Source organism: Dama dama, chromosome 8, assembly GCF_033118175.1.
Source record: "Dama dama isolate Ldn47 chromosome 8, ASM3311817v1, whole genome shotgun sequence".
Taxonomy (NCBI): Eukaryota; Metazoa; Chordata; class Mammalia; order Artiodactyla; family Cervidae; genus Dama; species Dama dama.
This window is the reverse complement of record NC_083688.1, coordinates 27,366,904-27,484,326: the sequence shown is the minus strand read 5'-3', so window position 1 is coordinate 27,484,326 and position 117,423 is coordinate 27,366,904. Positions and strand designations below refer to the sequence as shown.

Here is a 117,423-nt window from a genome sequence, read left to right as displayed (position 1 = left end):
TAAATAAGGAGACTGTGTGGGTCAGGGAATGGGGGCTGGGGTCCCCGGGGGCTTGGGGCAACCACGCCAAAGAAGGCAAGGAGGGGAGCCATGTATAAAACCTGGGCCTAGGGCTGAACACCTACCCATGCCCTGGCCCTGCCGTTTGGAAGGGCATGCTGCCTGCCACCCAGCTATTCGAACCACGTCCTGAACTTGAGCCCTCACGAGTCTAGATCTTCAGGTCAGCCTAGACACTCCCACATAGGGGGATGTTCTGAACCTACAGGGAAAAGTCTGAAGTTCGGAATCTCTGTGTCAGCCTAGACCTCTTTGTTTGTTTCCTGCTACCCAGATGTCCAAAGCAGCTCCCGCCAAAAAACCAGCGGCCCTGTTCTGCTCCGCTGCGGCCCCTCCCCCTGGATGTACACTGGATATCAACGACCCCCAGGTTCAGAAAGCAGCCATTCTCATCCAGGCCTCTTACCAGGACCACAGATAAGGGGGAGCTCTGGAGAACCTCTGGAGGAAGGAAGCTGGAGCTGCAGAAGGTTCACAATTGCATTTGAGGGATGGGGGTAGACTGAACACTGTATTTGGGGGGGTGGGGGGAGACTGATGTTGAAGCTGAAACTCCAATACTTTGGCCACCTGATGCAAAAACCTGACTCATTGGAAAAGACCCTGATGCTGGGAAAGATTGAAGGCGGGAGGAGAATGGATGGATGGTTGGTTGGCATCACCGACTCGATGGACACGAATTTGAGTAAGCTCCGGGAATTGGTGATGGACAGGGAAGCCTGGCATGTGCAGTCCACGGGGTCGGAAAGAGTCGGACACGACTGAGCACAGTGTCATGTACCTACAGGGTCACTGGACTTAGAGGAGAGCAGTTTCTGAGGGGTGGAGGGGTGGCTGCCAGAGTAGACAATTTTACTAACAATTCAGGAGCGGCTGCCTTCCCTACCCACCCCCACACGTTTAAGGGTCTAGTGGGCTGAGGTGGGGGAGGGGAGCAGGGGATGCTGTACGGATGGGCAGGGCTGCAGGCGGGCCCGGGCCGTGTCATGAGAGCTTGGGGCCCTGACCTGGACCGTGCTGGTAGGTCCTGGAAGGAGCTGCGCGAGAAGGGGCCGCCGAGAGTGCTGGAGCCGCTGAAGGACGTGGTGCTGCTGATGGAGTGCACCGCGGCGAAACTGACTTGCCGTGTTTCGGCGTTCCCGGACCCATTCATCCGCTGGGGCAAGGACCGCAAGGAACTGCGCAACGGGCCCAAGTATCGTTATGTCTTCAAGGACCCTGACGTAGTGGCACTGGTGGTGCACGATCGCGAGCTGGCAGATCTGAGCCAGTACAGCATCAACGTAAGCAACCCCTTCGGCCAGTGCTCCGACTCGGCGCGCATCCTTGGGGAAAGGTACTACTCGCCCTGGCCGCAGTGTCACCGCGCGGAGCAGCACCAGCTGGCGGGCGCCCACAGCCTGGTCTTGCTGCGCTTACCGCTGGGCCTTTCGGTGTCCGCAGCGGGGTGTGGCCCAGCCCCCGCACAGCCTGATCGGCAGACCAGAGCGCAGCGCTGGCCGCGCGCGTACTCCTTTCCTACCCCCAGAATTCCATCCCATCCAGCCTAAGAAGCCCGCTAAGGGCTTCAGTCACGCGATTTCAGGGCCCCAAGGTCACCGAGAGCCAGAAGCAGAGGCAGGGTTAGAGCCCGGGTCTTCTGGTTCTCAGCCCAGCGCAATTTCCGAGGCACCGCTAGATGTGCGAACATTTCCAGGTTTTCAGCCCTAGAATCTCTACTGATCCTTCTTCATTAACCTCTGCGAAGGGCGGGACTAGTCCCGCTTGACGGTTGAGGAGATGATGACCCAGCGAGGTTAAAGAGCTGCCCAACGTCACACAGCGAGCTTAAATCCATCTAGTATTTAGAGACGGGTATTAGCTGGGGAGGTGATGCCCAGCCTTCCTCATCTCTAGGTCCTTAACTGGGTGGCAGTCCCTCTCCCTTCCTCTAGTTCCAGCGAAGATTCAGAAGGGACAGGATAACACTAAGGCGCGCAAAGGCGCCACGGTAACGCTGATTGCCGAGATCCTGGGTGAGCCTGCGCCCGACGTGGGCTGGGCCAAGAACGGGGAAGACACCGAAGAAGACGACAGGTGAGGGCGGGGACTTGCGCAAGGACAGCACCTGGAGCGGGAGCTCGGGCGGGGCGGGGTCCAGAAACTGGCGGGAGTGGGGCGGGGGCGGGGAACTGGGCGACGAAGAATGGAGCTCAGTACCCCGGCCGCAACCCGCGTAAACTGATCCCAGGCCCTGCCCTCCCCTTCTTCCCACCTAGAGTGTTCTTTGAGATCGACAGTACCTCCACGACGCTGACTATCCGCCAGGCCACGCCGGAGGACAGCGGCAAGTACGAGGTGTACGTGGAGAACAGCCTGGGCATGGACCATCCATCGCTCGCGTGGATGTGGCCTGAAAGGGACCCTCAGACCCGTCGCCCTGGCCGGAGCCCCGGGCGGGTGGGTCAGACAACCCTCCTTCATCTTGCTTAATAAAGCGGCTCTCTTTGACTCTTGGCGTCTATTCTGTTCTTTTGAAACGCCATTTCCCCTGCACTTGCACCCACACTTATTCCAGATCAACACACCAAGGTCACAGAAAGTTGGGATCAGAATGTTTGGAGGGTGCCTAGTCCAGTGGTTCATTTTGCAGACAGTGAATCTGAGATATGACTTTTCTCAGGGTCAAAAAGTTCCCGCACTTGCAAGTCTATCACTCCGTCTTCTCTTCTTTTGCGTAGCTCAAGCCCCACCTTCTCCTGGGGGATTTGCACTCTGGCCCAGTCCATCTCAAGGCTGGCCACACTCCCTCAGGTCTCTAGCCTCGCTCTTCCCTGGGACCTGGCTCTCTGCTTTGGCTGATACCCCTGGGCCCTTTCCCAGACAGCTCAGGTCCTAATCTTAAATTCCAATCTCAGTTTCTCAGGCTCCATTCTTCTAATTTGGATCCGCCCCCCTATATTCCTTGGCCACGCCCCCGTGCTCTCCCATAAATCTCACCTCCTCGCTCCTGGTTAGAAAGCAAGAGGATAGTTAAGAACTACAATTCCCGGCAGACTCTGCGAAGGAGTTCTCGCGAGTTGCGAGAAGACACGTGCGCGGAAGGAGCAAGCAGTAGCGGGCGACAGATCTGGCGAAAGGGGACTAGTGGTAAAGGGAGCCGATGGAGGGGCGCCGAAAGGGGTAGAGGGCGGAGGACGGTAGACCGAGAGCGGCTCGGAGGTCTCGACTGGCTCTCCGCCCTAACGCTCTCGTGTGGGTCCCACAGTCTCTGGCTGCTCGAGGCTAGGATTTATTAGAGTCAGTTGTGCAGTTTAGAGGGTCAACAATCAGTTCTCCGAGTCCAGAGATTCATTACTTGTCGTCAGTGTCGGTGCTCAGGGCTTGGTAGGTTCGGTGTTTGGGACGCTAAAGGAATCTGTCTTTTGACTCAGGGTTCATCACCTAGAGGTTAGTTTTAGGATTCAGGTTCAGCCTATATAGGTTTATTTTAAATTGGATTTGGGATGCATTATATACGCATCAGAGTTAGTTCAGTACTTGGGAGCCATTCTTAGGATTGTAGTTAGGTATTTGGAACTCAGGGTTCTGAGGTTCACTATTCAGGGTTCACTGTTGGGGTACAGGGCTTAAGATCTAGAGTCAGGATGCAACAACTGAGAATTGATGGGTTTGGAGTTTAGGTTTCTTGAGGTTTGAGATCCGAGAAGGGTGTCTCTTGCTGGGTTTCTGAGTTTGCTGAATCTGTGGCCAGAGGGAAGACTGTTAGGGGTCAAATTGTGGGGTGTGAATTTCAGAATTTGAGTGGATTCATTGTGGGGTTTGAAGGCCAGCTGGAGTCTGGGCTGGGATTTGAGTTGTGTGAAATATACGAGGTGTTGTATCCTGGGCAGGTGCATACTGAACTTTGGATTTACATCCTTGGAGAGGGCTAAGTGCTGCTATTTGGGATTTGGGGCCTAGTTGGGGTATGAATCAGGTTCCTGGGTTGGGGTGTGAGATCTGAGCCTGACTTCTCTGTTGGGATTTGAGGTTTAGGTAGCAATCGCCATCATGCTCAAAGCTGTGATCCTGATTGGAGGCCCTCAAAAGGGTGAGGAGCCAGGAGAAAGAGGGGAGGAGGTTGGGCTGAAGTGGTTAACTGGGTGAGCACAGAGAGAGGCAGGAAGCTGAAATGTGCTTCTTTCTCCTCTTCCAGGGACTCGCTTCAGGCCTTTGTCATTTGAGGTGCCCAAACCCCTGTTTCCTGTGGCGGGGGTGCCTATGATCCAGCACCATATTGAGGCTTGTGCCCAGGTAACCCCGTAGGCTCCCCTCTCCCACTTCACTTCCTGCTCATCTCCTTCATGCCATATTTCCCCCTTTTCCAACCATGACCTTCCCACAAGGCATAACTTCAGGGACCACCATTTACAAATGAAAATGTGGATGTTGCCCTCTGGAGTTGTTCTGTATGGCTGCCCTACTGTCTTCTCCTAACCTAGTCTCATCTGGCCTCTTGCTCAGATTCCGCTCCTATTTTTAAAGCATGGAATGTGAGATCAGGCAAAAATCTTGGAGACAATTTAATGCTGTAGCTTGGGGAACCTTAATGATAGCAAAGCGCAGAACTCATACCTTTGCTCACTGAGGAGCTAATTTCTTTATTGCTTTTGGTATTGAAGCAGGCAGGGTTTTATTTGAATCTCGTTTCTACCTGCTGTAAGGACATGAGCAAATTTCCCAGTCTTTCTGAGCCTTAGTTTCCTTATTTGTAAAAATGGAGATGATTAGACCTGCTTTGTGAGGTGGCGAAGCTTGCAATCGTGTTTGTAAAGTGCCTAGTACAGTATAGGTGCTTGATAAATAATATCCTCTTCTCAAGCTCAGATTGACAGATGATAAATACGGGGGCGGGGGGCGGAAATGAATGGGTTATTCTTTAACACAGCTTGGTAGGCAAAATCTTCCCTAGGGTGAGCCCCAATTCAGATGTGAGAGGGCAGGGGATAATAGAATAATAAAAGATGAAAACATCAGGGACTGAGGCTTTTCCAAACTTCCTCATTGTCCAGAGGAGGAAACAGGCCAGAGTGGTAAAGTGAGTGCCCAGGGGCCTCACAGCTGAGAAAGAAACTGTGGTCTCCAGACTTCGCAGCCAGCACCAGGGATTTCTCCCTGTTTTCATTCTTTCCTATCAGATATTTTTTTTCTTCCAAACTTTTCCTTTATCCCCAGGTCCCTGGGATGCAGGAGATTCTGCTCATTGGCTTCTACCAGCCTGATGAGCCCCTTACCCGGTTCCTGGAAGCTGCCCAGCAGGAGTTTAACCTTCCCATCAGGTGTTTGTGCACATGGGTGGTGTGGGGGTTGGGGGGCAGTGCCCTGAACTACTGGTTCTTGGGAGTGGGGTCCATCCACTGGACTTCACCCTCACACACTAGGAGGATTCTTATTGGGGCATCTGTGAATCCCTGAGTTTATTGAGTTTCTCTGTGGGCCGCGGGCAGGTGTACCTCTGGGAGCAGGAGGAGTCACGTACCGAGGCTCCTCGTATCTGTCTCTCCTGATCTCACTGAGCTGGCCCTGGGGTCCCTGGGGACAGGTACCTGCAGGAATTTGCCCCCCTGGGCACAGGGGGTGGTCTCTACCATTTCCGGGACCAGATCCTGGCTGGAAGCCCTGAAGCCTTCTTCGTGCTCAACGCTGATGTCTGCTCCGACTTCCCCTTGAGTGCCATGTTGGATGTCCACAGACACCAGCCACACCCTTTCTTGCTCCTTGGCACCACGGTGAGGGGGCCCCGGGGGACTGGAGGGTGCTGAGGGGGGTTAATCCAGAAATGTTTCTGGAATGCAGGGTGTCGGGGAGGCAGCCCAGGGGTTGGACTGGGAACGGGCATCAGGAGGGAGGTGTGCCAGAAACTGCAGGAGCAGTGGAGGGGGCGGTGGAGATCCCAAGCCCTTTGGCTGCTCAGCCGCAGGGAGCGGGTGAGGGGGTGGCGGCAGCTGTCAGTTCTCGCCCTTGCTGAAGCCCTGTCTGCCGTGGAGGTGTGTGCCAAGTGCTGTAGGAGAGGGAAAGAAAGAGGAAACAGACCCTGCTGCTCTGGAGCTAGCAGGTCACTGTCTCGGTGGGTCTGTCTTTCAGGCTAATAGGACACAGTCCCTCAACTACGGCTGCATTGTAGAGAATCCACAGACGCATGAGGTGAGAGCAGAGGGGGGCTGGCTTGCTCTAGGGATGAGAAGATGGTGATGAGTGAATGAGGCGTGAGATCGGAGATGGGCGTGGGAGGAGGGAGCGGAGGGCCTGTGTGTGTCATCATTCCCCAGCCACTCCACCTCTGGAAATGCTGCACCACTTTGGGGGGGGGGTGCCCACTCTCGTCAAACAGGTGGGGCATGTTCTCGGTTGTTCATCATGTATCCCTTCTAGAGAAATTGGAGAGAGTGAAAGCATCACAGTAGATAAATGCCTGGGGTGCTACTGAGAGCACAAAAAGAGGCCCAACCCAGCCTTACCTGGCTGGGGGACGGGAAGGCTACCTGGAGAAGGTCTGTTTAGATGAAGGAGATGGATGGCATTGCATGTAGAGAGACCGGCATGTGCAAAGGCCCGGAGGCAGGAAACCACATAGTATCTCCAGAATTATGGAAGTCAGAGCATAAGCAGCAAGGCGGAGAGTCTCTGTCCTTGTTTGTGAAGCTCCCTGACTCTGACTTTCATGCACCCCTTTTATTTGTTCCACCCCTTTTTATTTGTGCATTAAAAATACATGTACACACACACGTGTGTGCATAAATTTTATTTTGAAGTCTTGGGCTAGGCACTAGCTAGGTGTAAGAGAAGTAGAGCTGAAGGACAATCCCTGTTTCTAAGCATCTCAGACTAGTGGGAAACCCAGCCATCAGAAATGATACAGTGCTATGTGAGGTGTGGCCAGAGGTCAGGGGTGCCCAGATCTGAGAAGCCAGCTCTGGGGCAGAGTGGACTCACACTGGGTTTTGAAAGCCTAGTTTTTCAGATGAAGAGACGGGAAGGGGCATTCCTGGAGTAGGTATGCAATAGCATGGAGTTATGTCCCAGGAACACTGGGAGGTGGGAAGGAGCAAGGCATGTAGTTCAGACTTCCCTTGAAGGTGAAGGCCAACAGCCGGGGGCAGTCTGCGTTGCAGGAAGACCGCTCTGGCAGCAGGGAGGATCTGGAGCTCAGGGGGTCTTAGAGGTGGTGGCAGTGGCCTCTCCTCCCCTAACCCCAGCCTACTCTGTCCTCAGGTCTTGCACTATGTGGAGAAGCCCAGCACGTTCGTCAGTGACATCATCAACTGCGGCATCTACCTCTTTTCCCCGGAAGCCCTGAAACCCCTCCGAGATGTCTTCCAGCGAAATCAGCAGGATAGGCAACTGTGAGGCAGGCCCCATGACCCTGTGACCCCAAGTGCCCCTGGTAACAGACCCCACTCCCACCCCACCACCTCCCCCCCAGTCTCTGCAGGCTCCACGTCCACCCGCTCACCTTCCTTGTCCTTCTTGTCTCCACTTGTCATCTCCAGCCGAGCCTCCCCATCCCTCCCTTCCTAACCTCATTCTGTCCCTCTTCCTTATCCATCTCAGTTCGTCTTCTGTCACTGCCTGCCCACTCCCCTTCTGGTCCATTTCTCTCAACCCCTGAGTGTCCCAGAGATGCCTTTCTGAACAGACGGCAACACACACTTGGGTGCACACAGGCTTGTGTGTGCACGCACACGCACGTGCGCGTGTACAGCTGTACTCTCAGGCTCAGGCTCCCCCTGGAGCATAGTGCCCCAGAGCCCTGCTCACCATTGGCCACAGCCCAGGGTCGTCCTCCTAGGCTGGGACCTGCTCCTTCCCTGGATCCCTGCCTTCACTCCCTCCTCCCCCGCCCATCTCCCATCTCATGCCTCATTCACGCATCACCATTTTCTCACTCCCACCCATCTCTCTGCTTTTCTCTCCATCTCTCCTGGCCTCTCTGTCTGTTTCTGCTGAGCTGGCATCTCCACCATCTCTCTCTTTCTCTCTCTCTCCGTCTCTCTCTGTGACTGTCTCTGCCCTCACCAGCTGCCTTCCTCTGGGGTGAGTCTGTCTGTGTTTCATTCCATCCAGTGAGAGGGAGGGCGGATGGTGGGGAGAATGGGAAAAGGGAGGAGAACCCAGGTCTGGTCGAAGGGCAGGATGGGCAGCAGGTCTGTGCCTGGGAACACAGCAACTCGGGGGGTGGGGGTGGGGAAAGGGGGGGTGACGTGTGCGAGGGTGATGGGAGAGCTTCCTGAGTTGTAAGCATCCCTCTGGAGCAGATCTGACCAGACCTGGAGAGGTGGTGGGATTCGCTTTGATCCCTGTCCCCAAGTGATTGGCCCCCAGTCGGGCTCAGCTGGGGAACTGATGTCAGTATCCCTCCCTCCGTGCCAGGGAGGACTCTTCAGGCCTATGGCCCGGGGCAGGTACCATCCGCCTGGAGCAGGATGTGTTCTGCGCCCTGGCCGGGCAGGGCCAGATCTACGTGCACCTCACTGACGGGATCTGGAGCCAGATCAAGTCCGCAGGGTATGGGAGTGGCCTCTGATGGGATGATTGGGTTGTTTGAGACTTTGGGGCAGTGGGCACAGGCCCTGCTGGCCACTGAGCCCCCGTTCTACTTTCTGGCCCCTAGCTCAGCCCTCTATGCCTCCCGCCTCTATCTGAGCCAGTACCAGCTCACTCACCCAGAACGCCTGGCCAAGCACACACCAGGGGGTCCACGGATTCGAGGTACCCATCCTGCCCCAATCCCTAATCCTTGTGCCCCAGCCCAGCCCTGCTCCCCTCTGAGCTGTGACTCCTGGTCACAGATCCAGAGGTGAAGTCTCAGCCCCACCCTCCCTGAACCAGGTGTGGTTTAGGGGCATTTGCCCCCAGTCCTTTCTTCTGCTTCTAGGAAATGTTTACATCCACCCGACGGCTAAGGTGGCCCCGTCGGCAGTGGTAAGCAGTGGCCCAGCCCAGAGGAAGGGAGGTGGCCATCAGAATGGGTGGGGTGGTACAGATTCTCCCAAGCTCAGGATGGGGTCTCTCCTTCATGCACGGCTTGTAGGGTGGCCTCAAACAGGTCCCTTCCCCTTTATCTGTTCTGTAAGGGGACTGGATTGGGGGCCCTCCAAGGCCTATGGTTGTGCTGTTCTCCACAGCTGGGCCCCAACGTCTCCATCGGCGAGGGAGTGACCATAGGCGAGGGCGTGCGGCTCCGAGAGAGCATCGTCCTCCACGGAGCCACACTGCAGGTAGGCACCCAGGCCCAGGCTGCCCATATGGCGCCCCCAGAGGCCAAGCGGAGGGGTGTGCCCCATGGGCTCTGCATCTGGCCCCTCACTCCCTTCTTGCTGTTTGTCAGGAGCACACGTGTGTTCTGCACAGCATCGTGGGCTGGGGGAGCACCGTGGGGCGCTGGGCCCGCGTGGAGGGTACCCCCAATGACCCCAACCCCAACGACCCCCGAGCCCACATGGACAGTGAGAGCCTGTTCAAGGACGGGAAGCTGCTGCCCGCCATCACTATCCTAGGTATGCTTTCTTGGCCGCTGGACTGCAAGAAACTTCCACAGGTGATGGCCATGCCCTGTGGGAGCATTTGTGTGCCTGTGTGTATGTGTGTCTGTGTGTCTGTGTGTGTGTATTCCTTGAGCAAACATTTACCCAGTGTCTGCTGTGTGTCAGGTCCTGTGTAAGTCACAGGGGGCACAGATGGGCAGGGAGGGGTCCCCCCCACCCCCAGATGGCAGTGGCCCCCAGCTCATTGCCCCTCGCCTCCCCTCCCCATGGCTTCCCCCTGCTGCCCTGGTCCACACTGCAGGCTGCCGCGTCCGGATCCCTGCCGAGGTGCTCATACTGAACTCGATTGTTCTGCCACACAAGGAGCTGAGCCGCAGCTTCACCAACCAGATCATCCTCTGAGGGGGCCAGCCAGAAGGCCCCCCTGAACTCCAGTCTGCTCCCCTGAGGCTCCTGCCTGCCTGCGTGGCCAGTCTCTGTCCAGGCAGGCTCTTCACAGGCATGCTTGCGGGGAGCAACGTGGGTGGTCGGAGGACTCTGCCCTCCCTCTCCACTCCCTAATAAACCCGGGTGAACCCTGGAGCCTGCATGGACTCCGCTTGTGCCTGGGCTGGGGGTGATGGTGGAAGGGGGGCAGCTGAGTCAGGCCCCCCCACATTAGCATTTAAATTGGAGTCGTTGCTGCGGGCTCATGAATAATGAATCTGGAGCCCTGGTAAATTTCCCCCTCCTACTGCCTCAGCCTCTCTGCCGCTCTGGAGGAAGGCCCTCCAGGCTCCTAGCCCGCTGGTCCTGCTTTCACCCTGATGCTGCCTCCCTGTTCCCCTTCACTGGGCCTGGCTCAGGCTCCGGAGTGTAAGGTTTCCAAGGGGAAGGGGGAGGGATTTCGGTTGGCCGGTGGGGTGCAGGCGGCAGGCATGGGGATTGGGCCTGGGAGCCCAGGGCCCAAGGTTGGATCACCTGGTGTCCAGTCTCTTTGGTTCCTGCGCAGTCCTGGCCCGCTTTCCGCTTTGCCAGCTCCATCTGCTCCCAGCTTGGCTTTTGGCAGGATGGGGGGATTCTCCCCCGCCCGAGGCCACATCTCTTGTCTTCTAGTCCCTGGCAGGCAGGATGAACCTGAGCTGCTTGCTGCCTTCTCTCCAGAAGCACAGTGGGAGCTATTCCATTCTGGGAGGGGAGGAGCCCTGGCCACCTCCTATACCCTGGCTCTGCCCTCTGCGGGCCAGTGGGTGGGTAGGTGGAGGGTCCTCAGTCTTTCTTCCACATTCCTGAAGCCCCAGAGAAACCCAGCTCTCTCTGGTGTTCACCCATGACCCCCGTGTGCCCCTCCTGGTGCCCCCCCCCTTTCCCCAGCTGTGGGTGCAGAGCTTGGTTGCCAGATGAGCTGGTAATGATCGTAATCTGCTAATTGAGAGGAATCTAATTACCCGAAGAGAATGGGGGGGCAGGGCGTGGGTGGGAGGGAGGAGGGGGTCCTGGCAGCCGGCAGGGGTGGCAGGCAGCAGGGTGCCAGGGCCTTTATCAAAGCCCAGGATTTCAGAGCTTTGGAGCTGGGCACTTGGAAAGATGTGCCTTCTCAGGGGCTGGGCTGAGGCTGACCTGGGGATTGGGCTAGGTGTGACCTCCCAGCCCCTGGAGGCCCCTGCAGGCCGAGTCAGAGCACCTGTGAAACTACCCGGGGGTTTCAGCACTCCTGATCTACAATACAGTCTGCCTTGACTCAGCCTCTTGCCTCGTTCCCACTCCTCGTCCCTCCAGTCTCTTGCCTCCAGCCCCGACCTTCTGTCGCCTCTGTGTGGGGTCCGCAGGGGGCTGCAGATGGCTCCTCTAGGCTGGGGTCAGCCCCTGAGGGAAGGGCTGGGAGAGGGGTGGGCCACGGGGCCAGGGGCCCGGTCCCTTCCTCTCCTCCCTCCAGTCCTGACCCTTCTGTTCCGAGTGGTTGGCAGAGGCCATGGCAGCTTCATCATAAATATGATAATTTAATTATTTTCTCAGCAAAACACCGTGAAATCCAATAAGTCTGTGTCAGGCCCTGGCCCCCAGGAACCCCCTCCTGGGCCCAGTGGGGGTGGGGGCAGGGGCAGGGTCAGTGTTAAAAGTGGAGGGGGCTAGTGAAGCTGAGGTCCCTGTGGTGTGCACCCCCGCCCCAGGCAGAGCAGGTCACTGTTGTCTATGTGCTTAGGTGGAGAGGGGGCGTCTAAGGAGAGAAGTTCCATTGCTCTCCACTCTCTTCAAGCATAGTCTGGGAGGGGCCTAGTCCCCCTCCACCCCTAAGGGGACATCCCAGGACCCAGCACGTGGGAGTGTCCGGCCTCCTGAGGGGAGAGCTCTGGGGTCCCCCTTCGCTACCTCCGGGACTTCGTTGGCCCTGTAGGGGTAGGAAGGTGCTGGCCCTGGGGAAAACAGAGGGAACTGGGGTGGGAAGTATGGGATGAGAGGGGAGGGATGCGGGGGAGGGGTTTGCTCCTGCCATTAGCGCTTTTTCAGTTTCCATAAAAAGATTATTCTGTAAAATCAGCGAGGGGGAGCGAGCTGGGGGCCGGGGAGGGGGGGGCGGGTCCCTGGCACCAAGCTGGATGGGGTGACAGAGGAGGAGAGCTGGGGAGGGGGACTGAGGGGCCTGAGCGTGGAGAGAAATTTGGACGGGCTTCAGGAGCCAGGCAGGGGGAAGAGGCCGAGCCAAGAACACAGACTGGGGGGAGGCCGGCCAGGGTGGGGTGTGGCAGGGACCGGGCCTCCTTCCCACCCCGTCCCCATCGCCTCCCCCTGGCACTTAGCAGCCGTGATCGGGGGAGCAGATTGCAGCCCCTCCCCCTCTCCGGGAAGCCGGCACAGCTGGGGCCCCGCCACATCTGCCGCATCAGCACGGAGCACAGCTGGGTGTGCCCAGAGCCGTGCTCCCCAAACACGACGTGGGGGCGGGGGGCCCAGGGAGAGCCCAGACCCCTGAGACAGACACACTGACACCTCTGCCAACAGACACAGACTCCTGGAGGCGAAGCTACACCCACCGCCACACAGGCTCCCTGGTGCGCGGAGACAGGAGCACTCACAAACATGCAATTACTCTGCCCCGCCCGCCGCCCTCGCCCCTTCCGCCGCCTCCTCCCCTTCCTTCCCTCCAGGCTCCCCTCCGCCGCCCGGGCCAGCTCTGAGCCGCCCTCGGCCCTCGTCCGTAGGGAGCGGGGATTTCTCCCTCCCGAGACACCCTTCTGGAAGATTTGCAGAACAGGTGGGCAGCGGGTGGTAAGGGGCATTGGGTCTGAGGCTTGAGCTGGGGGAAGCCACTGCCCCACTCCGCGCCCACGCCTCTACCCACAGAGAGACACCCTCCCCTCTGAAACACTGGTCCTTGCCACCCTGGACGTAAGTGGTGGTCTCCACCCCCCAGTGGGCCCTTGATTGTGGACAGGGTCCCTGTGACACGGTTTCCACTGGCCGCCTCAAGGAGGCGCTGCGTGTCCTGTCTGTCCGAGTTCTAATCCGAGCTCGGAGGCTCCCAGGGCCGGCCCCTGCCACCCGCCTCCCCGGCAGTCTCCAGTAGCCTCCCACTCCCAAGGAATGCCCCTCTCCGCTCAGCTCTGCCACCCCAACGGGAGCAGCGTATGGGGGCTCCCTCAGTGGCGGAAAAGTACCCCGTCCTCAGCAGAGATGAACAGGAGGAGTCCGTCCCCTCCCCACTCCTCAACCAGGCGACGACCACGTGTGGCCTCTGGTTAAATCCTGCCCCCTCGCAGCCCTCGTTTCCCGCACTCATCTCCTTGGCCCCGGGGTCTGGTCCTCAGCCTTCTCCTCCCCGCCTCCCCCCACCCCGCCCCCGCCCCGGCCCCGGCCCCTCGAAGCTTTAATCCCTCCCGCTGCCGTACCGCCTTATCTGCTCCCAGCAGCTTTCACTGCTGCAAAGCCCTCTCCCCCCTCCTTCCCTGGATCTTCTTTCCCCTCCTTCCGCGTCCTCTCTTCTCTCTGACCACCACCACCCCGCACCCCCGGCCTGCCTCTGCCTCTCGGGCCCCTACGATGACTCCTGGCTGCCACCAGATACGAACGCCAGTGCCCTTGGCCCTTTCTCCAGCCTCAGCTCCGAGGTTGCCAGCTGCCTACCCGGCCCCACACTGGCCTCTCCCCACCCCAACCCTCCCCCGACAGACTCCACAGACTTGGTCAGCTTCTAACCAGCCGAGATTTTGCATCTTTCTTCCCTCCCTGCCCTCCCTTCTCTGTCCCCCGCCCCTTGTTCCTCCAGCGGCCCCCTCGATCTCAGACGTGGTCGCCTTCAACCCCCGGTCACCCACTGCCCCCACTGCCTCGGCCTGGGCGGGCCCCCAACCCTGATGCGGGGCTTTCGGTGCCAGCCACAGGAGACGGGTCAAGGCTGGGCTGACCGGCCCTCGGACAGAGCAGGGGGTGCCCAGTGCTGGCGGCCAGTGGGGGCAGGGCCCGGCGGCGGGACGCTAACCCTCTTCAGTTGCCTCAGATCACGTCCGGGCCTCCCCACCCCCTTCGCTGGGACTCTCATTAACCGCTTCTCCTGCCTCGTCCGCGGCATAAATAACCCAGATAAATCAGCCGCCGTCCGCCCCCCGCCCCTCGGCCCCCGCACAGCCCGTTTGTCACCGCTGCTCGCTCACCAGCCAGGACTGGCCCAGTCCCGGCCTCCGCCCCCCGATCCGTGTCCCTTTCCCACCCACGTCTGTCCCACACTGGCCGGTGCCCGGGGTCCCCAGCAGAGCCAGGCCTGGGACAGGTATCAGCTGGGCTGGGCAGGGTGGCAGGGCGGTGTACTCTGGGAGCTGAGGGCAGCTGGGGCCTCCCTCTAGGACTATGCTGCCTAGGAGTTTGGGGGGTCATGTCATTTATGAGTGGGTTCACCCAGGCTGGGCACGTGAGACCCACGAAGAGGGTGGGGGAAAGGGGCCAATGTAGCTTAGCTTGGGGGTCCCAGCTGGGAGAAGAGGCAACCCAAGGCCTGAGGGTGCGGGGCAAGGTAGTTGGGAACCCCCAAACTGGATCCTGAGAGGCCTCCAGGTCTACCTTCTGGAGCACTTTGCCCAAATGAAACCTCCATGCCCCCTACCAGGGGCTCTGAGTCAGAACCCTCCGGCCCTCCCTCACCTATCTGCCCCCCATTCCCCCGCCCTGCCTGGTCAGGCCATACAGATGCGCCACTCTAATCGCTGCCTCCGTCCATCCACCGAGCTCTCTCTGTCGGGAAGCCTACTTCAGCCGGGTGGGGGTGGGTGGAGAACTGGACTGGGGAACAAGTCTGGGCAGTGGGGCCAACGGGAGGGGGGGCAGAGGACGCCTGGCTAAGGCTTCACGTCTTGACCCTGCCCTCCCCCCCTCCCCCCAACTCCTCCCCCCCAACCTGCACCCACATTCCCACCCCCAGAGTCCTGGGCAGCCCCTCCCCCCTTGCTCACACCCGGCCCGGGTCCCAGCTAGCCACACTTGGCCCTGATGCTCACTGCAGGGGCAGCCGGTCCCCTGGGAGTGGGTGGGGGAAGCAGGGGGGAAAAGGAAGGGGGAGCTTGGGCGCAGGGCTGGGGGTGGGGGTGGGGAAGAAGCTGGGCCAGGCCCCAGGGACCAGCTGGGCAATGAGCCGGGGAAGCAGCCGGGAGGCTAAATGAGGGAGATTATCACCCAACTGCAGCCGGGCAGAGAGGGAGGCAGGCAGGGAAGCGGGGAGAGGGAGGGGAGAAGGGACGGGGGCCAGAGGGGAAGGGGGTGTAAAGGGGATGGGGGTGGGGGTGACAGGGGAGGCTGGAGGGATTGGGGGGAAGGCCAAGGGATGAGCTGGAAAGACATGGAGGGGCTCCCACTGAGCACAGCCATATTCCCGGGGTCTGGGAGACTGGATGGTGGGGACTTGGGAACAATTGGAGACAGCTGGCTGTGGGGCAGTGGGAAGAGGGGGGCGCATGCGGCTCACTGCTGCTCCACTTTGCAGTGGCCTGGAACTCCCCTCACCACCCTCCGCCCCCTGACCCCCTTAGCCCCCTACACAGGGTTACCACCCAACTTCACTCCTGCTAGAGGCTGAAGGCTTCCTGACGCACCCTCAGGAGGAAAAGGGTGTGCTTTGGGCTCACGATGGAGGTCAGTTATGTTGGGGGGCACGACCTGTGTTCACAGGACAGTTTAGTAATATGCACGGAGTCCTGGGCAGCAACCAGTGCTGGGGGAGAGCTTGGGGGTTAGTTCCCCATTTTCTTGGCAGAGCCCCAGACTGAAGTAACCTTAAAAAAGCAATTAAATCACCTTTAAAAAAAAAAAAAACAGTAAAGAAAAATCAATACCAGGAGAAAGGGGGAAGAGAGAGGCTGGGGAAGACAAGGAGGTGGGGGAGGAAGGCTGGAAGGGTCTGGTGGTCTACAGGGAGGGGTGAACATGGCAGAGGCTGCCTGGGCGGAGGCAGCGATGGGGGCTCTCGGTGGTCACTTGGCAACTCTTGAGTGCTAACTCAGCAGCTGCTCTCAGTACCAACCCCTGTCCCCTCTGGGACTTGGCCAGACGAAGCCCCTGGCCCCAGGAGTCTGGACTCCTCAGAGTGAAGGAGCTGGCCCAGCCAAGGGGCCCCTGAAGAAGCTACTTTGATGAGAGGCTGGGGCCAACCCCCGCAGGGTGCTACACAGGGCTGGGGTTGGGGGGGCTCTGTGTGTGTGTGTGTGTGTGTGTGTGTGTGTGTGTGTGTGGGCTCCACGCTTGGGTGACCTGCAGTGGACATGGCCTGACCTGGGCTTGCAGCCAAGGGTGTGCAGAGCCGTTCCCTGCCCCCCTGGGGAGCCACTCCTGGGCCCCTTTCTGGGGCAGGGCAGGCCTGCCGCAGGGGAGGGGTGGCCGCTGGGCAGCGGGTGGACCTCAGGCTCTAATCCCCGGCTGCTGCCGTTTCCCTCAGATCGATTCCCTTCTCACTTTTTTTTTTCAGCTGCTGGTTCCGCGGCTCGGATCGATGGAGCCGCCTTCCCCGCCCCTCTGAGCTTCCTCTCCCTGCTGCTCATTAGCGCCCCGATTAATCAGGCCCCCCCTTTCCTCTAGGGGACAAGTGATTCCTCTCCCATGAGGGCTTCACTCTCGCACAGCTCCCCCCTCCAGGGCACAGGCAGCTCACTGTGACCACTCCACCCTGGGGGTACCCTAGCATCATCCCTTCTGGGCCAGCCACCATGGGCCCCATCCTGCCTCTCCTCCGCAAGGTGCAGCCACCCCAGCGCTCCCCTGCCCCTCTGCCTAGCACCCCCTGTGCCTGCTTCTTTAGGATTGCATTCCCTCTGATTCAAACCCAGCACATCTGGGCTCCCTCCAGAACCCCCATTTGGGCTCTTCCTGACCTCCATGCGATACCCTCTCCCCCACATCATACAGCCTCTGCTCCCTGGCCTGGCCACCCAACACATTCCCCCGCCCCCACCACAGGCCTGGCTCTGGCAAGGGATTTGGGAAATATTTGGGGAGGCAAAGTGGCCACAGATGCTTATGCCGGCCAGGGTGCCCTCTATCACAGACACAGGAGAGACTGAGTTTGGGGATGGAGATGAAGTCGGAGAGAGGGCGGCCAAAATTGGAGAGCAGGCAGGGGCATGGTGGATGTTAAGTCCGGAGCAAAGCTCTAAGGGAGTCAAGTATCTGGATGGAGCCATCATTGACCCCTTGTCTGTCTTGCCTGCCGTTCTCTGCCCTCCCCTCCCCTCCCTCATTCAAACAAGTGGCTTTCCCGAGGAGTTCTCTGGAAGGTGCTGTGAGTGGGGTAGCGAGGTCAGGTGGTGGTTGGGTGCTGCTGTTAGGAGTCAGGGAGGCCAGGAGGTGGGGGATGGAGTTGGCTGACCCTTCTTGGGGTGTGGTCCAGAAAAGTGGCAGAATAAGCTAAGGACTCTGGGTGCATACCTCTTCCCTGGTGGCCTGGGAGTGGGGCCAGGTGGGGACCCCACGCGTGATGAGGGTGTAGCAAGAGTTTGGGGGCCTCCCGACGAGGTCCCAGGCAGGGCCCGGAGATCCCTGTCTGGGGCTGGGGGCTGCCCCCCTCCCCTGGCCTGGCTCCTGCCGCCCGTGCCGCCGGTGAAATGCTGTTGACATGTCCTGAATTATTAAGCACGGGGTGGGCTCCGGAGCACATGCTGAGCGGAGCGGCTGGGGCTGCACGGCGTGGCGGAGCAGCGCTCGCTCCCTCGCTCACTCGCTCGCTCGCAGGGACACACGCAGGGGCTGACAGCTGTGCTGGTGCTGATAAGGGAAGCCACAAGGAGACGATCGAGGAGAGAGACAAGCGGCGGCAGAGGCAGAGGCATCATCAGGGCTGCGGAGCTGCTGGGAGTGGGAGTGACTCCCCCACCTCGGCCCCCACCCTGTCCCCATCCTCTTCCCCGTTTGCCCTGAGTTTAGAAGAGCCGCTGCTGCCAGCGCCGCCACTCCGGAGGGCACCTGGGGCTGCTGGCCAGGGAGGGACAGGGGCAGGAAGGCTCCGGCTGGTCCCAGCAGCTGGGGACAGATGCCGATCGAGATTGTGTGCAAAATCAAATTTGCAGAGGAGGATGCGAAACCCAAGGAGAAGGAGGCAGGGGATGAGCAGAGCCTCTTGGGGGCCGCTCAGGGGGCAGCAGCCCCCCGGGACCTGGCCACCTTCGCCAGCACCAGCACTCTGCATGGGCTGGGCCGGGCCTGTGGCCCAGGCCCCCATGGACTGCGGAGAACCCTCTGGGCACTGGCCCTCCTCACCTCTCTGGCTGCCTTCCTGTACCAGGCGGCCGGCCTGGCCCGAGGCTACCTGACCCGGCCTCACCTGGTGGTGATGGACCCTGCTGCCCCAGCCCCAGCGGCCGGCTTCCCCGCCGTCACCCTCTGCAACATCAACCGCTTCCGGCATTCGGCCCTCAGCGACGCCGACATCTTCCACCTGGCCAACCTGACCGGGCTGCCCCCCAAAGACCGGGATGGGCACCGTGCTGCTGGCTTGCGCTACCCAGAGCCCGACATGGTAGACATCCTCAACCGCACCGGCCACCAGCTCGCCGACATGCTCAAGAGCTGCAACTTCAGCGGGCACCACTGCTCTGCCAGCAACTTCTCCGTGGTGAGTCCTGCCAGGCGGCCCGGCCGGCCTGGGGTGGCTGGAGGCTTGTTGTGGGGGTGCGGGTGGCGCACAGGGCATCCTCGACAGGGCTTCCCCTCCTTCCGCTGCCAGAGGCTGGCCTCATGTCACCCCCCAGCCTGGTGTTTCCCTCGGGGCTCCCTGGCGGGGAGCAGTGGACGCTCCTGGGGGCTTACCCAGCCGCTGTTGCTGCTCCTCCGCCGGCTCTCCTGCTGCCGCAGCGCCAGGGTCTGGGGGGCCAGGGGTCCTGGGATGGGCCTGGGGGGGCCCGGAAGCCAGTCAGTTTGCTGGGAAGGGATGCACCAGGCCATGGCCAGACCAACTGACCCCTGCTTTTCTCTTACTCCCCTTCTCTCCTGTGGCCGCTGGATTTTTCTACCCCCCCACCAAACAAGGGCGTTGGGGAGAGCGTATCTGGGGGCTCCAGCAAGGGAGGGACTCAGGGCTGCGTCTGGGGGAGCCGACCCGGCTGGCAGACTGGATAGAGCCGATCTTTGCAGACACTGGATGCCAGTGTCTCTCGCCGTCTCTGTGTCTCTCACACACACCCCCTTTCACGAACTCCCTCACACATCCCTCTTTCATGCTCCCAGCTTCTCTGGCTGCCCAGGCCCTCCCTCTGTTTCCTGGTTCTTGGTGCTCCCTTGCCTGGCTCTGGCTCTTACACTGAGAATCACTCATTCACTCTTACGAGCGTGGCTCACCCTCACTGCTGCCCCCAGCACACACGTGCGTACAACACACACACAAGTGTACACACACGCACACACACACCTACTGCATGGGGACATAGTTCCTGCACACTTTCTCACACACACTCAGCGTCCCTGTCGCCACACTCATGTGCACACCTGCACACCCACGCACGCATCCAGAGAGCTACTCATCCACGTGCCCACAGCCCAGCCGTTACTCAGCTGCCCAAGACAGGGTCACCCCCTGGATACTGACCCATCTTGTGACCCCAGCTACGTCAGCCCCGGCTCCCTGTCTCACGTATGTGTGAATGCACGCGGACACACACACACTCTCACATGGAGGTGTGGGGCCGCCCTCCCATGCACACCTCCCATAATCCAGGTGTGTGAGGTGTGTGTGTGTGGGTGGGTGTGTCTTGTATGCTGTCTGTCTGTTGATGCTCCATTCACCCACAGTCACAGGCTGTGTCTGTTATTGCCAGGGCTTGAGATGCTGTCCCCGGTCCAGTTTACTCCCGGCATTATGTATGTGTGGAGTGTGGGGAGTGTGTTTTCATTCTTGTGACCGTGCCCAGCACATATGCAAATACATGGCATCAACATGGTGCCCGTCCAGCCCAGGCTTTAAAGCCAGCCCCAAATGGGGTGCTCTTCTTTGTCATGACCCGGGGCTCCCCACCCAGGGTCTCCTTCACTCACTGCCTCAGTAGCGCCAGGAAATATGCTCCAGCCATGTTCCTGCCCCCACCAAGCCTGCAGTCTCGGGGTCCTCCTGCGTGGGGTGGGGGCAGTGGGGTGGAAATGGAGGAAGGGATGAGAAGGAGGACTGTGCTGAGAGAGGAATGGGGGCAGGTGGGCACTGGCCTTGTGGTCCAACCACACACCCCTTCTTCCAGGAAAAATCACTGCTCTCAAAGCGATTGTCCCTAAGGAGTGTGTGAATGTGGCCTCTTGGGTCCCGGGGGCTCCTCCTGCGACATCCCCACCCCTCCGGGTTGGTGGGGGGACAGAGCCCAGTGTCAGCAGGTGTTGTTGGGGCAGAAATCAATGGGGGCTTTGTGTCCCTGAGTGGGAGTTTGTGTCCCAGGCCCCATTGCGGGGGTGGAAGGAAAAGGGGAAGAGTGATGAAACCTCAGTGGGGAGGGAGAGATAGGGGTCAAGGAAGCAAGGTGAGGGAGGCCGGAGGTTCCTGCCTGGCCTCCAGGGAAGGGGGACATGCCTGCAGGACGTGGGAACGGGGAGTCCCGGGATCAAAGCTGGTGAGTCCCTTTGAATGTGGGGATGGCCAGGCACGGCTGAGGGTGGATCTCCCATAGGCCCTTTGCGATGGAGAGAAAAGGACTGAAGACTGTGGTTCTCTGCTCTGGCTGCAGCAGGACAGTGAGGGGCGGAGGAGCAGAGCCCTCACGGGGGGAGAGGAATGTCCCTTGGACCCACCTGTCCCCCCACCCAGCCTAGGCCCCGTACCCTTCTCCCAAACCCCAACCCCCATCTGCCAAGTGGAACTCTTCCCTGGATCTGGCATTCTAGGGCTGAGTCCTTATTGGCCGTTTACCACGGTCTGGCATTATGGTTGGGATGGGAGGATCCACGGCAATGGGGAAACTGGGAGTGTGCTGTGTGGGCAAGACTGGAGAAGGGGTATGGAGAGACAAAGACATCAGGCTCTCTGATGGGGACGTGAGGTCACAGTAGACTCTGTGGTGAGAATATGGAGCCCACGATGGGGATTTGGGATCCATGGAGGGGAGACGGGTACAGGGATCAGTGATGGGAACCTCCAGCCCGTGGGTGCTGAGACACAGTGACAGCGATGGATGGGGTATGGGTAAGGGGCTGGTGTGTGTTTTCTGCTGCTTTCCCCGTTTTCTCCTTCCCACTCCCCACTCTGCTGTGACCTTTCCTCCGAATCCAAGTTAATAAATGTCACATTTTCCAGCCTATTTTTACTCTGGGTAATGCACCCTCCCCCAGTCCCCTCAGCTGCAGCTCTTGCTTCTGTTACCACTGCCATCGCTCTTACCCTTGGCTCCCTAATGTCCCCTCACCGACTTCCAGCCAGTCACTCAATCAACACGGAATTCTGAGCACCTACTATGTGCCAGGCTCCCTGCCAGGTGCTGTGGGGGCAAAGAATGGGGGAGCCCCGGTCCCTAGTCCCTGTCCTCAAGCAGCCTCCAGTCTCGTGGTGGGGCGGGGACGGGAAGACTTCAGAGCTTAACCAACCATGCAAGAGTTAACCAGCCATGCAAGCAGTGTCAGGAGGCGCCAGGATTAATTGCCAAACGAGGTACATGGATAGTGAGAGCCAAGGTTCGGAGAGGCACTCTGCTGAAGAGGGCTGGGAAGGCTTAAAAGGGATGAGGCAGGCTGGGCTAGGTCTGGGGAGGAGGGGAGAGGGTTGAGAGAGAGGAGAGGGCTCCTGGGTGGTGGGGGATGCTCCCACCTCTCCACCCATACGCGCCTCCACTTAGCTCACCCCGTCTCTTCTCTTTTCTGCACCCCCCGCCTCACCCAGTCTCATACCAGCCCACTCCCACCACCACCTCCTCCTTCCATCACCACCTATATACTCTCTCTTCCTCCTCGATTCCTACCACCATCGGCTCCCCCACCCCAGTGTGCCAAGCCCCATCCATACTTTCCCTGGCTGCGGCTTGCTCTGAGCCTGCCCACTTACTAGAAGGCAGAAATCACTCTTTCTCCCTAGGCTTCGTTTCTTCAGCTGTAAAATGCAGCTCTAAAACTCAGCATCTCCTCTCATCTGGGGATTGTATGGTGAAGCAATCAAGATTGTGGGTTCTGGAGCCAGGCTGCCTGGATTCGAACCTTGGCTGTGTGGCCTTGGAGAAGTCAGAAAGCTGCTGTGAGCACACACTGCTGTATTCGTTAAAAACAATAGTAGAACCTAAAAAAAAATTGGGTGGTTGTGATAATCAAAAGAGATGGCTGTAAAGGGCTTAGTCCACTGCCTGGCGCGCACACACACACACACACACGCGTAGTGTGCATTCAGAGTGTCAGCTGTTAGAAACGCCACCACCCCAGCTCCTGGCCCTCCTTAACCTGCCTGTTCCCAGCACCACCTGCTGTTTTCCAACCCGTGTGCTGGCATCTTCGCTGCTCTCCACCACCTAGCCTTGCTCCTCTCCTGACCCTCGAGCCCGCACCCCCCCTCTGTCATAGCATCCCCATGCTCCCCACTCCTCCCCAGGATTCAGGCATGTGTGTGCATGCAAAGGAGTGCACACACTCACAATCTATGCTGAACCAGAGAACACTCTGTGATGATGGAAACATTCTGAATCTGTGCTATCCACAGTGGTCATCACTAGCCACACTGGCCAGGGAGCATCTGCGGTGTGATTAGCATGGAGGACCAACATTCCATTCAAACAGCCGAGCGTGGCCAGTGACTGCAGTATCGGACAGTGGGGCTCCAGGTGGTCGTGGGGATGGGGTTCAAGCTGCCAGGTTGGGGGGGGTAGGCTTTCCAACTGGCGTCAAAGGATATGAAGTGGTGGCGGTGGGCTGTGATCAGAAGTCTGGCCGTCTACTAAGGTTCCAGGTTGAGCCAAGGATGGGGCCTGTGCCTGGGGACATTGAGGTGTCTGCTCACCACGTGAGCAGGTACACCTTACTTCCCAGGTGTAGGATGTGACCTTGGTCTTTTCCATTCTGTTGTGTGGGAAACTGAGGCACGGGGAAGGTGGAGAATCTGTGAGGAGGTAGAGGGAGGCCAGCTCATCTCAGTTTGTCCTTTGGGGTCTGGGCAGCCCCCTGGAGGGGCAGGTGACCGGGGACCTGTGTGCGCTTCCCTGTCTCTATCCCCTCTCAGACTTCCCTCCCCCTCCCAACCCTCCTTCCCCACGCGCTGGTGACTGCCGTGACTATTAATCACTCGCCCTGTTCTCTTCCTCTCTACTAATCAGGCACAATTAGACAAGGCCTCTTCCAGCTGGGCAGTCCCCCTCCCTGCCCTCTTCCCTCCTCTCCCAGCCCCACCCCGGCTGCCATCAGGATGGCTCGGAGGCAGAGGGAGCAGCAAGTCGCCCTAGATCACTCTCTGGCTGCCCCAGCCCCTAGTTGGAGGCTCCTCCACCATCTCCTGCCTTCAACCCAAGCTTCCGCCTGAACCCGCCCCTTCCGCGGTGTGGTCAAGCCAGTACCCCCTTCCCTGGTATGGTCAGGCCAGTACTGACCATCTCCACAACCGCTCTTTGATTGTAGCAGGGGCTCCTCCGCAGACATCCCAGCTCCATACCTTTGCCTGAAGGCTGCCCCTGCTCGCCCCCTTGACGCAGGAGGGGAGAGGCTTCCGGCTGAGCTTGGTCCAGGGCACTCATCTACATATGAACTTGCCTCTGACCCTCACTGCCAGTCCAGCCCTCTGTGCCCTCCAGCCCCACCTTCTCCCGAGGCAAGAACCGGGAGAACATTTAACTCAACATCTAGTTCAGGGTTGGTCCTGCCTTTCACCCAGTAGGGAAGGGTGGGGGGGTGAGAAGGGACGGTCACTTACCCTTGAAGGGAGCAGCAGCTTCTCAGCCTCACCTAACTGTTGCCCTCGGGTCAGGATGCCCGGTGTCGGGAAGGGTGGGGGGGGGGTAGGGTTTTCCCATTTGTTCAGAGAAGCCGAGAGTCTTGATTACTTTAATTAAAAATTTCTTGATTAAAAAAATAATTCCAAGGGCTATCTACAACTTGGACTGCAGAACTCAGTGAGCCTGCCCTCCCCACCGCGGGCCCCATCACTGGCTGCTGCTCCTCTGGCCCACCTGAAGGGGGCGCTCTCAGCCTGGGTACCTCCCATCGGCTAGTGGCGTTGCTGCGGGGGATTTGAGTGGCGTGGCCCAGACACCGCGGGCAGGCACTGTTACTGTTACCCAGGGCTGGTCTGCAAGGGCAAAGGGGAGGGCCGTGCCCCACCCGGCCCCACTCAGCAGCCCGGTGGCCTCTTTATTAATCAGGAATCAGCCCCGAGCTGGGCTCATTATCAGCTCAGCTTCTTGTGGCACTGCCGGAAGATGCTGATTAGCATTTGAAGAAATGGCCCCCGCATTCGTGTCTTCCCTCTGTCTCCCCTACCTGTGCTCCTTCCGGGCCCCCCATCCCTGCCCTTACGTTCCCTCTCCTGGCTGGTGGCAGGGCCGACTCCACCGCCAAGCCCAGGCTAGGGGCAGAAGAGATCAGGAATTGGGGCGGGGCGGGGGGGTGGGGTGGGCTGGGAGGCATGAAGACCTCAAGGAGCACTCCGAGTGCAGAGCTTCAGGGCTACTCAGTTTGGGGCCCTTGAGTCAGTGAGTCCCACGGGAGGAGGAGGGGGAGTGAAGGCGGGTGAAGACTCAGGGTGGTCTCGAGAGATGGATAGCCTCCCTGGAGGAGGGGGGTGAGAGGGCAGCTTCAGGCTGAGTTATCAGTGTTTCCTGCCCTTTCAGGCTCTCCCAGTAATGCTACCTCCTTGGAGCAGTGGGCAGAGAGGGTGGGGACAGTCAGAACCGTGGACGGGAAGCAGGAGAGGTTTTTTCTTTTGGGGCGGGGGGAGTGAGGGGGTAAATCCCGCAGGAGGCTTAGGGTCTTGGAGCCATCCCACATGAATGGGGGTGGGAGGACAGAGACCCCCCCAGGGGTGGAGATCAGAGGCTTCAGAGTGCAGTTTTCCAGAAGAGGGAGGGGTGCCTGCAGTTTTTCCCTGGCTCTCAGCCCCCAGGCCGGGGCTGGCAGCACTGAAAATCCAACCCACCCCCCAAATGGTCACTATGCCCTTGGGACACCCATTTTGAGTCAGAGGGGGAACAGTTCCAGAAAGACAGGCAGAGGCTGCAGCCGCCGAGGCAGCAGCGAGAGAGTTCAGAGAGGAGCCACGGGATGATTAAGGGGAAATGGAGGATTGATTTAGGAGGAAAGATTAAAGGAGCTAAATCCGTGGCGCTTGGCTCAGCGGTGACTAAGCGTGGACAGGATAATAGCTTACAAATGTGTGAAAGGTGTAAATACCAAACGGGGGGAGGGGAGGCGGCTCGGCGGCCAGGGGAGCGGGGCTGGGGGGCTGGGGAGGCCCCCGGAAGGGCAGGGGATCCTCAGGCAATGGCCCGGTAGAGGGCTGGCTCCTCTCCAGTGGGAGTGCAGCGCAAGCAAACAGAGGTGTCGGGGAGCCCGGGTTCCCAGCAGGGGTTCCATTTCGGGGGCACAGCTTCGCCGGCCTGTGCTACCTCCACATCCCACTCTCGCCCCGCTGAGGATCTGAGGCCGCAGGTTCAAATCCCATCGGAGTCCCTCCGCTGCCCTGGGCACCCCGCCTTCCCCTCTGCAGCCCTCCGCTGGGGCCCCCGCCCGTCCCCGGCCGAGGAGGGCGGCGGGAGGCGGGGTCTCCCTCCGCGGTGGAAGCCTTTGGCGCGGCTGTGTGCGGAGGTCACTTTGCCGAGGAGCCGGGAGCCAGGGGAATGCAAATGAGGCAAACCCAGGGAGGAGAGCGGAGGAGCCCGGAGGAGACGGGAGGGAGGGCGCCCGGGCTCCGTGATGGATGCCTACCCCGCGGGAGGGACGAGAGAGGCGGCGAGGAGCGCCAGGCGGTGGGTGCGGCCCTCTGGGTGCGCGTGGGCCCGGCCTGGATGCTCCGGTGCACCCGCGGGGTGGGGGCGATGGCACACCCACCGTTTCACCGCCGCTGCCACCTTCTCGTCCCCAGCTCCTAAACGCCCGCCGGGCTACGGGTGCGATTCACTGTGCTAGCAAACTCTAGTAACTACTAACTTTGCATCGAAGGCTGGAACATCAGGGAGGGACTTCGTTACAAATGTAATATATTCCTGCCTGCAAGACGGGGCCTTCCCTGGTAGCTCAGACGCTTAAAAAAAAAAAAAAAAAAAAAAAAAAAAAATCCACCTGCAATGCGGGAGACCTGGGTTCGATCCCTTGGAGAAGTGAACGGCTAGTGCCCCTTAGGAATCCCTTAAGGGGGTGGGGTGAGGGGGGTATGCTCTCTGGGTCTGACTGTTCTGTGATCAGATGCCCTTCCTGGGTGGGTGAGTGCTCTTGCTCTGGGAAGCGTGACTCTCCAACCCAAGTTGAACTCCTGTTCCACAGTCATAGGACTTGGATCCGTCCCCCTATCACAGCCCACGTCCCAGCTACTAACATTTGCTTGTCCCGGGGATTGTTGGTTTTCTGTGCTTTGTTCTCCACTGTTGTACACCTGGCTCCCAGTGTTTGTGCTCAACAAACACTTTTGGAATGAATAAATGCCTCTGGGGCCAAACAGCCAACTCCTCCAGGGCAGAAGCCAGCGATTTTTTTCTCTGAATTATCCCCAACAGCAAGCACAGTCCCAGGCATGCTGTACAGGCTCAAGGACCAGTGTAGGACAAGTAAGCCTGCTGTGAACGCCCGCCACTTCATGAGCTCCGCCTAGTCCTCGGGGCTGTACCAGGGGTGTGTCAGGACACAGTGGCCTTGAGCCCCGAGTCCCATGCCCCTGACTCCGTCCCCTCCTCTGCTCTCTCACGTGACTCTGGCCTGCTCCTTACCCTCTCTGGTCTTCCATTGTCTTGCCTGCAAAAAGGAGATGTTAAGACATCTCCAGTAGAGGGTTTTTGTGAGAATTAAGGTCCCTGGGTTGGGAAGATCTCCTGGAGGAGGGCCTGGCAACCGACTCCAGTATTCTTGCCTGGAGAATCCCATGGACAGAGGAGCCCAGCAGTCCTATAGGCCATCAGTTCAGTTCAGTCGCTCAGTCGTGTCCGACTCTTTGCAACTCCATGGACTGCTATAGTCCATAGGGTCGCACAGAGTCGGACATGACTGAAGTGCCTTAGCATGCATGTACACAAGGAGTTAATTTATATAAAAGGCTTAGGACTGTGCTTGGCACAGAGTAAGCACTGAATAAATGTTAACTGTCGCTATTATTTATGTATTCGATACATTTTCTCTTTTTCATTACACCTCCGACGATGCCTATTATTATTCCCATTTTACAGAAGAAAAATGGAGGGTCAGAGAGGTTAAATGACTGAACCCGAATCTCACAGACAGCGCAGGGCTGCTGGACTGCACCCTCCTCTGGTAGGACAGCCAGATCTCAGAGCCTGGGGGTTTTGCTTTCACAGCATTTCATCCTCGCCCACAACTGCTGAGAGAGCCTTTACTAAGGGGCATTGTGCCCAGTGAGAATGGGCCCTGGAGGGATCCAAGGTCAAATGGCTGCCCCAGTTGGGCTCCCCCACTTTCTTGAGCACTTTGCATGCATCTCTCTGGACTTACCTCTGATCCTCACTGTGAACCTCAGGAGGAGGAATTACCATTACCCCTTTTACAGAAGAGTAATCTGAGGCTCAGAGAGGTTAAATCACCACCCAAAGTTGTTTGTCCAAGGTTGGTGGCAGAGCCAGGATTTGAACCCTATTCTGTTAGACTTTAAAATGTGCACCTATTTTTCCACCTTATGAATCTTAGGTGGATCCTTTCCTAGCACCACATCCGCTGACTGATCTCTGACCTAGTTTGGATCTTATTGATCTCCACAACACCCTTATAACTAATATTGAGGCCTCATGTATGTGATTTTACCTTGCAAATGCCTTTCACCTACTTCATCTCTTTTGAGACTTATAACCAACCTGTGAGATAAGGCAATCAGGAATTCCTATCCCCACTCAACAGATGAAGAAACTGAGGACCAAATAAGTTAGTAAATCACTTTAATAACCAAGTTACACAGCAGTCACTGGTGGAGGGAGGGCTAGGACCAGGGTCTACTGACCTCCAGGGTGGGTAATGAGGGTTAGTGGACAATGCTGGGGCCCAGTGGGGGCTGGGGGCTGCATACTAGTTCTGAATGGGCCCTCTTTTTTCTATATGCCCTTGAGTATGTCCCTTGCCATCTCTAGGCTTTAGATTTGGCCTTTGTACAATGAGGCTTTGGACTGAGTGACCTCCCAGTTCTGACCAGTGCAGATACCCCAGGCATTTTGAGTTGGCACTGTCTTCCCTGGCGAGGACAGAGAAGGCGGAGGCTTTGAACCTGGATGCTTGGGTCACCCCTGAATGAAGCTGGGACTGGAGAGCCATCTGACCTGGGATGCTAGTCACGGTCCACGGCAGATGAAAATATAACCCCTCCACTGGCTACCCAGGGCCCCTGAGCACTGTAGGATTAAGGGGAGTTTGTTCCAGGGGCTGAAGTGAGAGGCATGGGGCTGGACCACATCAGGGGAGGGCTGATGGAATTTGGAGGGATAAAGCTGCCGTGGAAAAGAGGGGTGGGGAGGAGGTGCCAAGGCCTTGGCAGAAGCAGGGTGCCCAGAAGGCACTGGAGATAAAGCCCAGGCCGCAGATTAGTGCTGGGATTAGCCCAGCCTCGGCTGCTCCTGCCTGCTTCTTATCTCCTGGAGGCCCAGAGCCCTCTCCCCTACCGCTCTGAGCCCTGGCCCTGCTAATTGCCTGTTAACCCCGTGGGCTCCAGGACTGCAGGAAGGATGAGGGGGTGGGAAGGGGTAGCGGATACCAGCCAGCCAAGGCAATGGGAGCTGTGGACAGATGGAACTCAAGGGGCTGAGAGAGAAGCCATTGCTCAGAGGAGCACGCTGTGGACAGATCTCTCCCAGTCTCTGGTCATTGGTCACCATCTGGGGCAGACCCGGAGAAGCAGGCAGGGAGAAGGAGGGAGGCGCGCCTGGGCAGGACTCTTGGTCAGGGAGGTGGTTTCAGGCCCAGGGAAAAATCAAGAGGAGGAAGACACTGGATACCTAGTCTAGGGGATAGACAGAAAAGCAAACAGATAGAGATGCAACGGGCAAAAGAACAGAGAGGCTTGGGGATGGGGTGGTGTACCCAGGCCAGTGGGAAAAAGGCCAGGCCAGGGGGATGGACAGGCAGACAGAGGGCATGGAGCAGAGACACAGGCCAGATGAATAATTGATCAAATGCTGAGGACACAGAAAGACCCAAGAGGATGCAGAGAGGCTTGAGAGACAAACTGAGATCAGGGAACAGGGAGGCTGGAGAGGCAGACAGACCCAGGCCAACGCTGAAGGCGAGGAACAGGCAGAGAGCTGTCAGGAAGTAAGCTGGGGGAGGGGTCCAGGGGTCTGCCTGCAGTGTGGACACAGTCCTGTCTAGAAGCTGTCCAGCCCAGGCCCAGAGGGGCTCTGCCCACGTCCAGGAGGGCAGACCTAGGAATGACGGCAGAGAGCAAGGGAGGGCCGAGAAGAGGGAGAACCAGGCGGGAGAAGGAGGTGTTGCTGGGATGGGAACAGGCTGAAGCCTGAGGCTAGTGGTGGCAGATCTGGAAATAGCCCCTCAGTCCATCAGGGCACATCCTGGCCCAGGACATGCCTCTTTCCGTGGCCGGACTCTGAAGCCTCAACTCCTGTGCACACACCCTCCTCTGGGGCCAGTCCTTGGGGAGAGCACAGTGGGCAGCCAGTGGGACCTTGTGGCCAAGCAGCCGTGCCGTCTCCAAGGAAGAGGCTGTGGACTGTGCTGCCACCAGGGTTCTGCCACTTAGGAGCCGGCAGCTCCACCCGCTGCTGCCTGCCTGGCCCAGGGACTGTCTCCAGGGCAACGCTCTGCTCTGCCCAGCAGTGGGGCCTGACCCGGGCGGTGCAGGTGGCCTGGCCCTGCCAGTCTGGCCTGTCCACTCCCTGCAGAGCATTGTCCATCAGACCCAGAGTCCTTCCACCCATCTTCCTTTGTCACCTTCTCTCTGCACAATCTCCTCGAGGGCAGAGGTACCAGGTAGCCACCCCCATCTGAAGCCATTGGAGCCAAAGCCTTCCCAGTTGGCTCTGCCCTGCACAAGGCTAGTCTCAGTATCATGTAGTCTGTGTCTGTGTGTGTGTGGTGGAAGGATCAGGTAGGGAGGCAGCCCTGGCCCCACCCAGGTTCAGATTCAAGAGACACAAGTTCGATCCCTGGGTCAGGAAGATCCCCTGGAGGAGGGCATGGCAACCCACTCCAGTGTTCTTGCCTAAAGGATCCCATGGATAGAGGAGGAGGCTAGCAGGCTACAGTCCATGGGGTTGCAAAGAGTCAGACACAACTGAAGTGACTTAGCAGGCACTGGGGATACCAAGACGGTGAAATGGGGGCTCCCAGCCTCAAGGAGTCCACGGTCCCATGGGAGAGATCATGACAGTGCCCAGGGGTCAGGGTCAGTCACTGCACGCTGGGGGGAACGTGTGAGCAGCTCCCTACCAGGGTCCCCCATGCAGCCTGGTACCTTGTTTAGCTGCCCCCCTGGAGGCCACATTGAAAAATGGCTGCAGCATCAAAAGCTGATTCCAGCATCTGCTTGGCCCAAAATAGGAAGGGGGTGAGTGGTTTGAGAATTGGGGCAAATGCTTACATATTCTACCCCCTCTGCCTTTCCCATACCACTGAGGATCCAGTGATCTTGCCCCCAGCCCTGTTCAAAGCTCTCTTCCCTCTGGGGACATGTGAAAACACAGATCTAGAGTTGGGCTGTCTTGCTGGACTCTGGCCCTTTTGTCTAGGGGCTTTTGACCCATAGTGTGGTCTGCAGACCAGTGGGTTGTTAGAAATGCAGAATCTCAGTCCTGCTCCCTAACTCATGTTTACTGACTCAGAACCTACCTTTTAACAAGACCTCTAGGTGTTCGGTGTGCACATTAGACTTTAAGAAGCACTGATCGTGGAGACCTTGGCAAATCAGCCAACCTTGGGACCTCAGTTTCCTCATCTGTAGGATGTCGGGTGGCTGTGAGATTTGATTGGAATTGGAAAGAGCCTGTGAAGCATTGAGCGCAGTGCCTGGGGCAGAGCGAATGCTCTGGGACTGTCAGCCATGCCCACTCCTGCCCCACTGATGGCCACACTGCAGGGAGCTGGGGCAGGGGTGTGACAGACACGGTCAATGACGATTGGAGCCCAGCAGCTGGCATGGGTGTGAAGGCGGAGGGGAGGGACAGGTGAGGGACTGAACCGAGAGGCCGCAGATATGGAAAAGAGAGTAGGGAAGGTGTAGAGGACTGGAGTGAATGGGAAGGCGGGATGGAAGAAAAGGGGTTGAGTGTTGAGACTCCAGTCTCCTTTTGGCTGGATGGGGCCAGGACAGGGGCTGGGACTTGGGGCAGGGTAGGCTGGGGTTGGGGGAGTTGCCAGCACTGGATGGTGGGAACCCCTGAGTTCTATCTCAGTCAGTTGCACCTCTCCCACTGACTAGTTGTGTGACCTTGGGCAACTCACATCGCCTCTCTGAGCTGCGGCTTCCTCATCTGTAATCATCAGGCTCACTAAACCTACCTGATACCAGGGTGGCCGAGGAGATGCAATGGGGCAGCAGACGTTGCCGTGTTTTGTAAACTGCACAGTGCTTGTTACGTGAGTCCTTTTGTTTTGAGAATCTGAGGCAAGGTGCTTGGGTAATAGAACTGTCTGAGAGGGAAGAATTAGCAGGATCATTATCCTAGTAGAGATGGGAGGGTGAGACAACCCTGCCCCACTATGGGGGCACGCCCGGCCCCCAGTTCCTAGAACTCCTCACTCGCACTGCCCTCCACCCAGCCCTCCCCTTTCCCTGGAGCAAGGCGTTTAGGAATCTTTTCCCTTACACGGCCTCCTCATGCCTCTCCTCCCAGCTTTCACCAGAGTGAAAATGTTCCCGAGGAGAGGGGGGGAGAGAGAGAGAGATTGAGTGCGCTGACCTCCTTACCCCCAGGGAAGGTGCTGCCTGTGATGGGTTTGACCCGGGGGCTAGTCTCTGTGGGGTGAGCCCGGCAGGGGGGAACTTCCATCTGCCTCCCTCCCTCAACCTCCTCCCCACCCCCAGTCGCTTGCAACTAACTCCCAACCGCAGCTCTGTCCCCGCCGGAGCCTCGGCTTCCATCTCCGGGGCGCCGGCGCCATCTGGTGTCCATATGGGAGAACTCTCCGCAGAGGAAACCGGGGATAGGCTTCAGTTCAGCGCGGGTCGTCTTTTCTTAAAGCATCCCTTGTGCCCTGCACTGGGGATGCTCGACTCACTGTCTCTGTGCAGCATGAAGTCGAGTGAGGGATGATGATTGCTACTCAGGGAGACAAACAGATGAGCAAGGTTATCTCAGGTCTTGATGAGTATTTTGAGCAAACCCACAAACACACTGATCAAGGAAGGGTGACACTGTGAACATGGGTGTGACCTATGAGTGTGCATCTGAAGGGACACTTAAGCTCAGGTTTAAAAGATGAGCAGCTGGGCCATGCCAGCTGGGTGGAAGGGAGCATTCCAGGAGAGGGAACTGCATGAACAAAGGCCCTGGGAGAGATGTTGCTCCATAAATTTGAATTTGTCATGAAGATCTGGGGGGTGGAAAAGCAAGAGAGAGGCAAAGGTCACCTCTTGTGGATACTTTCAGGCAAGGAAGGAAGTTGGCTTTATTCTCTGGGGAATGGGAAGCAGTTGTTGGGCTTTAAGATGGTAAGTGACTTGATTGGATCTCCACAATTTAGAATGAGCACTCTGGCTACCGTGTTGTGAATGGCTTGGCAGGAAAAAACTTAAACACGCCGATGCTCAATCATGTCTGACTTGGAAGGGAGAGGCAAAGGCGGATGCAGGGACACTAGTTAGGAGCCTGCTGCCATGGCCAGAGGCAGATGATAATGAAAGTGGGACATGAGACAGAAGGAAACTGGATGGATTCTAAATAGATTTCGGAAGTAGAATTGCCCAAGATGGCTGCTGGATTAGATGCCTGGTCACCCCTGTTCCGTATCTCAGCAACCAACTTACCAGGAGACGGCGATTTCAGGGATTCCAACCCTAGAAACTAGGTTGAGAGCGGGGCACTTTACTCAGAAGAGGAGAAGGAGTCAGGGACAGGATTTGGGAAAACATTAAGAGTTCTGCTACTGATATATGAAGCTGGAAAAGAAAAGTAAAAGTGTTGGTCACTCATTCGTGCAACCCCATGGACTGTAGCCCACCAGGCTCCTCTGTGCATAGGATTTACCAGACAAGAATACTGGAGTGGGTTGCAATTTCCTTCTCCAGGGGATCTTCCTGACCCAGGGCAGATTCTTTACTGGCTGAGCCACCAGGGAAGTCCCATTAAGCTGAAGGTGCCTTTTAATCATTGAAGAGAGGATATCAGTAGAAAAGATGGAACTTGAGGGAGCGGCTGGGCTGTAGGTTGGTTGCTGGGATATAGGATAGGGGTGACCAGGCAGGTCTGGTGGCCCTTACAGACCACCAAAGCTTAAGGGATTGTCTTTCGTCCCACACCCCGCCCCTCCTCTCTCTCACCCCAGGTCTATACTCGCTATGGAAAGTGTTACACCTTCAACGCGGATCCGCAGAGCTCTCTGCCCAGCCGGGCGGGGGGCATGGGCAGCGGCCTGGAAATCATGTTGGACATTCAGCAGGAGGAGTACCTGCCCATCTGGAGAGAGACAAGTACGCAGGCGGGAAAGGGACAGGGACTCCAGCCGGGGTCCTCCGCCTGCAGCGAAGGTTTCCTAAGAACCCCATCTTCATTGTGCAGACGAGACATCATTTGAAGCGGGCATCCGAGTGCAGATCCACAGCCAGGAGGAGCCACCTTACATCCACCAGCTGGGATTCGGCGTGTCCCCAGGCTTCCAGACCTTTGTGTCCTGCCAGGAACAGCGGGTGAGCACGCCCAACTGCGTCCTGGGTTGGCCGTGGAGTGGGGCCTTTGGGCCCGGAGTGGAGGCTCACCGGATCTGCCCTCCAGAAGCTCACATCCCCCCAGCCCTTTCAGAGCCTTTGCTGGGGCTGTGGGTGCTGGGGGCCAGGTGAGACTTCTGTGCGTGACTCCATCGTGCCCTGCCTCTTCAGCTGACTTACCTGCCCCAGCCCTGGGGCAACTGCCGGGCGGAGAGTGGGCTCGGGGAGCCTGAGCTTCAGGGCTACTCAGCCTACAGCGTGTCTGCCTGCCGGCTGCGCTGTGAAAAGGAGGCCGTGCTTCAGCGCTGCCACTGCCGGATGGTGCACATGCCAGGTGGGCACCCCACCCCCACCAGCCCTCCGTGCCACCCTGCCAGGCTCCAGAACCTCTGAGGGCAGAACACTGCTCATGTGCATGGGGGCAGCTGCGTGTGTATGACCACATGTGTGCATGTGTCTACCCACGTGAGGGTACCTGGTATGTGTTTGGGATTTTGTGCATGTTTTCACATACGCATATGTATCTATGCCTGTTACTATGTATTTCTGCATACGTGTACTTGTGTAATCTGTACTTGTGTACTTGGGTTGTGTGCACAAACTTCATCATGTGCATGTAAATGCATGTGCATAGTCGTGTCCATGCAAGCGTGCATGGCTTGCATGCACACATGCACGCACACATCTCCATGCTTCTGTGCACAAACACGTGCACATTCATGCATGCACATATATGTGCAAACACCCACATGTGTGCACATGAACATGTGTGCCCACATTTGGGAATGTGCGGGGTGGAGAGTGGATGGAACCATAGACTCCAGGAATAATCTTCTCTCCTTTCAGGCAATGAGACCATCTGCCCGCCAAATATCTACATCGAGTGTGCCGACCACACACTGGGTCCGTGCTGCCTTCTCGTCCTGCCTCTCCGCCCCACTCCTCTTCATCTCTCTGTCCACCTTTCTCCTCACTGCCTTGGCTCCTCCCCTCCCAGTCTCCTCCTGGGGTTTTTCCTGGGGGCTGAGCCTTATCCCATACCTCCAGGGGTCTGAGGACCTTTGCAGGTGTGGTACTTGGGTAAGTGGAGGCCGCGGGGTGGGAGGTTGCCGAGAACCGGAACTGAGAGTGAGGGGCGGGGCTTCTCATCTTGGTCCAGCATATGAGCTTGCCTCTCCGGGGAAAGGGAAGTGACTTCTCCCTTGGTGTGAGGAAAGGTGCATTGCTGGCTGTCAGTGTGGGTAAGGCAACCCCTTCTGTCCTTAGATCTCACCTGATCCACACTTCATTCATTCATTCATTTATTCATTCTACAGATGTTTACAGCCTGCGCTGGTGCCAGAGGTAAGAATGGGAATGAGAGCCCTGCTCTGGGGTGCTTACTACCCAGCAGGGGTGTGGATGGGCATCACAATGTAGCCTGTTAGTCCTTGGGTAGGGGAACCTCAGCGATTCTGTGGGGCCCCAGCAAAGGCAGGCAGCCCCACCTGGGCAGGCAGGGAGGATTTCCAGAGGAAGTGACATATGAGCTGAGGCTTGAAGGATGTGGAGAAATCACCCCCTCTGGTGAAGAGGGGGACACGTCTAGGTGGTGGGAGCAGCTCTTGCTAAAACTTGTGGCCAGAGAGAGCACAGGTGAGTCTGGGGCCCTGAAAGGTCAGTGTGGCTGGAGGGCAGAGAACAAAGGAGGGCATAGTAAGCGCAGAGGAGGCCCTGGGAAGCCAACAATGGCTTAAGGCCAGGCAAGAATGCCTTCTGCTTTTACAAAGGGGACTCTGATGAGATGTGAGGATGGAAAGGCGAGGAGGAAGAGAGGAGGAAGACTAGACTCAGGGTGATTGATCAGAAGCACACTGAGGAATCCAGATGCTGGCCGCAGGGGCGGGCTTGAGATCCGGGGACAGAGTCACACCTTCTCTGTCCTACAACTTTATCTGTCAAAGGGGTGACTGAAGAGTGTTTCATGAAGAAACAGATATGAATGGGGATAAGGGGACCACAAGGAAGGGTGAGACTCCACAGAACTAGGGCCACCCAGAGAGGCACCTGTGACTGTTCGAGATGGACAGGAGCTGGGAGCTGGGGCCACAAGAGGAGAGATGTAAACTCTACCCCAAACCAGAGGTCAGGGAGTCTGGGTGATGCATTTGGCAGAGATCAGCTTCCTGGGACAGAGCCAGGTGGGGAGAGTGGATCTGAAGGGGTGAACAGGGAAAACCCAGTACACTGAGCACAGGGATCTTGCCCACTGTTCTTCTGTCCGTTCATTCATCTACTCATCCATCCATCCATTCTCCCATAGGCCTATGTAAAAACATGCATTAATTCCATTCATCCCAGCATCCTCTCCAAGCCCCTCGTGTGTCTGTGGCCTCACATGATTGATTAGCTCTGGTAGGTGGGCTGAGCCCTCCCTCTAAGCCACGAGGACCTCTCCACCCCGCAGGGCTGGGCAGCAGAGGGAGAAGGAATGTGCTGGGGGTTCTGCCCCCGCCCACTTTCTTGAATGGTCTGAAACTGGACCAGGAAGCCCGTCTGGTGCCAGAGCTGGTCAGAACCAGCCCTCCGTGTGGGCGTGGCTGCCTTAGGACCACCCCGAGGCTTCCTTCCAACAGCTGGTGGGCCTCTGGGCCGTCCTGCCCTCCCCCACTGCACTCTCTGCCTCTGTGTTGCAGACTCCCTGGGTGGGGGCTCCGGAGGCCCGTGTTTCTGTCCTACTCCCTGCAATCTGACCCGCTACGGGAAAGAGATCTCCATGGTCAGGATCCCCAACAGGGGCTCGGCCCGGTACCTGGCAAGAAAATACAATCGCAACGAGACCTATATACGGTATGTGTGTGTGTGTGTGTAATGGAGACCACCCTCAATAGGTCTAGTATATGATGGAGGCTAGGAATGGACTGCAGCTTTGTTAATAATGAGTGTTCTGCCAGGAATGCCTTTCAGGATCTTGATCTATTTTTTTCTAACTAACCCCTGCCCACCCTCCAAGTCACATCCTTTGTCTTCGCCTCCAGGGAAGCCCTTCTGAGCCCAAATGCCTTTCATCTGAGCTCCCACAGCACGCTGTCCGTATCTCTATCGTTGCATTAACCTGCTGTTTTAGAACCCTCTGTTTGCATGTCTTTCTGCCCCAGCAACCTGGGAACTGTTTGGTGCATGTCCAGTTCTGTGCAGAGGGAGAGGAACTGGATGGGATTGGGGAGGAGCCAGGTGGCCCACAGGTGGCCCCACTGAGCCCTGGATCTGGTATCCTGTAGCCAGTCTACAAATGCTGAGTATCCTCTGAGTGCCAGGCCCAGCGCTGGGCCCTGTGGGGACAGAGATGATTATAACTCATGCCACAGTTTGTGGATAAGGCCTTGTTTGAAAGTGTTTTTAGGCCCCTAGGAGAGACGACTGCGGGTGGGTTAAGGGGAGTGGGGGAGGCATGAGCTGGACCTCTGTGGACCCCTGGTTTGGGTCCATGAGAAGAGGAGGGAGGGGGGAATCCCAGTTAGAGATGTGTGGGATGCTGTGGAGACCAGCCTGGGCGTCAGGAAGGCTGTGTGGTGAGAAGCAGATAAGTGTGCAGTTTGGACAAGAACGTAAGTGCAGCGGATCATGGGCAGTCTTAAAAGTCTGGAAGAGGAATTATGGAGTAGACTGCAGGGTAATGGGGAGCCACTGAAGGTTCTGTGGGGCTTCTCAGGTGGAGCTAGGGGTAAAGAACCTGCTTGCCAATGCAGGAGACACAAGAGACTCAGGTTTGATCCCTGGGTCAGGAAGATCCCCTGGAGGAGGCCACAGCAACCCATTCCAGTATTCTTGCCTGGAGAAACCCTTGGACAGAGGAGCCTGGCAGGCTATAGTCCACAGAGTTGCAAAGAGTCAGAAATGACTGAAGCGAATTAGCATGCACGCACACCCACACACACGAAGGTTCTACAGAGGTACGGGGATGAGGCAAAGTGAATGCTAATTGCTGCTTTAGAGAAGGCCGGAGGGAGGGCAGGCCTGGGAGTTTAGTTTTGTTCTCCCAGGCCTTTTGCTAGCCCCCAGAACACGAAGCTAACAGGAATCTGGGCCTGCTTCTCCTCACAGCCTTTGGGAGCCTGGGGGTGATCACCAGCGTCTCTGTGCAGGGGCCTCAGATCTGGGTCTGCTGGGTCTGGGATGTCCCGCCAGCTGTCTCCTTGAGACGATGGCCCCTCAGGGATACCCTGCTTCCTGTCTCTGCAGAGAGAACTTCCTGGTTCTCGATGTCTTTTTTGAAGCCCTGACCTCTGAGGCCACGGAGCAGCGAGCAGCCTACGGCCTGTCAGCCCTGCTGGGTGAGCCTGGGCTGTGATTGCACGGGGATGGAGCAGCCAGCCTCCTCCCTCTGACCCTGCTCTCGTAATCCCCAGGAGACCTCGGGGGACAGATGGGACTGTTCATCGGGGCCAGCATCCTCACATTGCTGGAGATCCTCGACTACATCTACGAGGCAAGGGACGGGGGCCTGGTGGGTAGGAGGAGGGGCTGGGGGGAAAGCAGAGAGGCCCGGCAGGCTTTCTGGTACACCTGGACTGGCAGGAAGTCAAGCCCAGGGTTCTTTACTAACCCTCCCTCCTCCCTTGACTGGCCAGAAGGTCTGAGCGCAAGGAGGGGCAAAGAGAAGGGGGATGGGGGAGGAGGGCTAGGGTGTCCTGGTGGGGGTTTGCTGCGGCAGTAAGTCCTATGTAGTGGGGCTGGTGAGGCCCGTCCTTCTCCTCTAGCAAGTTTCCTGAGCCCACTGCTGTCCCCCCACCCTGAACCCCAAGGTGTCCTGGGACCGACTGAAGCGGGCGTGGCGTCGTCCCAAGACCCCCCTCCGGACCTCCACCGGGGGCATCTCCACTTTGGGGCTTCAGGAGCTGAAGGAGCAGGTGAGGATGAGTATGCAGCCAGCGCTGTCTCCCAGGACTGAATCCCCCCATAACCTCTGACCTAGCCCTCCAGGGTGAGGTTCCTGAAGCCTCTGCCCCCCACGGACAAGGGAAGTCTGTCTGTGAGAGGCCTGGGGGCTCCACTCCATCTCTCCCTGTCCCCCTCCCTTTTCACCTTGCAGAGTCCCTGCCCAAGCCGGGGCCGGGCTGAAGGCGGGGGTGCCAGCAGCCTGCTCCCCAACCACCACCACCCCCACGGCCCCCCAGGAGGCCTCTTTGAAGACTTCGCTTGCTAGGATGGTGCTGTGTCCAAAAGGACCCAGGAGTCTGGGACTCCTCCTTGGATCCCCCCCTGGACTCCGGCTCCCAGAACAGGAGGCCTGGGGTGGGGGTGGGGGGGCCCAAGGCTGAGGGAGCAAGAGCGGTGCCCACTGGAAGGGTGGGGTCTCTCACTCACCCTGGCGCCAGCTGCTTTGCACAAGGCTTCCTCTTGTGCACACCCTCCACCCCCAGGTTGGTGACCAGGGAGAACTGCAGACCAGGACGTGGGCCCCTGAGGAGGAGAGAAGGGGTGGGGGAGGAAAGAGGGAGGAGGAAAAAGGGGCCCACTCCAGGAGTGGAACTCTCTGTACATTTGTATATATTCAGGGAGGACAGGGTGGGGGTAGGGTACCGATGTAGAAGGCGGGTGGGACAATGGTGATCGGGGTGGGTAGTTTAGGGACAGCCAGGACCCCAGTCCTGCAGTGTCAGCAGGAGAGGGCAGCCCCCAGGACTCAGGACAGCTGGGCTGGTCCTGCTTCCTGCCCTGCTCCAGACCCGGCTCCCCTTTCAGCAGGGGAGTGGGTGATCCAGCCGGCCTGGCCCAGCTCCCAGTTTCTCCTGCCCCAACTCCACTCCCCGAAGCCTGAGCCACAGGGAGCAGCAGCTCTTCCAGACCTTGGCTGAGCTTGGGGGTGGGAAAGGGGGCTTCCTCAGGCCTCTCTGCTTCTGATCTGGTTTTATAAAGTGCTGACAAAATTGGGAATAAAGAGGCATTAAGAATTCTCTGTGTTTATATGTGACTAAGCCGGGAGTTGGGGCGTGGCAGGGCACACACATGACTCGGTCCCTTGGAAGAGGAAATCCAGGCGCCAGCCAGCACCAGGAAGCCTCCATCCTCAGTCCTCCCTGCCCCCACGCCCACCTTTCAAAGACTCAAGACACTAGTCCACACTCAGCCAGTTTATTAAATTCAGGGAGCTTCATCAGGAATGCAGAGGGGAGAAGATGGGAGATGCCCCACCCTCCTCTCTCAGCTACCCTTCTCCAACAACTCATCTGCAGCCCAGGCCCCCTGGGCTGACCCTAGGAGGTGGGGCTGGCGTCAGGCAGACTGCACTGCATAAATATTCGGAGGCCACAGCCTGAATCAGCAGCGTCAAGGGGCCAGGGAGACGGGATTTGGGGCAGAAAAAGGTGGCTCCAAGGGTACCTCTTCCCAGGCTTGCTCTGAGCCGGAGGGTGACCACGCCAGAGAGAGGGGCCCCCGGGGTCTGGGGCTGCGGCCAGCCCTATCCAGCGAGTCTGGCAGGTTGCTCCGGGTGGTTGGGGCACAGGGCGGGGTCAGGTGCTGTTGCCCTGCTCCTGCTCAAAGAGCAGCATGGCCAGCTGCGTGCGGGAGCCGAGGCTCTCGAGCGCGCTCTGGCGGCAGCGGTGGTAGAGGTCCTCGCTGAGCCGTGCACTGCACGTCTGTGCCCGATAGCGCTGCAGCAGCGCCGGCTCCACAGCCCGCAGCACGTGCAGGCTGGAGAAACGCAGGAACAGCTCGTACACATCCAGGCTCTCCATCAGCTCCTCCTCCTGGTCCGAGGACGCTGCCAGCCGTGCTCGGGCCGCCACGTAGTCGGAATTGTAGAAGCAGGCCTCGGTGGCCGCCTGGCGATCAAAACGGCCTGTATCGCGGCCCAGTTCGGGGGGGCCTGGGCCCTGGGGTGGGGCCACGGCAGGGTGGAAGGCCTGGAAGTGCATGGGAAAGAAGGCCTGCCAGCCAGAGATGGCATGCATGCGGCAGCGGTTCAGGAAGTCAGGAGTGAGCACCGTGTCTGGCCCGGCCAGCAGGAACAGCGTGTCCAGTGGGTGCTTCTTGGAGAGGAGATCCATGAGGCGCAGCGGGGAGGGTGCGGCTGTCTGCACGCTGAGCCAGGGCACCCGGGCACCAGGGAAACGCCGCTCCAGTTCTGCCACATGGGCCTTGACGGGGGCAAAGACATCGGCGTGGGCCGCCCGCTGGGCCTGTCGGGGCTCATATAATAGTAGCAGGGTCAGGGCTGCGGCAGCATCACCAGGCTCCAGCGCCGCCGTGGCAAAGGCCTCCAGGAAGGCAGGGGCCAGGTCACGCTCGGCTGCAGCCAGTGGGAGTAACACAGTGAGACGTGAGGCCTCCGTGACATAGGGCACGGGCAAGATCTCCACGCGGCTCAGTGGCCGTAGCAGCTGCACCCGGCGGGTGAGGGGCCGGCGGCCCCCCTGGGGGGTCAGTGCCTCCAGCTGCAAGTCCAGCGTGTACTCCATCCCCCGGGCAGGATCAAAGCGTCGGTAGCCGTTAACCAGTTGCTGTTTCTGGAGCCGCAGGGCCGGGTGGTATCGGCGGTTGAGCTCCTCCAGGGCTGCCCCCAGAACGTCAGCCACATCGGCCCGGTCAGCCCCACGCAGCGGGCAGCGGGGGGAGCCATCCGCGCAGGAGAAAGCATGTTGCTCTGTGAAATAGTCCCAGCGCAGCACCTCAAAGCGGGAGGCAGGGCGAGACGGTGCTGGAATGCCCACTGGCCAGGCGGCTGCCCGCTCCCCATCTGCTGCCAGGCGGCTGGTGTTCTGGATCTCCCACTGGGTTGGAGAAAGAGGCCATGAGCCAGGCGCGGACCACGGGGGCCAGCACGCAGCCGGGAGGCTGGGCAGGAGCACGTGGCACTTAGCACAAGTCCCCAGTCCCTTGCCAACCTCAGCCCACTCAATGCTCCCACCTGTCCTTTCCCCAGATGGGAGGCAGCCCAAGAATTAAATTGGAGAGGCTCCTCAGAAAAGGTAGAAGCAGACAGGGACCAGAAAGCAGAGATGCTCTGATTCTTGTGCTAATTTTTTTATTTTCCTGGGATCTCTGAGACCTCTTAGGAAACCCCACTCTCCCCTCCTCACCCCCTACCCCCTACCCTCCACACCCCCCTACTAACTCCCCACCCGCCAGACTCCCTACCCCTCACCCCCAGCCCAGACCATACCTGTAACTCCTGGATCTCCTGGTATGTGCGTTCCAGTTCAGCTCGAGCAAAAGCCTTGTGCAGCTGGTACACGTGCACAGGGTCACGGACAGGGTGAGCAGTCAGGGCACTACGGAAACGAGGGTCCCCCTCCTGCACGGGCTCCCCAGGGCTCAGCTCCAGGTAGCTATAGTGGACCCCCTGGGGAGAGGAAGGGAAGTGGGAAGTATGAAGGGACAGTGCCCCACCCCCCCAATAGTGTGTGTCTCATCTCTCCATCCTATGACCTGTTGTGGACTTAGGGTCAGAATTCTCTGGGTGTTGGCCTACCTTGACCAGTTGTGAGCTTGTGTGACCTTGAGTAAGCCTCTGCCAGCTCATCTGTGAAACAGGCGTGTGTCCTATCTCAGAGCTGTCCAGGGGCTCAAATAAAATAATAATGGCCAATACCAAACACCTACTATGTGCAAGCCTCCCTTATTTTTTCTAATCCTTATAACAAGCCTGAGAAATAATTATTTCCATTGGTATGGATGAGGACGCTCAGGACATTCAGTAACTTACCCAAGGTCACAGGGATAGAAAATGACAGAACTGCAGAGAAACCCAGGCCTATATCTCCAACCACCCTCTCTGCCTCTCAGGGGGATGCGCACACGCCCAGATGGGAGGCACCAGCGGGGTGGCTTCTCTTCTTACCTCGTGGTCGCCAGTGCAGCCCACCCCGGTGGCATCAAGGATGCAGCGGCCCAGCCACTCATCCGGGCGCGCACTGACGATGTCATTGCGGCAGGCTTCCAGGTGGGGGCGCAGCTGCTGCAGCAGTGTGCGCGACAGCAGCACCCCAAAACCCCCGTGGCAGTAGCGGCCTGGGGCAGGCTCTCCACCGATGAAGTCCTGGGGCCGGCCCAGATAGAGGTGGGCAGCGGCTGCCAGGCTGAGACGGCCGACTAGGCGAGCCAGTCCGTGTGCCTCGGTGTAGGTGGCATCGGGTACTAGGAAGAACCAGTCGAAGTCGTCGCCGTGCTGTTCCAGCAGGTGGCGCAGTGCCAGGTGCAGGTGCCCAATGGGCCGCTCCTCGCCTAGCGTCACCACGGCCATACCTGGTGGTGCCCGGCGGCCCCTCGAGCCTGTCAGGAACACCACACGCTCCAGCCTGTGCCCCAGCGTGCGGTTCACGGCCACGCCCAGCGTAGGCAACGTGGCCTGTGAGGTCAGCACCGCCACGAGCAACTTCTGCCTGATGCCCAGCTCCGTGCTGATGTAGCGAGTCCTGGGGGTGGGGGAAAGATGGCACAAGGTTATCAAAAGCACAAGTAGGCCAGGCAGAGGGTAGCATACGTAGGCTGCAGCAGGTCATGTCCTCGTTGGGCCTGTTTCCTCGTTTATGATAGAATAACTCTGTTCCAGGGGTCATGAGGATTTAAGGGAATTGTTGACCCTACCTACCCAAGTGCTTTTAAAAGGGAGATAGTATTATCCATGCAGATATGAGAGATATATTATGGGTCTGATTCTCCGTTTTGTTATTTAGTAGTTGAGTCTTTGAGCGAGTTATTTAACCCACCTAAACCTTGGGTAGCCTCATCTGTAAAATGGGATGATTGTATCTCTTTAAACACTTAGCCAAATTCTTGGCACACAGATACTCCACACATCATGTACATACTTATTTCTAAATAATATGCCATTATACCACAAATACATCACAGAAACGATGGAAAGGGGTAGATGACACTGAGGCATAGTGAATGTGTTTGGGGGGGCTCAGGGGTTCCAGAAACTTACCTTCCATAATACGGAAGGTAAGCTGAAGAACTGGAATTTGAACTCAGTGTTACTTAGGAGAAATTATTTCAACTCATAGGCAGAGGCATTAATGGGATGGATACATCATCCTTTCCCCACAAACCTCTCTCTTTCCCAGGTGCCCACCCAGGAACAGAAGATACAGGCAAATCCTTGTTGTTGTTTAGTCAGTAAGTCACATCTGACACTTTATGACCCCCTGTAACCCCCCAGGCTCTTCTGTCCATGGGATTTCCCAGGCAAGAATACTGGAGTGGGTTGCCATTGCCTTCTCTAGGGGATCTTCCTGACCCAGGGATCAAATCCAGGTCTCCTGCATTGGCAGGCAAATTCTCTTACTGATGAGCTACCAGGGAAGCCCCCATAGGTAAATCCTAGTTCTCTCTTTTCTCTTTCCCTCTCTCAATGCACCCACTTTATATACTAGTCATTTCTCTAAACCTAACACCCAGTCAGTGAGCTCTGAAGACCTTTGAGGGTCCAGGGGGGGTCAAGCAGGTTTAGGTCAGAGGCGAGTGAGTTCTGCCCAGGTCTGGATGGGGCCTCCAAACCTTCCCAGGGAGCAGGGCCATCGGAAATGATCGGTGCCCAAAGACTTCCTGGCTTATTAGACCCTTCCTTCCGGGGCCTGACCCAGCCCCAGGCGGCCTCCGCTGCGCACCCATCCCAGCCGGTTCCCAGGGGGTGGGGCTGGCGGGTCCAATCCCTACCTGACGGCCTTTTTGGCGGCCTGACCAGGCTGTGCAGGGTGGTAGGGCAAGACACGCGGCTCCCAGTTCTCCCCGGCGCCTGCACCGGCCCCGGGCCTCTCGCGCTCCGCTCCGGGCTGCACCGAGTTGGGCCGGCGCGCCGCATTGGTGTTGCCGCGCGGAGGCAGCTCAGAATCTCCGGGCTGGGGCGGCCCTGGGCCGCAAGGCTCCTCCACCCAGGTGACGCTGAGTAGGCTCAGAGTGAAGCCCAGAGAGATACCCACGGCCACGGGCCCCGCGGGCCTCAGCACCGACAACAGCAGCGATGCCCGCATGGCGCCCGGACCGCGGGCCCCCAGCCCTGGAGCAGCCCCAGAGCAGCAAAAGGAGGCTTCGAGGGGGCGGGACCGGGGAGGGGGCGGATCCGGAGGTCCTGAGCCAAGCGGGCGGGTCCCCTCCCTCCCCGCCGAGCAAGGCCAGCCGCCGGAGCGGAATCCCCTGCGCCGCGTTCCTGTGCCCCTCCAGCTGCCGCTCGGTACCGCGTAGGGTCCCGGCGCTGGGCGCGGGAGCCTCCGCCGAGGCCGCCGCTGTCCGACGTGTCACTGGAAGGGCCCCGCCCCCGGGGTGGGGTCTCGGGCTCCAGCTACCGGAGAGGGAGGAGATGGGGGAGGTTAAAGGGGAAGGACCCCCGGAAGTGCCCCCTCCTCAGTGCGGGAGAGGCAGACGTCGGGGGCGGAGTCCCCTACCTCCCCCCCGGCGTGGTTGGTGCGTCCCATGTGACGTCAGAAGCAGCCCGCCCCTGCCTGGATGGTGCGCCCTGAGTGACGTAAGGAGCAGAGGCCGGAGCTGTCCATCAGCACCAAAGGCCGCGGGCGGGCTCAGGGCATGGGGCCGCGGCTCTGGGGCAGCCCGAGCCCCTGTTCCTGCTTCTTTCCCTTCCCCAGGCCCAACCTAAGTCCCCGGACGTCGCGGGACTGGAGTGCCAGCCGGTGTTGGAGGCGGAGCGGCGTCGCCGCCGCGCAGGGACCGGTCCCTCTGGCCCAGCAGCCCCTTTCCCCTCACCGCGGACTTTTACCGGACCCCAGTCAGCTGGAGGCTCTGGCGCCTGGCGACCGCGGCCCCTCCGGTCCCTGCACAGCCTCTTTCGCTCAGAAGCTCAGGTCGCCTCCAGCCCAGGTAGATCTTGGATAATCCCAGATTTAGCCGCCCACAGACCAGTGTCCTGGCTGCCTTCTCACCGGCAGCACACTGCCCTCATCTCCCCCCAACTCAGTCCCCCTTTTAACTTCTTCATCCCAGCTCCCTCTAGCCAGGCACTCTTTCCCTCTTTTGTCTTTTGTCCCTTACTTCAGGGATGCTTCCAGAGCTGTGTAATGTGGGCACCACTCCTTTGTCCACTGTATCTTTGCCTAGTTCTCCACTCCCATCTCACCCTCATCCTGGTGGAGACCCAGGACTCCTCCTTGACCCCCAACTTCCTCTCTGTCAGGCTGACGTGGGAGGGTGACTCCCTTCTGTTCCCAGCACTATGCCGGGCACTGTGGCAACACTTCGGTTCCAGCTACTGCCCCCGGAGCCAGATGATGCCTTCTGGGGAGCACCCTGTGAACAGCCCCTGGAGCGCAGGTACGAGGCACTGCCGGCCCTCGTTTGCATCATGTGCTGTCTATTTGGAGTCGTCTACTGCTTCTTCGGTAAGACCCCATCTCATTCCTCACTTGCCCCGCCCCCCCCGCCCCCGATGGTTCCCCAAATTATTTTTCTGAGGCAACTCAAACCTTCTTTGGAACTTTACCATGAACTATCTTTCTTTTCTCTTTTTTCATCCTGTACATGTTTGTAGATAATTTAGACTCCAAATCCTAGAGAACACAGATTTTGAATTAGGCATGCTTGGATTTGAATGTGGTTCTGCACTTTACTAATTACGATGCCTTGGGCACATTAACCTTTCTAAGCCTCAGTTTTCTCATCTGAACAGTGGAAACAATGATATTTGTCTCACATGAGGTTGTTGTGAAAATTAATAAGCACTCAATAAATAATAGTTATTGTGGTGAAGATGTGTTTGGGTCACTATGCTAGGGAGGCACCGAAAACATTTAGAAGGGTGAGTTAACATGGTCCCTTACCACAGGGTATAATGTCTAATGAGGGAGAGACTTCTGGCACATTCATACCTACAATACATATTAGAGGGAGCTAAATGGTGATCACATACATGGGGATATGTGTAAAAGGAAAGCTCCAGTAATCAGTGCTACTGTGAATGGTTGTCCAGGACACAAGGGAGTTCGGTTGGATAGGCAAGTGGGGGCTGAAATCCAGACCATGCTCTACTTGCCAAACTCTAGAGCTTGGTGCAAGGCTGCTTTGCCTAGAGGAAGGCACAACTTTTTCTAATTTGCACCAAAGTGCCAGATGGTCTAGTGGAGTAGGTGCCCAGTGACTCTACAGCAAGAAGTACAGAACTTCAGATAGGGAAGTGAGGTTTATTGAGCATCCAGGGAAAGCCAGAGCAGAGCATTATAGGTGGCTGGATGAAGTGCAAAGGAAGCTTCGAGGTCTGAGTTCCAGGTTGGGCAGAAATAGGGCAGGACTTACGTTCTGCAGACTTTACACCTCCCCCTAGAATGGCTGGGTAGTAGGCAGGCATGGAAGCCAGATGGTCCCTCTCCTTCCACCTCCAAACTCTGGGCTGAACAATTGCAGAGTGGGCAGGAGGAAGAGCCCTTCTATAGGTTCAGGACACATTCCGGGTCTCCAAGGAGTCTGTGTCACCTCACCCCCTCCACTATTTATACCAATCCCTCCACAGTTGCTCAATGCAGCCTGCCAATCCCTCTCCTGGTCTTCCCTGCCCTGTGGCTCTTGGAGGTGCCCACTCTTAGGCTCTTGGACCCTTTGAGCCATTGTGCCTGCCCTACTCCTTTTCCTGATCCTAGAACCTCCAGGACTCCAGGGCTTCCTCTCATTCCTAGCACTGATTCTCCTTTTTATAACCTTTCTCTTTGGCTCTCCCTGACCATTTGACCCCCATCTCTGACTTCCATCTTCTCAGCTTTTCAGGGTCCCTCACACTTCCAGGTACCCTTACTGGGCCTAATGGCTCTTTAACATACATTTTTCTGAAACTCCACACCACTATTTGCTCTATAATCCTCTTTAACTCCCTATGGCTCCTTGTGAGCCCTATTGACGCCCCCCACCAAGCTATCTCATTACCTTCCATCCATCTGACTCTCTATTACTCCTAACACAGGGGAATCCCTACGACCCCATTGTCTGTTTGCCCCCACTATGATCTCAATGATTACATTTTTCTGGCTCCAATATTATTACCCTCTCTCAAAAACCCTTTAATACGCTCAATGATACCACATCTGTCAATTCCCTTGACCTGAAAAGACTTCATCTTTCTGAACCTGTGTGACCTTGTCTCTCATGTTCTTTCTGACTTCCAAATACCTCATCTCTCTGAATAATCCCACCCTAAGGACTCCAGGGATTTTGTTGGTCATCTATCTGTGACCCCAGTGACCTCTCTCCCTGACCTCTATGATCCCAAAGACCCCAGTGACCCTGTAACTGATACAATGATCTATCTCTATCTCAAAAACCCAACATTCCTTTTAATGACTGTCTGTTTCCCACAGACTCCCAATGACCTACCTCTCTGACCTTCTTTGACCCCAGTGGTCCCTTCACTGTTGCCCTCAGGACCCCAGGGACCCCCAATTCTCTGAGCTTAGTGTCCTGCCTCTGGTTCCCCTGTGATTCCTTGTTCTCAACCCCTCTGACCTCCTACCTCCAGCCCTGTGACCTTGTTTTGGCCTCTCACTAGCCCCTGTTTCCCTCCAGGTTACCGTTGCTTCAAGGCAGTACTCTTTCTCACCGGGTTGCTGTTTGGCTCGGTGGTCATCTTCCTGCTGTGCTACCGAGAGCGGGTGCTGGAGACGCAGCTGAGTGCCGGGGCAAGCGCAGGCATCGCGCTGGGCATCGGGCTGCTCTGCGGGCTGGTGGCCATGCTGGTGCGCAGCGTGGGCCTCTTCCTGGTGGGCCTGCTGCTTGGCCTTCTGCTTGCCGCTGCTGCCCTGCTGGGCTCCGCGCCCTACTACCAGCCGGGCTCTGTCTGGGGCCCCCTGGGGCTGCTGCTGGGGGGCGGCCTGCTCTGCGCCCTGCTCACTCTGCGCTGGCCCCGCCCGCTTACCACCCTGGCCACAGCGGTGACCGGTGCCGCACTCATCGCCACAGCTGCTGACTACTTTGCCGAGCTGCTGCTGTTGGCGCGCTATGCGGTGGAGCGTCTGCGGGCTGCCCCCGTACCCCCGCTCTGCTGGCGGAGCTGGGCCTTGCTGGCACTGTGGCCCCTGCTCAGCCTCATGGGCATTCTGGTGCAGTGGCGGGTGACGGCCGAGCGGGATTCCCACACGGAAGGTGAGAGGGTACAGGCCAGGGTGGGCATGACAGAGATGGGTGGTTGGGTGGGGGATCTAAGCTGTTGTGGATGGGGAACGGAGCTGTAGGCACCAGCAGCAGAAGGCCTCAGTTGAGTTACAGAGAGCAGACTGGCTCAGGGTCTGGGAGAGCAGGACCTCAGTGCCACCGTCCATGCCACAACAACAGATGGAACAGCGGCTCTGTGCCAAGCCCCTTCCAGACATCTGGGGATGCAACAGAGACAAAAACGGAAAATGCCCCCGTCCTTCCAGGGTTACATTGAGGGTGAGGGAGACAGACAACAGACAGGCAGACTAATGAGATAATTCCCATTGTGTGGACTGATATGAAAGAGGTGTGCAGGGTAAATGTGACATATGGACAGGGTGGCCAAGGAGGGGTGTCACATGGAAGAGGTGACATTTAAGCAGAGACCTGAAGGATAAGGGACCAGGCATGCAAAGACCTAGAGAAGAGGGAAGAGCAAGGGCGAGGACCTGAGAGGGAATGAGCTTGGCCTGGTGAGGAGGTGGGGCGGGAGTTAGGGGATGAGGGGGGCAACTATGTGGCCACAGTGGGCCATGATGAGGACTCCGCATTTTATTAGAGGGCTGGTGCGATGCCATTGGAAGTTTAGCAGGAAGGATATAAACTAATTATTTTCTGGCTGCTGAGTGCAGAAAGCATCAGGGAAGGCAGGTGTAGAAAGGAAGCCAGTGGGGAGGCAGCTTAGTTGTCCAGTTTAGAGATGATGATGGCCAATCTAGGTGAGTCACCTATGGCTCCAGACAAGGAGAGAGGTAGGGTAGCAGCCTGGAAGAGGTACCTAGAGCCTAGGAATCTCCCCTAAAGGCCTTTGGAAGAAAAGACCTGTGGGAGGCCCTATCTGGCAAGTGGGAGACCAGGAGAGTAAAGCAGGAGCGGTTTCAGACCAGGGGAATCTGGGGGCCTGGAGTCCCCAGGTAGGAAGGGGTGGGGACACTTGGGCGAGATGAGGTACATGGGCCTCTGAGAGCCTGCTCTTCCCCACCCTTCGCAGTGGTCATCAGCCGGCAGCGCCGACGTGTGCAGCTGATGCGGATTCGGCAGCAAGAAGAACGCAAGGAGAAGCGGCGCAAAAAGAGACCCTCAAGGGCTCTCCCCAGAGGCTCTCGGGCTCCTCCGAGGCCTGGGCCCCCTGACCCTGCTTATCGGCGTAGGCCAGTGCCCATCAAGCGCTTCAATGGAGATATCCTCTCCCCGGTGAGCACCCCGAGCCCTTCCCTCCAGCCCGAGTGGGGAGAAGCGGGTGTTGGACTCTGTCCAAGCAGGACTGGGCCTTCCCCAGGGCTGGTCACCGCCTAGAAGGCCTAGGGCTTGCCCACCACTTAGGGGCCTGATGGGTGGGGGAGAGGTGTCCTGAGTGTGGATTTTAATGAGGCATGGTACAGGGGAGGGTCTCAGGGCCGTGGACTCGGGGTGGTGAGGTCCCAGGCTGGCAGAGGACCGGGATGGGTCCCAGGCTTGTGATGGCGCGGGCTGAGGCCGTCTGCCTGGGTAGCTTTCAGGGCAGGGGTCTGCAGTGGCACTCTCACACCTGTTTCTCCTCTCCCACAGAGTTACATCCAGAGCTTCCGGGATCGGCAGACCGGGAGCTCTCTGAGCTCCTTCATGGCCTCGCCCACAGATGCGGACTATGAGTACGGGTCCCGGGGCCCGCTGACGGCCTGCTCTGGGCCTCCCGTGCGGGTATAGCAGTCCAGCTGCTCCTGCCCGCCTACACTCATCGGTCACCAGCTCTGCCGATTCGGGGAGGCCTGCTGGGCCAAGGCTCAGCCACCTGGCCTTGTGCCCTTTGGCCGTTCCTTTCCCCACCTTGGAGAGGGATGGCTTGGCCACCAGATGGGAGGACCTGGCTCAGGCTTGGCCTGGCCCGAGGGGAGAGCCCCCTCCCAAGCTCCCCGGGAGCTCCTGAGGGACGCGAGTGTGAGCCCCGCTGGGCTGTGCTCAGGGTTGTGTGTGTCGCCTGTGTGTGCGCGTGTGGAGGGGTGGGCTTGGAGGGGACCCTGGGACCCTTGCCTTAGATTTCTGATTGGTAGGGCTTCTCCAAGGGTGGCCCCACCTCCTCGCCCACTGCTGGGGTCCCATGGGCCACTCTCCTGCATGTCTAAGTGGAGGAAGTCTGCCTTCCTCCCCCATCACCTCCACCTCTCAGCCAGACTCATCTAAGCTTCTTGTCCTTGTCCATGGGGCAGACTGCAGTGGTCCTCACTCTGGTCTCCTGTCCTCTGCAAGTCACCAGCCTGAGGGGAGTGGCAGGGGATGGGGTGGGGGGTGCTGCTCGGGGCTGGGTCTGGGAAGGAGGCTTGGAGGAGGGGGCTTAAGTGCGCGGTGCATGTCCGGTGTCTGTCATGCCACCCTGGACACCTCATGCTTCTGTCTCCTCCCACCCCACCCTGTTTTACATCTTTTATAAATGTGCCAAACTGTGCGGCTTCTGCCAGGAGTGGTGGTCTTTGGTGGCTGGCACTTCTAGGGGCCAAGATGGAAGCACTGCAGGCTTTGGTCCCCTGTGTCACTCACTCTGCGGGGGCTCCAGGCGAGTTCTGTCCTCCCATGTCACAAAGAGCCAGGAAAGGAGCTGTACCTTTTTTATTGTCTCCCAAAACCTCGGGTCCCCTCCCTCCCTCCTCCCAGGGTAAGGGCATGTGCCCTCCAGGCTATCTGAGGGCACCTGCCTGGCCTGGTTCTGGCCTCCTAGCTACCTGCAGAGGAATGACTGTGAGTGGGGCTGGGGAGACAGTGGGTACCACATTCCTGTCCCCTGGCAAAGCCTCGGTACCCACACAGGAAGAACTGGGCCCTCACCCTCTGACCCACCCCTTCTAGGCCTGTCAGGGCTGAAGCAGGAGAGTGCGGGTGGTCAGTCAGAGGTGGGACAAGGCAGGCATCTGAAGGGAACGCAGGAATTCAGGTGGAGAGTGGGGCATCTCCTATGTGGAAGAGGAAAGAGATGGACTAGCTCAGAAGCCCTCTGCCCAGGCCAAGGTGGGGCTCGCTGAGATGGGTAGAGAGCAGAAGAGGATGAGGGACAGGTTGGGGGCACAGACCCGGGGCCAGCAGGTTGGAGGGAGAGGAACTTGGGTACAAATGGGAGTGTTTGGGAGAGATGAGTGTGGTCCAGAGGTGGGAGGAAGGGAGGAGAAGCTCAGACAGGAAGGGATGTAGCAAGGTGGGAATAGCCTCCCTGAACCAAGTGGTTCCTGTTGACACCCTAGAGCTTCCTCTTCTCAGCCTTGACTGTGTGATCTCCTGCCTCCCCACTCCCCACCTCCAACACATCTCAGAACCAGCTGGCCATCCCAAGTCCTGGAAAACCTGCAGGAGGTGTGTGTCTCAGCCCACCAGCTCCTAGGAGCCCCCTGGCCAGCCGGCTCACCTCATTGACCTGTGCCCAGTCAGCTTTACTCACCCTCTACCAGTAGCCGTGTGTAGGCGCTGTCTTGGCCGGCCTGGCAGCAGTAGGTGCCCTGATCCTCAGGTCGAACGTCATGGATGACCAGGCTGTGGGTGGGGCCGTGGCTGCGCAGCTGATACTTGTCCCCTGGGCACAGCTCGGCCCCTTCCCGCAACCAGCACACCTGACCCCCCGGCCGGGACACTGTCACCTCCAGCACCGCCCGGCGACCGACCAGAACCGTCTTCTCACGAGGGGGCCGGCGGTGCATCTGCAGAGGCAGTGCTGGGGGTGGAGAACGAGGGCTTATTAAGTTAATAGGGACACGCAGGACCCCAGGAGAGACGCATCTTCCCTCCCGCTCTGGCCTCCATTCCTGATCTTAGATCTCTATGCCACCAGCCCATTTCTCTCTACCCTCAACGCAAAGTCTCCTCTTCACCAGGAAACGCACTGCCCTCTGTGACCCGCCCCCAGAGAGTCTCTCGAGGAAGGGGTGGGGAGGCAGGTTTCCTCGGACCAATCGCCAGCCTGCCAGTTCCGGGGGAAACCGTGTTCACTCCTGGTCGTCCTTGCCCCAGTTCTTACCCTCCACCTCCAGTTGAGCCACGGACTGGGCGGGTCCCGCCTGGAAGCGGACCTCACCAGCGTCCTCTGCGCGCAGTTCGCTCAGCACCAGAATGTGTTTTTTCCCTGGGGGTATAGGAGGCGCTAGCGAGGCCGGAGCGGCCTCTGGGGAGGGTGGGGGCATGAAGGTGGGGCCAGAGTAGGTCCCGGAGAGGAACGGGGATGCCGAGGGGGAAAAGGGGGCGGTCCAGGACCCAGGACTCCTGAGCTGGAGGTCAGGGAGAGGCGGAGAGACAGCTTCTGGGGCCGCGGGGCGGGACTCATCTGAGCTGGAGGTGGACCTTAGGGCGGGGTCTGTCTGAGCCGGGGGGTGGGGCAGCAAGGGGGCCAGAGTGGGTAGAGTCGGCAGACCTTCCTGTCGGATGCGGACGCGGCCTCCGGGTCTCAGCAGGCGGCCTCCGAGCTCCCAGCTCCCAGCTGTCTCGACCTCCGACACGGTGCACTCGAACGTGGCTCCGTCGCCTTCACGGGCGCTCACGGACCGCAGCTCAGAGAGGACAGACACCTTGCGCTCTGGGGCGGAGCCAGAGGGCGTGAGGAGGGCGGGGCGGAGGGGGCGGTACCAGGCCACGCCCCCTCCTTAGACGCCGCGTCGCAAGTCCCCGGGGCAAGTCCGGTCCGCAGCCCCGGCACCCACAGTAGCTCCCGGCCCGGGCAGCACCTGGTACCCACCGCGCACCACTAAGTGAACGGGCCCAGCTCGGGCCATCCCCACCACGCAGCTGTAGGTCCCTGCATCCAAGGGGCTGCAGCGCCGCAGCTGGAGAAGGCGGCGCGTGCCGAGGGCCTGGAGCCTGAGCCGAGCGCTGGGGGTGAGCGGCTGCCCATCCTAGGGGCGGGGGTTGCAAAGGGTCGCGGTGAAAACTCGGCCGGGCATAAGCGGCCCCGGTCCTGGTAGGCGGCGGCGCCCTCTGTTGATACCAAACACTTTCGAGGCACGCTTATGCTACGGGGTAGGGGCCTCCCGTGCCTTCTGGGCCCCGCCAGGAGTCTCACTGGGACGGTGTCACCCTTTGGGGACATTTGGTCTGAGAAGGGGCGCCACGACGCGGGAAGCTGAGAGTCATGTACCAATCATGTCAGCCATGTGTGTGGATTCTGGAATCAGGGAACCTGGATTCAAATGTGAACTCTGTCTGCCTGGGGCAATACTTCACTCCACTGAACATCAGTCTCCTTAGAGATAACAAGGAGATAATAAGACCTGCCTCATAGGGCTGCTATAAGGTTAGAGGCTTAAAAGTAAAGTAAACCTTAGCACATGCCAGGCACATGGCTTACTGAGTAGTAGTTCTTTCTGTTGGGGCATTGTTACTGCTCTCATGATGCTGAGGTGGGCTGGACTGGGGCTGGGCTCTGACCTTCTCCCAGGTGACATCAGCCAAGGCCTGGGAAAGTGCGCACTCGAACGTAGCTGTGTCGCCCTCGGTCACTTCAAGGTCCTGGAGCCCCCGCACAATGGTCACTGGGGCCTCTGGGAGTGGGAGAAGGAGGACGCACTTGGACACAAGGGTCACTGATGGGCACATTTAGACAAGGTCACTTGTCTAGATCAACAGAGGCCACTGGTGAGTGGGGGGCATGCTGGGACAAGGGGTCCAAAGGGGATGCTGGTCAGTGGGGGACACAGTGAGATCAGAGGGGTCAACAGGGCAGGAATGGCCAGCCGGAGATGGGTCACCCTCCAGCCAGGGGTGGTCAGTGGGGGACATGGTGGGGCCAGAGGGGCATGGGAGAGACTGGAGCAGAGATGCCACCGGAGTCACCCATAGGCAGGCATAGTCACACTGGCTGGAATGGACAGGAGACCCTGGCCAGTGAGGGACACCAGGGGTTCAGAGGAGCAATGGGGGGACCCCAGAGTAGATGTGGTCAGTGGGGAACACGCCAGGGCTGTAAGCAAGAGAAGGGGTCACTGAAGCAGAGTTGTCCATGGAGTCACTCTTTGGCACTGCTGAGGCTTAGTGATTAGAGGACCACACTCAGGCAGGCAGGCAGAGCTGCAGCAGGCAGTGGTGGCTAGTGGGCCCACACAGGCAGGGCAGTCACCAGGGCCACACGTGGCGAGTCAGGGCGTCACACTCTGGGAGGGTTAGTGGGGGCCACACGGGTAGTGGGGTCAGCAGAATCACACTGGAGCAGTCAGCAGGCAGGCAGCAGTCCTAGAGGCCACACCTCTCACGGTGAGTCTGGCTGCGCAGCGCAGCGCATCCGCAGTGAAGGAGATGCAGCCCGAGTCAGCCAGGCCCAGGCCGCTGAGGACCAGGTGGTGAGCGTGGCCTTCGGCCTGAATTTGGCACTTGGGCCCCGGCTGCAGCCGGACTCCACCCCGGGCCCATTCCCCAGTCACCCCCTCCTGGGACAGCTCCAGCTGGAAGGTAGCACTGCCCCCCTCGATGATGGTCACATCCTCCAGAGGTCGAAGCACCCTTAGCTGCTTTGCTAGTGGGGGGAGATGGGGAAAGGGGAAAATGAGGCCTCCACATCTGGGCAGGGCTTTTGGGAGCCCCACACACCCCTTGGCTCTGTCTGCTTCTAACCCCTAATCTAGTAAGGCCCTAAGAACAAAGTTCAGAACCAGGGAGCAGGAAGAAGGGAGTGAAACCAGCCAGATGTGGGTGGAGAGAGGGGCTTACTGGGGTTAGGAGAGGGGACACATGAAAGGGGTGATGTGTGGTTGGGGGGGGGTGAGGAGTTGGGGTGAGGGGTACTGTGACACTGGAAGGAGCCCAGAATTTAAAGTCAGACACATCAGGACTAGACCCCAACTCTGCCACGCAGTTTGCTATGTAACCTTTGGCATACTGCTTGAACTCCCTGGGCCTCAGTTTCCCCAACTGTACTATAGCCATTAGACATGTTAATAGCCATGAGACATGGGTTTGTTGCGATTGAATGAATGAAATAAATCAGAAAAGAATACACAACACCACCAACAACCATTTACCAAGTTCTGTGTGGGTATTTCTCATATTATCCCGATTAAGCTTCTCCAAGACCCTTTTTTTAAAGAAAACTTGGCTCAGAGAGGTTAAGTAATTTGCCTGAGGTCATACAGTTGATAGAGGGCTCCATCTTGGGGGTGGGGGGGTGCTACTGCCAACCACCCCTGCTTCTCAGATGGGCTTGTATATCCTGGGGCAGGTGACTGAAGGATAAATATGGCAAGTCTTTCTGGAGTATAATATTTATGTTTATAGCAAAGCCAACTTGGACATATGAAATGGAAACCAAAATCCACAGGGACTTCTATGGTAAATAGAAAACAGTAGAAAAAGAAAAGTTTTGTTTTGGGCAGGCTGCTTTGGGTCACGCTCCTGGGGGTCAGCCAGGGCTGACCTGCCTTGCTGGCGAGGGGCACTTTGGTGTGTGTCGGGGGTGGTCTGAGGGGCCCTGGGCCAGCCAGGAGAGGCTGCCCCGTGGGGAAAGGGAGGCGTTAGGAGAAGACAGGGCACTCACGCCTCACGCTGAGCCGGGCCAGGGTGCGGTCATGGTGGCTCTCGCAGCCGTAGGTGCCCTGGTCGGCCAGCACGACGCCGTGGATGAAGAGGCGGTAGACGTGGCCGTCCTGGGCTGTGGACAGGCGGGAGTCAGGGGGCAGGGGCGCCCCACCTCGCACCCAGCGCACGGCCCCTGCTGCCCCCACGCGGCCGGTCTCCACTTCGAGGCACACGTCCTGGCCTTCCTCCGCCCGCACGTCCTGCAGCCGCCGCAGGAACAGCAGCTCCGTTTCTGGGCAGGAAGAGAGAGTGGACCATGGAGCCTGGTGGGCCGAACCCTGGCTCCCTCTTCTCAGGGACTGGTCTCCTGCCAGGGCTGGGGCTGGGAGAACAGGTTCGGGAACAGAACTTGTTTCGTCTCCACCAGGACCGAACCTCGAACGTGCAGCCGGGCACTCGTGGACGTGCCCCCGGCCCGGGCAGTCACAGTCCCCGTGTCCTCGAGCCGGCAGCTTCGCACTGTCAGCGTGCGGCTTGACCCATTCTGGGTCATTTCTAGCTGGGGCCCTGGCGTGACAACGACCCCATTGCGCAGCCAAGTGATGTCGGCGTCTGGTGGGGAGACTTCACACCGGAATGTGGCGTCATCCCCCTCGTGGACTGTGAGTGGCGTCAGCTCTGAGACCAGCTTCACCAGTGGGGGTTCTGGGTGGGGGGGACAGGATCAGACAGTGAGGTGGGCTGGGTCTTTCTACTGCCCTCCTCCTCAGCCCCTCCTCATCCCCAGTAACAGGCCCTCATCCCCCAGTTATTAAACAAAATCTTCCCGAGGACCAGCTGTGTGTCAGTCATGAGCTGTTTTAAAGGACAAGATGTCAACTCCCTGCCTGCCACTCCTCACCACCTCGTCTTCATGCTGGCCAGGTACCCACCTCTCTGACTCCCTAATAGTAACAGACTGTTTAGGACGAACCCTGCTGATCTTATGTAACTGTCACAATAGCCCTATAGGACAAACGCTATCCTCCCCCTCGGGACCCGGGGCTCAGACAGTTTAAGTAACTTGCCAGTGTGTTAGACAACTACTGGGAAGGAGATTCGAGATCGGAACCTGGGGGGTTGACTCCAGAGCCCTCTGTCCCTGCTCTTTGAGGATGCCTGGAAAGGGGAGCCCTGAGCCCTCATCCACGGGATAGCTGTGCATGCACTGGTGGGCAGCGAGGTGGGTGGGGGTGAATGGTGGGCATGAGGCCCTTGGTGGGAGGCCGGGGCCCCAGGGGCGTGAGGGGGGCACTGTTACCTTCCACGCTGACGAGGAAGATGCGGCTGTCCTGGGGCGTGTCGCACAGGTACTCCCCAGCGTCCCTGCTCCGTGCCCCCCGCACCCGCAGCACCTGCCTCGCCCCGTCCTGCTCCAGCTGCACCCGCCCCTGGCTGGCCAGGCGCTCCCCGTCCTTGTACCAGCGCACAGGGCCCCCCGGCCCGGAGAGGCGCACGGCCAGCTCTAGATCCCCGCCTGGGGTGCTGCGAACCCTCGTCTGGGCTGCCTCGGGGGCCACCACCCGCATGGGGGGCTCTGTAGGGTCAGGGCCGGGGGTCATTGGGAGGGAATGGCTCAAGGGCTGGGGAGGAGGGTGGTGGGAGGCCAGATGGGGAGAGGGACTGAGAGCCGTGGGGCAGGGGCGGGGGCTGGGTGCACTAGAGAGGGGGAAGACTCGAGGGTTTAGGGGCGAGACTCTCAGGTTTCCTGCCCGGGGCTATACTCACCAGCCACTTGGACGGTGAAGCTGAGGCTGGGGGCCCCGGGCACTGCCCCACACTGGCAGGTGTAGAGGCCTGCGTGGACCGGGTCTGCAGCCTGGATGCAGAGGACGCGGCGGGGTCCTTCGGCTCGGAGCTCCAGGCCCTCGCCTGCCTGCACTGGCTTCCCGTTATGGCTCCAGAAGACCTGGGCACCAGCTCTGGACAGTTCACAGCTCAGCACCACCGGCTCCCCGGGGGCCACACAGAGTGGGCCAGGGGCTGCCTCTGGGGCAAGGAACTGGACAGGGGGCTCTGGACAGAGAGCGGGTGTGTCAGCTCAGTGATGCCCCCCGCCCCCGCCTCCCAGACCCGGGCTGGCCAGGAGCACCCACCAGCCAGGCTGACGTTGAAGGTGACAGCTTCATCGCGAGTCTCACACACATACTCCCCAGCGTCCTCCGACTGGGCATGAGGCAAGGTCAGGGTGCGGGTGGGCCCCTCGGCCCCCAGCTGCAGGGCATCCGATGCTTCCACCTCCAGCCCATCCTTGTACCAGCGCACTTGGGACCCAGCTGGGGCCACCTCGCAGTGCAGCTCCACGCGCCCTGGAGCCCTGAACTGCAGGTCCAGGGAGCGGGCTGCTGGGTGCACAATCCTCTCTGGAGGGGCTGGTGGGTGAACAGAGAGAGAGGCAGATGGGCTCGGCCTCTACCAGCCTGACCACTGACTTCTCAATCCTCTCCCTTTGCAGAGCAGCTCTTGGGAAATGGTACCACCCACAATCCATGGGCACTTACGTGTGCCAGGTGTCATGCTAAGGACACTACAGTTCTTTTCTCAGCTACTCCTGACACTCCCTATTGCTGGCTTCACTTTATAGATGAGGACCTGAAGCGTCTTTACAGGGAACTGACTTGCCCAGGGTTGCATGGACAGAAAGAGGTAGACCCACACTCACAGATCAATCTAACCCCAAAGCACAGCCCTCCCTACACCCCATTTCCTGTCTCTTTTCCCTGCTTTGCCTCCGATGAACTGATCACCACCTGAAAAACCACCTGTTTCCCTTATTTGCTGTCTGTCTGCTCTCACAAGAAGGCAAGCTCCATAAAGACAGGTTTTCTCTCCTTGGTTCATTACTGAATCCGTCAGCAACAGAACAGTGCGAAGCAGATCAGTGTTTGTTGAATACAAGAATGAATGAGCACTCCTGATTGCTAGGCTCTCTCCACCAGGCCTCTGGCCACTGTCCCAACCTGGTTAAGGCAACTCAGGGCTCTCTGATGGCTGAGAATAAGGAGGCTGGGAGAGGAGGGCAGGCTGGACAGGGGGAAAGCTGTGTGCGGCATGTGGGGGCCCCAAAGGTGCAGGAACTGGGAGGGGTGGGTGTCTGTCCCTCAGCCTCCTGTCTCTCTTGCTCCCCAGGGGGGTCTCAGAGACTGCCCACCTGTGACGGTGACAGTGAAGAAGGCTGAGTCGTCTCCGGCATCGCATACGAACTCGCCCCCATCCTGGGGCTGGGCGGCGGGCAGCACCAGGCGACGGCGGGGCCCGTCACTCTCCAGCACCAGGGCCTCGCTCTCCTCCACCTCCAGCCCATCCTTGTACCAGCGCACCGGGGCATCCTCCCGAGACAGCGCACACATCAGCACCACACACTCCAAGCTCACGGCCACCAGGGTCACCTCGTCCCGGGGGTACAGGATGCGCACTGGGGGTTCTGCGGAGTGGGGACAACCGTAGCCTGTCACAGACTCACCGTCAGCCTCCCTGGAGCCATCTGGCAGCATGAAGTCCCGGTCGCCCAGATCGTTAAGAGTGATAAAGATAGTAACAGGTCCAAAATCTGTTCTCTGAAATCCCCAGGGCCACAAGTGTTACCGAATCCAGGATGCTTCCAATTCTAGAAATGGTGCATTTATCATATAGCACATACTCCTCCTCAGCCCTCACTGTGGGACCCCCCATAATCAATCATATTAACATCTCTGCAGTGTAACATATGGAGATACACCCTAAGCAGGATAATTTAAAAGTGCAAATAGCTTCACAGAGTTAAGCTCAGGTTTTACAGAAATAACTTTTAATACCAAACGTACAAAAAGCCTTTGGGTTTTAAGTGGGGTTTTTTTTTTGTTGTTGTTGTTGTTTGTTTCAGGATTGTGGATAAGGGACGGCAGATCTTTAATAGTATTGGTAAGTACTTGTATATCGCTTGCTAAAGTTCCAGGACAGTTGTAAGCACTTTACGCCCTGATAGCAATCCTAGGGAGTAGGTACTGTTTTATACTCATTTCCCAGACAAAGAAACTGAGGCACAGAGTGGTTAAACAACTTCCTTATGGTCACAGCTGGCTAGACCTACCCTAGGGCAGGAGGAAAAACCATCATTCGATAAAGGGAAGCTCCTTATTGCAAAATTCAAACTTAAATTGAAGAGAGTGGGGAAAACCAGTAGGCCATTCAGGCATGACCTATATCAAATCCCTTAGGATTATACACTGGAAGTGAGACATAGATTCAAGGGATTAGATCTGATAGACAGAGTGCCTGAAGAACTATGGACAGAGGTTTGCAACATTGTACAGGAGGCAGTGATCAAGACCATCCCCAAGAAAAAGAAATGCAAAAAGGTGAAATGGTTGTCTGAGGAGGCCTTACACATAGCTGAAAAAAGGAGAAAAGCAAAAAGCAAAGGAGAAAAGGAAAGATATACCCATGTGAATGCAGAGTTCCAAAGAATAGCAAGAGAGACAAGAAAGCCTTCCTGACAGATCAATGCCAAGAAACAGAGGAAAACAACAGAATGGGAAAGACTAGAGATCTCTTCAAGATAATTAGATATACCAAGGGAACTTTTCATGCAAAGATGGGCATAATAAAGGACAGAAATGGTATGGACCTAACAGAAGCAGAAGATATTAAGAAAAGGTGACAAAAATACACAGAAGAAAAATCTTCATGACCCAGATAGCCACAATGGTGTGATCATTCACCTAGAGCCAGACATCCTGGAATGCGAAGTTAAGTGGGCCTTAGGAAGCATCACTATGAACAAAGCTAGTGGAGGTGATGGAATTTCAGTTGAGCTATTTCAAATCCTATATGATGCTATGAAAGTGCTGCACTCCATATGTCAGCAAATTTGGAAAACTCAGCAGTGGCTACAGGACTGGAAAAGGTCAGTTTTCATTCCAATCCCAAAGAAAGGCAGTGCCAAAGAATGTTCAAACTACCCCACAATTGCACTCATCTCACGCGCTAGCAAAGTAATGCTCAAAATTCTCCAAGCCAGGCTTCAACAGTACGTGAACTGTGAACTTCCAGATGTTCAAGCTGGATTTTGCAAAGGCAGAGGAACTAGAGATCAAATTGCCAACATCTGTTGGATCATAGAAAAAGCAAGAGAGTTCCAGAAAACATATACTTCTGCTTTACTGACTATGCCAAAGCCTTTGACTGTGTGGATCACAACAAACTGTGGAAAATTCTTAAAGAGATGGGAATACCAGACCACCTTACCTGCTTCTTGAGAAATCTGTCTGCAGGTCAAGAAGCAATAGTTAGAACTGGACATGGAATGATAGACTGGTTCGATATTGGGAAAGGAGTATGTCAAAGCTGTATATTGTCACCCTGCTTGTTTAACTTATATGCAGAGTACATCACATGAAATGCCAGGCTGGATAAAGCACAAGCTGGAATCAAGATTGCCAAGAGAAATATCAATAACCTTATATTTGCAGATGACACCACCCTTATGGCAGGAAGTGAAGAAGAACTGAAGAGCTTCTTGATGAAAGTGAAAGAAGACAGTGAAAAAGTTGGCTTAAAACTCAACATTCAGAAAACTAAGATCATGACATCTGGACCCATCACTTCATGGCAAATAGATGGGAAACAGTGGAAACAATGACAGATTTTATTTTCTTGGGTTTCAAAATCACTGCAGATAGATGGTGACTGCAGTCATGAAATTAAAAGACACTTGCTCCTTGGAAGAAAAGTTATGACCAACCTAGACAGCATATTAAAAAGCAGAGACATTACTTTGCCGACAAAGGTCTGTCTAGTCAAAGCTATGGTTTTTCCAATAGTCATGTATGGATGTGACAGTTGGACTATAAAGAAAGCTAAGCACCAAAGAATTGATGCTTTTGAACTGTGGTGTTGGAGAAGACTCTTGAGAGTCCCTTGGACTGCAAGGAGATCCAACCTGTCCATCCTAAAGGAAATCAATCCTGAATATTCATTGGAAGGATTGATGCTGAGGCTGAAACTCCAATACTTTGGCCACCTGATGCGAAGAACTGACTCATTTGAAAAGACCCTGATGCTGGGCAAGATTGAAGGTGGGAGGAGAAGGGGATGCTAGAGGATGAGATGCTTGGATGGTATCACCGACTCGATGGACATGAGTTTGAGCAAGCTCCGGGAGTTGGTGATGGACCGGGAAGCCTGGCGTGTTGCAGTCCATGGGGTCACAGAGTCAGACACAACTGAGCGACTGAACTGAACTGACAGACTCTGCCAGCAGTGGTAGGGATTCCAAGCGAAGGCTTGTAGGAAACTCAGTAATGAATTTGCATCTGTGCCTGAGTCCCCTGGGGATCTTAAATGCCGATTCGAGTTCATCTCTAACTGCTCTGGAGTGGTCAGCCTTTCACAGAAAGGAGCCATGTCAATGTGGGAGGTGACCAGGGCACTGAGTGCCTGCCTGCCTGCCCAGGAATCTACGCACCTTGGAGGTCTCCAAGAATCGTCTCCAAGACTCAGAAGTGGTACTTCAGCGTTCGGCCCCCTTGTGGCTGGCTGGGGAACTGCTAGCTTCCCAGTCTAGGTCTTTGGAGTGGTGAGTGTGGGCAGACATGCCCACCAGTGCACATCCAGCTCTCGCCTCTGCCTCCCTAACCGGGCTTGTTCTGAGTCTATAGGATGCAGGTTGGTTCTCTGGGCCTAGCAGCGCCATGAGATGTTGGAGTGTGGCTGCCTGAGTGGAGGGGGAGGTAATGGAGGCAGGGGAGTGAGGATGGCATGCAGCCATGGGACTGGGGAGCCTGCACGGCTGTGCAGCTTGGCATTGGACCTGATTCTCCTGGTCTGCAGCCAAGGTGGTGTGTTGTGCGAACTTCCCAGGAAGAATCTGGTGTTTTGTGAGGAGGCCAATTATGGGCTGGAATGTGTGTGTCTGCAGCCACGATGTCTGGCCAGGGCTTGGGCTGGGAGAGGTTGAAGGGACCCACTACAGGACAGAATATGTGCAGAAAGGTCTTTTTCGGTTTTGTGGCTTGTGTGTTTCAGGCTGTCCTGTCTGGGGTGCAGGGAGTTGGGGGGCCCTAAGTAGCTCAAATCTAGGCTGAAGCCTTGTTTCTAGAGCAGGGCAGTGGGGAGGGCAACCACAAGGTTTTGGCATCAGAATGGTCACTCCAGTGCAGCCGGTGGGTTCTTCAGTGCCACCCAGAGCCGCCTGGGTTTTACACTCCCTGCCCCGCTCAGGTACACACTGGGATCGGTGCTATGAGCTGCAGCCCCAAAGTTTCCGGCAATGAACCATCACTTCCATAATCATCCTGTGCCTTCCTGCTTTGAACATTCACCTCTGACTTTCAGTCCAAACCCAGACCCCCACTTAGCTAACTCAGCCCCTGCTCCAAATATCTGTTCTGAAGCCACTTCCTGCCTGCTAGCCAACCAGGTTAGCAGCCCCCAGCCCTGAGCTCTCACTGCACCTTACTGCGACACTCCCTCTAAGACTTAAGGTGTCTGGCTTTCCTGCCAGGCTGTGCACTCCTGCATAGGATGCACGTGTGTCTGTGAGCTACCGAGTGTCCAGAGCCTGGCCCAGGACTGGCTCCTGCGGGTGGCACGGTGACTCTCCCCGAGGCCCTCCCTGACCACCTGTCGGGCTCTCTTGAGCCCTCATCCCTCCACAGCACTTGTCACGAAGTGTCACCGTACATTTATTTGCGTGTTTATTGGTTAAACACAGGGGTCGCAAACTCAAATGCCCACGGGGGCCAGGCTGAAGCAGTCTACGAAGGGGAGCAAAAAAGAACAGTGGGGGGGTGGGGGTGGGTGTGAGACAGAGGAATGTGGGCCCCGAATTATGGGGGCAGCTGCTACTCAGCGCCAGCTGTTCGTCGCCAAGGGGGGAAGCGGGACCAGAGGCGCCGGGTCTTCGGCTTTTTCAAGAGGATGCATAACTCCGGGTTGTTATTGGAACTGTCCTGACTTTGGTATGACTCTGCAGGCCAAACACAACACACCTGTGGGCTGTATGGAGCCCGAGGGACTGCCGGTTTGCGACCCCTGGTTAACAGCTGCACCCTCCGCCCAGCTAGACCGGCAGCTGTCTGAGAGCAGGGACCTTAACTGCAATAAGCTTCAGCGACCCACAGCACCTAGCCCAGTGCCTGACACATATAAAGTGCTCAGTAAGTGAGCTGGTGGAGCACAGCTATTCCCGGCCTTAGGCGCCAGGGAGGAGCCTGCTTCCTCCAACAGGGACCCTGGGGTCTTCTGGGCAGGGACCACCCCCCACCACCACCAGTTCATGCACCTGCAGCCCCCCTCCCCCTCCCCAATGTGCTAGCTAGGGGCTATGTGGCCAGCTCCCCAAGGGCTCAGGGCCGTCCTCTGGTGACCCCGGGGGTGGGGGGTGGGCCCACACCTGTGACGGTGACCGTGAACGAGGCGGATTCGTCATCGATTTCACACAAGTACTCGCCCGAGTCTTCGAGCTGAACGGCGGGCAGCACCAAGCGGCGCACCGTGTCCTCCTTCTGCAGGAGCAGCGCGGGACTCTCCACCACCTCCTCGCCATCCTTGGTCCAGCGCACCTCGGCCCAGGGCCGGCACAGCTCGCAGGTCAGCACCACGCGCTCCAGGCGCACGGCCGCCACGTACACCTTGCCGCTGGGGTACACGATCCACGAGGAGACGTCTGCAGGACACGACACAGCTGCGGCTGGGCATCTGGGGCTGGGGCCGAGGTGCCCAGCCACCTTGCCCGGTTCACGCCTGTTTCCTACTCTCAGAAGGTGGGCTGCATGCTGAAGAAGAGGGTCTTCCCTTGGACCAGGGCTCACAGCAGCTCAGACGGTTACTCACAGCTAGACACACGACCACGGTCCCCAAAGCACAGCAGGGGCGTGGTGGCACAGTGGGGACCGTGGTGTCAGCCTTACCTGTGGAAATTCTCTCCATTCTCTGGGTGGGGACAGGGCTATACGAAGGGTGAGGTTGGGGAGAGGAAGGCTGGGTGCCCAGATGGAGCTGGGATCTCCCACAGGAGACCTTTGACCTCTCTAGTGCTTGGGTCTCCTCACCCCACTACCATCCCTAAGGCTCCCCTTGGAGGGCCTTCAGGAGAACAGAGAAGGCGGGCTTCCTTGTGCCATGTAGCTATGACTAGTGCGCTTATGACAATGCATTTTCTGCAGTGGCTGAACCTCAGCATGCAGACCATGGGTTGGGGGTAAGGGTGGGGTGTGATCAGCTGGGGGGGGGTTAGGAATGGTGGCCCAGAAGTGTGCCGGCTGTCCAGGCGGGAGCAGGGCACAGCTGCCCCATCCCGTGGCCCGCCTGGAGCCCCACCTGTGATGGTCACAGTGAAGTAGGCACGCTCGTCCCCAGCGACGCACTGGAACTCGCCCCCGACGGAAGGCTGGGCGGAGGGCAGCACGAGGCGGCGGTGGGGCCCTTCACTCTCCAGCAGCACAAAGTCGCTCTCCTCCACCTCCTGCCCGTCCTTGTACCAGTGCACGGGGGCGTCCTCCCGGTCCACCTCACAGGTCAGCATGACGCACTCGGAGGTGATGGCGTGCACAAACACGTGCTCCCGGGGGGCCACGATGTGCACTGGGGGGTCTGGGGGGAGCAGAGATGGGGTCACACGGACACCCACACCTGGAACACCTGAGTCCATGGTGGCTGGGAGGAGGGCGGGTTCTGGGGCAATGACGTGGAGTACTTAGGGCGTGGTGGGTGAGGAGTCACAGGTCAGTATCGCCGATCCTGCGGACAGGCCTGTGAGTCCCCAGAGGATCCGAGGGTGCTGGGTGGGGACACAGAGGGCCTTTGTCTAGGCTGAGAGGAGGTCACTGCTTGCTGCTGCTTTTACCAGGAAGCCCCCGGTGCACTGACCCCAGGACAGGGAGGAGGTGGGAGATGGGAATGATTCAGTGTTGTCACCTTGGTGTAACACCACCTACAGGTAGTGAGCTCCCCGTCACAGGGCACAGGGGCAGAGGACCTTCTGGCAATGGGGCCGTAACAGGATTTCCACTCAAGTGAGAAGACTGAGCTGGTTCAATGGTTCCAGAGTTGTCCTCCTAGAGTGGATCTCAAAGCTCTGTCCTGGATATTCTGGCTCTGGAGGGCTGGGGTGGGGGTGGGGGGTGGGGAGGGGCTATGCACTAATAACAGGTTTCCGGGGTGTCTCTGAAGCAGCCAGAACATGGACTGGCTTCCAAGAACCTCTGGACCACTGCACCTAAAGCTTTCCTTTGACCCTGACCTCCCGCGGCATGGAATAAGCAGTCCTGGGTGTGAACCCAGATAGCACAGTTGCTGGCTGTGTGATTGTGAGCAAGTTGCATAACCTCTCTGAGTCTCAGCTACTTCATCCGTGAATGGAGATATACTGGCTCTCATGTAGCCTTGAATGTTGAATGAAAGTGTACATTTCAAGTATCCAGCACAGGGCTTGGCTAGCAGGTGCCTAACAAATGTTAGCTCCCACCTCCCCTGCCCTTCACTGATTTGAGGTCCCCTCACATCCCTCCCAGCAGAGGGTACATGAGGGCCAAGTGTGCTGGAGGGTAGTGTTGGGGCAGCGTGATCTGCAAACATGTCCCCTGGCCCCCTAGGCCCTCCCTGGAAGGGACCCTCAAGCGGGCAGAGCAGGGGGTGGGGTAGGATGGGCACAGCCCCCTGGGTCAGCATCAGCTAGGGGAGCCTAGGCCGCCTCAGTCCCTGACCTTGGACGGTGACGCTGAAGAAGGCTGAGACACCTTCCGTCCTGCACTCGAACTCGCCGCTGTCCTGGACCTGGGCCTCAGGCAGGATCAGGCGGTGTTTGCGCCCGTCCATCTTCACCACCAGTGACTCGCTCTCCTCCACCTGCTGCCCATCCTTGTACCAGCTTGCTGGGAAGTCCACCCGCGAGAGCTCACAGGTCAGTACTACCCGATCCGAGGTCGTGAAGGTCAGCGACACCTTGTCCTGGGGGCTCAGGATGTGCACAGGGCTCTCTGCGTGGGGAGAGGTGTGGTCATGGGTAGCGCCCTGGTCGTGCTCTGCTTACCCAGTGAGCACCCCACTGCAGGGCACGTGCTGGGGGAGGGGGCTGGGCACATCAGGCCAGACGACTGTCGTGATACATTTGTTGGTTTTAAAAATTCGTTTTGTACTTACACACCAACTCTCAAGAGCAGTGGTTTTAGTGTGCATAAGAATTCCCAGAGAGCCTGCTAAAAATTCGGATTCCTAGGCTTTGCGGGGGGGGGGGGGGGGGGGGGGGGCCACCCCCATCCCAGCATGCAAGGGTCAAAGAATCTGCATTATAAACCAGCCCTCAGCATGACTCTGATGTTGGTGAAAGTATTAGTCATTCAGCCTTGTCTGATTCTTTGCAACCCCCATGGACTTCTCCAGGAAAGAATGCTGGAGTGGGTTGCCATTCCCCTCTCCAAGGGAGCTTCCTGACCCTTCCTGACCTGATCGAATCCACGTCTCCAGTATTGCAGGCAGATTCTTTACCGCCTGAATCACCAGGGAAGCCCAATGTTAGTGAAAGAAAGTGAAAATATTAGTTGCTCAGTTGTGTGTCTGACTCTTTGAGACCCCACGGACTGTAGCTTGCCAGGCTAATCTGTCCACAGAATTCTCCAGGCAAGAAGGATTGGGTTGCTATTTTTTTCTCCAGGAGTTCTTCCCAACCTAGGGATTGAACCCAGGTCTCCTGCATTGCAGGTAGATTCTTTAACATCTGAACCTGGGTTGTATTTTAGTAATGCTGCTCTCTTTGTGGTTATTTCGTACTTTGTCCTCCTCCTGGGCTGCTGCCGGCTAACTGCCTCCAGGCCCTGTGCGTGGACACTGAGGAATTCCGTGACTGGCCTTATAAATTCCAGCAATGGTGCAATAGCAAATGCCAGTGCGTTCCCTGAACTTTCAGACTCCTGCCAAGAACTGTCATCCTCAAAGAGGCCTCATTCCCTCTCCTCTCCTCTTTCCTCAGGGTGGCAGAGTGCGATACTGAAGCTGGACCTCCTGCATTCATAATCCGGCACTAGCACTCATCAGTTTTGTGACTTTGGTCAAGTCACTGAACCTGTGTCTGTTTCCCCAATCTGTAAAATGGGATGACAAAAAACACATCCTGCAGGGCTGTTGAGAGGTCTGTGCTAATTAATACATGTAAAGCAATTAGGATTGTGCCCAGCACACAGGAAGTGACTCCGATAGTGTTAGCCATCACACACTAGGGCAGGAAATGATCAGGGATTAGTGGCCAAGGTCTCTGTCTTTAAGATGACAAACATGACAGAATTCTGCAAACCACAAAGTACCCCTAGAGAATTTGGATATGAGGCTGGTGAAGATAACAAGGGGTCTCCTATACAGGCTTCTCTGGTGGCTCAGACGGTAAAGAATCCACCTGCAATGCAGGAGACCGAGGTTTGATCCCTGGGTTGGGAAGATCCCCTGGAGGAAAGAATGGCAGTCCACACCAGTATTCTTGTCTGGAGAATCCCCATGGACAGAGGAGCCTGTCAGGGTCATAGAGAGTCGGACACGACTAAGCGACTAAGCACGGGTTGAAACTGGACTTCTGGATCCCTGAGTGCTCTATCTGAGCTCACCTGGGATGCTCCTGGTTCCTGGCCCAGATGTGAGAAGCACGAACAGCGGGTGCCTCATTTTACTAACAGGACTTCTATGTCTTGACCCGATCTGCCCACCGTGGTCCCCACCAGCACCAACCTTGGATGGTGAGGGCTGCCGAGTCCTGCACACCGGGGCAGCTGAAGCCGATCAGGGCGCCGCTGTCCTGATGCCGGACGGCCTGCAGGATGAGCCTGTGCTGCAGGCCATGCTGTTCCATCCGGTACCGCAGGGGCCCGGGCCCCACCTGGCCCTCTGGCTCCGTACTCTTGAGCTCCTCCCCGTTAAGGAACCAGGTGCCCTGGATGACGGTGGAGAGATCCAGGGAGAAGATGGCGTCTTCTCCGTCATACACCTGCACATCCTCCAGACCAGCCACGAGGCGAGCTGTGGGCACTGAGTTTGGACAGAGCACAGCTATGAGAACCAGGGGGCGGGCAGAGGCTGGCAGGTAGACGGCATGTAACAGAGAGACGGGGGAGGGCGGGGAAGGGAGGAAGGGTGACGGGGAGGGCGCGACTTCAGGTACAGCCGCTGACAGCCTGGGCTGACAGGACCGACTCACCCAGGTGAGCAGACCCGTGAAACACCACGTGGGGGCTGCGGCCATGTTCGCTGACGGTGCAGACTCGGAAGCGGTAGTCGCCCTCGGTCGGCACGCAGTCCCCGGGCACCTCCACGGCCCCGGCTTTCTCAATGCTGAAGCACTGGACCCAGTCTTCCGAGCCCACCTCCTGCCGCTCCAGCCGGTAGATGAAGGGGGTCTCGGGGGTGGGGTCTGGAGGCTTCCAGGTGAGCAGGACTGTGTTCCTGTGGCCCTTGAACATCTCGGCCAACAGCGGGGGTCCCGGGGGATTATGCTTGACGCCTGAGACAGAGGCAGGGTTTGCATCGGAGCCCTGTTCCAGCCTCCCACAGCCCTGCGACCTAAAGTCGACTTTGCCAATCCAGACTCTGTCATCTGGTCACCATCCTACCCTGACCGTCATGTCCAGCCCTTGAGGAGGCTGCCTAGGGGCTTTGGGGCCCTCACATTTGACTCTGAGCAGAGTGGTGGTCCGGGAGTTGCCCAGACTGAAGGTGACTTCCCCGGCATCTTCTCGGGTGACCCCTGGAAGGACCAGGGCGTGCATGTGGCCCGAGCTGCTCTGGCAGGTGGCCGGCAGGTCCTCCCCGTCGCGGCTCCAGCGTCCCTCCACCCCAGCCTCGCGAGTCTCCACCAGCAGCACCGCGTTTTCGCCCTCAAAAACGTCGAGCTTCCGGGGCAGCCGCTTCAGGATCGGCCCTGAGACACGGATGGGATATTATCAGCCCGCGGTCTGGGTACCGGACTGCCTCGGTCTCGGCCTCCCTCCGCCACCGGCCAGCTGACCTTTGACCGTCACGTTGGCCACGGTGCGCACCCGGCCGCGCATCTCGCACAGGTAGACGCCGTCGTCGTCTGCCTTCAGCCTGTGGATGATGAGGCGGCGGACCGTGCCCTCCTCGATTTGCTCGTACTTGCGGCAGGGCAGCAGCCGCTGGTCCTCGCGGAACCAGGCGGTGGGAATGCGCGAGTTGGGGACTTTACACTCCAGCACCGCAATTCCATGCTCCCGGCCCTCCACGTCCTGCAGCGGCCTCGAGAAGCGGAGGCGGGGCTCTGTGGAGAAGGTAGAGACCAGAGAAGGTTCTGGAGAGGGCCCTGACCGGGAGAAAGACCCTCCTCCGTCACCCACTGCCTAAACCCACGGTAGCTCGGGCCATTTGCTCTTCTCCCAGAGCTAGAGGTGTTGTATAATCAGAGAAACCCTCAGAAAGGAAGTCAGACGACCCAAATTCTAGTTGACTCTAACACATCACCTTGACCAAGGCCATCTTGGGCTTAGCTGTTGGGCTGCAGTTTCTTTATTTTTAAAACAGAGAAAGGGATGAAAGGGCTTGGGGCTGTATCAGGGATTTTCGAAATATTCCGTGGGGCCCCTCATGGGCGCCACACACAATTCTACAAGGGTTTGAGTTGAACTTCATTTTGAAAATACTTCAACCACTTTTAAAACTGCATTTTACAAAAAGAAAGCATGATGACAGAAACCGCCAGTGGGGTCACTCAGGCTGCCAGGGGAGCACGTCTGTCTTGTCACTTGGCTCTGGGAATCTTGGCCTTCGTCCTGGGCTTTTCTGTCCTCAGGGGGTGAGAGTTCAGCTCTGCCTGGCCGGTTTGTGCACATCAAACTGTACCCAAGAGGCCACCACCCGTGGTACAGGTGCCACATGCTTGACTGCGTGCCAGGCCGGACTCGGAAGATTTTCCAACTATTTTTCCTCTGAGGGAAAGAGTTGGGTAATAACTAGTGAAGGTATTATGCTGTGAGTTGTGATAACTCCTATTATAGGCAGCTTTAACTTCCAATGTGAATTTGGTGTGTTTTTCACCCCTGACTTTTCTATTTATGAGCAATGTAAGCGTTTATTTACCATTGGGGGCTCAACTTTGAAATATAAATTTCCTCTCCTTCACCTTCTTCCTCTTGCAAACCTGGAGAGCAGTCTGATGACAGAATAGTCAAAAATTGGGGGGCATTTCTTTTGCCCTCAAGTTTTCTCCCTTTGGTGTGAATCAGGAGTTTGTCAGTGTGACACCTGAAGCTACGCTTTCCCCATGGGCTCAAAAGCTAGACCCAGTTATGAATGGTGTGCTTAATAAGACAGATCCCTTGTTCTCATTGACTGACTTTATAAATATATGTTACAAATTTGGATTTAGAAATTTACACCCATAAAACAATCCTTTTATATAATATACGGGGCCCCCAATGGGGTTTCCATTGGGGGATGGGTGGTGAAATAACAAAGAGGCTGAAAAACACTGAACTACCAGAGTTGTAGGCCCCTCTGGGTCAATCATTCAATCATTCCTTAAAGCCCTTTATGGAAGAGTGGTTTTCCACCATCTGCCTCAGAATCATTTGGAGAGCTTGCTAAGAAGTTCCTGGAGCAGGTACCTTGGAGACGTCCTAAACCCGAATCCCTGGGGGATGGGAGGGAGGTAGGTGGGAAATGGCATTTTAATATTCAGCCTCCCTTACTCCTCGCTGCCTTCTAGGCACTGAGTGGGGCTGGAGTTAGGGGGGTCAGGGAGGGCGCTGGAGGCCCCTCCCAGGCCCCGGCCGCCCGGGGGCGCCGTGGTACCTTTCACGTGCAGCTGCACGGCACTCAGCGTCTGGCCCGCCGAATTGCGCGCGGCGCACACGTAGAGCCCGCGGTCCTTGGCCTGGCAATACAGCACCTTGAGCACAAAGCCGCCGTCTCGGTCGCGGTACATGAGGCGGCGGCGATCGGGGAGCAGCGGGCGGCCCTCCCAGTGCCATTCGATCTCGGGCTCCGGCTTGCCCATCACGTAGCAGCGGAACTTGGCGTGCTTGCCCTCGTTCACCCAGAAGGTCTTGGGCGCGCACTTGAGCGTCTCCACCACGGGCGTGGGGGCCTCGTCGGGGTCCTCGGGCGGGCTCTCGGGGGGCTGCTGCACCTGCAGGAGCGCCCCGGCCCGCGCGTGGCCGTGCGCGTTGCGGGCGTGGCACACGTAGACGCCCGAGTCGGGCAGCCGAGCCGCCAGGATGCGAAGCGCCAGGCTCGCGCCCGCGCCCGCGCCCGCGCCCGCGCGACCCTCGACGCGGCCCGGCTCGAGTGAGAAGTGGCTGCTGTCCCACACTTCGTCCAGCGCCATCCCATCCTTCTCCCAGTAGAGCGTGGGCGCGGGGAGGCCCCCCACCTGGCACTCTAGCACCACCTCCGCCCCCCGCAGCACCCACTGGGACCGGGGCCCCGTCAGGAACACCGGGGCGCCCTCCCCGGCTCCGGGCGGCGGCAGCGGGCGCTCGGGGAGCTGGGGCTCGGGCTCGGGGGCCGGCGGCTCCAGCACGGTGACGGCGGCCGCCGCGTAGGCCTCTCCGGCCGAGTTGCGGGCGCGGCACACGTAGACCCCAGCGTCGGTGGGCAGGGCGCCGCTCAGCAGCAGGCAGTGCTCGGCGCCGTCCACCGGGAAGCTCAGGCGATCGGAGGCCGCCAGCTGCTGCCCGCCCTTCTCCCACACGACAATGGGCGGCGGCTCCCCCAGCACCACGCACTTGAGCTCGGCCTCCGCGCCACTTACCACCCGCACGGGCCGCGGGAAGCGCAGGAAGCACGGGGGGCTCCCCTGATCCCCCGAGCCCGCCTTCATCGCGGCGGCGGGAGCCTGGGAGGCGGGGCGCGTCCGGGTACTGGGCGCCGGGACCCGCGGGGCTCTCTGCTGGCCGCCCGCTCGCGGCTCGCCTCCTTACCCTCCGCCCGGAGCTGCGGCTCTGCGGCGGCGGCGGCAGCGATTCTCGGGCCGGGGGCCCAGGGCTCAGGGGGGAGTCCTTCCTGTTTGCCTCACCAGCGAGGGGCCCCGCAGCCTCCCCTGCCTGCGGCCTGACTTCCTGCTCCGGAGAGCCGGCCTTCCCAGCCCCCTCCCACAGCCAGGGCCTCTTTCTCCTCCTCCCTCCCACCTCCAGCCGCCAGGTCCCCAGCAGTCCGCCAGGATCGGGCCTGAGTGACAGAGAAGCCTGTAGCTGCCAATCCCAAAAATATTCTCTGATGACACAGCTGGAGGACAAGAGCCCAGATCGGCTCCTCCAGGCTAAGTTTAGAGCAGGCGGGACCCCTGCCCCCCGCCCTAACCCCAGTTCTAGCCCCCGTCCCGGCCCTTCCCCCCAGGACTGGCCCAGCAGCTGCTGGGTTGAAAGGGGCCCCAGAAGCTGTGAGGGCCTGGCGTGCTCTGTTACCCTGACAAATAACGCTTTTTAGAGCTGGCAGACCCCCGGTTAACAGGCTCCTGGCCCATCTGGTGTCACCTCTGTGCTGGGTGCTAGGTTGTGACTGTGTGTGGGGGGGGGGGGGGAGGGGGAGGGCTTGTATGTGTGGTTTAGGTCACTTGGGGTGAAAGCCCTCTCCAGCCCCTCCCCCACATTCCTGGCGGGAGTGGGAGATAAGGCTCAGGGCCACAGACATCTGCGTCAGAGATAGGAGGTCTCAATGCCATGGGCAGGGGCAACTCGACTGCGGGGCGTGGGAAGGGCTGGGGAAGACTGGGGTGAGAAGGGTAGAAGAGGGCGGTGGTGGGATGGGGAGGGTGGAGTGGGGAGGCCCTGGGCAGACCCTGGCAGAAGGGGCACAGGGCAGGGTGTGGGTTCCCGGTGGGCAGGGCCAGGTGAGCTATGTGGCTTCAGCTGCTCCTCTTGCTGCTGGCCCCTCAGGGCAGGCATGGCTGTCATGGGCCGGAGCTGGACCGGGAACTCGTCCTGGCCAAGGTGAGGGCCCTGTTCCTGGATGCCTTGGGGCCCCCGCCGGTGACTGGGGAAGGTGGAGATCCTGGAGTCAGGCGTCTGCCCCGAAGGCATGCCGTGGGCTTCATGCGCAGGGGCTCTGAGCCGGAGGACCAAGATGTCTCCCAGGCCATCCTCTTCCCGGCTGCAGGTAATGAGTGTGGGGTACTGGCACCTTGACTCTGACAAAGAGTGCGGTGTAGCCTGGGCTCGGGAGCTAGGCAGGTCTGGGGTTGAATCCGAGACCTGACACTCAGCTGACTTTGCAATAATAGACCAGTTACTAAACCTTCCTGAGCCTCCTGTCTTCTCATCTGTGAAAAGCGCCATAATGCCTGCCTCGCAGGATTGAGTGAGATGGTGTATCCAGAGTGCCTGGTTCATAGGAGCCATTTGGGAGATGGTCATCTGGAAGGCCAAGGGTCTCTAGGGACAGAGATACCTGGGCATGGGCCCCTTCCTGCCATCTTTCCTCCTACCTTTGCTTTTGCTCCCTACTCCGAACACTGTTTCTTTAGCTCCAGATAGCTGAGACTTGAGAAGATATCAGGGATTTGGGAGAACAGTTAGCTGGGAAACTAACCTACCTTCTCTTGAATTCCCTTCTCACCTCCCCGTCAGTTGCACTGACTCAGTGAGTAAAGCCCTCCTCTGACTGGACCTTCTTGTAACTTGGCTCATTTTTCTCTCAGAGAGGATGCCCTGCCTCCCTGTGTTTTGGGCCCCAGGCAGCACAGTGAGTGTGGCTTTAGGAGCAGGCAGAATCCCAGCCTGGGCACTTAGTTTAATGGCTTTTCATCTTTCTAACCTTCAGTTTGCCCTGGTGGCTCAGATGGTTAAACATTTGTCTGCAGTGTGGGAGACCCAGGTTCGATCCCTGGGTTGGGAAGATCCCCTGCAGAAGGGAATGGCAACCCACTCCCGTATTCTGGCCTGGAGAGTCCCATGGACAGAGGAGCCTGGTGGGCCATGGGGTCACAAAGAGTCAGACATGACTGAGGGACTAACAATTCTCATCTGCTAGATGGATCAGTTGTTGTGAGGTTTATAATGAGATGTTCCACATAACAGTACAGCCCTAGTTGCTAGTTCTTTAACTCGTGCTGGTTTGTGACTGTTTGATGCAGTCTATATACCTGTCAGGGTAAGGATGCCAACTGCATTTTCTTAGAAAGCACTGTTTTTGATTCTGAGCTGAATCCTTTCTCCTCCTCCCCATCCCCTTCCTCCTTCTTCTTGGTGTTAGCCTTTTTAAAGTGGAATTATTTTAAAGGATTTCTCATGCAGTATTTCTTACATGAGTAATATAACAAATGCCTGTGTACAGAGCATTCAAGATACCATTTCATAGTATCAGATAAACAAAAATTTAAATAGAAACTAACAATTCTAAGCAATGGTGAAGGGAGAGAGTGCAGGGCATCTTACACATCACCAATGGGAATATTAATTGGTAAAACCACTTCAGAGAGAAGTTGGCAGTGGCTCGCATTTTTGAAGTCTTTTAATGCTGAAGTAACACATGGGGATTTTCCTCAAGGAAATCAGTCCTGAATATTCATTGGAAGGACTGATGCTGAAGCTGAAACTCCAATACTTTGGCTACCTGATGCAAAGAATTGACTTATTTGAAAAGACTCTGATGCTGGGAAAGATTGAAGGTGGGAGGAGAAGGGAACAACAGAGGATGAGATGGTTGGATGGCATCACCGATCCAATGGACATAAGTTTGAGTAAACTCCAGAAATTGGTGATGGACAGGGAGGCCTGGTATGCTGCAGTTCATGGGGTTGCAAAGAGTCAGACAGGACTGAATGACTGAACTGAAGGGAACTGAACACATGGGGGGGGGGGTGTCCTCTGTCAGTTGCCCGAAGATTGGGGAGGGTCCTGGTCTCTGGCCAAGCACTCCGCGTGGCGCCTGGCAGGCTCGTGAGTGGCAGCCAGATCCCTCCTGCTGAGGGGGAGGGGTCCCAGGTTTTGCCGGTAGGGGCTGCCCTCTCCCTTCCCTCTGCCCCCTGCAGGTGCCAGCTGCAGTGATGAGCCAGATGCTGGGGAGGCTGAGGAGGGCCTCTTCACGTACGTGTTCCGGCCATCCCAGCACACACGCAGCCGCCAGGTGACTTCGGCCCAGCTGTGGTTCCACACGGGACTGGACAGACAGGAGACCACTGCCGCCAATAGCTCTGAGCCCCTGCTTGACCTGCTAGTACTGACATCTGGGGGTCCCACGTCTGTGCCCATGTCGCTGGGCCAGGCCCCCCCTCGCTGGGCTGTCCTGCACCTGGCCATCTCCGCCTTCCCTCTGCTGACCCACCCTATCCTGGTGCTCCTGCTGCGGTGTCCTCTCTGTTCCTGCTCTGCCCGGCCCGAGGCCACCCCCTTCCTGGTGGCCCACACACGGGCCGGGCCACCCAGTGGAGGGGAGAGGGCCCGGCGCTCCACGCCCCCGCTGCCCTGGCCTTGGTCTCCCGCTGCGCTGCGCCTGCTGCAAAGGCCTCCAGAGGAGCCCGCTGCCCATGCCGACTGCCACAGAGCCGCCCTCAATATCTCCTTCCAGGAGCTGGGCTGGGACCGGTGGATCGTGCACCCTCCCAGTTTCATCTTCCACTACTGTCACGGGGGGTGTGGGCTGCCCACCCCACAGGACCTGCCCCTGCCCATCCCCGGGGTGCCCCCTACCCCTTTCCAGCCCCCCTCTCTGGTGCCAGGGGCCCAGCCCTGTTGCGCTGCCCTCCCGGGGACCATGAGGCCCCTACATGTCCGCACCACCTCGGATGGAGGTTACTCTTTTAAGTATGAGATGGTGCCCAACCTTCTCACCCAGCACTGTGCTTGCATCTAAGGGAATCCCGCTGATGCCCGAGCCCCCACGGTCACCAGCCTGGAGGAAGGGCAGGCTGCCCGCTCCCTCCCTCCTCTCTGCCAGGAGGCTCCCCTCTCCCCATTCCTGCCCCTGTTTCACGAGGAATGTGACAATAAATGACATAGCGCATATGACTTGGCATGTCTTCTCAGGCTTCTCTGATAAGTGTGTTTGTCGGGGTGAGGTCTGGACCCCAGGAGCATGGGATTATGGGGGCTCAGGTCACTCAACCTCACTTGATCTAGGAGATGGGGGTTTGCCAGCTGTAACTGGATGTGTATCTGGTGGGAAGCTACCATGCTTGCGGAGGACCCACAGGTGCTGTCAGCTCAGGAAAGCGACTCTGGAGCCAGAACTGGCCCTCGTACAAGCTGGCCCTCATGTGTCGACTGGGTGGTCTGCCACGCACACCTCATAGTGCTTACACTCAAGTGTCATAACCACCCCACTCTGCCCTAGCTGGTGGACAACGAGCTCAAGGTCGGGTGATCTACAGGCTGGCCAGAGATCACAGCTTTGGGGGCCCCACTGAGATAGATGTTCAGAGTTGTCCAGGCGTTTCCTCTGCCAGGGATGTGGGTGACACTGGAGGGCTGGGGACCCTCTACTGAGGGGCACAAGGTTCTCTACTAGGTCAGTTAGCAGATTGATGTTGCTAGGGAAGTGTCACATATCTGAGACAGAGAGAAGTGAATGCCACAGAGTAACTTTCACTAAGCTAAGGGTATTCGTTTTAAATGACTGCCCCGTATTCTACAGTTATCCTTCATGGGTGTGTGTCTAAGTGTCATTTCTTTTATGATATTATGGTGATAGTAGATAGCAGTGTTTTTTTTAAAAATGTGTTTGTTTTCAGATTTTTACTTAACAAAATTAAAACTTGGCAATTCAAATTTGGATCCTAAGATTTTTCTTTGTAATTTTGCTGCTGAAATCTGTGAAATCTCAAAATCTGTGAAATCCTAAAGTCTGGGAGTCACTGGTCTGGGCCTCCCCTTCCAGAATCTCCAAGGCCTTTGATTCCACTAGCTTAGCAAGTGAGGAAAAAATGTCCACCCCCACCTAAGAGGGGCCAACAGTGCCTAAGAAAATCTGTGTCCACTCCTGGCCATGAGACCAAGAGCAGGAGACTTCAGAGATTTTCCCTGTTCCCAGTGGTAATCATTAGAGACACTGAATAATCTTCATTCAGAGTCCATTTGAACAGAAAATTCAACTCAAACTGGCTTAGACCAAAAAAGTAAAATTAAAAAACCCCAGCAGCCTATGACAAGTCCACAAGCACAGTTGGCTAAATTACAGCTCGATTCGGGGCTCAGAGATGCTCCCAGGATTCAGCTATCGGCTCCAAAGCCCCTGGGTGGGCTCCATCTCAGGTCCACGGCTGTCCGGGGCTGGCCCAGATGCCCAAGTGATGCCACTGGGTCTCGCAGGAGGGAGTCTGCTTACAGAAGTCCCAGGTTGGGTCTTGGTGGCCTGACTGTCTTGCTTAGGGTCATGTGCTCCTCCAGGCAAAGCGGGAACAGAACAAGTTAACGATTCAGAGCAGGAGTCCCACGCCTGGAGTCCAGGGCCTGAAGCAGGAGGTGAAGTTACCCCTGCTTCCCCTCAGCAGAGTGCAGTCACCACACAAAGAGGGGTAGATGCTGAGAGAAAGCACTGTTGGTTTTTCTTCCCAGTTCTCAAATCTAGCCCTTTCCCTCTCTCTACATGAACATCACTTTGCCATTTAAGGGGCAGTTCTTTTTTTTTAAATTGAAGAATAAGTGATTTACAGTACTGTGTTAGTTTCGGGTGTACGGCAAAGTGATTCAGTTATATATATTTTTTTCAGATAATTTTTCATTATAGGTTATTTCAAGGTATTGAATATAGCTCCCTGTGTTATACAGTAAATCCTTATTGCTTATGTAATTTACGTATATAGTAGTTTATATGTGTTAATCCCATACTCCTAATTTATCTCCTGCTTTCCCCTCTGGTAACCATAGTTTGTTTTCTATGTCTATGAGTCTGTGTCTGCTTGTATGTAGATTAATTTGCACTATTTTTTTTTTAGATTTCACATATAAGTGACATCATATGATATTCATTTTTCTCTGACTTACTTTATTTAGTATGATATTCTCTAAGTCCAACCATGTTGCAGCAAATGGCATATTTCATTCTTTTTTATGACTAACATTCCATTTTATATATTTATATACACACACTGCATCTTAAGGGCTTCCCAGGGGGTGGTTCAGTGGTAAAAGAACCTGCCGGCCAATGCAGAAGATGAAAGAGACTCAGGTTCAATCCCTGGGTCCGGAAGATTCCTTGGAGGAGGGCATGGCAACCTGCTCCAGTATTCTTGCTGGAGAATCCCATGGACAGAGGAGCCTGGCGGGCTACAGTCCATAGGATCACAGAGTCAGACATGAATGAAGCAACTTAGCACACAATACATCTTAAACCAATCGCCTGTTGATGGGCACTTGAGTTGTTTCCAAGTCTTGGCTATTATAAATAGTGCTGCTATGAACACTGGGTAGATGTATCTTTTAGGATTAGAGTTTTTGTCTTTTCTGGACATATGCACAGGAGTGAGATTGCTGGACCATATGATAACTCTATTTTTAGTTTTAAAAGGACCGCCCATAGCGTTCTCCACAGTGTAAAGAGCCATTCTTGATTGGGCAGCTCAGCAGCCTCCTTACTCTAAGCAGTCACTCCCTACCTCTCCAGTCCATGTCCCTCCTGGTGCCCAGGGGTAACTTCTTGGATGATTTTATCCCTTAGGTGACTTAAAAACTTTGTCTATACAAAGTTCAACTGCTTTGTGGGGTGTAACAGCCCTTTCCAATAGATCTTATACCTGTCACTGCAGCCTTGGAGTGATACAGTCATGAGCTAAGGGATGCCAGCAGGTGCCACAGGTTGGGAGAAGCTGAGAATAGATTCTCTCCCGAAGCCTCCGACAGAGCCTGTGATGTGTTACTTTACCTGGCAAAGTGGCCTTTGCAAATGTGATTAAGGCTACTACAGACCCTAAGATGCAGGGAGATAACTGGATTATCCTGTGAGCCCAATCTAATCACACGAGTCCTTAAAAACAGAGACTCTTTTCTGGCTGTTGTCAGAGAGATGTGATGACAGTATAGAGTCAGAGGGATGCAACATTACTAGCTTTGAAGGTAGAAGAAGGGGGCTGAACGTCAAGGAGCAGAGACAGCTTCTAGAAGCTGGAAAGTCCAGGAACTGATTTTTTCCTTCAAGCCTCCTGAAAGGAACACAGCCCTGCTGTCATCTTGATTTTAGCTCAGGGAGACCCATATCAGACTTCTAACCTAAGAAATTGTAGGATCATTAATCTGTGTTCTTTTAAGCCACCAAACTTGTGATGCTCTGTTATGGCAGTTAACAGAAGACTAACCAGAAATAGTGACCAAAGATGAAGTGGCGTCTGGAGAGAAGAAAAAGCTTTTCTCTGCTTCCTGATGTAGTCTGTCTCATCCAGGAAATACTTGGCTCCAGCAGAATTTCGAATATTTATATGGATCATTCTTCAGATTCAGTATGTTTGATGAATAATACACTCCTGAATTTCTACACGAGTTTTATCTTGGAGTAGAATATATTCTGGGTTGAACAGTTAGAATGAAAGTGAAGAAGTGAAAGTTGCTCAGTCCTGTCCAACTCTTTGCAACCTCATGGACTATATAGTCCATGGAATTCTCCAGGTCAGAATGCTGGAGTGGGTAGCCTTTCCCTTCTCCAGGGGATCTTCCCAACCCAGGGATCAAACCCAGGTCACCCACATTGCAGGCAGATTCTTTACCTGCTCAGCCACCAGGGAAGCCCAATATATATGTGTGTCCCCTAGAAAAATGTGTTCAATGAATAAGTGAGTGTGATCAAGATAGGCTCTGAAAGGGACTGTAATTACTCAATTTTCAAGTGCTGTTTAGGGACTTCCTTGGTGGTCCAGTGGTAAAGAATTGCTTTCTAATGCAGGGGATGAGGGTTCGATCCTTAGTTGGGGAACTAAGATCCCACATTGTGCAGGGCAACAAAGCCTGTGTGCTGTAACTAGAGAGCCCGCACACCACGAAGAGCCCATGAGCCACAATAAAGCCCAGCATAGCCATAAATAAATAAATAGAATGTTGTTTAACATGTCTTCCCAAGGATTGCTGACCTTAATGTCTTTGTGTTTCTAGTTTATGATGGTAGTAGCTTTACATGTAACAATGCCAAGCTGTATTTTTTGATCTTGGTAATATATAGCTAAATCAGTAAGTTAAAAGATGCATAATGTCTTAATAGGAGAAATAATTATTGAATGATTAAACTAGTTCAAAATCAGAATATAAATACTTTTCAGTATATATCACAAAAAACTTATTTTGACAAAAAGATTTCTTAATGGCTGTTGGTCAAAACATTATAGAGAAACTTCAATGCAAATTCTACCTAATGATTTATCAAAAGGGGTTTTGTTCACTTTTTGCCCCTGCAAACAAATATTGTTACATTAATACTGAGCTTGTAACAAACTGGTTTGCCTGGATGTTTAAAAGTTTCAACATAAACCAGCCCTGCAACTAAAAATTGGAACATATTTATCTCAAGACCTGTTTCTTATCCAAATGTATCTATACTAAGGCTGGAAGATAGAATAACAATAAAACCAAAATGCATCTGGAAAGTAATAAAAATAATTTGATTGTTTTTATGCTGGAAGTATTTTTCTTATTAATACAGCACACCATCTTTCCGATCTGCTACTGCTTGGATAGGAATAATATTATTTTAGTTGCTGGAGTACCATGTCATTAAGAATTATCTGTTTCTTGTTGACTCTGGAAATGAAGGCCAAGAATAAGTAAAATGTTGCAAATTCAGGACAGAGTGTACAATAAAATCTGGAACATCCAGGATCCTGTGTGTAATGTTGAATCTTTGTATCAAATGACACTCATTGGCTAACCTGATTGGAATTTTTGTCATTGGCACTAAATTGTCAACAAGAACAACTGCATTAAGTATTGAATTTTTTCTGGGGGGGAAGGTGTATTAATGATTTCAGGTGTAAGGCTTCCAAGTTTTTGCTTTATCTCCTAAAAGCTTTGAATCTTATTCTAGGTTATATGTATTACTGATCTTGATACTCCTCTGTACCCAAGTTCACGTGGCCACTCTGAACCAGTTGCAGAAGCTCCAGAGGAATTTCTTTTGAAATCTTCTGCCAGCAATGCCAGTTTATACAGATGACTAATAAACATACAAAAAGATGCTAAACATCCCTCATTATTAGAGAAATGCAAATCAAAACCACAATGAGCTCAAATCTGGTGCTCTGAGACAATCTAGAGTGGTGGGATGGGGTTGGAGGTGGGAAGGAGGTTCAAGAGGTAGGGGATATATGCTGGTGTACGATGGAAACCAACACAGTATTGTAAAGCAATTATCAGTCAATTAAAAATAAATGAACAAAATAATGCCAGTTTAAAGGATTTATAATATTAGTTGCTGAATTTCAGGCATACATGCAAAGACAGTTACACTTCTCTTAACAGACTTCAGAAATTGAACATTTGTTAGGTCATTGTAAGGTCTCAATTCTCCATCAAATAAATTGAAGCTGCTGCTTCACAGTTTAAGCAGAATCTAACATCTGGCTGCTGATTTTCTCCATTGATGTATTCAGATCGCTTACAAAAGGAATGACCCAATCTCTATCCTCCACCTGTAGATGACTTAGAGTTCTCATGACCCAAAGCTCCTGAGGCTTCACTTAGAGGAGCAGTCCCATGTTCCCTTGACTCTTTAGCTCATTCACAATTTTCCCAGTAGAAAGTTGAATTATATGTAATTCCCTGTATCCATGTTCACTTGAATAGAACCTTTACGATAGAATGATGTGGTGACGGGATGATGTGGTCATCAGCTCCTTAAAACAAGTGAATGTTTTCCCCAGTAGTGGGAAAATGTCTGTGGGCTCTTAAAGACTAACTTTAGGTCTATCAGATTTGGAAGATTTGCATTTCACTTTGTCTTTATACAGTTCTGCTAATTTATTTCTTGATACATCATCGCTTTGTTTTCCGGTTTCCTGGCAAGATCTTCATACTTTTATTAAATTCTGCAAATCCTGGGCTTGTGCGGGCCACAGCTGTGAAGACTTCCTTTCCTACTCTGGCAAGGTGCTGCCGTCACCATCTGCCACCAGCTCCTGGCTTCTTATGCTTTTAATGTTTCTCCCCACACCCTTCCCCCCCACCTCCCATTTTGTCCTACTCTTTAGTTTGAGAGGGCTTCCCTGATAGCTCAGTTGATAAAGAATCTCCCTGCAATGCAGGAGACCCTGGTTTCATTCCTGGGTTGCGAAATTCTTTAGTTTGAATCAATTTACTGATGTCTTTGCTGACCATTGCTTTTTGCCTTTTTCTTGGGCTCATTTTTCTTAGTATTGATCTACCTTCTTTTATTATTTATTTCAGAGTAAGTCTGTAGGTGATAAACTTTCTAAGTCCTTTGCAACAGAAAAAGTCTTTTTATTTTTGCACTTGAATGATGATGGTTGGGCTGTGGGTATAACTCTATTGTCAAAGATTTTTTCCTCTGAATTTTAAAAATTCTCTCTGCTTCTTGTATCCTGGTTTTCAATGAGACTTAATGTTCATATGATTCTCATACTTTTGTACTTCATCTATTTATTTTTTCCAATCGGAAATTTTCAAGATTTCCTCCTTACCATGCATCTGAAATTGTGTCACACTAAATCTCATGTTAATCTGTAAAAGGGATCCAAATTGGCATTTGATGGGACCTTTCAAACTGAAGATTCACGTTTGTAATTTTTTTTCATTTCTAGGATATTTTGTTCCTTTGTATATAACTTCCTTTCATATTCTATTTTCTCCTTCAGAGCCTTATTATTAGCTGATGTTGAAAGTGTTAGATCAATCCTCTGGGTATCTTAGTTTAAAAAAAATAAAATACTTTGTATATTTGGTGCTGAGCTATGTGCTGGAAAAACACATATTTGCTCAATCCTCCTGGTCACACATGTATCCTTTACCTGGGCTTACTCTGATCACTCTTTTGAGGATTTTTGTTGCTTCATAATCATGTTCAGTTTTTCAGTTGATTAGAAAAAGTCAGTGTGATATCTTTTTCCACCCAAGAATGTTATAATTCTTCTAAAGTCTTGTTTTTGCTCTCTGATTTATTTCACTGCATGAAAGTTTCTCTATGCACTGCTGTCTCTTTTAAGATGCTTTCTCCCAAAGTTAATTATTGGGAGAAAAAAATGGTAATTATTGGTTGGCGGCTCCTCCTTTACCTCAGATTCCCGTATGACTGTACACTCTTCAGCAAAATGGGGTATGAGATAATGTCATGGTATACATCATCATCTTGTCAGTTACTGTGGGCAGGGGGATACACTCAGAGGTAGGATGTTTCGGCAGCTCATCTTCCACAATAAGGTGCTCCCTTTTCCTCCTTTATGTCACCAGTCACCAAGAACATGGTCCTTTTTCTTCATCTGACGATCTTCTATCCACTGCTCCCGCCTGAAGGCATATACTTCTGCTGGAATTTCGTGGCCCCAGGAGACAAGAAGGGGGAGCCTGTGTGGAGTGGCTGACATGCTGCAGCATGCTGAATAATCAGTGCACTGTTGATGACTCCTGAGGCCGGGAGCTCCCAGGATCCGCCCTCTCTGGGCATGGCATGCTCTTGCGGCTGTTTTCAACTCCTGTGGCAGTCTACTGTTACGCACATTTGGGGCTGTGATCTTGTTTGTCCAGTTTCCATTTGCCATCCTTCTTTCAGGGACTCCTCATGGTTTCTGGCCCACTAAGGGCCCTCCTTGTTATCCAGGGTGATTAAGAATTTATTTACCTATTTTCATATGTTTTGTTATTTCTAACTATCTGGGATGAGAGGGAGAGGCTGCAGCAGGAATTCAGTTTCCAGTCTGGGATGAGACCCATCTCCCATATCACTCTCTCTACTATAACATGCATCACACTTGTGATAGGCAGCATAATGGCCCCTCCCCGCAAAGAGGTCTATGTCCTAATTCCCAGAATCTGGGCAAATGTTACATGTACACTCTAATAAATTTACACAATGTTATATATCAAATTTATTCAATTAAAAATGTTATGTTATATGGCAAGGGAGAATTAAGATTGTAGATGGCATTGAAGCTGTAAATCAACTGACCAGAAAATAAAGTTATTTTGGAGCACCCAGGTGAGTCCGATGTAATCACAATGATCCTCTTTAAATGGAGAAGAGGGAATCAGAAAGGTCAGTGTCAAGAGTGATGTGATGTCAAAAAGACTCAGTCATTGCTGGCTGCGAAGATGGAAGGGGGCCACCCACCGGGGGTGCAGGCAGCTGGAAAAGACAGGAAAACAGATTCTCCCCTGGAACCTCCAGAAAGTAACAAAGCCCCGAGGACACTTTAATTTTTAGCTCAATGAGATCCATTTTGGACTCCTGATCTTCAGAATTATAAGCTAATAAACATGTGTTGTTTCAAGCAACACATGTTTGGTGTCATTTGTTACAGCAATGATAGGAAGCAATACAATGTTGAGATGTGATTGCTGGAGTCTCTCTTCCACTACACTGCTGGCTCTTGAGAACAAGAGCCGCACTGTTGTCGTCTATATCTACTAGGAATGCAGCACAGAATCTGGCACATAGTCAGGGCTCAGTAAATACTGGTTGAATGAGTGAGAGAGTGCTTTAAGTTTGAGGTTCTACAGAAGCTCTGAGATTCCAAAGCAGGCTCTGCCTTTCCCCTTCCCTCGGTCCTGGAGACCCTAAGCTCTCGGATCTCACTTCTCTTTGTTTCACTTAGCAGGTTTTTATTGCTATTCTATTTGCAGGTTCTTCCCTTGCTGTGCACCATTTCTTTCCTCTCTCCAGCCTTGCATGTAGGCAGAACTGCAATGGCAGACACTTGTCACATATGTACCTGTCTTTGTCAACAGGTCTTGAATGGGTTATGCCTTAAACAGTGACTTTTATCTGCTTTCTTCTCTTCTCCATAGCTGCCTCCACTCTCATCCCCTATCAGGCTTTTGCTGTTTCCCCATGAGCTTGAATAGCGAATGTAGTTCTCGTACCATCTTTCCCTTTTTGTGTTCTGAATTAAACCCAAGGTCAATCTTTTTATAGCCCTTCTTAGCCCTCTTCTCAGATGATTCCATGGGCTGCCAGGATAGATAATGAAAAGAATTAAAGGCACTCTCAGGTGACCTCAGGTTTACTATAAAGCCACTCAGGGAATCCCTCAGTGTACTTATGCAGAACTGCAATTCCTCCTGGGCTGGGTGACCACGGCTGCTGCTGGGTCACTGAAACATTATTTTGCAGCTTCTCAGCCAGCTGTTCATTCTCAGGCTTTCGCTGATTTCATATTGAACTCGGCTTCTGCCTCTCCAGCTTTCCCTCCATGCATCTAACATTCAGTCTCTCCTGTAACCAGGCAGGATGGGCTTGCTTAGTTGCGGTCCAACGCAGAGTTCTCAAGCCAGATCTCCTCCAGTACTGCTGACTTGTCCCATATGTTTGATTATGGTGACTCGGTCAGTTCCTGGACCAGTCTTTTGTGGCTCAGTCCGGGAGCAGAGCCAAGAGACATGATATGTGGTTCTAACATAGACTGCCTCTGACCACTGAATTCTGGGGCTGTGGGTGCCAGGCACACAGACTAACTAGTACAAATTCTTTTACCAAAATCTACTTTTGGAGGTTAATATTTGCACCTCTTCATTCCCTTTCATGTTCCCCCCAACCCTCGCCTTTTCACTCCACGAAGATACCTAGTTGATGAAACAAAGCATCCAATTTCACCCTGCCTACCCACAATGTAATTTCAAGTGTGAAATTTTCATTACGAAGGAAGCCTTAGGTTTCGGTCATCTGATCTGCTGCAGGAGGCTGTTGCACCAGAATGGTGAGGTCCAGGTCAGAGACTAGGCTCACGTCCTAAAAATGAACTATTACTTCTGTTCCCCCATGGGCAACAGTCCAGGGGATTGCATGCTCCAAGGCTGCAGAAACAAACAAGCCCTGGACCAGGATGCTGAGGTTTACATTCTCTCGTGGCTGATTTTGTCATTCTTATATGAAGATACCTTTCCTTCCTTCTCTCCTCCCTTGATGCCTAAGCTAGTCACCAGCACAACTTCCTTTACCCCTTTAGACACAAGCATTTTGCGGATGCTACTCCAGGGAACTTGAGGTGTCAGAGAAGCTAGCAGTAACAGCTGCTTATAGCTCACTTTCCTCCTCACACAATAATATGGAGATGAAACCTGATGCACATTTCTGATTTTAGGTGGAGTGTGATTCCTGTGGCACAAAACTCAGAAGGGTGTTTGTCAATTAAGAGCATAATGTCATAACATTTCTTTGCGAAACATAATTTTATTAATGATAATATGGAAAAGTCCCTGATGCCGGGAAAGATTGAGAGCAAGAGAAGAATGGGGCCACAGAGGATGAGACGGTTAGATGGCATCACTGACTCAATGGACCTGAGTTTGAACAAACTCAGGAAGGTAGTGAAGGACAGGGAAGCCTGGCATGCTGCAGCTCTTGGGGGTGCAAAGAGTCAGACATGACTTATCGACTGAACAATATGCAATTATGCAGTAGCAAGGCCTGTATATTATTTTCTAAGGATAATTTTTTTGAAATGACATTGCATGTTTTTAAAATTAAGATAGTAATTCTTTAAGAGGTGAATTTGAACTTCAAACTTTAAAGAGTCCTTAGAGTTAATTTTTAAAACAATGTTTAGCTCTTTGATCCTCCTGGAATTTAATCTGTGTGATGTAAGGTTAGGAACTTAAGTTTTTTTCAGATGGAAAGCTAGTTGTTCCAAAACTATAGACAACTCACTTTTTTATACCATTAAAGTCAATTGGAGAAGAAATGGCAACGCACTCCAGTATTCTTGCTTGGAGAATCCCATGGACAGAGGAGCCTAGCAGGCTACAGTCCATGGGGTCGCAAGTTGGTAATGGCTTAGCGACTAAAAAGAGAAAGAGAGAGTTAAAAAAAAAAATTGCCATGTAATCTTAGTTGTTTCTGTCGATATTTGTCTATCTCTTTGTCAGTGTCATGCTGCTTTGGTTACTGTGGCTTCACAGGTCACTCTGCTATCTGGTAGGGCATGGTCCCTCTAAGTGCCTCTTGTTCTATTTTCTCCTCAGAGTTTCTTGGCAGTGCTCATATGTTTAGTCTTCCAGAGGACTTTTAGAATCAACTTGTTGAGTTCCAAAATCTTACCACTGAAATTTTGATGGAAATTACATAAAATTGACATCAGTATAATATTGAATCTTTTCATGAGAACATGTTGTCTTTTTAATTACTTAGGTCATTTCTAATGTCCTTAAAATTCTCTGGTTTTCTGCATATAGATATTGCATATTTCTCAAAATATAAGTGTATGCTGTCTTTTTTTTTTCCTGTTATGGTAAAAGGGTAATTTTTTTCCCTTTAAGACTTTTTGCAAAGGTTTTGTCTTAGTCCAGGTCCTTATGGCAGCACTTTACAGAAATACACTCTAACTTAGAGGGAAAAAGGGGGGTGGGGTGGGGTGGGGAGAATTCATTGGAAGGTGGCCAAAGCCTCCCCTCCAGGCAAGGGCAGAAAGGAGAATGGGCCTCACCAAGGGCTGGGGGGAAAAAAGCTGCTTAGTCTCTTGTTGCTGCTTCTCTCAGGAGCTATTTTCTTCTTCCAGTTAAGCTTTCTTCGCTCCTCTTTGCCTCCACTTTTACACTCAAGGGGATGCAGAACGAATCTGGTGGGGGTGGGGGTGAGGCGGCAGGGGCGCGGGCAGGGGTGGCTACCCATATGAATGGTGAAAAACTCTGTGGGCTGGAGAGGCACCCCTGAAATTGATTTAATTTTTTTTTTTTTTTTAACCACTACAATATTGTAAAGTAATGAAATTGATTTCAAAGCACTGCAATGTCAGAAACATCAAAACAATCTGTCTCTTCTTGTCTAAAAAAATGAGAATTAGCAGTAGCCCTATGGGAGAACCCACTTCCTAGTTCCAGTCACTCCCTAGTTCCAGGCTACTGATAAACCGGGACTGACAATCATCACCTTAATGGGATTAATAATCAACAAAAATATATTGAGGTCCCACTGTTACTTTATATTTGTATACTGCTTTGCTGTTCATGATGTGTTTCCTCTTAAGTCTGTTTCACTCTTTTGGGCTCTGGCTTCAGGTCACACATAGTATGCCACAGTCGCCAAGTTGTGTGCTTTAGAGGTGTAAGTTGCCATTTCAAATATTTTGTCTTCAGAAAAGAAGATCCTTCAAATTTTGTAACTCGGAATAAAAATGACTATGACCTTAATCCTAATCTCAATTGGCCTACTATTAATTTTAAAAATAAATCAGGAGATTGGGTGTTACATTAAAAAAAACCAAACCCTTCCTTAAAACAAGAAATTCTGTTAAGAGGCATTACTCGTTAATTCTGTAGTCAACATCTGTATTTGACCGGGACCAGGTGAAAGCTACAATGGGAACGCTGCAGTCTCGGAGCTATCGGTTACTTATTGAATGACCTTCCCAAGTAACCTAGGCTTTGTGAATCTATTTTCAAACTCAAAACAATAACTTTTAAATTCAAGTGTTAGGAGTCGAAACAAAGAAAAAATAAAGGTCGTGGTGCATGTGGAGCGTTACGAAGCTAATGTGAGAGGCTGATATTCACGAAGGAAAAAGAAAAGCGAGTCTGGAGGAAGATGAAGGAAAAACGGTCAAAGAGACCTCAGAAATGGCACCTCGGTCAGCCCCAGCTCTTTCACACAGATGTTAAAAAACAGCCTCCCATGGCGGACACGCTCTCCTTTAACTGAAAAAGGAGTGTTCGGATGAGTGGATGAGTCTTTTCCTCAGTAACAGAAAACTCCTTTTCTCCCAACGTTGCTTCCCTGCCCAGTCTGCAAACAAGGAGTCAGATTTTCCTCACTGACCCGGAGCGGCCCCAGCCGAGCTCAGCGGGTGTCTCAGGCATTGCGGGGCCCACAAAGGGGTAGGGACGGCGGAGGCCCAGCTTGGGATTGGGGTTTGGGCTCAGGACGCTGAGACGCGAAAGGACCGCCTTCGCCCGAACCAGAGGGCACCTCCCCCATTCGACAGTCGCACGACTTACGGCATGTTTTCCAGCAGCGCAGGCTTACTTTCTGGCCGTCCCTTCCGAGCGCCTCTCTTCCGGGGCGGGACTTCCTGTCTATTATTGATAGGCGTCCGGCTGTAGAGCTGGTGGGAGGATCACACAGGAAGGTCAGTCTGGCTGGTCAGGCCTTATGCTCTTTGAAACGGATCCAAAGAGGAGCTCTTTCTCGCCCTCTTGTTTGATTTTTTTTTCCTCCGCGAGGCTTCGGTTTGCGCGGACGTCCTGGCGTTTTGGCACTACTACCACCTGAAGCTCTTCCGCTTCCTCTTTTCTCTGGCTCCGCCCCCAGCGTCCTGTGGCCATGACGACCGCCCCGCGGGACTCTCTGGTGTGGAAGCTCGCGGGGCTTCTGCGCGAGTCCGGTGAGTGAACTTCCGGTTGGGCTGAGGCTGGGCGAGAAGGGCTACTTCCTACGTTCTATAGACATGCCTAGTTGGGAGTCATGAGATTACAGCTGTTCAGGGTCACGAGGTTTTGGGTGTCAAAGAATTAATTTCTCTACTCCTTCCGGAGTTAGTTCGCTTTGTCGCTCTTTGTCTTTGACGGTCTAAACCTTAGCCATCCTTCTAGGCCAAACTCGGGTGCTACTTTCTTCATGCGTTCTCTGATATTCACAGAGGGGAGTGATCGTTACTTGGCCGTAAGCCTTTCTAGTCCAAGAACTAGTCATAATCGTTGACCTGTGGCGCTAATTTAAAAAAGGTGTTATTTGGGTAAAATGAAGACTATAGCCCATAAGCTAGCGTCTCAGATGGTTCTCAGAAACTGCTCCAAAGAGGTAGGGGGGATGGTCAGTATATATGTGATTTTGGTGAAGGGAGAGTAAATGCTATCAAGCACATATTTTTTTGCAGACCGTTTCTGCTAGTGATGAGCAACAGTTGTCACCACGAAGGATTTTAGTGTTTTTATGAGGAGGGCTAGATGTGAAGAGATACAAGAATTGGGCTTATAATAAAATTGGTTCCTGAAAATATCTATCTGAAGACCTGTGCTGCCAGGTTTTTTTTAATTGTTGTTCCAGAGCACCAAGTTCCTCATTTCTGCTCTCCACCCTAAACTCTTTGCAGGGGCTGTCGACAGCCAGCAGCTGCAGTAGCACATGATTTAATCCCTGTAGAGGTGGATGACAAGTGCTAGCGGCAAGTGCCAATTTGTAGTTGACAGTGGCAAAGCATGAAGTATAGCATAATTAGCTATAGTATAGCTGGGTTGGAATCCCAGCTCTTTCAAATATGACCAAATTGTTCAAGTTTTCTGAGCCTTAGTTCCTCCTCATCAGCAAAATGGGATAACGATTGTACTTAACTGAAAGATTTCTAGGGGGATTAATTTTAATTCACATAAAGCGTTTAGAACAGTGATTGCATATATGGTAAGCACTCAAAATTGGTAGTAATTATTATAGTTTTTTTCTTCCGAGCCTAGGCACAGTGGCATTGTAGTTATTCAGTAATGGTTGGCATTAGTTGTAGAAGTTCTGGCTTTGAGAGCAGATGGAAGTAACAACTTCCTATCAGATTTATGATCTCAATTGAGATTCTTAACTTTTCTGCACTCCAGTTTCCATATTTGTAAGCAGGTATTAACAGTGCTTTTTAGGAGATTTTGGTGAAGTTTAAATGGAGTAACATACGTCTGACACGTATTATTCAATGTTAGCTGCCTTTCCATCTCTCTGCACTCCTGTTGGTGGTATCTGTATAGCATTTTTACTTTCTGGCTTGTAGTATTAACTGTACACATGTCTTATCTCCTCTTCTAGACTGGGAGGCTCTTTCGGGGTAGGGAGAGTCCTTGAACCTTGTCTGTATCTATCCTTACTGTCTAGTACATAGAAAATCCTTCATACAAGGTTGTAGGATTTGATAACTTATTTAGCAAGAATCTGACTTCTTTCCGGAGGTTAGGGCTGATAGGGTGTGTGTGTGTGTGTATGTGAGTCCGTGTGCACAGGCACACAAGTGGCTAAAGGTGTAGCAAGAGGGAGAATGCTGCAGTGATGAAATAGTTTTATATCTTGATTGTGGTAGTAATTACAGGAACCTACATGTAACAAAATGGCATAGAACTATATGTACACGTTGTCCACAATGCTAATTTCCTGATTTTGATATTGTACTCCTTATAAAATAAAACCATTGGTGGTTACATATAAGGGTATGGAGATCTCTCTGTATTATTTCTGCAAACTTCTTCTAGTCAATCCTTATTTTTTCCAAGAAACTTAAAAATCTCTGTACCTACCTTGTGGTTGTACTTTTACTTATTTATTTTTATTGAAGTATAATTTATTTACAGTGTTGTGCCAAGCTCTGCTGTACAGTGAATGACTCAGTTATACACACATATACATTCTAAGTATTCTTTTCCATTGTGGTTTATCACAAGGTATTAAATATAGCTCCCTGTTCTATACAGTAGGACCTTGTAGCTGTATTTTTTTAGGTGCAGTAATGAATACCAGAAGATGCCCTCAAGGACGAGAGAAGGCAGTTTTAACCTGGAGAGCAGTAGCAATACCTTAGTGCTTAAATGAGTGGTTACTTTTTTGACATGCATTTTAGTGTTGTTTGAAAGTTTCTGTAAGTGCACATGTTCCTTGTAGAATGAGACAAAGAAATACAGATAAAACTTCTCATTTGCTCTCATATGAAGTGAGTAGTTATGGTGAAAAGTTCAGCAGTGGTGCATGCTGAGAAAGCTTCCTGGAGAAGGTGGGTCTTGAGCTCGGCAGAGTGGAAGGGGGTGTGTCAGAAAATGAGGAAGCTGGGAGAGCCAGTGCTGTTTCCAGCACTATGAGTAGGCCAGGCTCTTTTGAGCAGAAGGTGAAGGAAAGCTTAGAAAAGTTGGAGTCTTGTAGTGAAGCAATCTACCAGGCAGAAAAGTTAGGACGTTTTGAAAGATAGAGGAGAGCCATTGAAGACTTTTGAGCGAGGAAGAGTGGTGAAGTTTGATCCTGTTGTGGAGAATGGGAACAGGTCTGTGAGTGGGAGTGGATGTACCCTGGGGTTGTAAATCTTAGAATAAATGGAACCCCTCTTGTTTGCCCCTCTCCCTGCAGGGGATGTGGTGCTGTCTGGCCATAGCACCCTGACCCTGCTGACTGCCACATTGCAGCACCTGAACCACGTATTTGAGCTGCATCTGGGGCCATGGGGCCCTGGCCAGATAGGCTTTGTGGCTCTGCCCTCCCATCCCGCCGACTCCCCCATCATCCTCCAGCTTCAGTTCCTCTTCGATGTGCTGCAGAAAACGCTTTCACTCAAGGTTCTGGGGTGGGGATGGGATGGGGGGTACTGAGAGCACAAGAGAAGAGGGGAGGTGGGGCTGGGGGTGTGGCATGCATGCACAAAATCTACAGGGTCCAGTCCCAGGTGAGGAGCGTGCTGCGCTTGGCAGTGCTAGGGAAGAGAGGCCAAGGAAAGGGACGTGTGCCGGGCCTCAGTGACCTGAGTAGTTTTTTGTTTTTTGTTTTTTTTTAGCTGGTCCATGTCCCAGGTCTTGGCCTCTCAGGGCCCATCAAAATTTTTCCCTTCAAGTCCCTTCGTCAGCTGGAGGTATGGGGCATTGGGGGATATTGGTGCATAAAACCCAACTCGAGTAGACATTTGGGGCAGGGACAGGGAGGTGGCCTCTTGGTGGGGTGTGGGGGGCAGACCGGAGTATACTTGTTGCTCTGCAGTGACACGCACCCACTCTTCCATTTAAGGCTGCCCTGAACCGTAGGTAGCTTTGTCATCGTTCCCCTCCTCCCCATTGGGAGGTGGGGATGAGACATCTGTCCTCCGTGAAGTTCAGTCTCCCTCCGTCCCTCCCTCCCTTCCCTTGCTCCAGCTCCGAGGTGTCCCCCTCCACTGCCTCCATGGCCTTCGTGGCATCTATTCCCAACTGGAGACCCTGATCTGCAGCAGGAGCCTCCAGGCATTAGAGGTAAGGAGGGTCAGGGGCAAGCCTGGCAGCCTTGTCCTGAGGGACGTGGAGGACCAAGCTCTGATGTTGTCCCTTCACTGCAGCGTGCCCTGCCTCCTGCCTCCTGTGTCCTGCTAGACAGTGTCTTCACCCTCTCTGCTGTGTTCCCACAGCACCCTGTGCCCGTGGAGCTTACAGTCACACCGAGCATGTTGTATTCGACATCTCACGTCTGCCTCCCCTCTGCTCTGTCTGCTCACATTTCTTGGGAAGGGGGCCTTGGCCTTTCTTTAAGTCTGAATCTCCAGACAGAGCTCAGTATATAGAGTGAATGCATGGCCAGGTGACAGAGCGTGGCCTTGGCGTGGTGGGGGGCGGAGAGTGGAGGTAACAGCACCCGCCTGTCTGTGCAGGAGCTGCTGTCAGCCTGCGGTGGTGACCTCTGCTCTGCCCTGCCCTGGCTGGCTCTGCTGTCTGCTGACTTCAGCTACAATGCCCTGACTGCCTTAGACAGCTCCCTAGTGAGTGAGCCTCAGGAGGGGCTGGGGAAACTGGGAACCACAGCGATGGGCCCTTAGGGTGGAGGGCCAGTTGGCTGCCTGGGGATGTCTGATTTTCCTCCTGTCCCTGTCCCCCCTCAGCGTCTCTTGTCAGCTCTTCGCTTCTTGAACCTGAGCCACAATCAAGTCCAGGACTGCAAGGGCTTCCTGATGGTGAGTTTGAACAGCCTGGCTGGGCAGGTGCCACCTGGGCCTCCACTTGCTCGGCTCAGACCTTCTCTTGTAGACTCTTTTTGCTCCCACCTTGCTCTTGCCTCTCATCTGCCACCCCCCTGCTTCCCCACCCCTACTCCTCATGGAGTCGCATCTTGGGAGGCAGTACTCTTTGGAGGCACAGACTCTGGCATAAGACAAACCAATGTTCTAACCTCAACTCCTAATCTCCGTGGGACAGATTAGTTAACTTCTCAATTTTTTCATCTGTAAAGTATACATCATACGAGTACCTACTTTTATAGTATGAAAACGATTGTGAAGAGGATCTGATGATACTTAGCTGAAGGTCTAGCTCAGTAAAGGGTAGCTTTCATGGTGAACTTGAACCCGTCTCCCATGTCTCCCTGTCAGAGATAAAGCTGGATTCTGGTTAAAATGGCAAAAAACGATTAGTGATATTTAATTAGTAGTAAAACTGTTTTAATCAGTAATAAGCTTTTTGGTGTGAACTGAACTCCAGTTTGATTTGTGCAGAGGTGAGCATTTTCAAGGGAGCATGAGGCAGTGGGAAGTGGGATGGTGGGGGCTTGGGCAGATTCTCTCTTTGACCAAACCCTAGTCGGGTTCCTCTGAAGTTGGGAAAGTGGACGTGTAAGAAAAACAGGAAGGGGCATTGGTCCATGTGAACCTGTCTAGTTTGCTAACCGGCACTTGTCAAAGTCCCACAGAGTCAGAGAGCTGGGCCCTATCTTTCAGGTGTTGTCTGGAGCAAACTCAGTCCTTCTGGCACCTTCAGTTTTCCTGGGAAGTGACGTCAGGAGACTGGGGTGGTCATTCCGGAGCTGTTAGAAACTGGTAGATTTGTTCATCTTAACATGGGGGTTGATAGAAGGGCAGGTGAAATCATTTGTGCTGAGAGTCTGTAGTCTTTGTAGGCCAAGTTTGAGGCCTAGTCAAGAAGCGGGTTCAGAGGAGCCTGGCTAGAGTGTGGCCAAGGAGAGACTCTGCGTCACCGTCCCCTCCATCCCCTCCCAGGATTTGTCTGAGCTCTGTCACCTGGACATCTCTTACAACCACCTGCGTTTGGTGCCGAAAATGGGACCCTCGGGGGCTGCTCTGGGAACCCTGATTCTGCGGGGCAATGAGCTCCAGAGCCTGCATGGTGAGTGGGGGAGTGTGCTGGGGGTGCTGGTGGGGGTGGTGGTCCAGCATGGAAGGGAATGGGGGCAGTATGAGACTCAGGGTGGCCTGGGATCCATGTGCCTACCAAAGCCTCCTGCAGCCTTCAGACAGGTATGGGGTGCCCAGGCTGGCCTTTCTGCCATGCCTTCCCCCAGCACGCCCCCTCCACTCCACTCCGCCCCACCCCACACCCCTCCACCCTTGCTCACCCACAGCCTTGCTCACACCTCCCCTCTCATCTCTGCCCCAGGCCTGGAACAGCTGCGGAACCTGCGGCACCTGGATGTGGCCTACAACCTGCTGGAGAGACACAGGGAGCTGGCGCCACTGTGGCTGCTGACGGAGCTCCGCAAGGTGAGGCCCGGGGAGCTGGCTTCGTGCCCTCCCCCCACCTCCCCCTATGCTGAGTTGGTCAGCCCCCTTCCTCATAGAAGGAGGACCAAGGCCCACCTCAGTCTCCTCCTCTGTGCCCAGCTCTGCCTGGAGGGGAACCCGTTGTGGTTCCACCCTGAACACCGCGTGGCCACCGCCCGGTACCTGTCGCCCCGCGCCCGGGATGCTGCTGCTGGGGTGAGTGTCTGCCCGTGTCTGCTCCGCATTCCCTTTCCTGCTAGGCCTCCCTCACTCCTGCATGCTCTTGCCTTTCCCCACATCCCTTGGTGAGGGGCTGAGGCCTCAGGCTGCTGGCTTATTATGCCTTTCCCCCTCACCGAACCTGCTGGTCCTTATAGGACTAGAAGGGCTCCCAACCCTGGCTAGGGGCTCCCCAGAGTGTGTGCTCCCCACTGACACCGCCCTCCCCTTTTATCTTTGCTCAGTTCCTTCTTGACGGAAAGGCCTTGTCACTGACTGATTTACAGGTTCGTGTGGTGGGAGTGACGGGACAGGATCGATTTGGGAGGAGGTGAAGGAAGGGCACTAGCCGAGGGAAACTGAGGGGAGTTGGGGAAGGATCTGTCCGGTCGGTTGGAAGGTAGGCCCCGTCTCTCGGGAGCATGAGCAGAAGAGGGGTGCACCCTGGCTCCAACCTCTGCCTCCTACCTGTCGTCACACGCCAGACCTCCATGTCCTCGGGGCTCAGCACCACGGCACCACCTCCGCCCTGGCCAGTGGGGAGTATGATCGAAACCTCCGGTGGCCCTGACTTGAGTGACAGCCCCTCGTCAGGGGGTGTTGTTGCCCAGCCCCCGCTCCGCAAAGTGAAGGTAAATGGGGTCCTAGGCTGCCTCGTGCCTGGGCCTGGGTGCGTTTACGGGGGCTCTGGGCTGCGGGGGTCCTGGGAGTGGTCAGGGCATGTCCTTGCCTGTGGGTGGGTGTTCCGGGTGGGTGGGGTGGGAGGCCACTGGCTTTCATAGAACATGGGTTCCCTCTCCCAACCTCAGAGCCGAGTCCGCGTGAGGCGGGCGAGTATCTCGGAACCCAGCGACACAGACCCGGAGCCCCGGACACTGGACCCCTCCCCGGCTGGTGAGTCAGCCCACCCCCAGCCCCCCGGCCCCAGTCCCACGCGCTCCAGTCTTGTAGTTGGGAGGACTTCTCTTTTTGGTGGAGTGGAGCATTGTGGGACCTTGTCTTCCTTCCTGTTTCAGTCTGGGGGACGGAGAAGAGACTGCTCCTGGGCAGCACTTTCCAAAGGGTTTTTCAGGGAATGTTATCTTTGTTGGGTGTCAGCGGGTTGGATAATGAGAGGGTTCCGTGGCCCCATCAGTTTGGGAAAAGCTGGGTTAAACCAGAGGACGTCTCCGGACCTTAAATGCGCTGCCCTGTCTCTCCAATCTCCCTAAGTGGCAGGCGCTTTGTGTTTCTGAGTTGCCCGTGACCCCAGTGTCATATAGAACTCATTCAGGACCTGCTGCCGAAGGGTCAGACTTCGGCTTCCCTCTGAACTGGCCATCCCCTGCTGTCACACCCCCTTTTTTTACCTCACCCTGAGGGGCATGCCCAGAAGATGGGGCGGCTGGGGGTCGTGGTGGGGCCGGGCTTGCTAAGCCGCATGCTGCCCCGCCTGCCCAGGGTGGTTTGTGCAGCAGCATCGGGAGCTGGAACTCATGAGCAGCTTTCGGGAGCGGTTCGGCTGTGACTGGCTGCAGTATCGGAATCACCTGGAGGCCTCTGCCCCCAGCACGCTGTCCCCGGACGCCCTGAGCCCAGGGCCTGTGCCCAGCCCTCCACCACCTGAGAAGGAGTCTCCGCAGGAGGTGGCAGAGGAGGTCCGGCCAGAGCTGGAGCCTCAGGAGGAAGAGGAGCTGGAGGAGCAGGGAGAAGAGGAGGGAGGAGAGGAGCAAAGCGAAGTGGAGGGTGAGCGCTCAGTGGCCGTGAGGGAGGCCAGAACCAGGTGGTGGTCATGTGTCCGGGGGTTAGTAGAGCCCACGTACGGGGGTGGACGGCCGCCCCACAGTGGGGGCCGAGTCTTGGCCACCTCTCCCTCCTCACGGCGTCCCCCTCTCCGTCTCTCCTCAGTGGAGCTCTGCCGGCCCATGTTGGTGTGTCCCCTGGAGGGGCCCGAGGGCGTGCGGGGCAGGGAGTGCTTTCTCTGGGTCACTACAGGCCACCTATTTGAGGTGGAGCTCCAAGCAGCTCGAACCCTGCAACGGCTTGAGCTTCAGAGTCTGGAGGCAGCTGAGATAGAGGCAGAGACCCAGACCCAGAGCGAGCAGGTGCCCGAGGTGAGCTGTGGGAGCAGGGCTTCTGGAAGGGGTGCTAGGCTTTTTTCTGGAACTGACTCTTGACAGCCTGGTCAGGCACTGGGCCGGGTGTTTCCCATGCTCTGTCACTGGGCTTGGAGCTGGGAGGGGCACTAAGGGGGCAGAGGCAGGCCCCAGGCGGCTCGGAGGCTGGGCTGAGGGGCAGAGCTTCTGGGCTGCAGCGTGGCTGTCAGCAAAAGCACTTTGACAGAGGCCAGAGCTATCGTTTCCGTCACGCTGTCAGCATAACCCTAATCCTGCTGACCCCTCTTCCTATGCAGGGCTCAGATCCACGACCCCAGGGCCCCATCCTTGCTCTCCGCTTCTCCTACATTTGCCCTGACCGGCAGCTGCGTCGCTACATGGTGCTGGAGCCAGATGCCCAGGCGGCTGTCCAGGTGACAGAACCTAGCGTGGGGCCCAGGCAGCTGGGGGAGGCTGGAAGCCCAGGTCCTGCTCACAGCTGTGCCCGGCCCACCCTGTTTCAGGAGCTGCTGGCTGTGCTGACCCCAGCAGCCACCTCTCAGCATCAGCTTGAGGAAGCAGGGGGCCCGCCAGGGGACAGACTCCAGTGTCTGCGCTGTGGCCGTGAGTTCAAGCCAGAGGAGCCCAGGTTGGGGCTGGACGGTGAGGAAGGCTGGAGGCCGCTGTTCCAGAAGACAGGTACCAGCCCTGCCCTTGACCTCAGTGTCCATGCGCCTGCTGCTTCAGGGAAAATGGCTTTGAGCTGGGAGTGTGGAGGGGGAACCCTAGGGAAGAAAGGAGCAGGGGCCAGCTCTTCAGCCTGGAGGAAAAATTAAAACTGTCTGCCTGCCACATTTACAAAAAAATAAACTATATTCTCTTTTCCTCTTAAGTCAGGAAGTACAATTTGTGTAACTGCTTAAACATATCCATTATTTTCCCATAACTTGGAGCATTTCCCTCCTTTTTTTTGGCTACTGTTTCAGAAGCCACATAAAACGTACGAGCACTCCCTGCAGTGCAGGGCTGTCTGGCAGCCGTAGTGGGATGCTGTTTGAGGGGGCTTAGGTTGTCCTTCCCTGACTGACCTTGTGAGTCACTTGAGTAACACCTCATGGCATTTCTTCACACTCTGTTAAGATGACAGATTTTTCCATTGCAGACCAGTCAAAAAGTCATGTCTTTGAAGACATTGAAGAAGAAAAAAATATTCTTGGTAACACCTGCACTGAAATGTTTGATTTTTATTAATCACATTTTTTTTTTTTTCCCGTGGCAGTAGCTGGAACAGGGGTTTAAATTTTATTCAGAAATCGAGCCCTCTTCATTCATTCTCCAACCTGCACTTACCTGGGCAGCTGCAAGCCCAGCAGTACAGTGTGTATAACAGAAACAGCCCTACCTGGTCCCAGACCCTGTCTGTCCTCCGAGGGTCATGTGGCCCTGGCGTCACTTCGGTGGTGGCGTTAGTCTTGTACATTCCTATGTGCTCTGTTCTCCTTTGATCTGAGCCTCAGTCACCTCGTCTGAGCAAAGAGGATGGACTTGCCCCGTGACATGAGGAGAGTTCAGTGTGACAGAACAGCACCAGGCACATGCCTGGCTCAGAACCGAGGTCTTCCACACACAGTAGCTGCTGCCTTGATCCCAGCTACATGGCCTTGGCAGGGCACATCAGTGACTCCATCTTTGCTTTCCTCACTTGCACAATAGGGTCAGGAGAGTTTCGATACAGCTATCAGAGGCTCTAGCACATTCCAGCACGTCATAGCTGCTCAAAGAGTGTTTCCTGTCTCGTCGCTGATCTGTGGCCTGGTTTCTTTACCCAATTCCGTTCACTCGTCCTGACAACCCTCTGGGATCGTCATCATCCCCATCTCACAGATGGGGAATCGAGCATAGAGAACCTGGAATTCTACCCTTATCTGTTGATTTTGGGCTCTCAGACTTCACGTACATGCCCAGCCCAGGGCTGTGGGAGGGGCCCACAGCAGGGCCTGGGTGGGTGTGGGCCTCCTGAAATGAGAAGGCAGGTGTATTGAGGAGCTTGTGGGCCTGCTCATCTATCACTGGGATGGGGAGTGATTGGTCAGCAGTTTGGCCTGCTGAGGGCATCAGGTTGGGTGGGAGCATGGGGAGCGTGTGAAGCTGGAGATGGGGCCCAGGTGAGTCCCAGAGTGTGGAGGAAGTATTGTGAGCGCAACGAGGTGGGGTCGGGGGGGAGGGATATTATGTGTGTGTGTATGTGTGTGGTTGATGACCTGTCTCCATTCCCCCTCCAGAATCATCTGCTGTATGTCCATACTGTGGTAGTGATCACGTGGTTCTTCTGGTTGTGTCCCCCGGAACCCCCAGTGGGGAGCGGAGACGGGAAGAGCAATCGCTGGCCCCCTCGCAGTCCCTGAGTGCTGTCCACGACCCTCCTGGCCACACCGACCCCAGCAACGGGGCTGGCAGTGCCCCATCCCAGGCCCCAGCCTCCCATGACCACCACAGTTGGAGCCTCAGCCCGCGTGAGTCTAGGCGAACAGAGGTGTTGGGGGAGGGGTGCAGGGGTGGCCCGGGCAGGCTGACGGCCCACTGCTCACCCCCAGCCCTTGAGCGCTGCGGCCTCCGCTCCGTGGACCACCGACTCCGACTCTTCCTGGATGTCGAAGTGTTCAATGATGCCCAGGAGGAGTTCCAGTGCTGCTTCAAGGTCTGTGCCAGCCCGGCCTGCCTTGTGCCCCCCCTGCCTGTTTCCACCACAGCAGACTGTCTGGGCAGTCACTCTGGAGCCACCGGGCTTGGCTTCCAGTTTGAATCCCAGCGGTGACTCTCAGTGTGGCTCTGGACCTGCTCCTTGGTAGTTGAGCCTCTGAAGTGTCCCCTTTCCCACGGGGAGGACCCTGCTCACCTCACAGGGTGTGTGGCCTACGTGCGAGCCAGTGTCTGCAGGCTGCCTGGTGCAGCCTCTGGCCATTGTTGCAAATCCACCTTGCTCTCGGTCCCTCTCTGGATCTGTGAGCACTTGCAGGACACTGAGGGCCTAGAGGATCACAGTCTCGCTCTCCATCCTCTCTCTTGGTGTGAGGAACAGGCAGCCATGATGAGGTGTGCCCATGCCAGAATCAGGCTCAGGCCCTCGAGGGGCGTCTGATCCCAGCCTGTGGGGGTCGGGGAAGCCTCTCCTTCCTGCAGGATGAGTGACAGGAGGGAGAAAAAGAGTGTTCTAGGGAAAGGAAGCAGCAACTACACAGAGGCCTGCGAGGAGCTGGTGGGGAGAAGTGGCTGAGCGGCGCAGCCAGGGTGTCGGCGGGGCAGGTGTCCCGAGAGGAGCCTGGAAGCATCGTCTGGTGTCTGTCTCGTAGCCTGGACTTGATCCTGAGGCCTGTGGAGCCTCTGAAGTCTGGGGAGCTGGGGAGTGGCGGTGGGTTTTGTGTTTGGGGGCAGTCGTCCTCTCAGAGGGTGAGCTGGAGGGGGCGAGCTGACAGTCAGGGAGACCTACTAAGAGCCTGACGTGGGTCCGAGTGCAGGCGGGGCTGTGGGCTAGAGAGCGAGGCTGACGGAGAGGCCGGATGGCTGAACAGTGTCACCAGAAGCTTGGCCCTCAATCTGCTGGCCGCCTCCCTAGTCCTCTCTGTTTCTCGTCAACCTTCTTTTCCCCTTAGGTGCCGCTGGCGTTGGCAGGCCACCCGGGGGAATTTCTGTGTCTTGTGGTTGTGTCTGACCAAAGGTTCTACGTGTTGAAGGTTACAGGGGAGATCTGGTGAGTGGGCAGGGCCGCTGCCAGGGAAGGGCCCGGGCCCCCAGGCTCTGACTGTGCTGTCACTTTGCTGCCACTCTGCCCTCACCATCTCCACAGCGGGCCCCCGGCGAGCTGGCTGCAGCCGGCCCTGGCCGTTCCCCTGCAGGATCTGCGGCACATAGAGCTGGGCCTGGCGGGACAGAGCCTGCGGCTGGAGTGGGCAGCTGGGATGGGGGCCTGTGTCCTGCTGCCCCGAGAGGCCAAGCGCTGCAGGGCCTTCCTGGAGGAGCTCACTGGTGAGAAGAGGCAGGGGGCGGAGGGAGGCTGGGGCGGGGGGCTGTGGACCACAGCGCCACAGTGGCGCCCGCAGTGAAGACAGACGGGTAACAGGACCCATCCCTCTTGGAAGTTCCGCAGCGTGGAGGATGGGAAGGTTTGGAGAGGTTGGGATGGAAGAGCCGGAGTCGTTGAGGGCTCTCTGTCCCCGGCTGGCTCTGTCCAGATGTCTTGCAGTCCCTGCCCCCCACGCGGAGGAGCAGTGTCAGCGCCACGGAGGAGGAGGTGACCCCGAAGCACAGGCTCTGGTGAGTTGGAGAGGAGGCTGAGGCCCAGACGGCTGCTCGTGGAACACAGCCCCTCCCCTCACAAGCCCCGGGTGGAGTCCTGAGCCCCCGTGCCTCCTGACCTGGGCCTAGCCTCCTCACTCCACCCCTCTGTGGCTCTTCCCACCCCGTGGCTGACCGCTCCTTCCTGGGCCTGCCACCTTTTCCCCAGGCCACTGCTGAAGACAGACTCTTCCTTGGAGCCTCCCCGGTTCTTCTACCTTCGAGCTTTCCTGGTTGAAGGTGAGGTGCGGCCCTGGCCTTCCAACCCTCCAGCCCCCGGGCACCTCTCTGTGCCTTTGTAGTAATTCGCAGTGCTGGGATGTGGACTTCATCCAGTAACAGTCTTGGTGTCTCAGCCTCTTTGGAGAGGCAAGGGAGTGCCCTGGGTTGCCTTTGCTTTGGGGCCCAGGCTCTCTGGGAAGTGGAGCAGATATCTCAGTCCGCCCTGTCCTACCCTTTTGGTGAGGGGAGAGTGGGTGCCTCTTTCTGATGTGGGGGTGGGGATGGGGCAAGTTCCTTTTGACTTGGGCCTCAGAGCTTTTGGAGGCTAGAGATCCCTGGACTTCGGGAAAGGGAGGACCTTGGCCCCCAGAGGCACAGGCCATGCTGTGGCCGCCTCTTTGTGGTCACTCCTCCTCTCCGGAGCAGCACTGGGACACTGGCCCTGGGATCTGGGCTCTTCCAGGGCCTTCTTCTCCGGGCCTCACCCTGTCTCTTATACCCTAGGACCTGCTGCCTGCCCTGTGTCCCTGTTGCTGACTCTGTCCACCCTGTACCTGTTAGATGAGGACCCTGCAGGGTCCCAGGCAGAGCCCCCTCCTCCAGCAGCGTCTGGCGAAGCATCTGAGAAGGCCCCACCCCCCAGGCCAGGCCCCTCAGTGAGCGTCAGGGAGCAGCAGCCCCTCAGCAGCCTGAGCTCCGTGCTGCTGTATCGCGTGGCCCCGGAGGCCCTGCGGCTGGTCTTCTACGACGAGGTGTGGAGCGAGTGAGGGGTGGGGAAGGGGCGGCGGGGGGCGGTGCGGCAAGTGGGTCTAGGAAGACTCGGATCTGGGCTCTAGGGAACTTAACCACAGGCAGTCATGATGGGGGGAACGCAGAGAACAGGGTGCTGGGACTTGGGAGGCCGTCATGGGGTGTGGACAGTAGTGAGGAAGCAGTTATGGGCAGTGGGAACACTGTGGACTTGGAGCCCAACTTTGTGTTAGCTCGGAGGCCCTGACGAAGCAAACGCTGCTTGGAGTTTGTATCTCTTTGGGCCTGCGCGCCATCCATGTGATTTTTACAGCCTCTGCGTGAGGAGGCAGTATGGTTTTTAGCTCAATTACAGTTGAGGCCTCTGAGGCTGGGGGGTGTTAACCAGCGGGCCCAGGTCTTAAATGACAGAGCCAGGAACTAAGTCCCAGCGATTCCTTGGAGCTGACTCCAGAACTGACAGTCTGGAAGCAGGGAGGGTTAAAGATACAAGGTGGTAAACGAGAAAGCCCTTTTGGGGGGTCTTCCATCAGTGCCGATTGCGTTCTGTTTTAAAAGCTGAGTCAGGATCTTTTCTGGAGAGAGACAGGCCTGGGGACGCCTTGAACTGGGAGGGGCAGTGGGTGCTCCTGAGACCCACCCCGCTGCCCCCCTGCTTGGGCATGGCCCTTGTGCGTCTCACCTCACTGCTGCCTGTATGCCAGGTGTCCCGGCTGGAGAGCTTTTGGGCACTCCGAGTTGTGTGTCCGGAGCAGCTGATGGCCTTGCTGGCCTGGATCCGGAAGCCCTGGGAGGAGCTGTTTTCCATCGGACTCCGAACTGTGACCCAGGAGGCTCTGGACCTTGACCAGTGAGGCTGCCGGGCTGGCCCCGCCCCTGCCATAGAAGCCATGGCTACAGATGTCCTCTCTCCAGACTCTGGCCGCTGACTCGTCTGGCTTCTAGGCACTGGCCAGCAAGGCCCCGGATGACCCCTGGCGCATGGGCAGGGTGAGAGGACTAGTCCGGCCTCTAGTTGACCTGGCCCCAGGGGATGGGCCGAGTGGTCAGAAGGAGTGTTTCTCTTGCACTTTGCTCAGGTATCAATAAAGCTGTTTCCATTCCAGATGCCATAGGGGCACCTGGAAGTGTCACTTGTGAGTCCTGCTGTCCCCCCTTTCTTCTAACAGAAACTGCCCCGCCTGTGGCTCTTCCACAATGGACCAGCCAGGCAACCTCGTGTGAACTGCAACACCAACCATCTTCCAACCCTGCTTTGGCTCCGCCGATGGGATCAAGTTGGACTCCTACCCACGGGCACTCGTCCTCAGCCAGCAGCGCCTGTCATGTGACCTGGCGAGGAAATCCCTGCCCAACCAACAGCTGGGCCAGCTAGGTTCCCACTCTCTCGAGTTTCAGCTGGGGACTAACAAGCATCTCAGGCCACTGGCAGTGCGAGCTGGAAGGGAGTGTGACTGGGGAGCACGTGTGCAGAGCTGGGGTGTGGAGGGAGGACGGGCGAGCTGGCAACTGGGGGTTTCCGTCCCTGCCGCCTTCTCTCCTGCACCACCTCGTTCAGCCCAGGGCCTGGGTGGGTTGACTCCACTGCTTTACCTGTGTCTCCACAGCCATGGTGAGTGGTTCAGGAATGCCCGTGGTTTGGCCTACCAAGCCTCAGGCCTGGCTTTTTGCCAGAACAACCAAGAAAGAGGCAGATTTCCCCCAGGAGGGCTGCTGAGAGAATAAGCCTGCAGCCGCTGATCATGAGAGGCAGGTAACCAGGCCGAGAGAGGGAGTCAGAGCTGAGAGGCAGGTGGGGTGAATGAGGCCAAGTCTGGGTGGTGTCCATGGAGTCCTGGGGTCCAACTGTGCCCAGAGGCAGATATCCCTGGAATTTTTGGTTTTGTGAGCCAAAGGAGACCTGTTCGTTTCTTTTTGGCTTTAGCCAACTTGAGCCAGATATGAGGCACTGAAAGGGTCCTCATTGCATACACCCCTACTCTGACTTGAGGCAGCCTGAGTCGGGATCTGTTTCCGGCATGCAAGAATAACCCAAGGGGAGTGGTGGTACCCATATAGTTATGTACAGAGGTCCTGTGAAAGGACTTGAGCAGGGAGTGTTGGGGACTTCCTTTGAACTCCTGAGCCCAGCTCAGGCTGAGTTTGTGTGTGGTTTTGAGAACTAACAAGTGGGTTTCATTTCGGGAGCATGTACACACCAGACACTGAATTCAGTGCTGGTAGTCTGCTCCACGCAGAGATCCTAGGAGACAGTGGCATCTTGTTACAGGTGAGGAAACTGAGGCTGAGAGGAGGTGAATGACTGGCCGTGATCCCGTCAGTAAGTAGAAGAGACCTGATGAGGTCCAGGCTCATATCACTTCAAACCTGGGCTGTCAGCAAAGCAGTGTAAATGTCCTTTAACAGAGAAATGGATAAAGAAGATATGGTACATATATACAATGGAATGTTACTCAGCCATAAAAAGGATGAAATAACAGCATTTGCAGCAACATGGTTGGACCTAGAGACTGTCACACTCCACCCTTCACCCCACCCCCACCGCTTCCCTGCAGTGCCTGGGCCTCTGTGCCAGGCCTGCTTACAGAGGTGTCACCCTGCACCCTGCCGTGGGCTGGGGATCTTTGAATAATTGTACGCTTGTCTAGGACAGACAGGCCCAAAAGCACCGTCTTTGAAGTTCTTCTCTCCCATGGTGAGATGGTGAGATATTAAGAGAAGTATTAATTCATGGCTGTTTTTCACCCCTCCCAGCTGGACTGGGAAGCACTAGATGCTGGGTCTTCCAGCTTTAAATGAAAGGACTAAGCCGTAGGAAGAGATCTGAAAGGGGTCATTACTAGTAAGAGGTCTGGAGTGGGAGGGGGGAGGGTCTTTAGAGAAGAGCATTAGAGGCAATGTTGGTGCAACTCCCTTGACTTTAGGGAGGTTCTCCTGGTGGAGAGCCCTGTGCCCTGTCCCCTGTTTGGAATTAGGGAAGACACTGACCTGTCAGATGCTGTCAGGGCAGGCCACCACGGCAGATGGAGATTCGGCAGTTTGGAAGGACCGGGCAGAACAGGACTGGTGAATAAAAGCAAAAATAAGTAAATGGGATCTAATTAAACTTAAAAGCATTTGCAGAGCAAAGGAAACCATAAAGAAAATGAACCCTCAGAATGGGAGAAAATATTTGCAAACACAGCAATCTACAAAGGATTAATCTCTATATAAATGGCGCATGCAGCTCAGTATCAAAAAGGCACACAACCCAATGAAAAAATGGGCAGAAGATCTAAGTAGCCATTTCTCCAAAGAAGACATACAGATGGTCAAAAAGAACATGAAAAGATTCTAAACATCAGTAATTAGATGCAAATCAAAACTACCATGAGGTATCACCTCACCCTGGTCAGAATGGCCATCATCAAAAAAATCTACAAATAAGAAATGCTGGAGAGGGTGTGGAGAAAAGGAAACCATCTTACACTACTGGTGGGAATATAAGCTGGTACGGCCAGTATGGAGTACGGAAGTTCTTAAGAAACTAAAAATAGAGCTACCGTGTGATCCAACAATCCCACTCCTGGGCATATATCCAGAGAAAACCATAATTTGAAAAGATAACGTGCTCCCCAGCATTTATTGCAGCACTATTTACAATAGCCAGGACATGGAAAGAATGTAAATGTCCATTAACAGAGGAATGGATAAAGAAGATATGGTACATATATATGACAGAATATTATTCAGCCATGGAAAGGATGAAATAACAGCATTTGCAGCAACATGGATGGACCTGGAGATTGTCATAGTGAAGAAAGAGACAAATGCTGTATGATATTACTTTTGTGTGGAATTTAAAAGTGGTACAAATGAGCTTCCAAAACAGAAATAGAGTCACAGATGTGGAAAACAAATGTTCGGTGACCAGGGGAAAGCAGTGGGAGGGATAAATTGGAAGACTGAGACTGATACACACACTCCTATATACAAAATAGATAACTATAAGGATCTACAGTATAGCATAGGGAACTCTACTCAAACTGTAATGGCCTATATGGGAAAAGAATCTGAAAAATAATGGAGATACATATGTATATAACTGATGCACTTTACACCTGAAGCTAACGCAATACTGTAAACTATACACCAATAAAAATGAAAAAAGAATAGGGCTGATGACACTTGCTCAGATATTCCTCAACTGGAGAAGGAAGCTGGCCTAGAAGACCCTGTGGGCCCATAGTGGGGCCCAGAAGCCAGCTGAGAGGGTGCTGGAGAGTGTGCAGGGGCCACTGCAGAGAATGGGATAGGCCTGGCCGCCATGTGGGGAAGTGACCAAATTAGACTCAAACCGATTGTGTTTAAATCACTGGACTGAGTTCACTGGAATGTTAAGCTAACTTTTCTATTGGTTATCAGTGAGGACTCATTACAAAGGTAAGCTGAGTTATAGAGGAAAAAGCACCCCTAGGTGCTCCTTGGGCTGGGGGGCAGGGAGGAGACTTAAATCCTTCTGGGGTCTGGTCCCATCCTTGACACACCCAGCCCTCTGTAAACGCTGGGTCCTGGGAGAATGGAACCGTGTGAGAAAGAATCAATACTGCTGGGGGACGGTCACTCAGCCTCAGGCCCCCATGAATGGCTGAAAGTCCTGTCTCCAGGTTCTTGGATTTTGAGGAGGGAGAAGAACTGCTGGGCCCCAGTGGGAAGAAGGCATTTAGGGTAGTTAGGGTCACTCTTAGCAGCTCTGCCTTTCCTGGCCTCTGTAGGTCAGCATTGTCTGTCTCCTGAAGCATGTGCATTACATACTCGTTCATAAATCCACTGATGGGATGCGTTCATCCGTCCCTTCACTCAGCAGGGGTTAAAAGGACACAGGTTCTACCGCAGAGCCGATTAGAGCATAACTCAGGGCAAGAGAGGTTCTCCATTGCTCATAAATGACTCCCATGAAACAACTGCTCTCTGGGCCAGGACGGCAGGGTGGGCGTGGTCGGGCCAGGACTTAAGGTTTGGAGATTTACAGAGGAACGCATCTAAATAGTCCTCACCTGTAGCAAGATGCCATGGCTTAGTGAGCCCTTATGACGTTCCATGCATTACTTAAAGCATCTAATCTTCCCAGGCATTTCTCATATTTCTTTAGTCAAAAGATATAGAGCTGATAAGCTCAAGAAAAGAGCCTTCAGTGTATAGACATGACCCAGACCTGAAGGCTGGTGCTGAGGCTCCAGAGACGGGTTTTTCCTGTTTTCTTGGAGCCAGATGGTTTCTCTCTTCCCTTCCCTGCAGGGCCCTAGTCTGGTCTGGCAGAAGAGTGGATATAAATCCGTGTGAATCTGAGAACGCCAGTTGGGAAACGCTGGCCAGGGTGGGGGCTCCCTCACTGACAGGCCTGCAGAGGGCTGGAGGGGCCCAGGGAAGACAGTGCAGAGGCTCAGGAAATAAGTTCACCTACTTCTGTTTTGCTCAGAGCTGGCCTGAATTTTTAATTGATGCAAATTAAAACTTCCCAAAAATATTAGTCCACTTTGTTGGCAGTGAGCACACCCCCTTCCCCATCAGTGATTTGGCACCATCTGCAAACAAGAGTCCGTGCTGGTCCTACCGAAGGCCTTCCCCAGCTGCCGGCCCAGAGCTGCCTTTCAGGGAGGCCGGGTCCATGGACAAGCACATTCCCAGGAGCCCCATTGGGTCATGGTTCAGATGGGGTAGAATAATCTCCAGTCATCTCAGCATGACCTGGAAAGCGGTGTGAGGCTGGGGGACCTGAAAGAAAAGCTTCATCCATTTCCTCCTGCTTAAAATTTCTGGGCATGTTTTTGTTTTCTGTGACAATTGAGCAAGTGCTCTGCACCCTTTGTCCTGTGGATGCTGTTTGGTGAGCCAGAGCACAGAGGTGCTGGTGGTGTCCGCCGTGGCCATCATGCTCCTGGGGGTGTCTGACCTTTAGCCCTGCACCTGGAGGAGGTGCTGGGACATTATTCCTTCTCTGATGGACCACAGCTTTGCCACCTGGCATGCATGCATAGATGTTAGTCAGCAGGACTTGCCTTCTACACCCTGAACTGACCCCAGAGATCAATTTGGCCACTCAGCCTGGCCTTTCCCTTCCAATGAGTGCTTATCGATTGCCCGATTGGCCTTGGGCTTGCAGGCAGAGGAGGCCCGAGGTGGTGGAGAGAAAGGATTCGCTCCCTAAAATTGTACACAACAACACTATGTCACATTTTCTGTAGAAACAAGGTGAGAGAGGGGGAAATAGACATTCACATTTACTTCTATTTGTATTAAATAGATTATGGAGGGAATAAAAGGATTTGGGGGCTTCCCATGCAGCACTAGTGGTAAAGAACCCACCTGCCAAGGCAGGTTAGATGTAAGAGATGCAGATTCGATCCCTGGGCCCAGAAGATGCCCTGTAGGAGGACACAGCAACCCACCCAGCATTCTTGCCTGGAGAATCCCATGGACAGAGGAGCCTGGCAGGCTGCAGTCCATGAGGTCACACAGAGTTGGACACGACTGAAGCGACTTAGCACACACATTAAATATTTTATTAAATAAAAAGAGTGAAGATGGGACAAGGTAGATGGAGAGGGGTGGTACTGAGGGTTTTAAAAAACTTTTTATTGAGAAATATTTAAAACTCAAGTATTATGATTCAAAAATTATATTAAACATTTATATGAGGCTCTGGGGTGGGGATCAGTTGCCAAACTGAGTGATGTAAACTTTGATTCTGAAGACTTTGGAAGAAGGGGAGCAGGTCAACTTGAAAACCTCGCCCTCTTTCTTTGCTGATGGGTCACTTCACGTGGACTGAGGGGTGGTGTCCTCCTTTGCCAAGTTGCTGCAGTAGCTTCTGAGAAGACTTTGCCCAGATTGGGTAGCTGGGGCTGGAACTTCAGCCACTGTTCTGTGTGGTTGCTCTGCCCATCTCTGGGTGTGTGCAGTGTTTTGCGCCAGTGTTTGCACCCTACTGAAGAGTCAGCATGTGTGATGGTCACACATGAAAAGGCACAGGGGATTTAGATCTGAAAGATCCAAAATTATGTCTTAGTCTCGCATCTCACTGTTAACCACAGGAAGGCAACTTGCCCTTGCTGCTCTGTGGCTCCTTCGTCTACAGTGAGGGGATGACTAATCAATCACTTACCCAGGTCACAAAATTGTTGAGTGTGGTAATACACATGGAAGTGCTAGGTGAACCACGAGGCAGTAAATAGCTGGTTTTAAAAAACCCTGCCTGTTAATACAACATGCTTTGTTGCCTAGAAAAGTCCTTTGTAAGCAGGAAAGACTGCATCTTCTGCCTGGGTGTTTATGAGTGGCTATTTCTCCAGGGTGCTTCAAAGGGAACCTCAGACAGTGCCCGGGATGTGAGTAGGCCATGACGTTTCTCTTGGCCCATACTTGGTCATTTGATCATCTTGAAACTAGTGACTTCTATGCCCTCCACAAAAACACTCTTCAGTTTATTAGTTACTATAATTACTTGTGCACTGGCCTTCAATGCCATGACATAATTGAACTCTTAGTGCACTAGGCTCTCTGTGAGAAGAAGGTAGGATATGAGGCTCTGGCTCTCAAGGGGTTTACCTCCCAGGAAGGGACTGGGGAAGGACGCCTTGGAGCTGGGTCTTGAGGAAGGGAAAGATTATAGAAGGAGAAGGTTATCGTAATGGCCATCTACTTTGTTCTACTTGGAGAAGGAAATGGTAACCTACTCCAGTATTCTTGCCTGGGAAGTCAAATGGACATAGGAGTCCATGGGGTCATAAAGAGTTGGACAAGACTGAAGTGACTAAACTCTAGACCAGCACTTTGTTCAAAGCATTTCATTGACATCATTGCAGTCGGTACAATCCTGAAGGAAAAGTGTGATCTCTACTTTCCAGGGGAGGAAGCTGAGACTCAGGTTAAGAAAGGTGATTCTCACCAAGGGGATGCTGGATCCCAAATTCATGCTCTCTTTCTGCTTCCATGAAACCGTATACCCTCATAGACCTTCCAGGATACCACCCTCTAGTCCTTTTAAATCTGTCTCCTCGTGGCACCAGGTTCCCGGGCTGCCCCCTCCCCCCACCATACAGATCCTCCGCACCCAAATCCCCACACAGATGCTGTTCTTTCCCACAACAGGGCTTTTCCAGAGCTCCTCCTCCTGCTGTGAGTGCTTCTCCTGCTTCCCCCTCATTGCATGACTGATTCTCACCATTCAGGTCTTTGCATAACTGTCTCCTCCTCACAGAGCACGTTTGTAACTAAGTTACCTGAGTGTTCCCTGTAAATGTGCCTTTCCCCCCCCCCGTGGCGCTTGCCCCATTTCATAATTATAAATTTATGCATTTGCTTGCTTGTTGTCTGTAAGGTGCCTAAGGGCAGCGGCCACGTCAGATTTTCTTCACTGATGTGTACCCAACACCTGGTGTAGAGTGTAGAGTGAGTGTGTGGGTCTCAGTTTACATACTTGGGGTGCAGGAAACATGACATTTTCAACATAACCTTTAATTCCAAGTCCCCATCCCGTGGGGTTGGCAGGATTCACTGACTGTCTCCTCCTGGCCCCCCACCTTGGGATGTGGGGGAACCTCCTTCTTTACTAATGGGGGAAGGCAAAGAGTAGTTTCTCTACCTCCCTCCTTGCCCCCAGCTCCTGGCCAAGACACTTTGGGTCTTGCCAACCTTTTCTTTTCCTCCTCTTCAGACTTTCCTAGGTTTCCCAAGACTTTGGCTCTGAATGAACAAAAGGCAGAAAGGCTCGCTGGCTTTCTGTCTCACCCATTTCCCCCAAATAATGAAATCTAAAGCAGGCTAGTTGTCTGGGGAAGGAGAGTGAAAGGACCTAGGCTCATGTCAAAATGCCACCCCAGTGCAAATAACTCTGCACCTCTGGAGCTGAAAGGTGGACTCTGTAGGGTGAGAGCTTGGGAGGGGTTTGTTTCAAAGCTGGGTCAGGTGTACTGAGGGACACACGGACTACTACAGGATAAACCACTGCAGAGTAACAACAATAGTAAATAAGAAGAATGACATTTATTGAGCACCTATTCTGTGCCAAGCATTGAACTGGCATTTATATATAGCATCTCTAACTCCAGAGTCTGGGCTCTTTATCAAAGCCATGTTGCTTCTCTAGTAAAAAAAAGGTCTTGTTCACCATGAGGCTGGGGCTTCCCTGGTGGCTGAGACGGTAAAGAATCTGCCTGCAATGCAGGAGACCTGGTTTTGATCCCTGGGTTGGGAAGATCCCCTGAAGGGAATGGTTACCCACTTCAATATTCTTGCCTGAAGAATTCCATGGACAGAGGAGCCTGGCGGGCTATAGTCCATGGGGTCCCAAAGAGTCAGACATGACTGAGTCACACACACACACACACACACACACACACAATGAGGCCAGTCAACAGCATTCACACACACACACACACACACACACACACACACACACACACACAATGAGGCCAGTCAACAGCATTCACACACACACACACACACACACACACACACACACACACACACACACAATGAGGCCAGTCAACAGCATTCAGCACTGGGTGGTCTGGTCTGGGGAGCAAGGAGGAGATGCTCTTGGCAAGAGGGAATTCCAGGCCAGTCTCAGTGACAGCCTGGAGTTACCTGAACCCAGACCTTACTGTCTTCCAGAAACTCTTCATCCTGCCAAGTTAGGGTTATAAATGCAAAGCTTGGTCCACTGGCCAAGGACTGTCAGAACCTACCTGGTGGAGGTAGATTTTGCATCACATCTTTGTCTTCTCTGAACTCGTGTGGTTGGTAGCTTCAGTTTGGCTGCAAGACACACTGCCCTTTGAGATGTAAGCCAATTTTCACTCATTCCATATGTGTACATTTCATCATTTTTCAAACTGCAAGTTACCTGAGGGCTTTTGTGTCTCTGGTTTGTAGTAGTATTGAGGCTAGTTTAATGTTTATCAAGCACTATGTGTCAGGTACTGGTCTAAGTGCTTCACACAGAGGAGTTCATGTCATCCTCTTAACAACCCTGTTTTTTTTTTTTTTTTAACTTAAAAAAAATGTTTTTGGCTGTGCTGAGTCTTCGTTGCTGCAGAGGCTTTTCTCTAGTTGCAGTGAGTGGGGGCTATTCTCCAGCTGCAGTGTGCAGGCTTCTCATAGCGATGGCTTCTCCTGCTGCAGAGCATGGGCTCTGTGATGCTTGGGCTTCAGTAGTTGCAGCATGTGGGCTCAGTAGTTGCAGCACGTGGGCTTCAGTAGCAGCATGTGGGCTTCAGTAGTTGCAGCATGTGGCTCAGTAGTTGCAGCATGTGGGCTCAGTAGTTGCAGCATGTGGGCTTCAGTAGTTGCAGCATGTGGTTCAGTAGTTGCAGCATGTGGCTCAGTAGTTGCAGCATGTGGGCTCAGTAGTTGCAGCATGTGGGCTTCAGTAGTTGCAGCATGTGGTTCAGTAGTTGCAGCATGTGGCTCAGTAGTTGCAGCATGTGGGCTCAGTAGTTGCAGCATGTGGTTCAGTAGTTGCAGCATGTGGCTCAGTTGCAGCATGTGGGCTCAGTAGTTGCAGCATGTGGGCTTCAGTAGTTGCAGCATGTGGCTCAGTAGTTGCAGCATGTGGGCTCAGTAGTTGCAGCATGTGGTTCAGTAGTTGCAGCATGTGGGCTTCAGTAGTTGCAGCATGTGGTTCAGTAGTTGCAGCATGTGGGCTTCAGTAGTTGCAGCATGTGGCTCAGTAGTTGCAGCATGTGGTTCAGTAGTTGCAGCATGTGGGCTTCAGTAGTTGCAGCATGTGGCTCAGTAGTTGCAGCATGTGGGCTCAGTAGTTGCAGCATGTGGCTCAGTAGTTGCAGCATGTGGGCTTCAGTAGTTGCAGCATGTGGTTCAGTAGTTGCAGCATGTGGGCTTCAGTGGTTCAGTAGTTGCAGCATGTGGGCTTCAGTAGTTGCAGCATGTGGCTCAGTAGTTGCAGCATGTGGGCTCAGTAGTTGCAGCATGTGGCTCAGTAGTTGCAGTATGTGGGCTCAGTAGTTGCAGCATGTGGGCTTCAGTAGTTGCAGCATGTGGCTCAGTAGTTGCAGCATGTGGGTTCAGTAGTTGCAGCATGTGGCTCAGTAGTTGTGGCTCTTGGGCTCTAGAGCACAGGCTCGGGAGTTGTGGTGCATGGGCTTAGTTGCTCCATGGCCGTGGGATCTTCCTTTACCAGGGATCAAACCTGTGTCTCCTGCACTGGCAGGCGGATTCTTTACCACTGAGTCACCAGGGAAGCCCATCATTCCAGTTCTGATTGCCATTTTGCACATGAGAAATCTGAGGCCCATAGAGGGTAAATAACTTGCTCCAGGTCATGCAATTACCAATGACTGGTCTATGAACTGGCGCTGCTTGATCCCTCCCCTGTATGGCTTCTGGTAGCAAAGATGCGGTCTCCTTAAAAAACTCATCTGGAAAGTGAGTGGTATATTTCAGTTTGTTCTCTGGGCATGGAAGGTTTATTTATTTATTTGTATATTTTTACAAAATATATTTTGTATACAAAATTATTGTATACAGATTTGTTTTGTATGCAAAATAAATCTGTATATTTATTTGTATATAAATTTATTTATATATTTATTTACAAATATACACAATTTATTTATTTTTCTCTGCTGGGTCTTTAACAGCTATGGAAAGGCACCAAGGTGTGGTGGTGGGGGCAGGGAGCACTGTAGTGTATGCGGATAAACATTAGACATGGAGCCACAAGCCCTCAGGTTCAATTCCTGGCCATGCTGGCTAGGAGCCTTTGACCTTAGGCAAGTCGCTTGCACTTCCTGAGCGTCACTCTTCTCGCCTGTTAAATGGGATTAAGATGCTCTACCTTAGAGGGTTGTTGTGAGCTCATGAGAATATGAATATTAAAGTGGTTTGTACCTAAATTTGGGGTGATGAAATGATCATGGTTGCTACCTTTACTTTTTTTGTTGTTGTTATTGTTGTTGGCTGCACTATAGGGCCCGCAGGGTCTCATTTCCCTGACTAGGGATTGAACCTGGGCCACAGCAATGAAAGCCCAGAATCTTAACCACTGTGCCAACCAGGAATTCCCATTATCTTAAAAAAAATTTTTTTTATTTAAAAAATTTATTTATTTGTCTGCACTGGGTCTTAGTTGCAGCTCAGGATTTAGTTGCAGCATATGGGATCTTTAGTTGCAGTGTGTGAAAATTCAGTTGTGGCATGTGGAATCTAGTTCCCTGACTAGGGATTGAATCTGGGCCCCCTGAACTGGGAGGGCAGAGTCTTAGCTACTGGACCTCCAGGGACGTCTTTCCCATTATCTGTAGTATTAAAGGATGAATATGGTGAGGAATGACTAGTAACAGAAAAGGCGGGTCTACTGGGCCTGCTAATAGGATATCATTCTCTCTCTTGTGCTCTTCCCCAGCTCCCTGATAATGCCTCTAATGCCTGGTGCCTGTTCAGCCCATGCCCTGGACTCAGAGCCCGTTTCTTTGGTTCTGTCAGTCAGGATGCCGAGCTGCAAACAACAGCTACTCTCAACTGGAAAGGAATTTATGAAAGGGAATAATGAATATTAGGTGGTATTCTGGGGAGGAAGGGAGAGCTGGGAATAACGACCAGCCACATCACCAGGGCTTTTATATTTCTATTCAGCACCAAAACCTCCAACACACACACACACACACACACACACACACACACACACACACACACACACACACACAGAGTGGCTATCCTTTGTACATGCAAGGCACACTCTTTTGTTATAGCAATGACTTCATTGGGAACTTTCCACAGTTCAGTTGCTCAGTTGTGTCCGACTCTTTGTGACCCCACGGACTGCAGCACACCAGGCCTCCCTGTCCATCACCAACTCCCGGAATTTACCCAAACTCATGTCCATTGAGTTGGTGATGCCATCCAACCATCTCATCCTCTGTTGTCCCCTTCTCCTCCCACCTTCCCAGCATCAGGGTCTTTTCAAATGAGTCAGCTCTTCGCATCAGGTGGCCAAATTATTGGAGTTTCAGCTTCAACATCAGTCCTTCCAATGAATATTCAGGACTGATCTCCTTTAGGATGGACTGGTTG

The 117,423-nt window shown here is 55.0% G+C and overlaps 9 protein-coding genes and 1 pseudogene across 20 annotated transcripts; 6 read left to right on the top strand and 4 right to left on the bottom strand.

Annotated features, from left to right (window-relative positions):
- The first annotated feature begins 334 nt into the window (after positions 1-334).
- Positions 335-2,456, top strand: SPEGNB (SPEG neighbor). Its single transcript, XM_061147905.1, is given in 5 exon segments — positions 335-474; positions 1,082-1,393; positions 1,993-2,136; positions 2,319-2,425; positions 2,428-2,456. Coding segments are annotated over 5 exon segments (732 nt in total).
- A 667-nt stretch (positions 2,457-3,123) lies between these two features.
- On the top strand, positions 3,124-10,153 carry GMPPA (GDP-mannose pyrophosphorylase A). 6 transcript variants are annotated; one of them, XM_061148663.1, is made up of 13 exons: positions 3,124-3,189; positions 4,072-4,132; positions 4,238-4,335; positions 5,257-5,360; positions 5,624-5,810; positions 6,166-6,225; positions 7,294-7,424; positions 8,452-8,586; positions 8,693-8,790; positions 8,957-9,003; positions 9,156-9,299; positions 9,410-9,578; positions 9,868-10,153. In XM_061148663.1, exons 2-13 carry the CDS (start codon positions 4,093-4,095, stop codon positions 9,966-9,968), a joined length of 1,314 nt encoding a protein of 437 aa, XP_061004646.1. In that variant the 5' UTR covers positions 3,124-3,189; positions 4,072-4,092; the 3' UTR covers positions 9,969-10,153. The 6 variants fall into 6 exon arrangements, with proteins under 6 accessions (XP_061004646.1, XP_061004645.1, XP_061004648.1 ...); XM_061148662.1 differs by having other exon boundaries at positions 3,148-3,426; XM_061148665.1 differs by lacking the exon at positions 4,072-4,132 and having other exon boundaries at positions 3,148-3,426.
- Positions 10,154-17,409: 7,256 nt separating this feature from the next.
- On the top strand, positions 17,410-39,395 carry ASIC4 (acid sensing ion channel subunit family member 4). The gene is made up of 10 exons (XM_061147904.1): positions 17,410-18,630; positions 33,597-33,741; positions 33,830-33,957; positions 34,147-34,309; positions 34,822-34,878; positions 36,651-36,804; positions 38,197-38,288; positions 38,364-38,443; positions 38,760-38,864; positions 39,047-39,395. The coding sequence occupies exons 1-10, from the start codon at positions 18,049-18,051 to the stop codon at positions 39,158-39,160; spliced, it is 1,620 nt and encodes a 539-aa protein (XP_061003887.1). The 5' UTR covers positions 17,410-18,048; the 3' UTR covers positions 39,161-39,395.
- A 678-nt stretch (positions 39,396-40,073) lies between these two features.
- CHPF (chondroitin polymerizing factor) lies at positions 40,074-45,169 on the bottom strand. Its single transcript, XM_061148657.1, has 4 exons — positions 44,620-45,169; positions 42,800-43,373; positions 42,122-42,301; positions 40,074-41,729 (listed from the first exon to the last, which is right to left on the bottom strand). Exons 1-4 carry the CDS (start codon positions 44,931-44,933, stop codon positions 40,470-40,472), a joined length of 2,328 nt encoding a protein of 775 aa, XP_061004640.1. The 5' UTR covers positions 44,934-45,169; the 3' UTR covers positions 40,074-40,469.
- A 131-nt stretch (positions 45,170-45,300) lies between these two features.
- On the top strand, positions 45,301-51,364 carry TMEM198 (transmembrane protein 198). 2 transcript variants are annotated; one of them, XM_061148658.1, is made up of 6 exons: positions 45,301-45,424; positions 45,543-45,774; positions 46,088-46,292; positions 48,460-49,035; positions 50,078-50,280; positions 50,635-51,364. In XM_061148658.1, the coding sequence occupies exons 3-6, from the start codon at positions 46,127-46,129 to the stop codon at positions 50,770-50,772; spliced, it is 1,083 nt and encodes a 360-aa protein (XP_061004641.1). In that variant the 5' UTR covers positions 45,301-45,424; positions 45,543-45,774; positions 46,088-46,126; the 3' UTR covers positions 50,773-51,364. The 2 variants fall into 2 exon arrangements, with proteins under 2 accessions (XP_061004641.1, XP_061004642.1); XM_061148659.1 differs by lacking the exon at positions 45,301-45,424 and having other exon boundaries at positions 45,454-45,774; positions 46,123-46,292.
- A 336-nt stretch (positions 51,365-51,700) lies between these two features.
- On the bottom strand, positions 51,701-56,176 carry LOC133060505 (obscurin-like protein 1). The gene is made up of 8 exons (XM_061147974.1): positions 56,158-56,176; positions 55,277-55,543; positions 54,463-54,575; positions 53,735-53,930; positions 53,453-53,614; positions 53,063-53,167; positions 52,490-52,759; positions 51,701-52,010 (listed from the first exon to the last, which is right to left on the bottom strand). Exons 1-8 carry the CDS (start codon positions 56,174-56,176, stop codon positions 51,988-51,990), a joined length of 1,155 nt encoding a protein of 384 aa, XP_061003957.1. The 3' UTR covers positions 51,701-51,987.
- A 96-nt stretch (positions 56,177-56,272) lies between these two features.
- OBSL1 (obscurin like cytoskeletal adaptor 1) lies at positions 56,273-73,638 on the bottom strand. Of its 4 annotated transcripts, XM_061148653.1 has the most exons (14): positions 72,346-73,638; positions 70,547-70,816; positions 70,208-70,459; positions 69,740-70,042; positions 69,274-69,570; positions 67,266-67,538; positions 65,881-66,153; positions 64,955-65,227; positions 59,732-60,004; positions 58,677-58,952; positions 58,309-58,596; positions 57,842-58,117; positions 56,977-57,246; positions 56,273-56,833 (listed from the first exon to the last, which is right to left on the bottom strand). In XM_061148653.1, exons 1-14 carry the CDS (start codon positions 73,373-73,375, stop codon positions 56,538-56,540), a joined length of 4,650 nt encoding a protein of 1,549 aa, XP_061004636.1. In that variant the 5' UTR covers positions 73,376-73,638; the 3' UTR covers positions 56,273-56,537. The 4 variants fall into 4 exon arrangements, with proteins under 4 accessions (XP_061004636.1, XP_061004637.1, XP_061004638.1 ...); XM_061148654.1 differs by lacking the exon at positions 57,842-58,117 and having other exon boundaries at positions 72,346-73,636; XM_061148655.1 differs by lacking the exons at positions 56,977-57,246; positions 57,842-58,117 and having other exon boundaries at positions 72,346-73,635.
- Positions 73,639-74,390: 752 nt separating this feature from the next.
- On the top strand, positions 74,391-77,458 carry INHA (inhibin subunit alpha). Its single transcript, XM_061147903.1, has 2 exons — positions 74,391-74,649; positions 76,523-77,458. The coding sequence occupies exons 1-2, from the start codon at positions 74,391-74,393 to the stop codon at positions 77,341-77,343; spliced, it is 1,080 nt and encodes a 359-aa protein (XP_061003886.1). The 3' UTR covers positions 77,344-77,458.
- A 5,405-nt stretch (positions 77,459-82,863) lies between these two features.
- Positions 82,864-84,137, bottom strand: LOC133060504 (UBX domain-containing protein 2B-like; annotated as a pseudogene).
- Positions 84,138-90,633: 6,496 nt separating this feature from the next.
- On the top strand, positions 90,634-105,482 carry STK11IP (serine/threonine kinase 11 interacting protein). 3 transcript variants are annotated; one of them, XM_061148649.1, is made up of 25 exons: positions 90,634-90,694; positions 90,877-90,949; positions 93,652-93,857; positions 94,073-94,147; positions 94,425-94,520; positions 94,913-95,020; positions 95,141-95,212; positions 96,251-96,377; positions 96,648-96,751; positions 96,872-96,967; positions 97,216-97,257; positions 97,456-97,602; positions 97,780-97,864; positions 98,411-98,695; positions 98,858-99,063; positions 99,363-99,479; positions 99,570-99,744; positions 101,328-101,558; positions 101,640-101,743; positions 102,696-102,793; positions 102,890-103,068; positions 103,275-103,356; positions 103,547-103,617; positions 104,104-104,351; positions 105,054-105,482. In XM_061148649.1, exons 2-25 carry the CDS (start codon positions 90,889-90,891, stop codon positions 105,201-105,203), a joined length of 3,165 nt encoding a protein of 1,054 aa, XP_061004632.1. In that variant the 5' UTR covers positions 90,634-90,694; positions 90,877-90,888; the 3' UTR covers positions 105,204-105,482. The 3 variants fall into 3 exon arrangements, with proteins under 3 accessions (XP_061004632.1, XP_061004633.1, XP_061004634.1); XM_061148650.1 differs by having other exon boundaries at positions 90,652-90,949; positions 98,945-99,063; XM_061148651.1 differs by lacking the exon at positions 94,913-95,020 and having other exon boundaries at positions 90,652-90,949.
- The last annotated feature ends 11,941 nt before the right edge of the window (positions 105,483-117,423 follow it).

Coding starts and splice junctions, on each gene's coding strand:
- GMPPA (XM_061148663.1), top strand. CDS start 4,093: ATGCTCAAAGCTGTGATCCTGATTGGAGGCCCTCAAAAGG. Junction 7,425..8,451: donor AATCAGCAGGATAGGCAACT/GTGAGGCAGGCC, acceptor CCTCCGTGCCAG/GGAGGACTCTTCAGGCCTAT. Junction 9,300..9,409: donor TCCACGGAGCCACACTGCAG/GTAGGCACCCAG, acceptor GCTGTTTGTCAG/GAGCACACGTGTGTTCTGCA.
- ASIC4 (XM_061147904.1), top strand. CDS start 18,049: ATGCCGATCGAGATTGTGTGCAAAATCAAATTTGCAGAGGAGGATGCG. Junction 33,742..33,829: donor GCCCATCTGGAGAGAGACAA/GTACGCAGGCGG, acceptor TTCATTGTGCAG/ACGAGACATCATTTGAAGCG. Junction 36,805..38,196: donor CGCAACGAGACCTATATACG/GTATGTGTGTGT, acceptor CTGTCTCTGCAG/AGAGAACTTCCTGGTTCTCG.
- CHPF (XM_061148657.1), bottom strand. CDS start 44,933: ATGCGGGCATCGCTGCTGTTGTCGGTGCTGAGGCCCGCGGGGCCCGTG. Junction 43,374..44,619: donor GCCGCCAAAAAGGCCGTCAG/GTAGGGATTGGA, acceptor CCCCACCCCCAG/GACTCGCTACATCAGCACGG. Junction 42,302..42,799: donor GCTGCACTGGCGACCACGAG/GTAAGAAGAGAA, acceptor TCCTCTCCCCAG/GGGGTCCACTATAGCTACCT.
- TMEM198 (XM_061148658.1), top strand. CDS start 46,127: ATGCCGGGCACTGTGGCAACACTTCGGTTCCAGCTACTGCCCCCGGAG. Junction 46,293..48,459: donor AGTCGTCTACTGCTTCTTCG/GTAAGACCCCAT, acceptor GTTTCCCTCCAG/GTTACCGTTGCTTCAAGGCA. Junction 50,281..50,634: donor ATGGAGATATCCTCTCCCCG/GTGAGCACCCCG, acceptor CCTCTCCCACAG/AGTTACATCCAGAGCTTCCG.
- LOC133060505 (XM_061147974.1), bottom strand. Junction 52,760..53,062: donor GGCTCAACTGGAGGTGGAGG/GTAAGAACTGGG, acceptor CTCCACCCCCAG/CACTGCCTCTGCAGATGCAC. Junction 52,011..52,489: donor CACACGGCTACTGGTAGAGG/GTGAGTAAAGCT, acceptor TCTTCCACATAG/GAGATGCCCCACTCTCCACC.
- OBSL1 (XM_061148653.1), bottom strand. CDS start 73,375: ATGAAGGCGGGCTCGGGGGATCAGGGGAGCCCCCCGTGCTTCCTGCGC. Junction 70,043..70,207: donor CACTCTGCTCAGAGTCAAAT/GTGAGGGCCCCA, acceptor CCTCTGTCTCAG/GCGTCAAGCATAATCCCCCG. Junction 66,154..67,265: donor CTTCAGCGTCACCGTCCAAG/GTCAGGGACTGA, acceptor TGCTCCCCCCAG/ACCCCCCAGTGCACATCGTG.
- INHA (XM_061147903.1), top strand. CDS start 74,391: ATGTGGCTTCAGCTGCTCCTCTTGCTGCTGGCCCCTCAGGGCAGGCAT. Junction 74,650..76,522: donor CATCCTCTTCCCGGCTGCAG/GTAATGAGTGTG, acceptor TGCCCCCTGCAG/GTGCCAGCTGCAGTGATGAG.
- STK11IP (XM_061148649.1), top strand. CDS start 90,889: ATGACGACCGCCCCGCGGGACTCTCTGGTGTGGAAGCTCGCGGGGCTT. Junction 97,865..98,410: donor ACTGGACCCCTCCCCGGCTG/GTGAGTCAGCCC, acceptor CCGCCTGCCCAG/GGTGGTTTGTGCAGCAGCAT. Junction 103,357..103,546: donor ACCCCGAAGCACAGGCTCTG/GTGAGTTGGAGA, acceptor CCTTTTCCCCAG/GCCACTGCTGAAGACAGACT.